The 128,173-nt window shown below is 56.8% G+C and overlaps 2 protein-coding genes across 2 annotated transcripts; both read left to right on the top strand.

Annotated features, from left to right (window-relative positions):
- The first annotated feature begins 15,716 nt into the window (after nucleotides 1-15,716).
- POC1A (POC1 centriolar protein A) lies at nucleotides 15,717-84,990 on the top strand. Its single transcript, XM_032411400.1, has 11 exons — nucleotides 15,717-16,102; nucleotides 18,230-18,314; nucleotides 19,235-19,406; nucleotides 19,795-19,974; nucleotides 21,283-21,390; nucleotides 22,372-22,487; nucleotides 29,981-30,114; nucleotides 39,913-39,981; nucleotides 41,842-41,940; nucleotides 65,171-65,314; nucleotides 84,282-84,990. The coding sequence occupies exons 1-11, from the start codon at nucleotides 16,085-16,087 to the stop codon at nucleotides 84,378-84,380; spliced, it is 1,224 nt and encodes a 407-aa protein (XP_032267291.1). The 5' UTR covers nucleotides 15,717-16,084; the 3' UTR covers nucleotides 84,381-84,990.
- A 17,142-nt stretch (nucleotides 84,991-102,132) lies between these two features.
- On the top strand, nucleotides 102,133-109,469 carry DUSP7 (dual specificity phosphatase 7). The gene is made up of 3 exons (XM_032411399.1): nucleotides 102,133-102,689; nucleotides 104,175-104,609; nucleotides 107,363-109,469. The coding sequence occupies exons 1-3, from the start codon at nucleotides 102,173-102,175 to the stop codon at nucleotides 107,668-107,670; spliced, it is 1,260 nt and encodes a 419-aa protein (XP_032267290.1). The 5' UTR covers nucleotides 102,133-102,172; the 3' UTR covers nucleotides 107,671-109,469.
- Nucleotides 109,470-128,173: the final 18,704 nt, after the last annotated feature.

Raw genomic sequence — 128,173 nt, 5'->3', positions numbered from 1 at the left:
GGGGGGGGGGGGGGGGGGGGGGGGGGGGGGGGGGGGGGGGGGACTTGAGGGGGTCAGCAGTGCTGGTGGCTCACAAGAGCTCCTCAATGAGCATTTGTTGAATGGATGGATGGATGGACGAACAAATGCATGCATGAATGAATAAATCGAATGGGTAAATAAACGAGGATTCCCTGTGGACTGTGTGTGAATGCATGTGTGTGGGTGGGTTCTCAGGACCCAGAGATGGGGCAGTTTGTGGGCAGGTTGTGTCAGCAAAGAGGCAAGTGTGGAAAGCAAGAAGCAGATGGCTGGTCAGGAGATAGCCCAGAGATGGGCAGGGGAATTCGCAAGGTCATTGACCAGGCACCTGCTTGCTTGGGCATTTGCAGGATCCTGCCCTGGGGAGATCTGTGAGTGCCCACGTCCTGAACATCCTGCCACCACACCTCCTCTCATCCAGATACAAGCACACATGGACCCTCGCAGGTGTCCATGCAGTCCTCCTCCACGCCTCTCTCTGTGCTCGTCCTGGGTCAGGCCATCTCTGATCCTGGGCCCGGTCTGTGGACTGTGTGTGTGGCCAGGAGCCCACTGAGCCCCATGGAGCAGAGCTGGGGTGGGGATTGCAGGACAGACCACGGGGCAGGTGGCCAGTCTTCCCCATCCCTTCACCCTTTCTCTTGGTCTTTCTCCCGCTGCCTTCTGTGGCCAGCACGTCAGAGGATGGCCCTGGCCGTGCAGCAGGAAGGCTCTCCCTTTACCCCCGGGGAGCTACATTTACAAAATAGGCTTTCCACAGTCGGCCCGTGTCTTTGCTGATAGCTCTGAAGTGACAGATCAGGTTTGTGAGTTCTTAGGGCCAAGTTTCTGCCGGAGCAACCCGCTAGTCACATTCAGAGGTGCACACGCTGGATATCGCTCCAGTGGTCCCAGGCCCACAGGCGCCAGAGTCACCAACACCCCTCTGCCCGGCCACAGGCCCAGCCACTCTGATCAGAGGGATGGCAGACCCGTGCTCACAGCCATCCGCAGCTGCGAAGTCACACTGTTATAGGCAAACACCCAGGCAGCCGCAATACACCACCGCTGTGACGTTGTCATACATGGGGTCGTGCAGGGTCACGGGGTGGTGCACACTGCTTCACCCCTTCCTCCTGCCGCTATCCAACCCCCACAAGTGCTCACTAGTTCCCTGGGATGGGGCATCACCATCCCTTCCCCCACCCATATCCCTGATGAGGTCAAAGCTATCATGAGCCCTGACTGTCCCTCCCTCAGCCTGCCTTTTCGGTGGCCCTCCTACTCATGGATGCCCAGATGGCCCTGCACAACTCTGAGAAGTCCCCAACTAACCTGTGTGGCCTCAGGGATCTCCCTGGGGCATCACAGTCAAGCTGGGTGACAATAACAGTTTCTTCTTTTGGGGCCTCAGTTTCTTCACTTGTTTAACAAGGGCATGGACCTGGTGGCTCCAAGTCTTTTCCGGCACTCGTGATAGGGACAGCTATGATCCTATGGCCCCTCTGGCATTTCGCCATGCACTCCTTGGAACCATCTGGCTCCCGAGTCTCTACTCGAACTTTAAGGCAGATGCCTCTCACCAATGAATGGGCCCCTAGTGAAGTTTCCTTGGAAACAAAGGAGAGGCCGGCTATGCTTGAGGACTCAAAGGGGCCCCTCATGCAAGCCTGACACCTGGCTGTCTGCCAGGGCCTGAGGAGGAGGCGCCCAGCTTGGAGCTAGGGGGCCAGCAAGACTGACCTGTGGGGACTCACGCAAGCCTTCTACGAGCAACACGTTGGCAAAAAGAACCTTCTAGAAAAGCTGCCGTGTAACTCAGCCACGAGCTCAGGCAGGGTGTCTCAGCACCAGAGACGGGTCATTGTTCTGGAAGGGCCAAGTGGCAGCCCCTCCCTCTTCCCCTTCTTGTTCCTGATCTTCTCAGATCCCCGGGATTCCAGGGCAACACAGAAGTCAGTATGTCTCCCCGGAGCTCGGGAAAGGTCAGTGGGTTTGTGAATCACCCAAGTCTAGTCAGGGTCACCATGGAGAGATTTGCGTACTTTCCAAAGGGCAGTTGTTGAGTGGGCACCGTGTACCAGGTACAGTGCAGGAACCCAGAGAAAATAAATCAAAGTGCACCCGGAGCATTGGTGCAGGACGTTTAACAGTGTTCTCTGGGGGAAAAAAAAAATTCTGTGGTCAAGTAAGTTAGGAAAGCCTATTATATAATTCAGCTGGGCTGAACCAAGGCCAACCGGTTTCGTGCTCGTGGGCTTTGGCAGAGTCTCTGTCAGGCTGTGTGCCACACAGGGTTTTCAGGGAGTGGGTGGGGAGATGGCAGCGGTCTCCTTTCCCGCCCTGCGCTCTTCTCCAAGCCTCTGGTGGGGTGGGAGACCTTGAGCAATGCTGCTTGAGGGGCACGAGGATTCCAGATTCAGCAGGGCGCCAGGGAATCTGCATTTCTGCAAGTTCTGTCAGGACATCACCGGGAAAACCACTGATCTTCTCTCAGAGCAGCCAGAGGGATCTTTTTAAAGCAAAACCCCAGAGGGCCTCCTCTGCTCCAAGCTCTCCTGTGGCTCCCTCTCGCTCAGGAGAAGCCAAGTCCTCATGGCGTCTATAAGGCCCACGCACCTCACTGACACCCTCCCTCTACTTGTTTCTCTGTCCCTTAACCCTACCCAGCAAGTCCCCGCATGGGGCCTTTGCCGTAGTTGTTCCTTGTGCCCTGTGATGCTCCTTCCCCAGATCTTGCTGGGGGCAACCCTCCCTCCACCCCTTCATTCTCACCCCCCGACCCAGCCTTGTACCCCTGGCCTTCCAAGAGGCCCCCCGGGGGCCACAGCAGTTTCCACAGCCCTGCGTGTTGGCTCCATGAAGCCAGGCCGTGCTGTCTCATGACCGGTCCCAGCACCAAGCACAGTGCTCAGCAAAGGTTGGGGGCGGGAGGCGTGGGGGAGGGGGAGGACTGTTAAGTGAATGGAGCCAGAGCAGCCCAGAGCCCCAGCAGGGCTAAAGCTTGGGCCTCCCAGGCCAGGCAGGCCTGAGCAGCTGGGAACTCTCTCACAGGGCTCTCTGGTCTGAGGTCAAGTCTGGTGCCCTGGGAGGGGCTAGGGAGGAAGACAGAGGTGTCCAGGCTGAGGCGGTGGGGAGTGGCCCTGTGGCAGCCAGGCTCTGTCACTGGCTCAATGAACCTTATCAATGCCTATCCTTGGAGTACTCGGTGTTCCTGGTGCTTCTCCCCAGAGGTCATGGCAGTGCTGATGACCTGCGTTGCCCGCAGTGATCCTGATGAGCTCAGAGGGTGTCTGATGGCAGAGACCAGAAGGTTCTGAGGAACTGGGGCCAGGTGTTCTCCCCACTGCACCCTCCACTAGCTCTGGCGACCCCAGCTGGGGGAAGGAGGGTTAGCCAGGCCTGTCTGACAGGTACAGAGGAGTTGTGGGGAGGGGGTGGGGGAGTGGTAGACTCTCCTCTCACCTCCTCTTGGATGGGGGGTGTAGGGTGTACGGTGGGGGGTGGCTGCCCAGCATTTTCACTGGGGTCCATGGGGCCGGTCTGATTCTGTGTCTCACCTTGCCCACAAAAAGCTCTGCTGGCAGTACCCCTATGGCCCCCCGCCGTCATGCCAAGGCTGTGTTTGGGTAGCCTTGAGTAGCCCCCCACAGGGACAGTGTGAACTTGCACATGATGTCAGTGGTGGCCTTGTTCAGGATTCCCAAGGAATTTTCTGACAAACAAGGCTTTGGCTTTGGGCCTCCTGCCCAGTGAGATGACATTAGGCCCTGAGCCTTGCCCTGAATGGCTCTGCGGGGTGGGTAGACTGAGGGCTGAGGTCCCAGGGCCACCTGTCCTGGCCTTCCTGGCTGGGTGTCACTCCCTGAGCAGTGTTTTGCTTCCTGTGCACTCGTATCTGCCCAGGCACCCACAAGTGTTCATGTGTGAGTACGTGGGTACCCGCAGGGAAAGTCTGCCAGTCTGAGCTCCCATAATCCTCCCACCCCACCCTGCTTTTTTAAAACCACCATTTATTGAGAGCCTACTGTGTACCAGGTCTGTAGTTTAACCCTTACGGCAACCCTATGCCCTAGGGTTGTGTTCCCCAAAGGGATATGTTGAAGTCCTAACCATCCCCTCCCCGCTGTACCTGTGAATGTGACTTTATTTGGAAATAGGGTCTTCGCAAATATAATCACGTTGAAATGAGATCATACCGGATGAGGATGGGCCCTAATCCCATGACTGGTGTCCTTACAAGGAGAGGGAAATTTGGACAGAAAGAGAAGACAGCCACTTGAAGAAGGAGACAGAGAGTGGAGTCATGTCGCCCTACGCTGAGGAACTCAGGGGCTACCAGAAGCTAGAAGGGGCCAGAGAATGTCTTCTGCTAGAGTCTTCAGAAGGAGAATGACCATGTCAATGCCTCAGCTTCTGACTTCAGGCCTCCTGAACTATGACAGAATCAATTTTTGTTGTTTTAAGCCACCCAATTTGTAGTACTTTGTTATGGAAGCCCTAGGAACCTGGTTCACCTAGTTTCTGTTATGATCTCCACGGGATCTCCATTACATGAGGAAACAAGGCTCAGAGCGGTTAAGCTCTTACTCACAGTTACACAGCAAGTCAGTGTTGTACCTGGGATTAGAACCCAGATCTGCACAGCTCCAGCCTTTCCCTTATGGACCCCAGAAATGTCACCTTCTGCCTTGCCTCCATCCCCTGACCCACTAAAGCACACCACCCCCCAGCCCCCGGGGAGGTCCCATGCTCTCCCTGCTGGTGGCCTCCCATCTTCCTTGCTAGCTCCTAGACTGTTCCAGTGTCCTGGCTTCCCCAAGCTCCAGCCCTACCTCTCTCCTTCTCTTCCCCAGCAGGCCTCAGGGGCATACCTCCCTATCCCCCGGGCCCCACAATGGCCTCAGCCCATGTGGGAATTCTGGTTGCCCCACAGCCCAGCACCCCACTGCTCTTCCTGCTGCATCCCTGTGCTGTCCCCATCTCCCTGCAGCTGGACCCCTTACTCCTGCTGCTCCCTAGGTCTGAATGACCCAGGCCTCTCTGTTCCCAGATGTCTTCCTTTTCTGAAGGGGCTTCTTTGGGGCTGTTCCTGCTGGGACCTCCATGCTCTCTCTTTGCCAAGGACAATTCCCCTGGGTCACTCAGACTCCTGTCTTACCCCATGGGTCCTCACCGATGGCCATCAGACCAAGCCGATGAGACTGGGTAGTTCCCCTTTCCCCATTCCCATGGTCCCCTAGCCCCAGCTCTGTCCTGCAGCTCCTGAATTCCTAAACTTTGCTGAGACAGTAACTGTCTTTGCTGAGACAGTAACTGGATACCAGCCCTCCCCAAAGAGGAGCAGCCTGCTGGCCAGTATCACCCCATCCACATTCCCTTGAGCCCTGGCCCAGTCACCTGTCATACTTGGGGCTTTGTCCAATCTGCCCAGTTAAGCACCTCCTCTGAGTGCTCGGGCTTCCAGGCTCACAGAGCGATCCTCCTGAAGGGGAACACCGACTGTATTTCTTGCTGGCGCACCAAGGCTCTAGTACTCCCCACTGCCTATAGGATGGAGGCCAAGTTCCCCTGTGTGGCCTTCGTGGCCTTTCCCGCTACTGTCCAGGCTCCCGTGGGCAGCAACTTCCCTTCCCCACCCTGGCCCAAGGGTAGAAATTGCCACTGCCCAAAGCAAGTGCGGGTCTGTTTGGCCACATTTGGCATAGCCCTGGCATGTCTGGCAAATTCTGAGCCGACCAGTTGGGAGAGGGAAGGAGGGAAACGCTAGTTGTTGCCCAATGTGCTGACCTCTCCTGAACCCGCAGAAGTTTGCAGAGAGGTGATTGGAGTCCCTGTGTCTATGTGGCATAACAGGGCACCAGCACAAACATGGTGTAGCAGTTTGTGTGGGCGCTCTCCCTGGTCCCCGCCCCCCCACTGACCCCTGTCACGCACACAAGCCTGACTTCCTTGCTGGCACCCAAGACCCCGTGCTGAGGGCTTTCTTCCCCCAGAAGGCCCTAGGCCCGGCCTAGGAGAGCCTGGAAGCACCAGGCCTCCACCATGGCTGTCAGAAACGTGTGGATAAACCCCGTCTCCCTGATCCTCAGGAGGGACGGCCCCGAGGCCTGTTCTGTGTTGTGTCCCCAAGCGCTCCAGTGTGACTGGGCCCCAGTCACCCACAGTGGTCACATGCTTCATAACACACCCTTCACTGGCTGCCCTCCCTTCTCTGTCTCTCTTTCCTTCTCCCTACGGCTGTTTTCCAGAATCACCTCCCAAATAAATGAGTTATCCCTGAATCTGTTCTCAGGGTCAGTTTCTGGAAGAACCTACACTAAGATACGCAGGCACACACACAAGCAACAGACACATGCCACCACACTCCGTCAGGCCCGGTGACACAGCCAGGCACACACGGTCAGCCATACGCAGACGTGCACACATACGCACGCGCACAGACGCGCTCACACACACAGACACACGCACGCATCCTCAACCACAATGCAGACACGTGCACGCACAGCCATGCACACACCTGTTTCCAGGTGTGCTAGAGGGGGCCAGCAACAACTGACAAGACCTTCCTTCCAGGAGCCATAGAAGTGGAGGGTCTGGCCTAAGGGAGTCTCAGCAGCCTGAGCCCTGCGGAGGCCTGAGGAGAGGCAGCCATTCACTCTGCTCATGGGGGATGGGGGCATTTGAACCAAGGGTAGAGGATAGGATTTCCCTGAGGGGCCGAATGCAGGGGCCTCCCAGGCAGAGGGAACAGTGTAGACCAGGCACAAGGGTGGGAAGGTCTGGCCTATGGGGTGGGGTGGGGTGTGAGGCAAGCCTGGAGGAGGGGAGGGCAGAGGGGCTATGGGGAACCTGGCCTTCTTCTGAGAGTGGGGAGCCATGGAAGGGTTTTAAGTGAGGGACCGCAATGCAAGCCCCAGGGAATACTGACTGACAAGTGCAATGGTCCCACATCTACGCCAAACCCCTTCTCCCCCGCCACCAGGAACAGAAGACAAGCCCCGTCCTCTCTGGAACTCAGTGTCTCCCCTGCACAGGGTGGCTGTTCTGGCCCTGAGCATGTGAGTAATCTGGGGGGGGGGGCGGTGAACATACCTGGGACCCAAGGATGACTCACCACAGGAGGCCTTTGTCACCTGGATGAACCTCTTGGCTCCTGGCAGCTGGGATGGGAGCTCCTCAAGGAGCACAGGAGCAGTCGGTGGTCAGCTAGGCGGTGGAGGTGAGTCCACAACACGCAGACATGTCACTGCCCACCTTGGCCTGTAGGAGCTGTGTATTTCTTCCAACCCATACCTTCCCCTTCTGGGGCCTGGGATGCCATTTCTCTGTGGAAGACCTGCTTGTTCTTCAAGTCCCCTTCCCTACTTGCCTCCTCCTGGAAGCCCCTCCCATCTTGTCAACAGAGGGACACCCCAGTGCTGAGCTGGAACCCCTAGGAGGACACTCACGGAGCTCCTCCTCCCCGGAGGAGCCAGGCACGGGGGCTGCTATACCTCTGACTCTCCATAAGGTGGAGGTGCCAGAATAGGGCTAGGCATGTAGCAGGGACTTCGCAGATGCTTGTAGAATTGAGTTGCCTGCTTCCCAACCTGATAGAAAGCCCCTCCCTGAGTCCGAGCATCACTGGGGCCCTTGAAGGGAGTTCCTGGTGTTCCTCAGGTCCTGTGACTCCTGGGACTGAACTGTCAAAGTCTGGGTGACCTTTCCCTGTGTCAGGCCAGGAATGAGTGCCCAGCAACCCCCAATGTGACCAGAAGGGGGGGGGGCGGTTTCCTGCTCTCCTGGAGCTCATAGTCCAGGGAAGGTGCATGAGAAAGCAATGGCATATAACCATGAGGAGGATGGAGGCAGGCGAGAGCCCGTAGAGGTGTCTCTGAGGAGTTAATGTTCAGGCTGAAGCCTGAAGGTCCAGGCCTGAGGCAAGCCATGATCTCAGGGAAGGGCAGGTCAGGCGGAGGAAACAGCCAGTGCAAAGGCCCAGGAGGGCCTGAGCTTGGAATGTGGGAGGCCAGAGTGGCACAATGAGGAAGAGGAAACAAAGGAGGCCTCACTAGGTGTGCCTCCAGCCCCTTGCCTCAGGAAGTCTGCCGAACCACATACACCCATTGAGACCAAAAGGGCTTTTGAAGTCCCCTATGGATGTCCTTATTGGACAATGGGGAAACTGAGGCCCGAGATGGGACCACAGAGCAAGTTAGGGTCAGAGTTGAGACTTGTCTAGTCTTGGGTCCCTGGCCGGAGCATCAGAGATGGGTGAGAGCTCCCGCTGAGGGCAGGGCAGGGCTGTCCAGGCCCCCACTGTGCCCGGGGCTTCTTGGCGAGGTATGAGGACCATCACATAAGAGTCACCCAGACCCATGGAGTCAGGGTCTATAGCTGACCTAGGAATAGGCATTTAAACCAGCTGCACCCTGGATTCTGGAAGCCCTGAGCCCTAGGCCCTAGGAGCAGGCTCACCTCATTGGACGACCAGCTGAGAGACTCTTCTACAGCCTGCTTCTCACACTGATGGGTGGTGGAGGGGGGACATGAAACCGCAGGGCACACTGGGGCGTGGTCCTGAGTATCAGCACGACTTGGAGTTAACTGGTCCGTCATCAAAACATTAATTTTATATTAAAAAGTTATTAAAAGAGAAGTAGATGCTAAACTTACTTGCCTATTTAAGATGAACTATAAGACAACAAAGGACTTTCTAGTGTGGGGTTGGCCACTTTGGGATACTCTGGGTCCCATCTCTGCTGTTGGGAGTGAAAGTCTTTTTTTTTTTTTCCCCAGAGAGGGAGTGAGGGAAGGGCAGAGGGAGATGGAGAGACTCTCAAGCCGACTCATGTCCAGCATGGAGCCTGACGCGGGGTTAGGTCTCACAACCCTGACATTCTGACCTGAGCCGAAATCAAGTCAGACACATCTGATTGAGCCACCCAGGCGCCCTGGGGGTGAAAGTCTTGAGGCCCTTTTTATTTTTTTATTTTTTTTTTTTTTAAGATTTTATTTATTTATTTGAGACAGAGAGAATGAGAGAGAGAGAGCACATGAGAGGGGGGAGGGTCAGAGGGAGAAGCAGGCTCCCCGCCGAGCAGGGAGCCCGACGCGGGACCCGATCCAGGGTCTCCAGGATCATGACCTGAGCCGAAGGCAGTCGCCCAACCAACTGAGCCACCCAGGCGCCCTTGAGGCCCTTTTTAGTTCTACTGGGGCCTGAACTATTTAAGCGTTCTTAGTTCTTGGGTTCTAATCCCGGCTCCCCACTTACTAACTCTGTGCCTCAGTTTTTCCATCAATAAAATGGGCAAAATGCTACATTGCTCCTGGGTTCGGGGCTAAGACTTCATGTGACATTTGGTGTAGAGTGACTCTGTGGTAAATTAAAGTTGTCAGTTACTTTGTTGCTGACCCCCTTCTAGGCCGGTTCACTGCACCACAATTCAGGATTCCCTGGAGGAGAGAAATCCAATTATCCTCTGATTCTCAGGCCCCTGGCCCCGTCTTCTCACTCCAAATGCTCTGGGGCCAGCCAGCAAAGTCCTGCTGTGGGGCCCGATGGGCTATGGCCTGCATCTTACCGTCTTACTCCTTGTCCCTGGGGCTGGGCTGCTATCTCCAACCACCCTGCCGGCTTCTCCCCCTTCTCCCCCGCAGCTGGGCAATGGGGCATAGGGACAGAGAGTTACCTTGGCTACTGTGGACTGGGCCTATATTCCTCACGGCCTCACCAGAAGACTGAAGTCGAAGAGTCCCAGTGACTTGCCTAAGACCACAGAGCCAATTTATAGTCTAGGGCTGTGCTGTTCAATACGATGGCCACTAGACACATACAGCTTTTACGTTTAAATTAATGAAAATTAAATGCAATTTAAAATTCAGTTCTTTAGGCACAGTAGCCACATTTCAAGTGTTCGACAGTCACATGTAACCAAGGGTTACTGTATTAGACAGTGTAGATACAGAACATTCTCATCATCATAGAAAGTTCTCTTGGTCCCCCTGGTTTAGAGCAGCCTTGGCCCAATGGACTTACTTGGGGAACTCTTAAGCCGCTGGTGCTGGTCCCACCTGCAGAGGTTCTAAACAGCAGCTGGGGCTGAATGTTGCTGCTCTGAAGCCCTGTCTGCATTATCTACCAGGAAGGTTCTCAGGTTTAAGTTCAGACCTTTTATGGCATTTGCACCCCACCCCAGCCCTCCTGTATAGAGCCAAGGTCAGGGGGCCTCAGCTTTGTGGGATTTGTTCTATCCCCACTGGGCTTTTCTGGCCTCTTCCCTTTTTCCTGGACAACGTGAAACGGAGGCCCAGCATCTCCCAAGGGGTTGCTTGGGGTTATGGGAGGGAGGACACTGGTCATGGGATGTGGGTAGAAGGACTCAGCACACAGAGGCTTCCCCATCTGACTTGAGTGGATGGTGTGGTGTGGCTACCAACAAGCTCTGTTTCTTCACGCATCCTGAAAACTGGTCCCAGTTTCGTTGACATCACTGCCCCAGGAACTGCCGTAGCAGCTCTAGCCATGCCATTCACTGTTTGCAATATGGAAGGACAGTCTCAAGGCGGAGGCTCACCCAGAGGGATTCCCTAGTGTTCCCACCAGTGTGGGCTTCTTAGCAGAGTGGCCAATGCTGCCGGATGGAGGAGCAGGGCTGAGCAAGGATGAAGGCTTGTGGCCCCTTAGACTCCTCCCTGCTTGGGGTATGGCCTGTCTTCAGAGAAGTCTGCCCTGCAGGGGCATACCGTTTCTACAGCGGATATGACTGAGGCCCAGAATCGCAATGGGACTTCCCCCTGCAGGCGCCACTCCCACCACAGGCAGTCCTGATATCATAGCCACATCTGTGAGAGGTCTCTTTTGGCTCCCCTCAGCCCTGGGAGGGGACATGTGGCTGGCCTCCTGACCCATTGAGCCCAATCCCCACGATTCTTGTCAATGTTTGTGACCTTACAGTCTAGCCTTACTTCTGAGCCCACCTGCTTTATCCCTGCTGTCCAGATATTCCACATTCAATCCTGCCACCAGACCTTTGCCTAGTCTGCTCCCTGCGCTGGAATTGTCCTGTGTGTCCATCCCCTGCCCCTCTAAGCCCCATTTGTGCTCTAAAGCTCAGGTTTCCCTGCCCCCACAGAGAAGCTTTTCCTGATCACCCTAATCCCTTCCTCTTCTCTCCCACTGGGAACAAGTCCTGCCCTTCACAGGCTCTGGAACCATCTCTGAGCAATCTTGTCATGATTGATTTATTTCACTGACAAATATGTACTGTGGACCCACTCTGTCTGGGCCTTGTGCCGGGTGCAGGGATACACTCACAGCCTTTCCCTGGAGCTGATGTTCTAAGAGGGGAGAAGATAACAACCCAAGAAGTCCAGTGTGTCAGATGGCAAAGGCACTGGGGAAAAATAAAGCCAGGAGAGGGAAGGTGGGTTGGCATTTTAAGTGGGGTGGCCAGGGAAAGCCACACTGAGAAGGTGACATATGACAAAGTCCTGATGGGAGTGATAGGTTGAGCCAAGTGGACACAGGGACAACAGCCAGTGCAAAAGCCCTGAGATGGGAGGGTGCCTGGCACATTCTTGTTCAAGGAACGGCAAGAAGGCCAACGTGGCTGGAGCCAAGGCAGCCCAGGAGAGAGAGGTGGGAGCAGAAGCAGAGAGGTAGCAGCTAGATGGCTGGAGCAGAGGAGGTATGTGATGTGACTGAGGTCATGGTAAAATGTCAAATGTATTAAGTGGCAGCTCAATATCAAGCTCTCACATTAATTAATGGCTCATGGAATCCCTCCTCCCCCACTGCGGTAGATATGTTATGATTATTTTACAATCAAGGACATGGAGGCTCAGAGATATGGCGTGACTCCTGCTAGATCACCCAGCTTAGAGGTGGCAGGGCCTGGGCTCATCCCAAGATGTGTCTGACCCTGGGACAAGCCCTAAGCTGCCATGCTCAGAGTTTCAAGCCCAGGCCACAGTGCAGGGCTGAGTGATAGAACTGATGGGGCTTTCCAGGTGCAGGATGGATTGGGCTATGTGGGTGGGTGTGATCCCTGCTTTTCCTCCTTCTTTCTCTGCCTCACCCTGAGGTGGCATTGGCTCTTGGGCAGGGGGTCTGGGAGTGATGACTGGAGGAGAGTCTCTTGCAGGGGTTTTATGGGCTTTCTACCAGGATAGAGTTTCTAGCATTCCTGCCACAAGGGGGCTTGAAAAAGGAGCTCTCTTCCAGCCCCCCTCAACATGGAGGTCCCCTCAACATGGAGGCTCAGTGTTGGCTCCTCCAACTTTAAGCATACTCATCCGCAATATGAGGGACTTAGAAATGGAGTCCAATCTGATGGAGGTGGCAGAGGGTAGGGGCTGCTCAGTCAGAAGGCAGAGGCACCAATCTTTATACAGGTTGTGTCGGTGGTGGATCATGGCTCGTCTTTGTGGTGTTGGCAGAATGTGGTGTTGCAATTTTTGGAGAATAAATGAGCAAGAGTGGGTGGGGCATCCCCAGCTCCTCTTCCAGTGGATAAGGATAGAAGATAGTAGGATCTGGAAAGACTAGGGAGAATGAGTAAAATCTTCTAGGGCCTGTTACTTTGAGCAAGCTTGACATTTGAAAATCATTTTACAGAAGGGTTTCTCTAAATTCAGTTTTGTAGACTACGAGCTCCAATAGACCAGGAATGTTCTGTAGCTAAAATTACACAAACAAAACAAAACAACAAAACGAGACCAAAAACACTACCAATAACAGCAATAAAAGAACTCTAAATTTGGGGCGCCTGGGTGGCTCAGTTGGTTAAGTGACTGCCTTCGGCTCAGGTCATGATCCCAGGGTCCGGGATCGAGCCCCGCGTCAGGCTCCCTGCTCAGCAGAGAGCCTGCTTCTCCCTCTCCCTCTGCATGCCGCTCTGCCTACCTGTGCTCTCTATCTCTGTGTCAAATAAATAAATAAAATCTTAAAAAAAACCCAAAACAAACAAACTCTAAATTTAATGGATAGATATTTCTGTATTTAATTTTTTTTTTCTTCCTTAACTTTTTCACTTTAAGTGTTTGGACAGCAGACAAGAGAATTGCTGAATGAGTTGTGAATGTTGGCGGGAAGACTTGAAAGTCATCCTTTGAACAATGTTGAACAATTTTGAGGTGTATGAATAATACAATACTTGTTGTTTTAAGGAGAATTTCAGTGTCTGAGTTAAATGAGCTTGAACATTTGTAATGTAAAGAAGCCAATTCTATGCCAAATCACAGTGAAGATGTCTCTGTTTCTTCCGTCTGGCCCCAGACTTTCTAGGTCCGAAGGAGAGACCCAGTCCTCTACATGCCAGCTACCCACCTGTGCCAGGTTCTGATTCTGCTCTGGTTTGGAGGTCCATGGAGAAACCATCTTTGGTCTCAGGATGTAATGAGAAAACTCCGGGCCTGGCCAGATCCTAATCAGTGTTGGAGTCTGGCCAAACTGGCCTGTCCAGGGAGGTGACAGAAGGTTCCTGAATGTTGCATAATATCCGGTCCAGGTCAGCTCCAGGTTGGGAAGATGCCCAGAGACAGGGTAAAAGTTCTGGACAAGGACAGCCTGGACGTTCTGACAGCATAGAGTGAGCAGGGATGGTCCCTGGTGGCCAGGCCCTTAGAATGTCTCCTCTTTTATTAATTTTCTGTTATTTTTTATTTTAATTCCAGTATAGTTAACATACAGTGTTAACATTAATTTCAGCTTTATGATATCGTGATTCAATAATTCTATACATTATGCAGTGCTCATCATGGTAATTGTATTCTTAATCCCCTTTACCTATTTCACCCATCTCCCCACCCACCTCCTCTCAGACAACCACCTGTTTGTTCTCTATATAGTTAAGAATCTGTTTTTTGGTTTGTCTCTTTTTTTCTTTGTTCATTTGTTTTGTTTCTTAAATTCCACATGTAAGTGAAATCATATGGTATTTGTCTTTCTCTGTCTGACTTATTTCACTTAACATTATACTCTCTAGATCCATCCATATTGTTGGAAATGGCAAGATTTCATCATTATTTTTTTTTTAAAGATTTTATTCATTCATTTGAGACACAGAGATACAGAGAGAGAGCATGAGCAGGGGGAGAGGCAGAGGGAGAGGGAGAAGCAGACTCCCCGCTGAGCAGGGAGCCCCATGTGGAGCTCGATCCCAGGACCCTGGGATCACGACCTGAGCTGAAGGCAGCCGCTTAACCAACTGAGCCACCCAGGCACCCCAAGATTTCATTATATTTTATGGCCAAGTAATATTTCATTGTATATATACATATACATATATGTATATATCTGTGTGTGTGTATATATACATACATATATATACACACACACCACATCTTCTTTATCTATTTATCTACTGATGGATACTTGGATTGCTTCCATAATTCAGCTTTTGTAAATAATGCTACAATAAACATAGGGGGACATATATCTTTTTGAATTAGGGTTTTCCTATTCTTTGGGTAAATACCCAGTAGTGGAATTACTGGAGCATATGGTAGTTCTATTTTTAATTTTTTAAGGAAACTTCATACTGTTTTCCACAGTGGCTGCACCAGTGAAAAAGTTTGCCTTCCCACCAACAGTGCACGGGGGTTCCTTTTTCTCTGCATCCTTGCCAATACTTGTTGTTTCTTGTGTTTCTGATTTTAGCCATTCTGACAGCTCTGAGGTATTATCTCATTGTGGCTTTAATTTGTATTTCCCTGATAATGAGTGATGTTGAGCATCTTTTCATGTGTCTATTGGCCATCTGGATGTCTGCTCTGGAGAAATGTCCATGTCTTTTTTTTTTTTTTTTGTCAGAAAGAGAGAGAACGTGCACAAGCAGGGGGAGCGGCAAGCAGAGGGAGAAGCAGGCTCCCTGCTGAGCAAGGAGCCCGACACCGGACTCAATCCCAGGACCCCGACTGGAGTGGAAGGCAGATGCCTGACCAGCTGAGCCACCCAGGCATCCCCGAAATGTCCCTGTCTTCTGCCCATTTTTAATTGGATTATTTGAATTTTTGGTGTTGAGTTGTATAAGTTCCTTATATATTTTGGATACTAACCATTTATCAGGTATGTCATTTGCAAGTATCTTCTCCCATTCAGTAGGTTGTATTCTGGCTTTGTTAATTATTTTCTTTGCTGTGTAGAAGCTTTTTAACTTGATGCAGTCCCAATAGTTTAATTTTGCTTTTGTCTCCCTTGCTTCAGGAGACATATCTAGAAATGTCTCCTCTTTTAAATATGTAATTTATAACCGCTTCTCAGGGCTGAGGGGTCTGGAGAGGGCCAGGCTGCATCACACTCCCTCATATTACAAATTACAATATTACAAAACTGAGGCCCGGGCAGAGGTACTTTTTTTCTCCAAGGTCACAGGTCACACAATGAAGCAGGACGACAACAGAATAGAACCTAGGTTTCTCCACCCATGGAGAATCCTATGGATGTGATTACAAGTGACTGGTGTTCTTTTAAATGACACTTGTTTTAAGTTCGGAGGAGTGAACCATTTAAAGAATCTCTGATGGGCGACTAATTGGCCCTTAAGGTATTGAGCGAACGCCCGGTTTCAAGGGCCCTTTAAGAGGACACAAATACAATGACCCACGTGTCCTCTACTTCCGGGATTCTTGAAGCCTTTCCTACGGTGGTTAATCCCGGCCCGCCCTCAAGGTATCTTGGGAAAAGTAGTTCCACTTTTCTGCACACACAAGGTGGCGGCCGTCTTCAAACTGCATTTCCCAGAAGGCTGTGCTCGTCGTGTGGTAAACCGAGCTACGGGGCCGATGCAGTGAACCCCTCATCCTGGGTTTTGTAATTTCTTAGGGGATTAGTGACAGTGGACGGAGACCTTTGGCGGCGGCACCCGTGGGCTGCTGGACTGGCGGAGCTGCGCGCGGAGGCCGTAGAACCGGCCACACAGCTCTGCTTCCGGCCGGGGGACAAAAAGCGGAGGTGCAGCGTCTCCTTTAATCGTCGTGGGCGGGGCGTGGCGACGCGACCCGCGTTGCTATTGGCGGCGGTTGGGGGCGCGGAAACTGAACGGGCCGCAACGGCCGACGCTGCCTTCTCCGGCGCCTTGGGCGCCCCGGGCCCGCCATGGCGGCACCTTGCCCTGTAAGTTCTTGCCGGCGGTGGTTGCCCGGCCTTAGTCTCCCCGCTGGGACTGTGGGTGCCTAGCCGAGGTGATGGCTGCTAGGGGGCGAGTGGGATGCCAGGTCCCGAGCCAGTCTTCTCCAGCCTGTTTACCGTCTGTGCAGGGAGCGCTGGGTCGGGACACGTAGTGAGCACCTCCTGAGTGCCAGACCCTTTGCGGACTACGGGGGCGGACCAACGAGTCCCCGCTCCCCGGGTTTGCATCCTAGCGGAGGAGACACTAGTACTAGTACGTTTCGACTGGAGGTCGGGCTGGAGGCCAGCTCCGGGCCTCAGTCTCACCATCCTGAGCAGTGGGTGGCTGGGTAGGGGCTTGTTGAGCGAACACCGTGCTCGGACGGGACAGCCCAGGTCTGCAGTGTGATCTGGGCCGGGCGCCCTGAGTCCCAGTTTCCTCCAGAGGGAAGCACTCCAAAACCCCTCTTTTTGAGAGATTGTTTAAACATGTCTGGCCTTTGGGCTGGGTTGAGAGTCAGGAAGACCGGGTGGTGCCTGTTGGCATGTGGGGCCTTGAGCAGAGGGCCCAGACTTAGGATCCAGGCTTTTTGACCCCTAATCTAGCCCTTTCCATAAGTCCCTCCCCACTTCCTTCCATATATAAACCACCTTAGGGTGCAGCCACTGAGGAACCACAGCGGCGGGTGGGATGAGGAGGTGGGAAGGATGTTGGGAGGTTTCGGGGTCCCCTGGTCAGAGGTGGAACTGAACTTACCTCTGCGCATTGAGCCTAGAGGTGGGCATTATCTTGTTCTCCCAAGAGGTTCAGGTGAGGCAGTTGCTGCTCTGTTGCCCTCCCCCCCAGCTGCCACTCCATTTCTTCTTGAAAGGGTGACTCAGGCCTGTGTGTTGGGGGTGGAGCTGGGCACAGGGCCATGGGGACTTTTGTTCTGGTTACAATTCTGTGGGGTGGCAATGGTCTTACTCTGCCCCAAGGACATTTTTTTCCCAGGAGGAGGTTTTGCTGGGCTCCCCGGTGTGCCCAAAATGCTTCTTTGAGGTTTCTGATATTTGGGGTAGGGGGAGATGTTTGCATGGCAGGGCTATAACTCTTCAAGTGCTAAGACAGCTGCTGTTGTGTGGAAAGAGTCTGGAATATTTTCTCCATGTCTTCCTAGCAGTGTCCTGAACTACTGCTTCCTTGACAACGTTGGGCGCAGTAGAGATGGTGGCACTGCCCCTTGGGGCCTGTCCAGGCTGACCTTTGGGTTCATTGGCCAGTCTACAGTGAGATTGAGGGTTCAGAATCTGATTCCTGATATGGGGGTTGCTGAAAGGCCCCCATTTTCTCTCCTTGATTCTTTTTTTAAGATTTTATTTATTTACCTGACAGGAAGACAGTGAGAGAGGGAACACAAGCAGGGGGAGTGGGAGAGGGAGAAGCAGGCTTCCCGCCGAGCAGGGAGCCCGATGCGGGGCTCGATCCCAGGCCCCTGGGATCATGACCAGAGCTGAAGGCAGACGCTTAACCATCTGAGCCACCCAGGCGCCCCCAAAAGATTTTATTTTTAAGTAACCTCTACACCCAATGTGAGGCTCAAACTCACAAGCCGGAGATCAAGAGTCGCACGCTCTACTGACTGAGCCAGCCAGGCACCCCTCTTGTTGAATTACTTCTAAGTGTTTATTCTTTTTCATGTGTCATAAATGGAATTGTTATCATTCTTCAGATTGTGCATTGCTGGTATGCAGAAGTATAATAGACTTTTTAAAATTTTTTTAAGATGTTATTTATTCACTTGAGAGGGGGAGAGGCAGGGAGAGGGAGAAGCAGACTCCCAGCTGAGCAGGGAGCCGAACATGGGCCTTGATCCCAGGACCTGGAGATCATGACCTGAACCGAGGGCAGACGCTCAGCCATCTGAGCCACCCGGGCGTCCTACAATAGATTTTTATATATTGATCTTGCAACCTTGCTTAACTGGTTTATTAGCTCTAATAGTTTTTTAGCGAATTCCTTAGGATTTTCTATATACAAGATCATGCCTTGAGCATTTTTAAACCCCCCTGGCTGTTTTAGGAAGAGTCTTGGCCCTGGGAAAGCCCCTTCTTCATTCATATTTCACACATTTGACCCTGGCTCTCCTGCAGGAGGACCCCTCGCTGGAGAGGCATTTTAAGGGCCACCGAGATGCAGTTACTTGTGTGGACTTCAGTCTCAACACAAAGCAGCTGGGTAAGAGGAGGCATCTTCCTCGGCACTAGGTTATGAGCTGAGAGGGCAGAGTTTCTAGCTGGGAGGTGTGGTGTGGGGGGGTAGGGCACTGTGAGGACCCAGGTGCTTTGTCTAGCCCTGCATCTGGCTTCAGCTGGCCAGCTGTCTGGGGCTGGGTTTGTGAACTGCATTCTACATGCAGAGTGTGGGACTCAGAGAGGTGGGGGGCCTTGCCAAGGGCACGGAGCCTTGGAGGGTGGGCCCAGGGTCTGGGCTTTTCACTGCATATACCCCAGCCGTCTCTTGGGTCTGGCTGGTAGAATGGCCCTAAACAATGGCTCCTTTTCCTTGGGTCCTCGATTCTGTTGTCCACAGCGGTATGGGAGCATCCAGTGAGAAGGGCAAAGAGCAGAGCTGAGTACCCCTGCTCCTTGGTCGCTTGGGGGTTCCTACACAGCTGTCATGGCTGCCGCTTTCTTGTTTCTAGGGACAAGGCTCTCCCTTCATCCCATAGTCAAGGTCCCCTGCCAGAGACTACTGGTCACTGTAGATAAAGAGCAAACTGAAGTCATTTGATCTGTCTTGGGGATCTCTATGTTTCTGATTGACTTGGTCCCTCTCAGTGGTAAAAGGCCCATTGGGTTCGGCTGGGAGGACTTGCTCTCTAGTGCCCTTAGGGTGTGACTGTGGGGAACCCCATGGGGGATGAGTTTTCTCAGAGGCCCGCTGGGTTGCAGCCCAGGCCTCGCATGTGAAGGGCATCTCTTGGTCTGGCTCCCTTGTGGGCCTACTGCTTGGAGAGCTGACAGCCCATTGATGCTCCAAACCCCAGCTCAGCAGTTGCTGGAAGTGTGGTCCTTCTCCTGTCCCCTTACCCCATCGTCCTGCTGGAGGCTCAAGGCCCACTGGAGCTGAGGGTCACAGCATCCCTGCTTTCTCAGCCAGTGGCTCCATGGACTCATGCCTCATGGTCTGGCACATGAAGCCCCAGTCACGCGCCTACCGCTTTGCGGGCCACAAGGACGCTGTCACCTGTGTGAACTTCTCCCCTTCGGGACACCTGCTGGCCTCAGGCTCCCGAGACAAGACTGTCCGGATCTGGATACCCAATGTGTGAGTTACAGACTTGGAAGGGCTTGTCTGAGCCTGGGCTCCTGGTGCGAGAGCTGTCCCCACTCCAGTCCCCATCCTGGCTCTGGACTTGTCATGGTGGGGCATCTGCCCTACTTCTGAAGGGGTGCTGTCAGAAGCTGAGCCCTCCCCTTAGGGTTGGGAGAGGGATTCTGGGCTTACCGCAGCCATCCTGGAAGGGCTCCCGTCTGATGCTGCTCACACATGGGCAGGGTGGGTGGTGGTTCTGGCCTTCCTTGTGGGGGGCTGGGGTGGCAGGCCTGCACTGACGTTGGGAAGGGCCCCTGAGGGGTTGGGAGAGCGTTGATGTGCTCACGGGCCCTCCTGTCACCGTTGTGGGTCTCCTGAATCGGAATACCCGTCCCTGCAGCAAAGGCGAGTCTACCGTGTTTCGTGCACACACAGCCACAGTGAGGAGCATCCACTTCTGCAGTGACGGCCAGTCTTTCGTGACGGCCTCCGACGACAAAACAGTTAAGGTGTGGTCAACTCATCGCCAGAAATTCCTGTTCTCCCTGAGCCAGCACATCAACTGGGTCCGCTGCGCCAGGTGAGCATCGTCCTGCGCCCGGACCCTCGGAGGGACCTGGGGCTTGAGGGGCACCGAGGTGCTGCCAGGCACCAGTAGCATGACCTTGGGCGAACTAGCTACTCTTTCATATTCCTGAGCCTCAGCTTCCTTATTGGGGAAATGGGAGCAAAGAAGTTGTCACACTGTAAATTGCTGAGGAGCTTCTAGCTCACATATGACAAGTAAGTGAGTTCGTTGCCAGCCATGATTGAGCCCCTGACCTCCGGACTAATGCGGCCGGAAGCAAGTCGGCAGGGGCCATTTAGGAGCAATAGCGACAAGATGATGTCGCTAGTAGCACTCTACAGTTTGTTTTCACTTTTCATGGCAGGCCTGCAGGCTAGGCGGTGTCATTCCCATTTTACAGATGAGGACACCAAGGCTCAGAACAGCGCAGTATCTTGCCCCTGGGCGCTCGCTGGGGTTTGAAGCTGAGTCTGCCTCTCAGAAGTTGGTTTTGCTTGAGCTGCTGGGTGGATGTTGAGGCTTCTGAGGAGGCTGGTCTGGAGGCTGGCTCTCCCTTTGCTGTGGGGGGCAGTGCTGTGGGGATAGGTGCCAGGTGACCCACAGGACCTTTCAGGGTCCAAGGATTGCGGACACAAATGTGCCCACTTTCAGCTATTCTGATCCTTTCGACAGAGATCTCCGTGCTCCAGAGGAAGAGGTTGGGAGGTCTTCCAGAGGAAGAGGTTGGGATGCTGGGAAACCATGGGAGTCAGAGGTTGGGGACTATTATGGTGTTCTTCTGGGGACCCCTTGCAAGTTACTTGTTCTCCAGGGCACCTTTGTCCTGGGAGGTCCCTGATTGCTCAGAGAGGCCTCACCATCAGGCTCCTGAGAATAGGAGGGGCCAGGCCAGCAAACCGTGTGAAGCCTACACCAGCTTTTGGTGGTAGGTCCCCAGGACCTCCACACATTTTTGTCAGTAGGTGGTTCTCAGAGTCAAATGTGGACTTGGGGGACCTGAGAACAGGATAACGATGCTGATGGTGGCTTTGGGCCACCTTCATGCTAATAGCATGAGCAGTCAGCACGCACTTTGCCACATGCCACGTGCCGTGCTGGGGGCCTTGTGCGTACGACGTTGCTCCCTGCTCACCACGAGTGTAGGTACCATTCTTACCCATCTCACAGAGGGAAAGCCGTTTGCCCAGGATCGCTCAGGGTCAGAGCAGTGTTCACGCTTTGGCTGGTTCTGGGATCTGGTGGTGGGCAGTGCAGGAAGGTGGCTGTGGAGGACAGTGTGCAGTGCCCACGGTGGTGTGACTTGTGCCCTGCCTGGTTCAGGTTCTCCCCAGACGGGCGGCTCATCGTGTCTGCCAGTGATGACAAGACTGTCAAGCTATGGGACAAGACGAGCCGGGAGTGTGTCCACTCTTACTGTGAGCATGGCGGGTAAGTCACCGGACCCTGTCCTCCTCCTGCAGATGCTCAAGAAAAGCATGGACCTAGGCATGAAGGGGCCCCAGTGGCCTTATGTGGGGCCACGTCTCTGCTTCTCTCTGTCTCTGAATTTTTTCCTATGTGAGCGGGAGGTTCAGTCTCATCCCCATCCCCACAAATAACAGGTGCTTAACTTTAAGGCATGTGATTCTTGGGGCCTCTCTTTTCCTTTCACTTCCCAGTTCTCAGAATTGTGACTTGTCTCTCTGAAAGAAGGTGACCCTGGACCTCCCAAAATCATGTTAGTATGTTACCTGTGGTGATGGTTTTATAAATGAAAGGCTTGTCAGGTTCTTGTAAGTTCTTGGTGGCGGTTCACGTTGTGCCACATCATCAGGAGAGGGAGGAGCCTGCATTGGAGTAGGGCCTCACCTGTTCTGGTCTTCTCGATGAACGCCAGCTTGTGCGCTCCGCAGGTAGGCTGGGAGCCCCCGGGAAAGTCTCCTCCTGAGAGCTGGCCATGATGCCAGCCTGGATGTCACGTGTGGGGATATTAGGGGCCCTTGGCCTGTCTCCTGGAGATAGTCAACCAGTGGCCTTGGGGCCCTGCTGGCCCTTTGGGGCTGGGCCTCAGCGGGCAGGGGGCTTTGATGAGGGCCCTGCTTTGATGAGGGCCCTGACTCTGACTCTAAACACCCTGAGCTGTCGGCTGACCTTTGGGCTGAAGACCGCTTTCTCTACTTGTATGTAGAAGTGGCTGCTGGGATTTGCTCCCTGGTGAGTCCATGTCCGGTCATTGCTAGCCACTGTTCTCACCCTCTCCTTGCTATCCCTTGGCCACCTGGTAAAGAAGTGGGGCAGGAGGGAGGTCTTCTGGGTTTGGGGAACAGCCTGAGCGGACGTGCAGGGATGTTGGAAAGGGCTGGATGTTTGGGGGTCTGTTCCGAGCCAGGATGGTCCTCCTCTAGCGTGTGGTGGCCCCTGTCTTTCCAGCTTTGTCACCTTCGTGGACTTCCACCCCAGCGGCACGTGCATCGCCGCCGGCGGCATGGACAACACGGTGAAGGTGTGGGACGTGCGGACGCACCGGCTCTTGCAGCACTATCAGCGTGAGTGTCCGAGAGCGGCCGCGGCGGGGCTGGGGCGGCAGGTGGCCGGCTCGTTGCCGTGGTGCTGAGGCGGGCCTGAGGACGGCCCCGGTCAGTGGGGAGAAGGCCCGGGCCCGTTGGGATCTCCAGCGGCCGGTAGTCTGTGTTGTGGCCGTGCTGCTCGGAACGCTGGCCCGAAGGTGGACCTGGCGCTCCCTGGCGCCCACCAAGCCCTGTGGAGCCTGCTCCGGAGCCGGCAGAGTCTCCTGCACACCGCAGGGCGGGACGAGGAGCTCGCAGTGGATCTCTGGCCAGGGCTCTGCTCAGGGGCCGCTTCTCAGGGGCTGCCCGTGCTACTCATCTCTAGAGCTAAGGGGAAGGGGGCAGGCCTGTCAAAAGAAGTCAGTGTTCGTGGCACCTTGGCCACCTCTGGCCTCCTGGTGTCCTCCATAGGTATGGAGCCAAGAACCATACGGAGGGTCAACTTAGGCTAGAGACCAGGCTCAGGAGGCAGCCCTGGGGCTGTGTCCCCTGATCTAATGGTAGCCCTTGGAAGGCAGAGCGGCAGGCAGTCAGCATGGGCTGTGTCCGGTTCCAGCTGGGAGGTGGGGTAGGGACGGACTTGGGTGTGATTAGGATGAGCTTGTGGAGGGTACTAGAGCATGGAACTGTCTTGAGAGCAGGTGTGACTGGGGAGGGCCATGAGCCACCTCCGTTGTGGGGATGGGGCCAGGGAAGGAAGCTGGCGAGGGGCCACAGGAGGAACTAGGAGTTGTGCAGGGGGCAAAATGGTGGGTGGGCCTGTGGGCCTGGGGCTGAGACTGGGGAGGGGTAGAGCTGGAGTTGTTTGAGGAGCTGTGGTCGTTGACTTGGGACTAAGTTTAAAGTCCATGGGCTCCTTTCCAGAATTCGCACCTGAAAATGGGAAGGATGTGTCTGGACAAAGGTGTGAGACTTGGGGTTCAGAGCTCTCCTTTCCACCCCCTATGAGCTCTTCTTAGCTGACTCTAAGATGTTGAGGTAACCGAGGCGAGGGAGAGGCTCCTGGTCTTAAAAAGCACACGGTGGAGGGTGGGCTCCGCAGCCAGCCTCAGCATTCCTAGTTGTGTGACGTTGGGCAGGTCACTTGACTCCTCTGGGCCCCCTGGGACCATGATAGGGCTTCCCTCACAGATGGTGTCGGGAGGGTAACGAATTGGTCTGTGTCAAGAGCTTAGGGAGTGCAGGAACCAGGTACTGTGTTCATGACGCCCGTGTTGCCAAGTCTGGGTCCTGGAGATGCTGGAGTAGGGAGTCTGGCCTGCATTGCCCTGTACCACCACCAGGTGGCGGGGGCTAGCCGCATAACTGGTACCTTCCTCAACAGAGAGCCCTGGGGTTTGTCACAGCCGCCGTTTCAGACAGAGCTTCTAGAACAGAGCAGCTATGGGGTCTGCCCTCTACTTGGAGACCACACCCCTCCTTCCCCTCCTTCAGGCTTTAGAGGCCTCTCTCCTGCTCTGGGCCAGGCCTGGGTTGGAGATCGGGCACATCTGCAGGGTTGACTGGGGGAAGGTTGGCAGGTGTGGAGGAGTGCTGGGCGGGAAGGCGCCCCTGAGTGTGGGGTCAGGAGAGATGGGAAGGGAGGGTGACGAGGCAGTGCAGGTTAGGAGTATAGGCTGCTTCCTATCTGTAAAGGGGGTGGTAATAATACCTTATGGGGTTTGAGAAGATGTGTTGGGGGAGTTCAAGTGAGTACTGGAAATGTGGTTTGTACCACATAAGTCTTTTAATTTTTTATTATTATTTCTTTTCACCACATAAGATTTGACACTGAGGGGAGAGGATCTCTAGGTGACCCTGGGAGGGTCCAGCCTCACCTCTGATGGATCAGGAGCATGGGTCTGGTGTTTGTAGGGTGCACCAGCAGGTACCCATTGGGGAGGACCTTGAATGCCATACTCTGGCCCATGGTCCCAAAGTTGCAGCCTGGCTGGCCGTGCTGGGACTGATCCCATTGCTCGAGGAGCGAAGATCTGTCTGAGAGGACAGCAGTGCTGAGAGCCTACATGGGTGGGAAGCTGGTGTGTCTGGGTGATTGGTGGGTGGGCTGCTTGCAGCCGGTGTCTGAGGGAGGGCTGGGCATCTGAGTGGGGCAGGGATCGGGCCCAGGGAGATAGGCTTTGGAGGTTGAATAGAGTTAGGAGGTGATGCTGTGGGTTGAGTGGCCACCTGGGCCCAGGAATTGGGGGCTTGAGAAGGGCTGGGGCGATATCCTGGGTCCCTGTGATTAAGGGGCCATAGAGGGAAAGGTTGACAAAGCAGCCAGAGTGAGGGCTGATGGGGCAGAGCCAGGGGCATGAAGGAATGCAACGTCTCCTAAAGAGGTGGTCAGGAGGGAGAGTGATGTAGGGCAGTCGAGGAGGGTGGTGGGTGCTGGAGAGAGGTCCCTGGAGTTCTTGAGGGGGCAGGCTTTGTGGTGGGTGGGCATGGGAGGTCAGTGACTGGCAGGGCCGGGGAGGTAGTGGGAGGGCTCAGGTGTCATCAGGAGCCAAGTCCTGAGGGGACCCAGGTGCATGAGGCTGACAGGCTCTGCAGAGAGATTTCAGTGTGTTTTTGCTTGTCCTTTGCTCCTATGACAGAGCTACCCAGTGTCTTATTCCTAAGCCACCCCAATATAGATCAGACGCCTTGGGTGGCTTGGAGTACCTCATAAACAATCGGGTTTCCTCAGCTCCCTGCCCAATGCATGGCGCACGGGGCAGCAAACTCATCCCACTGCCTCTGAGCTTACCCTCTGGGGCTCAAGGAGAGCCCGGTGGATCTGAGCACATGGGCTGGGGGACGTACCCCTCACCTTTTATGCTGCTTGAGGGACCTGGCCAGGTCTGCTCAGATCTAGCGGCTTCCCCAAAGAGCTCCATGGCCAAACCTTCTACCTGAGAGGCTCCCCGTACCCCCTTAGTAGCAGCTGCCACCTCACCTCAGAGGTGCCGGGGCATCTGTTTGGAGGCTGATTCCCCGAGAATGACTCTTGGCACTCTGGCAGCAGATGCCTGAGCTGTTTTCGGTCCCTGGCCCCTGGGAAACCCAGAGGAAAGTTTTTAAGAATACCATAACATCTAGTGTCTCCCTTGGTGACTCCCAATGAGTACCAGGCACTCCTGGGTGGGCTTGAGGCACATGAGCTTGTTGGGCTTTTCTGAGACCCTTTGACTCCTGATACTGCAGCGTGTGGTCAACAACTGCAGCCTGCCCGTGTCCAGCTGCCCCGTGCGTGCGCGTCACGGAGGACACTTCCTGTTCCGTGCTGGGTTGTCGGGAGTTAAGCTGGCACCATCTGTCTCAGGCAAGGAGTTTCTTGGCTCTGACCTGTCCCTGTGGGGAGCAGTTCTGGTTTCCCAATTCAGCGAGGAGACGGTGGGGCTGCCGGATCCCTGGGATTGCCAGGCCCCACGGAGGTGGGTTAGGCTCCATATGCTCCGAGCCCACGAGAAGGCTGTTCAGACATCTGAGCAGCAGCCCCCATCCGGAACCCGTAGTGCAGTTTGCGGCTCACAGGCACGTGCAGGTCCGCTAGCCAGTGACAGGCCCCGGGGGGGCTAGCAGGACAGGGCTACTCCCCATTTCACAGATAGGCAGTTTGAGGCTTGTCCATGGTCCCACGGCTGGGAAGCTGGGAATCTGAGTTTCCAACGGAAGGCCTCCGAGTGTGGCGTTCTGTCCGCCGCTCCACGCTGGCTTCCTTACACCATGTGGATTCTAGTCATTTGCTTCCTGAGGCCCCTGAGAGGGTTTGGTTTGGCCCTCTCCAGAAATTCTAGTTAGAGCTCAGAGTCCCAGGTTCTCTGTCCCCTGGTTCTTAACACACCCCTCTGCCCTACCCCAGATCTGGTCACAGAGGATTTTCAGGCAGCTGTGCAATCAGTTGGGGGGGCGGGCCTGTATCCTTTGGTTGGTGTTTTGAGACCAAAAGGGTTGGTCAAGAGGGCAGTGCACTGTCCCATGTGATCTGGCCAGCTCACTGGCCCTTTCCCACCATCCCTAAGTGGACATTGGTGTGACATTCACACAGCAGGGTTTTGAGCATCCTTCCCTGCTGGTATCAGAGCACCTTCATTGTACGAATCTGTAGTCCCTTGTGAACCCGAAGTCGCTAGGGAGGCCAGTTGACGTTATGAGAAGCCCCCCCAGGTGAAGTGCGCTGAGCCCTTTGTGATGGTGGTGGGCTGGGGCGGGGGCTTGGCCTCGTGTGGCCTGCCTTAGAAAGCTACCTCTGACTTGGGTACCTGGGACTTCTCTGGGCCCCTTGGTCAGTTTGGAGCCCACTGGGCAGTGGGCCAGGTTTGCTGAGGGCTTGTACATGCAGCGCTGTGTGGGCAGAGTGGATTGTGGGTACCTAGGACTCTCCTTAGGCCACGTGCTGCCCACAAGCTATGGCCAGTTCCCAGTGCTTAGGGGCAGGGTCTGCAGTGGCCTCGGTCCCACCTTCTCTGGGTTCCTGGTGACCTGTAGAATCTTGATGTTGGTATATCTCTGACCATTAGTTGGAATCTCTTCTCTGGGGCACTGTGCCGTCAGTTGTCAGCAATCACTGCAATGGAAGCAAGAAGAGGGCCTAGCAAGCTTTGGGTCTGATTAGAAGTGGATTGTTCCTGGACAGTCACTGCTCAGGACTTTATGGTGGGAGCCTCCCTGGGGGACTGGCGTGCAGGGGTGATTCTTAGGATGAGGCCTCCCTAGAATGTGTCTCCCACCTCTATAGAGCCAGAGAGGCTGCCCCAGGCTGGCGGGGCTGGTGGGTGAGGCAGGAAAATGAGGAGGGAAATTCGGCAGTGGGTCCTGGTATCTAATACATCCTCATCCCCCAAGCTGAGCCCTCTTCTGGAGTAAATGGTTCCAGATGTTTCCACCCCAGCGAGGAGGCCGTTGATATTCCTGCCATTTATAGCAGAGCAGGGCTTTTGGTGCCTTTCCTCTGGGGGAGATTCCCTCCCTGGGGTAGACTTGCCCAGCTGGGGGGCCCTGGCGTGCTATCCACATCCTGACCCCGCCGCCCTGGTGGTGCTGGGAAGCCCTGGGCCCTCCCTGATCCACCCTCCTGGCCCGGCTGCACCTCTGCCAGCTTTGTCTCAGGTGGGGCGGGGTGGCGTTCATTCCAGGCCAGGCTGCCAAGGGCTGCAGAAACAAGAATAGCGTGCCCTTCTCCAGGCTCAGGGAGGGAGACGCGCTGGGGGCAGCATTTGAAGAGTCCCAAAGGGAGATGGGGCCTGGGGAGATAGATGCAGGGCAGGCCGCCTCTCAGAGCTGTCCTGCTGTGGGGCAGAGGGGTTGAGGGTGGCAGGGCTCCCCTCCTCCCACCCCACTTCACTGCCAGTGTGAACCAGCAATCTGGCGAGCATTGCGGGCCCCTCGGGAGTGCAGGGCACTAGCTCTTCACCTGTAGACTCACGACCTGAAGGGCTGGCGGGAGGATGCTGAGCCAGACTGGGCTCCCGCTTCCCTGGACACCACTCACTCTTTTGCGGGGGAGGGAAGGATTCACTTTTTATCATTCACCCAGTTGTGTAATCACAGTGACTGTATTCTGATGGTTAAAAAAAAAAAATCTGGAAGTATGCAGAGTAAAAATGAGAAGTCCCTGTATTCCTGTCCTCCCCAGGGGTCTCTATAGAAGGTCTCTGTCTGGAGCTTCTGTTCACTTCCCTCTGCATGTGTGTCCCTTCCACCTGTGGGTAGTGGCAGTCACGCTCTGCGTTACGAACATTCTTTCTGCCACTGCTTGTGGCTGGCTCCTGCCTGTTCAGTTCCTGATGGGTCAGCTGTGGCCGTATTCTTTGGCTCTCCATGCCCCAAGTCTTGGTAAACACTGAGGATGCTGACCCCCCCCCCCCCCCAAGGCCTCGAGTGGGGGGGAGTGCGACGGGCTGAGGGCACTGTGCTCTGCCTCTGTGGAGACCCCCTCAGCCCCCCTGCAGGCTGGCTCCTGGAGCTGTGGTGCTTAGAGAGTGCTCAGACATAAATACCGTGTTATGTAAAGCCCTGGCTGTCTCCCCTAAGTGTGCTTGGGAACATGTACCCACACTCCCCAGGCGTATCAGCACATCAGCTGGGCTGGTTTCTGAGGGGCTCCCTGTGCCCCTGTGGGCTCTGTGGAAGGCCAGCCTGTGGTGGATGTTTCTGGCCTCGCACTGGTTCTTGCAGACCCACAGGGCCAGGGTGAGGGGTTGGTTTTAGAGTTTGTCTTTCTGTTTGTAGCAGTTCTGATTCGGCAGGCCCTGGTTATGTCACCCCCACTGGTGTCCCCCACCTGGCCTGTGGTGGTGGGGATGAAGGCACTGAGGTCTTCTTCAGCAGCTGCTTTCAGAAGCTGTGATGGAGTTGATCCTCACATTGTTGTCCCCACGTGGCCTTCCTGGGTCCAACTCACCTACTCACCAGCCACTTTCTGAGTCCTGCTCAGTGTCAGGTGCTGAGCCGGGAGGCAAGGACCTGACACAGCCCCTGCCTGATGGAGCACACAGTCCCATGGGGGACCTGGCCATGAGTCAGAGAGCTACACAGGAACGTAAAACACTGCAGTGAAGAGTGCGTCCACCAGAGACTTACGGTGCTTCAGGGGGACAATTCAGGAGGGTGGCCCCGATGAGGTCGGGAGGCTTCCCTGAGGAGGTGACTGAGCAGTGAGCTTCAAGGTCAGGGGTAGAGGTGGGCAAGAGTCTCCCAGGTGGAGCAGCTGGGAAGCTGACAGGGCTGGGGTGGCCGGATCTCACAGAGTGAGGGTCACCAGGATGGGCGGGCTCAGGCCAGGCCACTGGGGAAAAGAAAGTCACAGATGAGGTTGAGCTGTTGCGTGGGTAAAGCGTCAGGACCTGGAAGCTGCGTGTGACACCCGGGGCAGCAGAGAGGCCCATCGGAGAGCTCCCTCTGGACAGAAGCCTCACAGGCAGGCTCCCCGCCCCCCCGCGCCCCAACACGTGGGTGCCATGATACAGCAGGAGAAACGGGTGCAGCATGTCAGGGTGCTTGCTCAGGGTCCTAAGGTGAGGGACAGTGGGGAGGCTGGGATTGGAACCCAGGCCCGACTGGCTCCTGAGCGTGTGTCTTACCTCTGCCCGCCTGCCCCGCACGCATGCTCTCGTTGGGCAGGGGCATCGTACTGGCACCTCAGGGATTGTCTTTTCTGTTCGGTTTCCCCTAAGTAGCGGTATGAGAGACAGCTTGGGTGTTGGGTTTGAGCACTCTGTTCTGCTCCAGCCCGACTGCTCCGTGTGGCGGGAGAGCAAGGGGAATCGCCCCATCCCTCTGGCCTTGTCATGTGGGCTCCCGCCTGCCCCATGTCTCCTGCTGCCCGTCCTCAGCTCTGGACGAGTCCGCTCCTGTTCTTTGGTTGTGGGGCTCCCCACGTCGTTGGAGCTGTGGCCGCCCTGGCTCAGCCCTGTGCCGAGCCTCGGTTGGCCCCGGTTGCCCGTCTTCAGGCTCCAGCTGCATCCCTGGGCCTCCCAACCAGCGCCTGACTGATGTCCCTCCCCCAGTGCACAGCGCGGCGGTGAATGCCCTGTCCTTTCACCCGTCCGGAAACTACCTGCTCACGGCCTCTAGCGACTCAACCTTGAAGATTCTGGACCTCATGGAGGGCCGGCTGCTCTACACGCTCCACGGGCATCAGGTGAGGGCATCAGCCTGGCGCTGTGGTGTGGAGGGGGGCGGAGGTGCCGTCTCGAGGCCCATGCGGGGCTGGGGTTCACCGGAGGGGGCCCTTCCCTTGGAGCCCGCTGGGGACGGTTGCTGTGGTCCCCTCCAGCCTGGGCAGTGGGGTGAGATGCAGAAACAGGTTTGCCCCTCACAGGACCTATGACCTCTGGCAGAAGTGCTGGGCCTGGTGCCGCAGCTGAGTAGAGCGTGCAGGGGTTAACTTGGGTGGGGGTGGGGGGGAGGCATCTGGACATGGTGGGCACACTTCGCCCAGGGGGCTGCATGGAAACTGTCCCACAGTGACCTCAGGTGTCCCTTGGTCCAACAGTTGAGTAGAGCCCTGGAACCCCTGCCCAGAATCAGGGTCTCTTGGGGGTTCTGCAGACATCGGTGCCTTTGGGGACAGTAACCACAGGTGTCTCTCAGAGGCAGGTGCTAAGGGGGACGTCTTCCCGTGTGTGTGTTTTTGCGAATTCCTGGAATTGAAGCAAGGGAGCAGAGCCCTTCTCTCTGAGTGACTTTTGCCAGTGCAGCCGGTGGCCTGGACTCCCTGGCTGGGCAGCGACCAGCACCAGCCCCCGTGGGCCGGCCGTGGGGAGGTGGGTTGCTTGTAGCCCTCCCTAGCCACTGGCCTGGGTGCCGGCCTCTCGCACCACCCTGTCAGAAAGTGTGGCTGAGCAGAGCGGTCATTGGAGTTTCTCCTGTTGGGACATAACTGCCGCACCCAAGTGGGGCTGGGGGTGCCAAGAGTTCATCCCCTTCTCCACCTGTGGGTGGGAGGCAGGCAGAGAGGCAAGTGGGGATGAACTCTCGAGGGCTGAGGGAGGTCCCGCTGTGCTCACGTATCTTGGGCTGGCAGCTCTGGATTCCGCTGCCATCTGAGTTGGGCACGTGGGGGCCATTGGCCATGGCTTGGGGTGGGAGCCTGGGCTTTTCCTTGTGCTCTCTTGGGACTTGGAAGGCTGCCTGCTCCCCTCAGCCCATGGTGACCGCTTGTCCTCCCTGTCACACATTTGGAGTGCAGGACCAGCGGTCCCATCCCCCCAGTGGCCGGCCCATCTAGGTGTAATATCTGGTCTCTGGGCTGGGTGATTGCTGCTCTTGTTGCAAGCTTGTTAGGGAGCCACCTTGTTAGCCCTTTGGCAAGTCAGTTATTCAGTCACGTGTAACCAGTTTGGAATCTTATAACCAGGAGAACATTTGAAAACCACGTGAATGATGCTATGTCCCCCAACTCCCTACAGAAAGAAAAGGCAATATCCAGAAACATCATGCAAACAGTTGCATGCCGAGTGATCACCCAGGGCTTTTCGGATGTGTGTGTGTGTGTGCGCGCGCGTGTGCACGAGTGTGTGTGTGTGGTGGGTATGGGGGGGTTCTTTAAACTGCTGACTCACCTCTCAGCCTGATAACCCTTAAATGTGGTGTTTAATGCTAGTCCCATGTTCGGGCACAGCATCAAGCACAGAAAGGAAGCCTGGAGAAGTGACACAGAGACCTGGTGAAACTGCAGTTACTTGTCTGCTGTGGAAGCTGGGAACGTGGGAACTAGGCTGAGGGACAGCTAGCAGTTCGCACAGCCCCGTGCGGGTGTGTTGTCCTCTTGGGCTCCCTGCTTGTAAAGTCCATTCCCTGGCCCGTCTTTCCAGGAAGCCACGCACCTGGGCTCTTTGGGGACTGGAGCATTCACATTCTGTTCCAGGAGGTGGCTAAGGGCCCCATTAGGCTCAGGTGCCACCAGCCACGTCCCACAACATGGGACTGAGCAGCCCCAGGGCCCCCGAGTGGATCCTTGGTGCCCAGGGATTCTGTCCCACGGGTGAAGATGGCCGATTTGAAAGTGCTTTGGATCCCGGGTTGGGGGGGCAGCCGAGGCCCAGGGACAGGTTTGGAATTGTAGGGGTCCCATGCAGCTTAGGGTGGCAGAGCTGGGACTGGTATTCAGGTCTCTGCGGTTTCCACCCTACTCGTCTCACACGTCCGGCTTTTAGCTGTTGAGTTGTGATTTCACTCTTGTTTTGAGATCACTGGTCTATGTAGGAGGCCTGCAGGCTTTGTGGCTGCTTGTGGCCCAGCCTTGCCGCTACGTGACCTCATTCTGGTCCAGCAGGAGGGAACCCCGTGAAACTCTGGTTTGGACTTGGAGGCCCTCCTTGGGACAGTCCCCACACATGGGAGGGAAGAGCTGTGGGAGTGAAGGCTATTGAGTTGTTCTGCCAAGTGGAACACACCCCCTCGTGCTTCTAGCTCCACACCTTCTAGAAGGGACAGCGCAGGCTGAGGGTCAGGCCCACCGAGAGGAGCCAGCCACGGGGAGCTGATGCCGGCAGGAGGCAGTCCTTGGTCAGGAGGGGACTCTGGGTGTATGCCAGGGAAGTGTCTCTCTGTCCCGTGTGAGGGCAGGGCCTGAGTCAGCCCCTCTGGGGGAACAGTGAGGGAGGGTCAGTGGACAAGAAGGCTCAGGGGAGGCAGTGCTGTTGGGCTGACGCTCTTTGATCTGGGTTGAGGCTAGAAGTCTGATAGGCCATTTAGTGGACTCCTAAAGGCACAGGGGCACCAGGTTGGAGGTGCTTGCCAAGTACAAGCTAAGATCAGGATCACCCAGGGCGCCTGGGTGGCTCAGTTGGTTAAGCAACTGCCTTCGGCTCAGGTCGTGATCCTGGAGTCCCTGGATCGAGTCCCGCATCGGGCTCCCTGCTCTGCAGGGAGTCTGCTTCTCCCTCTGACCCTCCCCCCTCTCATGTGCTCTCTCTCATTCTCTCTCTCTCAAATAAATAAATAAAATCTTTAAAAAAAAAAAAAAAGATCAGGATCACCCAGCGTAGCCCGGGTCTCCTGTGCTGTGTTGAGGGCAGCTCATCAGCCCAGGAGTCTGGCCATGGCAGCAGTTTGGAGGTTGTCTAGCATGCAGTCGGCCATACCTCCCATCGGCCCATGTGAAGCTGGCCCCCTTTGTGGGGCTAGGGGTGGACGTCAATTATAAGTTTATTGTGGGCCTCAAGGATTCTGGTGTTTCTCTCCTGCAGTCCCGGCTTTGGGACTCTGAGCTACGAAGGGTCATTCAGGGGATGTAGCTAGGGGCTGAGAGAGGCTTCTGCCCCACGGGAGCTCGGCGCCACCTAGGCTGTACCCCAGGAATGGTTCCTTGGCTGTAGCTGGGGCCCTTGTGGCTCTTCAGAAGCTTCCACCACGTGAGCGTCTTCAACTGATTGACCACCGGGTGCCGGGCCGAGAGCCGGGCAGGCCCTTTGCTCTCTCCAGCCCGGGGGCCCGAGCCCCTCAGACAGCTCTGCTGCTCAAGGTGTGAGGGCCTTCGGCAGTGAGGAGGCAGCGGGTGGCGCAGGTTTCCACACACAACCCGAGCGGACACTGACACTTTGCCAAGGCAGGGGGTGGTGGGACAGGCTGAGGAGCCTGTTGGGGCTGAGAGATAGGGTGGCCCTCTACCTCCAGCCGATCTGCCCACCCCAGGTGGAGGGTGGACAGAGTAGGGAGGGCACTGCCAGCCTGGATGTGGCGCATCGCCCTCTTTGCTCTGCCTTCGTCCCTGGGAACACCAGAGTAATTTCTCTCTCCGTGGATTGAGCTGGTAAAGAGCGTGCACCAGTCACCTTTGCAAGCTTCTCTGACTGAGCCGAGTGCTAGGATGCATTCAGTGGGGGAGGGTTCACACAGCTTTGTCTGGCAGCTGACGGTGCCTAGCTTTTTTAAGGAAACACCCCAATATTTCCAGGAACAAACAGCTTGTACCCACCTGGTTTCTGGTTTGGAGAAGCCACGGGTACCCTCGCACCTAGTTCAGCCGAGAAGTCTGAGCTCAGGAGGCTGCAGACGGGAAGCGTGTCAAGGTCAGGCCATTCCAGCTTTGCCTCTTACTCTGGGACATTGGGCAGGACCTTAAGCTTTTCCTTATTTGTAAGAACTGCTGCATCTGCCTCACAACAGGAGAGCATGTGTCTACAGTCCCCAGCACCAGGCATGGTAGGTCTTCACAGATACTGGTCCTTTTCCACTTCAGCTTTTAGAAAAGATCCCAGGCTGCTCTAGGTGAGAGCTCTTTACAAGGTCATTGAACGTTTCTATTATGGGCACGGTCCTGGCACCCTGGGTGGGCAGTCAGTCTTTGGTAGGAAAAGGAGTCCATGGTAGGGGTCTCTGATGGCTCCGCCCCCTCTGATGGGCACGGGCCATAGTCCTCAGTCCCTCCCCCTCTGGGCTGGGGAGTGCCCGTTTCCCTTCCTTCCATCACCCACGGAGTCTTTCAAGGGTTTATCTAGTTCTTTGTTTTCTTTAGGCTTGTCCTCATCTCCCCCAGAACATCCTCTTGCTTTGGCTTCTCTTTGGCCGCACAGTTCCTGAAATCTGTCCCTACGGTGACTCTCTGCCTAAACACACTTGTCCCGACCAGTTGCTCTGAGTGGGCATGGCCTGCTGGTGCCTTGGTCCACAGGTCTGTTGGCAGTGCGCTTTATTAGGCCCGCCCATCAGGTCATCTTTTCTAGGGCCTGACTCCTAGAGGACAGGCCAGGTACCTTGGCAGGGGGCTGGCAGGGGGCTGGCAGGGGTGCCATTACCCTCTCCGAGGCTCTGGAAGGTCTTGCTCTGGGGATCAGCCACAGTGGTGACAGTTAAGCAGGAGGAAGAGGAGTCCCTGCTTCTTGCTGGATCCAGTAGAGACTTAGGGGTGTCAGCATACAGGGCCCTCATCCTCTCCCATCCCTCACCTTGCAGCAGGGAAGAGCAAGAGAAGGAAGAGCTTTTGCACCAAGTACAGCTGTTGTGCGAAGCCCTGTGCCCCGAGCGAGGCCCCCATAGCTCTGTGTGGCAAGTGCGGGGGCAGTGTGCTAGAAATACAGATTGATTTTTCTATATTTTCTGAAACATAATCTTGAGCCATGCTCATTTGGTTTAAGTCCCCAGAGCTATTTGGGAGAGGATGGTGGGCGGGACGTGGGTGGGAGTTAAATCTGGTGTTTCTGGCTAGGCAGTTGGCGTTCGTGTTGCTGCGGAGTGACTGAGCTGCACGAGGACCACTGGGCATAGCTCGAGGGCCTAGAACCCCAAACCAGGGCTGCTGTCCGCACCTGGGGTTGTGCTCTGAGGCTTGGTTGTTGTGAAATCACAGCCTCAGGGTATAGGATCCACCAGGGTTACTGAGAGCTTTCCCCATGCCAGAGCCAAGGCTGGGGCTGGGGAAGTGGCATTAAGGGGCACAGGGTTGAGGAGGAGAGATGGCAGTGTGGTAGAGTGGCCTGGAGCACGAGTGCTACCCCTCAGGCGGCTCCAGGTGGAAGGAAGCTCTCCGAACGTTGCTCCCCACCCCCCTTTCTTCCAGCGCTCTGTGGCCCCTGTGTAGTCATTTTATTTTGGAGAATTATGTTTATGCCTGGGAGTCTCAGACCCAGCTTGGATGGTTGGGTACCTCCTGGGAGAGGTGAGAGGACATCAAGAGGGAGAACAGCTCATTTACTCCAACCTGAGTAAACCAAGAGGTCAGCCTGGCTTTCTGTCCCCTGCCAGCAGCCCAGGATTAAGGATTGGGAGGGAGCAGGTGTCCTTGGCCAAGGTCAGGAGAGAGCCTCAGCATTCCTGGACCCCAGCTCCTCCCGGAGGCCACTCCTTGTCCACAGGGTCACTACTCAGACATAAGAGTCAGCCCACGGCAGGTGCTGATGAGCGAGTGCAAGAGCCTCCCTGGTGTGGGGGTTTGTGGAAGGAGCAGCCTGGACGCCTCAGAGACCAGAGCTCCCATGCCAGGGGCTTCTCAGGCCTCCTTGGTCTCCATATCTTTGTTGGATGGTCACTCGTTTACCTCTGACTCAAGGCATGTGGTGTGACATTCCTATTTGTTTGCTGGCAGCCAGTGAAAAACATTTCAAAAGCCTTGTGAGGTGGTGGGGGATGGGGTACCTGGCTGGGTCTTTGCCAGCATAGCTGTTGTGGGCACAGCGGTCAAAGTTTCAGGTGCATGGGGGCCTCAGGGAGTCAGGTGGAAGGGGGTGAGGAGAGCGGAGGGGTCTGGACAAGCGGCAGGGGCTGCGGAGGGAGAGTCACCAGGAGCTATGGAATCTAAACACCATGGGTTCCTTTGTTTTGCCTTTTTTTTTTTTTTTTTAACTTTCTTGATTGATGCTTGATGCTTTCCGTGCAAGAGTGAAGAAAGCAGATTCTGTGGGTCCCTTGGGTCTGGAGGTTGTCAAAGCAGAGACAGTATGTGATGAAGTGACTGGGTGTGGGTCCAGCCAAGCCGGAGGGCCATGTGTGGCTGGGTCTGGAGGGAGAGTAGGATGGGGTGGGAGGCCAGGCTGCGTCCCGCGCTTGTGACGACCAGGCAGAATCATCTCACCAAAGACCGATGGGCCAGATCTGGAGATGGAGGGAAGGATCTGGTTGAGCCTGTGAGGGCCCCCTGCCAGTGGACGTGGCCTGCAGGCAGTTGGGGACCAGGACGTCAGGCAGGTGGGCACCTCTGGCAGTCAGACCACACTGCTGAAATCTCAGCCAAGAGCTCAGAGTCATGCTCAGAAGTCACTGCAGAGGCCCCTGGGTCTTGCCTGGGTGAAGAAACAACTTGGTGACATCCCTGCCACGAGCCGGTGAATTGTACATTGAGAGTGACTAATTAACTGAAAAGAGTAAGCCACCTTGAAGGCAGAATGATCTCAAAGAAGGTGGATCCCATCTGATCGTTGTCAGTGATGAAAGGGACCCCCCGAAGCCCCGGTGGTTTGGCAGCTGGAATGCACTTCTAGATAACTGCTGGGCTAAAGAGAATCGCAGTGGAAACTAAACGTCTGGAGGTGACTGCCAGTGAGGATATTGCATGTTGGAAACTTTGGGGATGTATCTAAAGTAGTAAATCAGAGGCAAATGTGTAGCCTTAAATGAGTTTATTTAAAACTGAGAAAGAGGGGCACCTGGGTGGCTCAGTTGGTTAAGCAACTGCCTTCGGCTCAGGTCATGATCCTGGAGTCCCAGGATCGAGTCCCGCATCGGGCTCCCTGCTCGGCAGGGAGTCTGCTTCTCCCTCTGACCCTCCTCCCTCTCATTCTCTCTCTCTCAAATAAATAAATAAAATCTTTAAAAAAATAAAAAATAAAAAAAAAAATAAAACTGAGAAAGATTGGAAATAATTGAATTAAGAGCTCACTGCTGAAAGTCGCCGAAAGATCCTGAAGGCAAGATGAGACCCTCTGGAGCTTGTGGTGAGGAGCAGTGAGCAGGCCGGTGGAGCTGGAGCACCAGTGAGGGCAGGAAGCGGGGAGCCTGGTGAGGTCAGTGGGGGCCGGGGTTGTCTGGGCCCCAGAAGGGGTGGGATGATGGTTGTCAGTGGTGGAGAAGCCTGGTCTGCATTCCAGTCCCTGCTGGCTCTGGCCCACGGTGGAGCTGCTTTCGTGGGCCACAGACACGCAGGCAAGAGCTTCTGTGGAAGGGTGCTCTCTCCGGGAACACCAAGGTACCTGGTGCAGGAGCCGAGCCATCCTCTAGGTAAACAGCCACTGCTGGGGAGGACTGCGGGCCCTGCCCCCTTATTGCTTGCCTGCTGCTGGCGCCATCCCCAGAGTGTCTGGGCATTTGGGCTCTGGGGAAAGCTCTAGCACCTGCTCTCTGGTCCCAGTCCCCCACCAAGCCATGGGCTGCCGGCCGCCTTCTTCAGGGGCCCTGCCACAGCTTGGCCTCCGGCATCTCGTCCCCAGCTTGGCATCTGGTGGTTGAGTGACAGCAGGAAAGGAGACTGATGAATATTTGTTTGGTTCCTTGGTTGCTGTGACTTCTTGGAAACTGGCTGTTCCTCCATTAGCTCTGGGCAGGCAAAGAGCCCGGCTCTTTTGACGCTCCATGTCCTGGTTTCCTTCTCTTTTCCCTCTTCCTTCTTTGTTTTTTCTCAAAATGAAAATAGTTTTGTTGTTTTGTTTTTATATTAACATAGCAACGCCATATACTCATTGTTTAAGGATTCAAAGTTTGGGAAATTATAGGATTTCCAAGAATCAAGTAAAAGTCATCTGAAATTTCCTCCCCCCACCACCCCATAAGTCCTGTTCATCTTGTTCACCTTTGGGGGTTGTCCACCTGGGAGAGTACCTGAGGCTTGCTCGACCTGCCCCCTCCCCCACCCCCTCCCGCACTCAGCCCTGCGCTGGCAGCCCGTGATGCCTTGCACCTGGCATTTTGCACTCACTGATGTCATTGACGTTGTTCCCAGTCATACAGATGGATCTCCTTTGTCCTATTGGATGACCACGTAGGACTCCCGGCTGCCCTGATCCCCGGGCCCTTGGAGCCCCGCCTGTGAGAGAAGGCAGGGAGAGGCACAGGGGGAGGCTTTGTCTCTGACCTTTCAGGCCTTGGTCTCCCCTCTGGGACATGTCACCCGTAGAAGGGGTCAGCATGCAAACCATTCTCCGAAGATTAAGTGGGTTAGTGCAGGTCACTGTTAACTGGCCTTGTACTTAACTTTCTCACCACCCTCATTATGAGCATCTAGGAGAGGAGGAGCCATGGGTAGATTCGGGAAGTGGAAGAATGTTCCATCCTGTCCAGAACGCTTAGGCCCAGGAGGCAGCTTTCCACCTGCCTGTCCCTTCTGGGCAGGCCGAAGCTCGTCTTGTTCCATGACCACAGATCCCTTTTCTAGCCCATAACTTGTCTGGTCTTTTCTGGCATCGAGTGCAAGGTGCGTCCCAGTGTTCCTCTTGTCCATGTGTCTACTGCTTCTACCAGCCCCATGGCCGGAGGCACCTCATTTGGGCACCTGGGGCTCTTGCTGCTCCCTGCTCTGGTCTGGAGGAACGGAGGTGGCCTCCATGACAGTGGCTGTGCTGTCATCAGTTAGGAGAGAAGCTCTTTTTTCTGGTTTTGCTTGAGGAATGCCAGGTACTGGCAGACTGATAGTTTGGCTAGGAGGAATTGCTGGTCCACCGTGTTGTGTGAACAGACTCTTGCTCCGTGCATCTTTCTGTGGTGGATGTCACACATGTGGGAAAGAGCCTTCCGTCTTTGCCGGGAGATCACGTCCGGCTCCTCGAAGTCTGGATGTGCTCATGGGCCCTCCAAGCGTTGCCTGCCCTGGTCTGGCATCATCACCCTTACCGTAGTCGCGCAGACCTTCAGCCCCGGGGAAGCCAGAGCGGGCACTTCTCCCGCCAGGGTCCTAACATAAGGCACGTGACATGCACATTAGGGGGATGCGTCTTGTTGCTCCTCTGCTCAGGCACCTTTGATAATCCCCTCCCCAGCCTCCTTCCTGCCCTGCTTTGGGCCTCTTGTGTCCCCTGGACTCCCTGACGGCACCCTGCTTCTGCTCATTGGCTCCTCCTTGGGGCCTCATGCTTCTCTGGTTGACTACAGGGTGGTGTGGGGGAGGAGCACGGCCTGGGCCAGGGGGACCAAGTTCTGGAGCCCGTGCTCGGCCTGGGATGAGTCAGTGCACCTCTCTGACCTCCAGCTCGTCCGTGGGAAGCGGGGACGGTGATGTCAACCCAGCAGGGCCACCAGCGTGCGCTGTCCTGCTTATTCCTCTCTGCCCACCCACCGCCCTGTGGCCTGGCCTTTGTGCTGTCAGCATGCTCGGGCACAGAGGCCTCAGCAGTGACACCCGTGGCTGAGCTCCTACAGGTGCCTCTGCCAAAGCCTGGGGAGGACTAGGGGCTCAATGAAGCCCTCAGCCCCTTGTCCTGCTGTGGCTTTCGTTCATGAGCTGGTTTTCTTCCTGTGCGTTTGGAAGCTAGAGTGACCTTTGGTGTTTGTTCTTTTTTGTTTGTTTTGATAGGGTCCGGCCACCACTGTTGCCTTTTCAAGAACGGGGGAGTATTTTGCTTCTGGAGGTTCTGATGAACAAGTAAGTAAAGAACAGTGTGAGGAATGTTGGCTGATACTTATCAGAAGAGAACAGGAGCCAAGGCGCCTTGAGGATGGGCCAGGTTTCACCAGCTTTCTTGGTGACTTGGGGTGAGGTGCGCAGACCCAGGGTGCTGCACTTGTGGGCTGTTTGAGGGGCGCCATTTTCAAACTGCTTGGCTGCAGGGAGAAGACCTGTGTGAGGAGGTCCTGTCCCATTTTGTCACCCTTTGTGCCGAGGCTTTTTGCCTGTCAGCCCTGGTGCCTCCTGCCCAGAATGTTCATTCTCTTGTTGCTGGGCCTCACAGCTCTGACTGCTCAGCCCAGGAAAGTCCCACTGGCCTCCCAGCGAACTCCAGCCCCAGCCCCATGGACCGATTCGGGTTGAGTTTCTGCCAGGAAAGCAGAAGGTGGTTGGAGGCTTTTTCAGCACGGCCTGGATAAGAGACCGTGGGCGTCTTCCCACCCAGCACTGGTTCCTGTGCTAACCAAACAAGGGAGGAGGAAGGCTCAGGGGACCCCTGAGCTGTCCCCGAGTGTGGAGGCCCGGCTCGTTGCTTAAACAAAGGAAAATAGTACAGTAAAGTCACACTATAAATAGTCCTGGTAAAAGAAAGTCACATGGTACAAGAGGCAGCCTGGTAGAAAGTAGGGCTTCCGCCCACTCTGGCCCCTCCTCAGCTCCCTGGCTGCCTTCTTAAAGTCGGCTCTGAGAGCCTTTTTGGAGAGACATGTGAGTCTGTTCCCCTCCCAGGAATGCATTCAGCAGTTGGACTAGTGCAGTTACACAGGGCCCTACAAACAAGGGGGTGGGGGACGTGCTAATTCTGTTTGTAAACAGGAATGAAGGCCTTAAGTGCCCATCAGTCGGGGGGCAGTAAACAGTGGGCTGCTCTGGGAGTGGCAAGCAGCCTCCCAAAGAACCAGGCTCGTGGCTGCATTGCAAGCAGGAAGGCATCCCGGGCATGTTGCGCTTTCACCTTAACATGGATTTGGGGCTCCTTCTGTGGCCTCCGTTGGGCACCAGCCACACCCCACAGCTCCTGCCACCCTGTAAGTGACCCTGGCAGAGGGCAGCCACCTGGGGCTGACACCCTCTAGCAGGAGCATTGTTGCTCCCCTGCTCCCCAGGGCCGTTTGCCAACCTTTTGCTGGGGGAGCCTCAAGACGTGAAGATCCTTCAAGTGGACCGGGGAATAATGGGTGTGTTACTCATGGCTCCCTGGGTACCACTGTCTGTGCCAAGCTGGATCCTGTGAGGTTGGAAGTAGGATCATCCCCTCTTCACAGATGAGGAACCTGAGGCAGAGAGAGGTTGAGTCCCTTGCCTGGAGCCACACAGTAAAGGGTGGACCCAGGAATTTAACCGTAGTGGTCTGGTGTAACTTAAAGCCAGGCTACTACCCTTGGGAGCTTCTGTTTTAGTGGGGAGACAGACGATAAATGAGGAAAAGAGAAAGAGACATTAAATAACTATTGAGTCTGATGCTATGAAAGAAATCAATAGAGGCCTATGATAAGCATTAGCAGGAGACCAGGGAAGGTCTCTCGGAGAAGATGCTGCTGAAGCAGACGCTTTAGCTTGAGGAGCCAGCTCCGCTTATGCTGGGACCCTCCAGGGAGGGACCAGCAAGTGCAAAGGCCTGGTGACAGCATGCAGTGAGTCCATCCTGACGGCACAACCACGTCTTCTCGAGGCCTGTCTAAAAAGCCGGGGAGGTGGGACAGGTCCCAGAGTTGAGCTGGAGTGTCAGGTGGGGACTGTCTTGCAACTGGCCCAGAACTTTGGGGGTCACTTCTGCCTCCTTTCTTCCATGAAGTAGGGCTGGTGTGATGTCATTGTGCTTGTTGCTCTTGGCAGGTGATGGTTTGGAAGAGTAACTTTGATGTTGTGGATTATGGAGAAGTCCTGAAAGTGCACAGGCCCCCAGCCCCGCTGGCCACGTCCTCCGGGAATCTGGTAAGTGGCTCAGTAGGCGTGTCCTGAGCCCTGAAACTCCAGTGGGTCATGGTGAACAGCAAATAATCTTTTGGCACTTGTGGTACTTTGTTTCAAATCTGGAATGTACAAACAAGACGTGAAGACTGCAGGGTGTGAGGCCCTGTGCCTGGGGGGGGTGTTTCCATGGCACAGGCTACTGTTGGTTGAGGAAAGGGAGGACCTGTCCCACGCCGAGCCTTGGGCCACACGACCCCGATGGAGAGTTCCTAGAGGGCGTGGGGCCTGAGCCACAGCTGGGACGGATGGGAAAGGTTCAGCCCTGTTGCTCTCACTTCCCTTTTTTTTTTTTTTTACACTATGGAAAGGAAGTTCCTCAGCCACAAACCATTTTTAGTACCTTTGTCGGTAAAAGGGCATTTAGTGTTCCTGAATTCAAATAGTTAACGATATTTTTTGACAAATAGTTTTGGGGAAAAATTTGATAACTGATATGATCTCATTGAATAAAGTTGCATTCCGCTTTGGCTGAAGTAAGCTTTCAAGCCAAGGATGTGGAGCCCTAAGGGTTTTAAGCCCCAGTGGCTGCCGGCTGTTTAAATCTCTCCCTCCTGGACCCTGGAGGCAGTGTAGCCTCTCCCACCCACGGAAACTGGCCTGAACAACAGGAAGCGGCTTGCCCAAGGCCCCCAGCAAGTCAAGGCTGGCCCAGAATAGAACCAGGAAGCCTCTGAGTTCATCCTGGCCTTTCTTTGGCTCCAGCGGAGGGATCCCCCACCCTAGCCTGAGACACACACACACACATACACATGGACACGGACACGCACACACAGCCCCATTCTGTGTGTTGGGGCTACTTCTAGGAATAGGCCAGGTTGAGATTTAAAGCTTTTCTTCCTAGGGTTGCTCTGGGCCGGGAGGTTTTGTTCTCTCTCCACATTTGCTGATGAGTAGCCGATTCTCAGCTTTTGGGTCTGGTGGGGATGACTGGGTTGCATGGCGGTCTGCTTGCTGCTGTTTGGTCTTCTGCCTAGAAAGGCATTTTTCAAAAACTGTAGGACTGGATCCTGTGGGGTGAGTGCCATCTCCTTTCCAGCTCCCCATGTGCTGGGCATTTACAGTGAGCCAAGCCCAGGCTGGGCGGGTAAAGGTACTACTCTCATTCTCAGATGAGACGCCTGAGGCTTAGTCACCCACCTGGATGCCTGGACCTGGGGGCTCACCACACTGGCCCCCCTTACTCAAGCTAGTAACTGTAGGCGGCAGAGGGCTGCCTGGCAGCTCTCCCCCCGTCCCAGGAGAGGGCACTGCCACCTGCCTCTTGGGAATGGTTAGTAATCACCAGCAAAGGGAGAATCCCATATTCCTTTTCTTGTGGTTATTAGGCAGGAGGCTTGGACAAGCTGCCTGTTGTCCCCTCAGTCCTGCTCAGATAAGGGGTATGGAGCAGCCTTGTGTCCCAGAGCTGTGGGGCCTGATAATCTAGCATGAAGGCCTTCAGGGTGGGGGAAGCCAGCAGGACAGGGCAGGGTTTGGCATGGATGGGCGAATAGCTCACTGGTGCTCAGGAAAACCGTGTGTTCCCATACTACCTCCTGGCTCACGACAGAGCTATAGCCACAGTTCCACTGGGCATCGCCCCGTGGTGCTCACACAGGGGAAAGGATATGGGCTCCGGGGTCAGAGAACTGGGTCTGAGTCCTGGCTGTGTGGTCCCAGACAAAGCACCCATTCTTCCCACGCCTCTGTTTCTACAGTGGGACCTGAGTACTTTCCTAGGCAGGCTCTGAGGAGCCCAGGTGGGACGTAGGGGAACTCTGCTAACCCGCACAGTGACTTGACTTATGAGTCCTAAAATGGTTGTTTATGGCTTTTCCCTTATTTGTCACAAGCGCCAATGGGATGCTGAGGAGGTTTATGGCCCCTCATGCAGACACACACCCATGCCAGAGCGTACATCCACACTGTTGTCCAACCATCACCACTGTCGTCCGTGGAGTTCTTTCAGCCCTGCATGCCCAGGGAAGCCAGTTGGTCCAGCCCTGGCCAGCGGTTAGGTTTGCCCCTGTGGTGGGAAGGGAAGCTGACGAGTATAGTTTCACCTTTCCTGCCCTGGGGCTTCCCTGGCACTGAGTTGGTGACCGATTCCATGTCTGGCCAGAGTGTCTCAGCTGCCTCGGGAGCCCAGGTGCCCTGCAGCCACGTGCCAGGAACGGGTGCATCCGATGAGTTCCCGCCCCTCTAGCGGACCCAGCCTTGGCTGCTGTGGGGGCTGTTCTGGGCATTGCGGGATGTTTAGCGGCATCCCTGGCCTCTCCCCACTAGCTGCCGGTAGCACTCCCCACCCCCCCTTCATTGTGACAACCCAAAATGTCTTCAGGCGTTGCCAGATCTCTTCCGGGGTGGGGGGCGCAGAATGGCCCCCAGTGGAGAATCACTACACTAACTCCTGCCTCAGGAGTGAGCCCAGAAAGGAAGTGATTGCAGTGGAGGGAGGAGTGTAGGAATGTGGGGGCGTCAGGGCTGCTGTGGCAGGCGGAGCGCGGCCCCGAGTGTGATGACTCGAGCTCCTGTCCCTGCTCAGTTGGGCCAGATTTGGGCTCCCCCCGGCAGCTGGGGCTCAGGTCTCTAGACTGTTTCTAATAGAAGTCTATTGTATAGAAATGTCGTTTTGGCCTGTCAAACTTTGGAATCTTCCAGAGGTGATGGTAAACAACAAAAAAGACCTTTAGCAACTTGGTTTCCCTTACTTACCATTGGATGTGTTCTTGCCCTTCCTGCCTGCTGGCTTTCCTGGCTCTGAGATAGTAACTGGTGAGTGGTTTGGTGGCTGGCCAGGGTGGCTTGGCTCAGTTATGACCCTCTCCCCCTCTAGCTCTGTTATCCCCTGGGCCTGAGGCCCTAAAGCTGCCCAAGACACACCTGGGCATTTGAGGATTACGGAGCCACCGACTCAGGTACTGTGTGTCTCATAGAGTATGGCGTTGTAAAGCTGGAGGGCAGGCCTCCACCAGTGGAGCATGGCAAGGGCAGCCCTGTGAGCAAGTGACGGCCCCTCTGCCCTGGAAAGCCCCCTGCCCAGGACCCCGGTTCGGACTGCAGCATTCAGCTCTCACTCTTGGAATGAAGGCCATCCTTGAGCTCACTCTGAACAGAGCTCTGTTCACTGCCAGAGCTATTTTCAACCTCTGGTTGAAATTCACAGCTTATTTTTAGGCACATTTCATGTTGAAAAGCACAAGCCATTTCCCAGCCCTTCAGAATGAGAATAATGGGTTCCATTTTCCCTCTATTCCTGGCTGAGTTGTGGAGGAGAGCGTTTAGGGCTGTGGCTGGGGAGCTTTTTCTGCTTGGAAGGCTGCAGAGGAAGGACTCCAGCCTAATAGCTGGGCTGAGGGTGGCCAGGAAGCTCCACGTTCTGCCCTGTGACATGCTGCAAGGCTGGAGGAAGGTCGGGAGGGCCGCTTGTGGGCAGATGAGTGCCTCCCAGAGGGGCATGTGTGGGGGCAAGGGGTGGGCCCTGCAAGTCGTCTGCAGCAGGTGCTCGTGCTGCTGTCTTCAAGGGTCTGGTGCTCACCTCTGCCCTGTGCAGCAGTGCAGGCCTCCCTTCGTCCTCTCTGCACTCAGCCACTCAGGTTCTAGCTCCCTCCTGCCGTTAGTGCTTTGGGGCCAGCCCGTGACGCATCAGGGTCACTGTGTCTTGGCTGACCTTGGATTTGGCCCCTGCTCCACAAGCCCAGCTGCCATAGGGCTGATTTCTGCCTCAACCACAGAAGCATTTTAAAACCACTTTTAATAGCAAAGATGCGTTTGTTCCGATTTACTCTTCTTCTTGCCTTTCCTCCAAACACCTGAGAGCCCATTATGCAATTGCGAAGGAAGGTTGTGCGGGGCGGGGTGGGAGGGGAAGAATGCAGAATTCCAGGTAATTCAGGAAAACTGAAAACTGCTTCCTGAGTTCTCAAGGCTGGCTACCCTCCAGTTCAGACAGTAACCTTGAATTCTGGGGCCCCTCAACCTCAGATGGGGAGACGCCCGGCCCTCCTTCATGAGCTTTCACGAGGTGGTACATGCCAGGCAGGCACTTGGAACCGTGTCTGGCACATGGCAAACGCTCACCAAGCTTTAGCTATTTTTAAAATGTTCCTCTTCCTTCCTCTGTCAGACTGAGAGCAGGATGAGCCCCCTGCCCGGTTGGGGTGATTGTGTGTTCCCAACTTGCTGAGGTGGGGGACAACATGCAGTAGAGGGGCTGATTCTGACTGAGATAATTTTCAATGTTGACTCCTCTCTGCAGGTCGTCTTTGTGAGGTCCGGTGAGGGTTTTAGACCCTTGCAGGAACTGGTTCTGCTTCTTGGTGAGAGACCCAAGTCCTCTGTGCTCCCAGAGGAAAAGGCAAATCCATGAGGTGAATGGAAACAGGCTTCTCTTCCTCTGCCACCTCCATGACTCCTCAAAGCAAAGTGGCTGGGACCCCCAGAGCCTCAGTGCTACAACTGTCCCCAGGAGGAGGAGGCGAGGTTAGCCAAGAATACCTGACCTGAAGGCTCAGCCTTCCCTGTTTCTTCTTCCTAGTTCCTCTGGTTCTAAGGGTGAAGCCCCAGCCACCCCTGCACCCATGCTTCCACTCCTGCTTTCTGTTTTGGGGTGCTACCCAGGTGTGGGCTTGACGTAAGGGTTCTTGGGCTCCAATTCCAGTCGTGGCACTGGATCTTACTCCATGCTGAGGATCTGAGGCTCCTGGGTTCTCACCCCAGGCATGTAGTCTGAGGAGTCAGAGTTGAGGCAGGGGTTGGGGTCCATTTCCACTGCCTTATGGATTTCCCTCTGTTTGGGAGCATGGAGAACTGGGGTCTCTTGTTGAGAACACAGATTTCTGGCTGGCATTTGCTTTCAGTAGTGGGGATAGGTATGGATTCGAGGGGATGCTTGGCAGACAGGGCATTATGGGTGTTTACAGCAAGAGTGAACCCCAGATTTATGTGTCTTAGAAGGGAGCCTCTCCTTTCTTCACCTGACCCTGATTCTGGCTCTGAATTTCCCAGGACTAGTAAAAGGGGCTCTTGTCAGCAGGTGAGTCGGGATAGGCCCAGGCACTTAGGCATCTTGGAAGAGGGCTGGTTTCATGGGGTCCAGACCCCCGACAGCCTGTAACCACTTGGTTGGCAGTGTAAGAGCTATCCTGTGCCTGTTTGCTGATCCATGATGAAGCTGGAGCCTGGCCTGACGTGGCAAGTCTCTCCTGTAACCTCAGGCAGTTCGTCTTGCTTCTCTGTACTCGGATTTCTTCCCACCCCAGCCTACGGTACATCCTTTGGGCATTTTCCATTTTCCCGGCTCACTGTGTCAAAGATCCTCCTGCAGGCGCAGGGTAGGCTGGTCACAGCGGCCTTTGCTGACTCTGGGTGGCAGCAGCCCCCAGACCAGATGCCTCACTTCACACTCAGGTTGCATTTTCCTCACCTTTACCAGAGTGGAAGTCACGGAAAGTGCTCTGGATTTCTTAGTTTCAGCGGGAAGACAGAGGAGAATAGAAACAAAGAAGATTCAATATTTGTTACCAAGCTACAATTTTTAGAGAAAGTTCCTGGTGGAGTCAGAGCATCCTTGGACAGTGGCCGGGGGGGTGGGGGTAACATGGCTGTGCCAAGTCTAGGAGCACCAAAGATTCCGATGCTCCCTGCAGAGGGGCACCCTGGGCCTGGGGATCAGCATGGGGGGCTGGGCCCATACCTCAGGCTCTGACCTGTTGCATCCACTCTTGGGAAGCAGGCCAGATCCCCTCTCCTTTTCCTTCCAGAGGCAACAACTGAGTTTACTGGGAGGTGGGTCAGGGCTGCTACCAGGAGCATGTTAAATAATGACTGTGTTTACTGGAAGGGGGAAGTTGCCTTTGGCAGTGCAGCGAGGAGACAGACCTTTGACCGTTTCACGTGGATTGCAATAAGCCTCTCGCCGTGGCTCTCAAACCTCAGTGTACTTCCGAATCACCCTGAGGGCTTGTTAAACACAGGTTGCGCCATCCCCAGAGTGTCTGACTTGGTAAGGATGGTCGATGGTCCAGGGACCCACTCTGAGAGTCACTGGCCTGCTGGAAAACAGTCTAGCCGGTTGTGACCATGGCTTCCTGGGCAGGGACATAGGGGGAAGAAGAGAGTCTCTGACCATCTTGGGAAGTTTCCATGGCTCGTGGGGATTACAGTTTGGGAGAAGCACTTGGAGAATTGGGGTCCCTTTCAGCCCATTTTGGAGAATTGTAGTCCGCCTCTTTCCAAAAGAGGAAAAGTACTATGGCTTTGGTTCTAATATCAGTCTAGTGGTAAAAGAAATCCCAGCGCTTCCCTGTGGGCTCTTTAAACCTAGAGGCACCCACTGGGCTGAGCTTACAACGGCAAGCAGATGGATGGTTTTATTACCAGCCAGGATTCACTGGGGCGAGGATGGTACCCAGTGCAGCCCTCCGTGGGCCTGGTCTTCCTGTCTCGGCTCCTGTTCCGTCCGTTAGTGCTGCTGCACCAGTCCAGTGACCTGCTCTTGAACCACCTGCCTATTGTCCTCAGTGCCCCTGCCTCCTGCCCTGCATAAGTGGGTGCCTCCATCAGCCCCCATCCTCCAGAGCCTGCGGGGCCTCTAGGGAAGCTGGCGGGTGAGAGTCTCTGGCCCCTCGTGAGATGACCTGGGGGCTAGTGGCTCAACATCTAAGGCCTCAGGTGAAGGTCTGCTTTTTGGAGCCTTTTGGGGAAGTGCCTCCAGGTAACAAGAACAGGACCAAGTCCCAAAACAGTGGTAACAGCAGTGGCGGTGAGAGGATGGGACTGTAGGAGGGGACAGAGGCTGTATACCCTTCTCGGAGTGGCCCCTTGGAGTGGTAGTTTCCTGCCCCTGGAAAATTCTCATCCATTCCTCCTATCCAGAGGAGAGTGACACGATGCTTAGGAAAGAGAGCCTATTTAATGACTTAAACCAACAGGAGGCATGGTCTCGGAAACCCCAGGCAAGCATGGTAAGACATTCACAGTGTCAGGAAGATCAAAGAACCTGACTCTGGAATCCACACAGGACTCGGAGGGCCCTTGCTTCTAGCTCTGTGCTTGGGGACACATCCGGAGCATAAACCTGGGCACGCACACACAGCTTTCAGAGCTCTATTATCTCTTTCAAGGGTCTCATAACTGTTTGAGGTTTTCCTTTCCCCCTGGCACCCAAAGCGCGGGTTCAAGGTCAGTGGAGATTCCACATTGCACATGGGGAAATGAGCAAGACAGTGGGCAGTGGTGGGGTCCTGATACCGTGATGTATTGTGATGCTTTACTACAAGGCACACATGACCCAGGACCACAGCTGTGACACTGACTTTTTGCTGACAGTGGTGACAAGCATCTACAGCCCTGTCAGGCCATGCTAATGAGTCTTCTTCACAGGAGAGCCAACAGAGACCACGTATGGTTGCAAGCCAGAGAGGGTGGCACCAACTGAGGCTGTTGGGATCTGAGGGTCTTCTGTAGTTCCGTGCTATCTTTTCAAACCCAGAAACCTGAAAATGGAGGAAATGAGCCACAACGAGTGGAAAAGAGACCCCGTTGCTTAAGTCTGACTATGATTCTTTGGGCTGCCCCCTGTTCCCCAGCAGAACTCTACTCAGCCGTTTTACTTCTTCCCAGATGACCTCTCCTCCATGCAGCCTTCCTTCACCGGGAGGCCCCGCAGCTTGTGAATTCTTCCCGCCCCACCTGCTGGAGCGCTCTCCTTGCTGGAGCAGCTCCTCTTTCCTGTAGTCAGTTATTCGCTGGCCTGTCGTCTCCCCGGAGGGCTGGGGCCTTGGTCTCTATGTGGTGCCCAGCCTGTCACCGGAACACAGAGTGTTCTGGAAATCCGAGCTCAGTGGACACATGCCTGCAGTCTGTGGGCAGCATGGGTTGAGCCCATGAGGCAAGAGGCAGGCTCTGGCTCTTTCTTTTGGTATTTTTGATGGTCCCAGGTTAAATGAAGGAAACCACTTTCTGGCCTGGTTTGTCAGTTTGGGGGCAGGTGCATGGGGTGGTATGGGCAGTGACTGGGCAATGGAGGTGGTAGAATCTGCATGTCTGGACTAGAAGTTTCAGTACTTCTCATTTTCAGTGGAAAAAAGCCCTTTGCAGCTTGAATTCTCCAGATTGGATGGCAGCATTGGCCCATGTGGTGTAAGGGTGTTAGATAGTGCTTGTGTTTGTGTTCTCATCGGTTACCATGGAAAAAATCAGAATAGATGGTTTCCATGGAGATTATCTTAAAATTAGTTTCTTTGACGGTCTGGACATTGCTGCAGGGTTCACAGAATGCTTGTGGTGCCATTGGGGGATTTCTCTGTGGCAGTGCCAAAGACCGGCCTGAACATTGATGGATTCAGACAAATCTTCCTCCTGTGCTTGCAAATGCTAGGACACCAGGCTGGGGACACGTCCTCAGCTTCTTCCTGGGGTCTCACTCGCCTGGCCTCAGCTCCACAGCTCATTCCAGGCACCTGGGAGCTTTTTCTTTTTTACTAAATAAAACAAAACAAAAAACCTTTATATTGTAGAGAATTTCAAGCTAGCACAAAAAGTAGAGAGGATAGTGTAACAGACCCCCATGTATCTTTCATCTAGCTTCAGCATTTTGCCAGTCTATTTTGTTCATCTCCCTCCCCCCATTTTTTTTAGAAGAGTTGGAGTATTTTTGTTTAATCCCAGATACATTATTTTACCCTAAATAAAGACTTTTCTTGGTTATATAACTGCAGTGCTCTTGTCACATCCAACAAAATTAATAATCCCTTACTATCAAATGCCTAGTCCATACTCACATTTTTCCACATTGTGTCAAGAATATGGCTCTGTGCTTTTTGTTCAAATAAGGACGTGGGAGGCTTTGAGAAAATCCACATCTCCCTTCCCCACCATGGTTCTGGTGCCTGGAGAGATCGAGCAGTCTTGGCTAGAAGCACAGTTGGGCTGGGGGCAGGAGGAGCTCCAGGGTGCCACTCTCCCACCGTCCTCCGGGACATTTGTATCCTGCGAGCTCCAGGACACCCTTGTTCCAGCCTGGAGATGTGTCAGCTAGTGCCGGCTGTCCTGGGGCAGGCATCCGCTGGAGGGCGCTGTCCCTCTTTGGAGCCTGCAGGGGGAGGCAGGGAGAGAGGTGATGTAACCTTGGTTCACAACAGCTGTGTGAAGTTAATTTTCCAGGAAGGGGAGGCTGAGAGACCCCGTGGGATGTAGCCTCCCTCGACTCCTCCCTGGGGGTGAGGGCTTTGGCCCATAAGAGGCCCGCTGCCTCTGCGGGGCAGGCAGAGCCGGTGGCGGATATCTGTCTTGGCAGGCTGCACTCGTGTCCTGAGATGCTACACAAATTCTGAATTGCCGAGCTTGGGAGTGATGCCCGGGTGTGGTCGGTGCCTCTGACACTCTCCATTGAACTAAGTGCAAGGAGAGTTTAAAATAGCCAGCCTTTGTTCCCGAGGTTTTAAAAATTCAACCCCAGTAGTTACAATGAGCTGTCTTCAAGTGGATCTATAAATAAACTGCTACTGTTCCTCTTTGTCACCGAGAGCTTCGGCGTCTTCTAGAGATGTCGGCTCTGCTGCTCATCTTCATTAGCTGCCTCTCATCTGTGGGGCAGCTGCAGCCATCAGCAGGCTGGGCTGACGGCGCGGAGTTTGTAATGACAGCAACACGTTCCCTTTTAAAAAGCCACATTTTAAAAGCAAGATGAACTACACAGGGAAAGATGTATTTTCACATTTCACAGAAGCCTGGCAGAGAGGTCATCACCATCGGTCAAGGTCAACGCCACTGATAATACGTCCTGTCCACACGAGTTCTGCGATGTCAGGTGGTTCTCTTTTGTGGTGTTCTCGTCAAAAAATGGATAACCTCTTCCCAATCATGAGAAAACATCGGGACAGACCCACATCAAGGGACATATGACAGCAGAACGGATCAGTACTCTTCGAAAGTGTCAAAATCATGAAAGACAAGGGAAAACTGAGGAGCTGACCCAGATTGCAGGAGACCAAGGAGAAATAATGCAGCGTGAGGTCCTGGTTGGGATTCTGGAACAGCAGGGTCCAAGGACATTAGTAGAAAAACTGGTGAAGCTCACCTGGGGCCCTTAGTTTGGTTAATGGTATTGTCCCGGGGTTAATTTCCTGCTCTGATCATTGTCCTAATGGTTATGTAAGATGTTAGCGCTGGGGAAGCCTGGGGGAGGGATATATGGAAATTCTCTGTACTATTTTTTGCAACTTTTCTCTAAGTCTAAAATTAGTTCATAGCAGTCTAATTCTTTAAAAGAAAATCTCCAGTCAGTCCTTGGGCTTCATCTCCCTCCCCGGGTGCCATGGTTCAGGTGTTTGCAGTGGGAGGGTGGGTGTTTCTGTCTTGGAGGGGACAGGTGACCCTAAGGCGCTCAGTGCCCAGCCCCGGGTGGGCCTGTGGTCACATCTGTGGGGATGGAACTGAGCAAGAGCTGGCCCTGGAAGAAGCAGGTCGTGTTCGGAGGGAATGGTCTTACACCGCCGTGGAGGCTGCGGGACGGCTTCTCTGCTTGTCAGTAGCATCGTTTGTGCAAGTGCTCCAGGGGCCACGTCTGCTCCAGGAGCTCCGGGACAGATTCAGCAGGTGTTCTCTGGCCCGAGCACAGGCCCATGACGGGCCTGCCTTCTCCTGAGGCCTCCTCGGGCTGTGTGGACGACTCCACCCCACTCTTGCCCTCTTCCTTCTTCTGGTCCCTGTCACTGGCCCCCGGCTCTGCCTTGTAGCCCACCTGTGTGTGTTTCTGGCTACGCCAGGTATGAGGGCCTGGAGGGCATCAGCCCCTAAAGGCCTGGGGCGTTTTCCTGCTCTCTCAGCACCTCTTCAGGGAGGAGGGCCAGGGGCCCCCTCTGTGCCAAGGAAAGTTCTCGCTGCATGATGGCCTGCTTGCTCTCTCATGGCCTCCACCCATTTGCAGTCGCCAGGTCTTCCCCCGCTCATCCTTGCTCCTTTCTCCCCCCAGAGCTCCCATCACCTGGGTATGCCACTGCGGTGAGACAGACCTTCCCAGCTCCACTGTTTTCTCGGGGGGGCATATTTGGACGTTGGAATGACTTTCCAGTTCCTGCTTATCAGGGCAATCCTTTCACTCCTTTGAAAACTTTGGCTTTATACATCAGCCCTCTTGTGTGGGGGGAGATACTTGGAAACTCTCGGAGAGTGTGGCCGAGGGGCAGCTGGAGGTCGCTAGGGGTGGAGCCCAGGAGTGGTGTTCGAGCCTGGGTATAGAGGCCTCAGTCTTGCTTTGAGCCTGGGTGAGGAGATGGGGTTCCTTGGTTTGTGCATTTAGCATCTCCCAACGTGCCAGGCAGGTCTATGACTGACCCAGGTATGATAGGATGCCACTCGCCTCAAAGGGACCACTCTCTGAGAAGAGGACTGTGGGGTGAGTGGGCCGAGCCACCTGGAGTCCCAGAGTGGGTCAAGCATGTGGATCCCTCATCCATTTTAGACCCATCCTTCGACCCCTTCACAATTCTTAGTTCAGAGGACACCCTATCCCCTTCCGGTCAGTGGGGGCCTGGGGTCAAGGGATGGCTCTTACCCAAATGTGATCCGTTGTCATAGAGCGTTTAATTCAGTTCAGAGGCTGCTCTGCTGGCCCCAGGCCCTGTGTCCCTGAGCCTCTTGGCTCCCTCTGTGCGCACAGATGACCCAGCACCCTGCCCTCCTTGGGAGCCTGCTATGGGGAACACACGAAAATACCCTTGCACATTCATACTCTAGATAAAAGCCAACACGGTAACCAAATCCCATACTCATACTTAGGCTGGCTTGGAAGAACATTGGCAAGATTGTCGAACAATTAGATGATTTTAAGACACCAGAATTCCTCTTGGGTTCAGCGCTATGTTTAGAACCAGAAGTTTTCTCTCTTGTTGGACTCCAGGCCGGAACTCTAAATTATAGGGCAAACAAGGCTGTTGTATATCTAGTCCACAAATATGTGTGGTGGATACAGTACCAGGTTTCTTTAGAACTCCGATTTGAAAAAACGGCCGTGCCTTTTTTCCACTTGAAGAGCTGGAGAGAAGTGTGAGCTCAAGTGAGCTCTGTCCTCTTTTCTGCTCTCCTGGCCAGGATCAGGTTTAGCAAACAGAGGCAGGCAGACATAGACACCCATTAACTTTTCATGAGGGCAAATTGTCAGAGCCAAAGGCCCAAGGCAAAGACGGTAAGAAATGTGTCCACAAATCTCTGCACCCTCACTTAGCAGACTATGTGACGAGCAGTTGAATGAAAGATTAAGTTGAAAAGATTTAATCATGGTGTGTGTGTCTGTCCATTTCTTCCAGTTTTGTGCTCAGTCCTGCTTTGGAAACACACTGACACGCTTTGGTGTTTTAAGTGGGCCATGGCCAGCCAGACTGCCGCCTGGTTCTATACAAGTTGGGTACCAGTGAAACAGCCCAGATCTTGGGCCCAAGTCACCTTCCTCTCCCCTTTCTGGCCCAGAGTCAAGCCGTGGACCAGTTCCTGGGTGCTTTTGTCTGTGACAGAGTTTGTTTTCAGAACAGGCCGAGCAGGCAGCAAGGTCCGGTGTTAGAGATTAAAAGAAAAGGAGAAATTTCCACCTTGAGCAGGTGTTAATAATTGACCACCCCACTTAACCAGAGGGGGTGTTCGGTCACATCAGCTCACAGCATCTTTATGGTAAATCTCCGACCACTGCTGGCTGCTGGCCAGGTGTGTGCAGACCTTGCTTGCTCCTGACCGTCAAGCTGCATAGGGACCCCTGAGCGGCTGGGGCCTGACATTCCACAGACGGGGTGGCCGCTGCCTGGGGACCTCCACTGATGACCAGGGAGACTGAGGCTTTGGGAGTTGAACTGCACTGAAACGTGAGCTGGTTTTCTGCGTCTGGGAACTGTAATCCCCAGGCCAGTGGTGGGCCTCATGGGCCTCTCCTGGGGTCTTTAGCCTGGGGGTTTGCCCATTGGTGATGTCCAATGGAGAGCTAGTGATCACCTTGAGTACGGAGTGGCCGTGATGGGTAGTGTCAAGTGCAGTGTCATGTGATGGGCAGGTTGGGTTTCTAGGGGTATTTCAGTTGTAACTGCATCTTTTTTTTTTTAAGTCAGGCTTATTAACATACAAATCGTAGCATTCACCATTTTATTTATTCATTCTTTTTTTTTGAGTAAGCTTTACGTCCAACATGGGATTTGAACTCACCACCCTGAGATCAAGCGTTGCATGCTCTACTGACTGAGCCAGCCAGGCGCCTCAGCATTCACCATTTTAAAAAATGAACCGCTGGGGTGCCTGGCTGGCTCAGCCGGTTAAACATCTGACTCTTGGTTTCAACTTAGGTCATGATCTCAGGGTCATGAGATTGAGCCCCACATAATCGGGCTCTGTGCTCAGCGCAGAGTCTGCTTGGGATTCCTTACCCCCTTCCTCTCCTTCCCCCTCTGCTCCTTCCCCCACTTGCATGCCTTGTCTCTCTCTCTAAAATAAATAAAATCTTTAAAAAGTGAATTGCTCTATGAGTTTGGATAGACATGTACAGTTAATCACCACCATGATCAAAGTACAGAATATTCCCATCATACCAAAAATTCTTTTTTGCCTCTTTATATCAATCTTTTCCTTCCCCCGCCAGCCATAGGCAACCACTAATCTGCTTTCTGTCACTACAAATCGGTGTGTGTTTTTCAGAATTTGATATAAATGGAATCATGTAGTTATATTATTCTTTTTGGTCTGTTTTGTTTTTTTTTTTCACTTAGCCTAATTATTTTGAGATTCACCCATGTTGTTACATGTATCAATAGTTCATTTCTTTTTATTGCTGAGTAGTACTCCGTAGAATGCATACACCACAATTTGTTTATCTGCCTGTTGGTGAACATCTGGGTTGTTTTCAATTTTCGGCTATTACAAATAAAGCTGCTGTTAACTTTTATGTACTTATCTTTATACGGACATATATTTCCCTTTCTCTTGGGTACATACCTAGCTGTGGAATGGCTGGGACATAACAAGTGTATATTTAGCCTTTCAAGTAACTGTCAGACTCTTTTCTGAAGTGGTTGTACCATCTTACATTCTCCCCAGCAGTGTCTTGAGTTTGAATTTCTCTACCTCCTTGCCAACACTCGGTATTTTTGGCTTTTTAACTTTAGACCATTCTACTAGGTGTATACTGGTATCTTACTGTGATTTTTTTTTTTTTTCAAAAGATATTTATTTGAGAGAGAGAGAGCAGGGGGAGTAGCAGAGGGAGAGGGAGAGGCAGGCTCCTGCCTGAGCAGGGAGCCCGACATGGGACTTGATCCCAGGACCCTAGGATCATGACCTGAGCTGAAGGCAAATGCCCAACCGACTGAGCCACCCAGGCGTCTCTCTTACTGTGATTTTTATCTTGCATTTTCCTAACAGCTGATGATGTGTAGAGCATCTTTTATGTGTTTGCTTGCCATCTTTATATGTTTTTTGGTGAAGTGTCTGTTCAAATCTTTGGTTTCTTTTTTTCTTTTAATTAGGTTGTCTTCTCATTGAGTTTTGAAAGTTCTTATATATTCTGGATACAAGTCCTTACCAGATATGTGACTTGCAAATATTTTCTCCCAGTCTGTAGTTTGTGTTTTCATTTTCTTAACAGTGTCTTTCAAAGAGCAGTTTTTAATTTTGATGAAGTCATTTTACCAACGGTTTCTTTTATGGGTCATGCTTCTGGTGTCATACCTAAGAAATCTTTGCCTAATCCAAGGTCACAAGGATTTTCACCTATGTTTTAGAAGAAAAGCTTATACAAATATTACAGTTTTAGGTTTTACATTTAGGTCTGTGATCCATTTTGAGTTATTTATTTATTTTTTTAAAGATTTTTTTTTTTTTTTCTTAAAGATTTTATTTATTTATGTGAGAGAGAGAATGAGACAGAGAGAGAGAGCATGAGATGGGGGAGGATCAGAGGGAGAAGCAGACTCCCTGCTGAGCAGGGAGCCCGATGCGGGACTCGATCCGGGGACTCCAGGATCATGACCTGAGCCGAAGGCAGTCGCCTAACCAACTGAGCCACCCAGGCGCCCAAGATTTTTATTTATTTACCTGACAGAGAGAGAGAGCACAAGCAGGGGGAGCAGCAGAGGCAGAGGGAGAAGCAGACCCCCTGCCGAGCAAGGAGCCCGATGTGGGGCTCGATTCCAGGACCCTGGGATCATGACCTGAGCCGAAGGCAGATGCTTAATGACTGAGCCACCCAGGCGCCCTGAGTTATTTTTTATATGTGGTACGAAGTATGTACCAAAGTTCATTCTTTTACATATGGATATCCAGTTGTTCCAGCAGCTGTCTTTACTAAGTTGTTTGTGTACCTTTGTTAAAAATTAATTGACCAGATATCTGTGGGTATATTTCTGGACTGCATTTGTTCTATTGTTCTATGCATCTCTCTTTTTACCAGTACCACACTGTCTTGATTGCTGTAGCTTTAAACTAAGTCTTAAAATCAGGTAATGTGATTTTTCTAATTTTCTTCTTTTCTTCAAAATTTTTTTGACTTCTCTAGTTGCTTTGCCTTTTCATATCAATTTTAGAATCGGCTTCTTGTTTCCTATAGCTGATTTCAGAGAGAACTGATATCTCAGCAAAATTGAGCCTTCAGTATGCAAACATGGTATATCTCCTCATCGATATTGGTCTTCTTTGATTCTACTCATCAGTGTACTATAGTTTTCAGCGTACAGATTTTGCATATATGTTGTTAGATTTATGTCTAAGCATTTTTTAGTGGGTTGAATGGTGGCCTCCTCAAAAATATGTCTGTCCTGACTGACCCCCAGAACCTGCGAATGTGATCTTATTTGGAAAGAGGGTCTTTGCCAATGAAGTTAAGATAAATCTCGAGATGAGATTATCCTGGATTATTGGGTTGGCCTTAAATCCAATGACAAGTGTCCTTACAAGAGATACATGGAGAGAGGAAAAGGCCATGTGAAGATGGAGGTAGAGACTACAGTTTTGCAGTCATAAACCAGGGAATCCTGGAGCCACCAGAAGCTGGAAGAGGCAAGAAAGGATTCTCTCTTAGTGCTTCCACTAAGCAGTAAGGGGGCCCTGTTGATACCTTAATTTTGGATTTCTAGCCTCCAGAACACGGAGAGAATAAATTTCTGTTGTTTTAAGTCACCAAGTGTGACAGTTTGTTAGAGCAACTGTAGGAAAGTAATAACACATTTTATGATTTTTGGTGCTATTGAAAAGATAATGGCCAAGGATTTTTGAAAATTAATGAAAGGCATCAAACCACAGATCTAAAAAGCTCAGAAAAAGGAAAAAAGGCTGAATAAAAAACAAAAACAAACTCCGCACAAATTACATTCAAGCTTCTGAAAACCAAAGATTAAGAGAAAATCTTGAAGGTAGACAGAAAAGTGACATTGTATACAGAGGATCAAAGGTAAGAACCACAGAAGAATTCTCATATGAAACTATACAATCCAGAAGTCATTGGAGTAACATTTTTAAAGTATTGAAAGAAAAAGACTGTCAACCCAGAATTCTGTACTTAGCAAAAATACCTCTTAAAAATGAAAGAGAAATAAAGACTTTTTTTCAGACAAAAGCTGAGAAAATTTGCTACCACCAAACTTGCTCTATAAGAAATGTCTCTTTTCTCTCTCTTTTCCTTCTGGGATTCCAGTCACACATGTTAGACAATTTGATATTGTCTCACAGTTTATGGATGCTCTGTTCTGGGTTTTTTCCCCCCCTATTGTGTCAGTTTGAGGAACTGATCAATGTTGAAGGACATTGATTCATTTTCCTCAGCTGGGCTGAGCTTAGCCCGTCAAAGCCATTCTTCCTCTCTGTTACTGGGTTTCCGATTTCTAGCATTTTCATGGACTCTTATAATTTCTACCTCCCTGGTGGAATTCCCCATCTATCCATGTGTGTTGTCCACACTTTGCAATACAACCTTTAACATACTAGTCATAGTTATTTTAAATTTTATGTCTGATAGTGCCAACGTCAAAGTCATCTGATTCTGCTGAATGCTTTTTTTTTTTTAAGATTTTATTTATTTATTTGACAGAGAGATAGTGAGAGCAGGAACACAAGCAGGGGGAGTGGGCGAAGGAGAAGCAGGCTTCCCGCCAAGCAGGGAGCCCCACGTGGGGCTCGATCCCAGGACCCTGGGATCATGACCTGAGCCAAAGCAGACACTTAACGATTGAGACACCCAGGCGCCCCCCCCCCTTGTTTTTTAAGATTGTATTTATTTGAGAGAGAGAGAGAGAGTGCGTGAGCATGCGTGCATGAGTGGGGAGGGGCAGAGGGAGAAGCAGGCTCCCTGCTGAGTGCAGAGCCCAATGTGGGGCTCAATCCCGGGACTCCGGGATCATGACCTGAGCCGAAGGCAGACGCTCCGACTGAGCCATCCAGGCGCCGCTGCTGATTGCTTTCTGTCTGACAGTGGGGTTTTTTTCCTTGCCTTTTTGTATGTCTCATAATTTTTGATTAAATGCATACATCATGGTTAGGATAGTAGAGACAGAAGTAAATAGTCTTATCAGGAGTTGAGCTGAGTTTAGTGTTATTGTGTACTTAGGTTGAGGCCTGGGTGTAGGAGGATTGTTCTCAGTGTTCCTGCTCCATCCCCAGCTATCAACCTTCCTCTGGGGCCTGTGCCTCAGAGGGCATCTATTTCCATGCTCTTACCCCTACCCCAGCAGTAGGCTGCTGGTCCTTGGTTCTTGGTGCTGGCTGGCTTTGTTGCAGGTCTTCTCTGTTGTGCTGGCCCCAGCTTCAGTCTTAGGCAGGCCTTACATCCCTGGGTCTCAGTAGTAGGGCATTCTTAGTAGTCCATCCCCTCCCTCAGCCATAGGAGGCCCGAGTGATCTTGGCTCAGGATGGTTTCTTGCCTCTCCCACCAAGGGCAGAGGATTTTTATCTTTCTTTGCTCTCCTCCCAGTAGCTTACAGGTTTTGTTTTGTAGGGAGAAAGGTTTCGTGCCCGCTCCCTTCCTCCAGGTCTGCACCCTCAAGGATGGTTTTCTCCCATCTCCTGCCCTGCCCCCAGTCTTTTCATGAACGCCCAGTGGAAGTCTATGAGAAACCTGTGGGTGGGCACAAATTCCCCCTTGTGTCCGTGGCTCTCAGGGGTTCTTCACTCTCACCCTCTCTACACTCAGCCTCTAGCAATGTGTTGGCTTAACCCCGTTCTTCTCACCCACTTGTGTCGCACTCAGTGTCCCTTCCTCCCATGCTTTGCCAGAGGTGAGTTGATGCTCTCACTTCGGTTTCCTTAGAAGAGTCTCTCTTTCTTTAGATTTCAGGTTAGTTGTTTGTTTTGTGACTTCAGTTCTCTGATTTAAGGAAGTTATGATTCTTTAGGATTGTCGGCTTTCTTCTTGTTAGGTTGGGCTTAATGTTTTCCCCAACTTTCTACATCCTAGGGAGGGGTTCCTTATCCATATCTACATCTTGATGATGAACCAGTGAGACCATAGTCAGTCCAGATGGGTTGATTGCTTGTCACAAGGAAGACCTACAAGCTGTTTTGTTGTTTTGTTTTTTAATAAACGTATGGGTTGGTGACCCATGTGTTCGAGTGGCTGAGATCAACGAGATATTTCTGCAGTTTCTACTGTGTGCAAAGTGCTGAGCTCCTGGTGGCCTGGGACAGGCCGGTGGCAACAGAAACTGAGGCGAGCAGAAGATGAACCTGCTATGAGAGCCTAGGATCCCATACCAGGGTGGGGTGAGAGGGGGCACCTACGGACCCCAAGTGAGATTTCCACGAAGTGAAAGAGATTTGGCTCTTCTGAGTCTTCACCTTTTTTTCTGTTGACGTTAAGAGGTTTGTATTTGGCAAAAATGAAAGCTGTCAGCTCGGTGCAGCTGTGTAGGTACGTAGTGTGTGTGTGCCGATGTCCTTGTCCCTGAGAACCGCCGGCCCGGGCCCCTGGGACCCTTTGATGTTGAACAGGCAGAGCACTGACGGCATTTCCCCCTCACCTGCTACCCCGGGTGTTCCGTCACTGTCATTGCTCACAGCCCAGTGCATGCGTCCCTTCCCACTCCCGTTCGTCATCTCCTTATCTCTGCTTATCGCTTGTTTGCCCAGCCCTGGGAAGCACGCATCTCCAGGGTGCTGTGGGGTAGGGCCGCGGGCCCTTTGCCTTGGCAAGGTTTCATTACCCAGGAATGTCACCGTGGGGGCCTGGGCTCTCGGAGGTGGCCAGTGTGTGTGTGGAGGGCCTGCTCTGTGTTCAGCTCTGTGCCGGGCAGGCGGCCGGGAGGGGGGCGGTGCAGGGGTTGATGCAGGAAGTGTTCGATGCCGGATGTATGTGGAAGGCACGTGGGGGCAAAACTGCAGGCCGTGTCACCTGTCAGAGGCTGCCTGATGTCAGGGGACTGCCTCTGCTGGGGGTTCCGATCCCAGCTCTGTCATTTCCTGGGTGACTTCGAGCAAGACCTCTAACCTCCCCGAACCTGCTTCCCCATCTGAAAAGTAAGCTTAATAATGCCTGCTGTGAAGGGCCGCGGTAAGGACTAAATGAAGTGACATGTATAAGCGCTGGCACGCGGCAGGTAACAGGTGGACAACATGCGCTGGCCTGGTGGCGCGTGCAGTGCTGTCCTGTCCGCCGGTGAGAGAGCGGACGGCAAGCAGAAGGGGCCGTGTCCTGGGGAAGGTAAGGCGAGGACCAGACGGTGCGGCCAGAGGAATAGCCTGGGCCAGGCGGGACCCTGGGCTTGTGAGGAGGCCCTCCCGACGGTCCCTTGCCCTCGGAGCTTCCGTCTCCCTTGTTGTAACCTGGCCGCAGCCCGTGCGAGCTGGGAGTAGGCAGGGGAACAGGCAGGGGAACAGGGCGGTTCCCGCGGCCCCGCCCTCCGAAGGCTGCCTCCCTGCCTCGGCTCGCAGTTGCTGTCCTCAGTGCACCTTTGGAGCTGGCTCTGTTTGGGCTCAGAAGGGTTCCTGCTGCGAGTCAGCGGTGCTCCCCCTGCTCCCCCCCACTCCCCATCATCACTGTGCTTCCAGAGCCTCGGCTCGGCGCTGTCAGCTTCTGGGCCGTTTTTCAGAAACACTCAGAATTTCCATTCTGTCCTTCCCAGGCAGCCGGCAGCACCCGTCTGGCCACTCCTTGAGGATGCTGGCTGTCGGGACAGAGGGCTGCCTGGCTCCCGCCCTCCCTCTCGTGGCCTTTCCTGAGGGAGCCCTGGGGACCCACTGTCCAAAGGAAGAGTGTGCATGTCTGGAAGTGGGGGGGGGGGGTCCTTCGGAAGCAGTGGGCACAGGGCTGGAGCTGCTTCTCAAGAAAGGCCTGCTGCTGATTTTAGAGAAGTTCCTTTCACAGCCCAGCCCTTTGGGGCGGGGGGCAGGCCCAATCATCACCCTCATCTTGCAGATGAGAAAGTGGAGGCCCGGGAGGTTAAGCCTCTTGCCCAGGGCCACCTCGCTGATCAGTCCTGGAGCTCAGATGTCGGCCAAGGCCTGTCTGAATCCCTGCTCTTCCCCACTGCACTCTGCTGGCTCTTGACATTGCCGCCTAGGTCCGGGGGCTGCTGCAGGGAGGTGAGGGCTGGTTGAGGCTTCTGGAACATTTCCTTTTGGGGTGGACTCCTGCATAGGCATTGGGATCTGAGACTGTGTGCCACGGCCTGTCGAGAACCAATGTTGTGGTTGAAACTGGCCCTCGTAGTTCTTATAATTACAAGACACACTTCAGCAGTAACCATCAGGAACCTTTGAAAAAATGAAGGTTTATTACTTACAAGACCTAGAAATAACACACGTGAGGCCACACAGCAAGGGTGAGGGTAGAGGGTAGAGGGAGCGAGTGCCTGGGGTTCCACTTTTATTGGGATTGAGGGTAGAGGCCTAGGGATTTTCAGGGCTCACTCTTTAATGGTGAATTTTAAACATAAGAGAATTTAGAAGAATTTAAGAAAAAACCACGTGGCCATATGGTCAGTTATCAAAATCTACCAAGATCTGGGAAACAAAGGAGCCTCCATGGTGGGGGGTGGCCCAGCCCTTTACCTGGTCGTGGGCGGCAGCAGCGTGTTTATTCAAGATAGCCCTCTTCGAGTGGATGCCTCTCTGAAGTGGATGCCTGGGCAGTCAAGAAGTCAAGCGCTTGCATTACAAAACAGGAGGAAAACCCCCGCACCTGTCAGGGCTGCACTGGCCAAGCCCATGGACTTCTGGAGGACTTGGCGGGGGGCGGGGGGTTGGGGGGGCCGGCCCTGGTGGGTGAAGGGCTTACAGAGCGGCTGCAGCACGCAGCTGACCCGCCCATGATGGGCTTGCACGCAGGACGCTGCTCCTGTTTTCGAGAACACCCCTCGAGCTCTGTGTCTCATCTTCAGATTCTCTCTCACCTCCAGAGCCTGTGTTTTTCCGGGTTCAAAAGGACATGCACTGGAGAGTTTGCTATCTATGAGACTAGAACACTTTCCAAATAAAGGAAAATAGGCGGTAGGGTCCATGTGCCAAACTGCCCTCCTTGGCTACTTGGGAACCCTGTCCTGGGCTGATTCGCTTCTAGGACTCTGATGCCCGCCCAGGTGAGCATGTCCAGAGCAGAGCATCTTCCTAGGGCTGGGCCACTGTGGGTTCATCCAGGAGCTGGGCAGACTCAGAGATGCAAGCCGACTGCTGGTGGCACGTGTGCAGGCAGCCTAGGTGAGCCCCAGTCGTAGCCAGTATACTCTGCCAGCTGGGTGGAGTTGCCGAGGCTCTGTGGCACATGGGTAGCTGGCAAGCCGTGAGCCCAGTGATGTCCTAGATTCAGAAGGGACAGGGGTGATGGGTGTAGGCAGGAGACAGGGAGAGGGACGCGGACCCATGGACGGGCAGTGGGCCCTGTGGGCAGGCCGGCATTGGTCCGTCCCACTTGTGTGTCCTGGCCCTGGAGATGGAGTGGCTGGAGGAACAGGGCAGGGGTGGGGCAGGCACAGGCGTGTGGGAGGCACAGAGGCGCTGCCCATCAGGCGTTCAGGGTTGCAAAGCGAATGGAGGCCAGGATGCTGGGGGCAGGGGAAAGGAAGGGTGGATGAGGGCCTTCCAGTAGGAGGGACCTTGGGAACTGGGTGGGAGGGGAGCTATGGAAGGAGGTAGGCTAGAGTGGGGTGCCTTGTCAAGGGGCTCGAATTTTCTCCCAAAGGCAATGGAAAGCCCTGGAGGACTGGCAAAGCCAGGGAGTGACGTGGTAACATTTGGAAGTTTGTGAGGTCGTGGTTTAAAATCCTGAACCCCAAGTGTGGCTACCTTTATGGGTTACTGGGGCTTTGGGGCCGGCTGAGAGTGAGAGTCTCACCAAGTACGTCATTTCTTCAGGGAGCAAGTCCACAGAGGAAGGTTCCAAGACCAAAACTGGGGCATCTGCCGACTGTGTCCTCGGGAACCCGGTGGCTCTGGGAATCCCACCCTACTGAACACATGCACAGTGCTTCCTGGGCTAGGAGAAGCGTTCATCTGTATATAGAGTGGTGCCTGAATTTGGGGGGACCCATGTCGGACTGGGATGAGTCCCCTTAGGAAATCACCTGTGCTTGGTGATTGTGGGCGTGTATTTGGGGGTGGTGGTGGCAGAGGTTAGGCTGGCTTCTGCATTTGGGAGCTGAAGCTTCTCAGGCAAGAACACTGATCCCTCACATCCCTGGAACGTGATCTACAACAGCCCAGGGTGCCTGTCCCACCAGGCACAGGACTCCCACCAGCCATCTGGATGTTCACATAAAATGCCTGTTTTCCCAGGGGTTCTGCCCTTGGGTGGGGTTGGAACCCCCCCCCCCCCAGTTCTAGGCCATGCCCATGCTGGGGGAGGGGAATGGGCCTTGAGCTTGCCAGGAAGAGGGGTGACTTCAGAGCCAGCCTGGGCTTCAGGGTCCCTGGACTCTGAGGGGCCTACTGGGGGGTGCGGGCGGCATGAGGAGGCAGCGGAGGGCACTCAGCGGCCCACCTGCCCCTCCCTCCCAGGCTCCTCCAGCCCTCACTGCCATGTGCTTGGATGGCACTCCTCACTCATGGCCTGTGCTCAGAAAGGAAGTCCTGGAAAGTGGCGCGTGGCCCGGATGTGGGAGTACCACCACACTGCATTTCTCACCAGTATTTGGAACTCATGTTTTCCAGTTTGTGGGTGGTTTTCCACTTCATCCTTTGGAGGGGCTATTCTTCTTTCTGTGTTTCTTTAAGCCCTGAATGAGGACTGAAGGACTCCCTTTCTTTTCATTGTCTTTAGCCAGATGTGGATTTCCCCGTCCCTCCCGGCAGAGGCAGGAGTCAGGAGTCGGTGCAGAGCCAGCCCCAGGAGCCCATCAGCATGCCCCAGACGCTGACCAGCACGCTGGAGCACATTGTGGGCCAGCTGGACGTCCTCACCCAGGTAGGCTGTGACGTGCACTCACCCCACTTGGCCTGGCATTTGGCCTATTTGAAGTTGGGCAGCAGGTGCTGTATTTTTAAAAAACATCATCATAATGGACCTACTTTCCAGCCCAAATTAATGAAGTTGCAGTGCCTGCCCTGAGGTCCTGGCTCTCAGAGCCATCTGAGCTGTGGCCAAGCCACTGGACCCCAGAATCACCAGTGCTAGATCCTGCCAGGGTGTTCCCTCCCAGGGCTGGCCTGGGCCACAGTAGAGCTTTGAAGGAAACACTGCCCATTCATTCCGCTCATCGCGGGGTGGGCACAGTCCAGGGGCATGCCAGGGAACTGTGAGCACTGAGTCAAGGCATCTGGGAGCCCAGGCTCTGGCTTTGAGCTGGCATTGCTCTTATCCTCCAAGCGACCTTGGCGAAATCCCTTCGGTTCTCCAAGCCCTGGTGCGCTCCTCTGTGACATGCGGTGGTCACAGACTCTGTTCGTGGTCAGGGTTAAAGGAGATGAGTCTGTGGGAAGTGTTTGGCTTATGCCTGGCTCTAGGGAGCTGCTCAGTAAATGTTCGCGGTGGTGGCTGATCAGTGCCATCAGCAAGGCAGACGTGGGCCCCGGCCTCTGGAGCGTAGGTACACCCGGCAGTGGCTAATACAGGATCGGAGTGCCACAGTTTCCCTAAGAGCAGAATGCCCTGGCAAGAGGTGGCAGCCAGCACCGTGCACATGAGAGTAGCCCTGGCAGGGGAAGCAGCCTGCCTGCAGGACTGGAGGGGGCCACGGGCACATCCAAGCAACGAGCAAAGCCCAGCATGGCTGGCGTGGGGCATGGAGGTGGTGGTGGTGGGGGCAGGCAAGGCAGGATTTAAAGGTCGTCAGGCCCCTTCCCCACCTCAGCTGTGGGTGCAGACCGCCTTCTCCTGTGCCAGCTCGTGGGTAGACCAAGGGGGTGGGCGGAAGGCAAAGGACCCCTGAGTCTCTGACAGAAATGGAGCTTCAGTGGCGTGCCATCCTTTCCCTCTGGATCTGGGGCCAAGTGAGAAAAGCTGTGTGTCATGTCCCGTGGTCCACGGCGTGTCGTGGCATCCCGGCTGGTACTGCACACCTTGGGCCCAGGGAAGGAAGGACCTTTGAAGGGAAAGGTCAGGCATCAGTGACTGGGGATGGTGGGGACAAAAGGTACATCAGACAGACGTTTCTGGAAGCCTGTTAACCCTTGAGAAGAAGGCCTGTGCTAAGGGAGGTATGAGCAACGTGCACATCCCCCACCTCGAACGCGTCAGAAACTGCCGAGCCTGCCTCATGTTCTTCACAGCCTTGCCAAGTGAGAGATCAAGGGAGGTGGAATCAATTAGAACTTTATAGGATAAAATTGGAAATTAAGTCTGAGAAGATGGTTAAAAATAGCTTCATTGGATCACTTCATTGGAGTATAGCACTAGAAGCATTTCCCGTCACTGTGTTTCAGGGTTTTGTTATGTGTTAGCAGTTCAGAGGGTGATAGTAATTTTGTAAGAAACTGGCATCGCCGAGAATAATGAAGGCTCTCTTGTGGCCTGGGCCTCTGGCCCCGGGTCCGGATGGCTGTGTGGCACCCTTGTCCTACCTCACACCGTCCAGCCCCTTTGCAGATCCAAACAGCACTCCACCCCCGACCAGATGCCAGGCCCGTCAGCCAGTCACCTGCTCTGCCAAACAGTGTGCATTCCTCAATGTTCCTGACGGACTTGACACATCCTGAGGAGGAATCTTGGTTTCCACAGATGAAGCCCCCACTCAAAGCCTCAGCCTAGTTTCAAAGCGGTAGGAGGTGCATTTGTGCTAACTGGCATGCTGTCCTTGAGCTTGGTTGCTGGTTGTTTTCCAGACGTACCTCCTCTCTTGGATTTGGGGCTCTAGCTGAGGTGACCGAGCGACAGCCAGAGCTGTCTCCTGTGGGATTGAGCATTCCTTTCTCTTGGGACCAGCTTCCTGTCTCTAGAGGCTCCCCTGAGGCCTAGAGCCAGGTGACCCTGCTGTGCATAGCTCCCCATGTAGGTCGCTCAGCTGGGCTCTGAGCCTCCTTGGTCTGTGGGTGTTGGCCTCACACGCTACCCCCTCAGCGAGCACTCCTCACCATCTTGGTGTACCTCTGTGCTCTGGAGGGGCAGGGCTATCTCAGCTACCCCAACAGGGACTCCTACTTCAGAGTTGTCTGAATCATGTTGTTCTCTGTCTCACCCCCCTCACTGCCCCTTCCCTCCCCCACCAGGAAGTCTACTTCAAAGAGGCTTCTGAGAGGGAAGTTGCCTTTCAGTCCTCCATCCCGCAGAACATCCTCCAAGGAAGAACTGTGGGGGCTGCAGTGGCTGGGGATGTTTACTGAGTGAGTCACAGAGCCTTCAGCCCCTGGGTGACATGAGCAGGACACCCCGTTGTGGAAGCTCACAGTCCTCAGAGCCTGCCTTCCTGCTCAGCAGGCTGGTGTGGCCCAGTGACTGCGTCCTCCTCTCTGGATGTTCGTGGCCCGTTTGCGCCAGTCTGAAGGGCTGGGACCAGTTTCAATCCTCTTCAGTGGCCCGGAGGTCAGGTGGCTGAGCGCGCCCATGGAGAGTGGTGACTCAGCTTGCTTGGGTGTACGTCCCAGTGACCTTGGGCAAGGTGCCTAACCTCTGTGCCTCAGTTTCCAAATGTGGAACACAGGGCTGATAAGAGTAGCCACTTCACGGGCCTGCTGTGAGGATTGGATGTGTTAGCTCCTCTGAGGCTCTCTGAGCAGTGCTCAGCAGCACCATGTACTGCCCTTGTCATTAGTCAGGGCCTGGCAGGGGTGGCGGGGGGATCACAGCTGTACCAGAAACAGCCCCCCCCCCCTCCGGTCCCCACTATCTCCTTGCCCAGAAGAGCCATGCCTCAGCCCTCGCAGCGGAGGTGGCAAGTTCCCTTCCTTGCTTGAGCCCTCTGCGTCTGGGGCCAGCAAGCGGGCAAAAGGCTCGTCGTCCCCCGGGAAGTAAACTCTCCTTGGGCCATGTGCAGCATCTGAAATCCAGCCCTTTGACTCCCCAGTTGGGGTTATACTGTTTTATTTTTTTAGGAATGCCTTTTCCATAAAATGCATACATTGTTCTTCAAAAGTGTACCCGTTCAGGGCGATAACTTTGGAATGCGTTGCAAAGTTCATAGGCCTTTGTCCATCTCCCAAGTGGGTGTGCTCTTTGGCCTGGCCTGGCAGGTCTCCCTACAGTGTTGTTTTAGATGGGAAGTCCACAGAGGGTGGGGATCATGTCCTCCTTGTCATCTTCCTTCTCCCTCTGTTTATCTGAGCCCTGCAACTTTCCAAGGGCTCTCCTTCATGGCCTTCATGTCATCTTCCCGCCTGGTGCCCAGCAGCTAGCATCATGCCAGGCACGGATAGGGTGTGAGTAACCGGCCCCAGGGGCCACTCAGCCTGGGACTTCTCCAGGATGCCGGGTGATCCTGAGCTCAACCCACTGTAGGCCAGGGCTCCCAGCTTCCCCTGCTAGAGAGTTTTGGGGTAGTCGGGGATGGCTTCATCGAGGAGTCCATCTGCAAGCCAAACTTGATCTTCCTGAGAGTTAAGGCCAGACTTTCTTGCTCTGTGATCACAGAGCCTGGTGGCCCTGAGGTCCCGGGCCAGAGAGTACACCCCCTTGCCCTGGCCCTTCTTTGTGTATGAGACACCCTTCCTTACCCCAGTGAGGGTGCTATTTGGGGCTTCACTGATTCCTCCACTGCGCTTCTTGGACCCCAGTCCCAGCTGGATGCCATGTTCCAGACAGCTGGGGTCTGTCTGGCCTTACACAGCCCCGCCAACTGTGGGGAGCAGAGTGAGCCACCTGCCCATCAGCTTGGATACACCTGTCCTCCTGGATTTGAGGACCGACCCCATCATTCATCCCCTGGGTGACTTTGGGCAGGTGACATTGTTCCCCAGAGCCTTATAAAGTGGGGACCGTCGAGCCAGCTCATGTCTCTGAGCACTGTTGGGAAGCCCTTGGTTAACTGGATTTGTTAGACCAGCACCGGCTGTTCCGTGGAGCACGGCACGAAGTCCGTGCGCTCCTGGGAAAGTGTGCGAAAGTACCAGGCTGGCCAGGTAACACAGGAGTGTCGGGACTGGACATTCCACAGGCCTCTGCAGCTGGTGGACTTGAGTCCTAGGAATGCCCTTGAGCTGCCAGTGAGACTCTAGTGGTCTGACTAGAGGGAGAGAAAGAAGAGATCTTTCCCCAGGTCCAGGGAGGGGAGCCCAGGAGGTGATGGGGGACTGGGGTACACGGGGGCTGTTGAAAATCAGGGATTGGGTCATGGGGCCCATTAGATGGGAGCCTTGAACCTGGACCCAGGCATTGGGCCAAGATTGAAGGTCTTCAAAGATGTATACTTATTGTGATAGCTGTTCTTTGAATCCAGTTATCCTAATGGTTGTTGGGGAAAATGTATTTCCTAACAATGGAGTTTAGGTTTTTCCTTTCTTTTCTTTCTTTCTTTCTTTCTTTCTTTCTAAGATTTTGTTTATTTGAGAGAGAGAGTGAGAGAACACAAGCAGGAGGAGGGGTAGAAGGAGAAGCAGGTTCCCCCGTGAGCAAGCAGCTCAATGCGGGGCTCGATCCCAGGACCCTGAGATCATGACCTGAGCCGAAGGCAGATGTTTAACTGACTGAGCCGCCCAGGTGCCCCGAGTTTAGGTTTTTCTTTGGAAACTTTCTGCTCCTCAAAACCTGGCATGGGAATTCTCAGGAACTGCTAGGGTTGAGTGGGTACTCCCTCTTCCTCTCATGACCCTGTACACACACACACACACACACACACACACACACACAGAGAGAGAGAACACACACCTGTCCTATGGCTACCATGGGTCACTGACCTGCTGTTTTCTTCCTGAGAAAGTTAGCTCAACCTTAGAGGACTGTGAGGTCCAGAAAAAAAGCCCCAGCTGCTCTGGCCCAGCTTTGTCTCCTTCTGTCTGTGTAGATCTGAATAAGCCTTGGGTTCCTCCTCTGTAGAGGGGAGCCTTTAGGCACTGCCCATCCGCCTATCCCATGGGGTAGGCAGCAGAGGTCGGCACCTCACGTGGGGCCGGGACTTCCCTTAGGGCCTTCTTTCCATGAGTCGCCTTCCCATCTCCCCTCCCTTTGAGGAAGGACTCCAGGGTGGGCCCTGTGGCTGCCAGGCCTGCCTGCTTGGGGTTGGGCATTCAATGTGCATCCAGACAGAGGCTCGGACCTTTCCTCTCATGTTCTTGTGGGGGTGTGTCAGGTGATCTAGGGGTCCCTTTCACAGATGCTGGAAAACTCACCAGTGAGGAGGGAGAGGCTGCTTTCCACAGCTGGCCTTGCTGCATGAGCTCACCTCCTGCGTTGGCCCCCTTTGCTTCCTTTGCGACTCCTGAGTGACAGAGGTTTGGGTGGTGTCTGGGAGTTGCAGAGTCCCTGGATCTTCCTCAAGGGCAAGGGGTGGGGCGCTGAGGCATGGACAGTACCCAGGAGCTGAGGAGGCTACGGCGAGGGGCCTGGGCCCAACAAACGGCTTGGCGGTTTTGCCTCAGAAGCCCACAGCAGAGTTATTTTCGACTCTAGTTTCACATCTTGCTGCTTTTTAAAAATACCAAACCATGAAATTCCTGCTCCAACTATGTTTTTTTATGGCACCCGTGCTTCAGGCTGGCCACAGCAATGCTGTGATGTCACGTTCAGGTTCCTGTGACTCACCAGGGGCCGCTGGGCTCCAGGACTAGAACATGCGTGCAGTGGGAAGCAGGCGGGGGCAGGCCCACCCAGCCCCGCCGGTTTGGGCCTCTTGACATTTGAGTTTGTGAAATATCCAGGTTGTAACTCTGCTGATCTAACTCAACAAGGCTAAGGATTTTTGTCTGTGTGCTTTGGAGGGTTAGATAGAATGGCCTGTTTGTTTTGAGACATCCCGACCCTCCCCACCATGGTCCTGGCAGTTCCCTCTTTGATGGGCTGCTTGGGTGAGGCGCCTAGTTCCATGCCAGTAGGGAAGGTGGGAACGCAGGGCCTGCCTGACCACTCTCTGGGGCTCTCGGGATACCTCTTTCCTGGGCAGATGAACTGTTGTTTGTACAAACAGACTCTCGATTTTTAAGCAGTTGTGCCATTTTAGCTGGGGGCCAGCCCTCCCAGGTGCGCCCGGGCCGAACTCGTCGGGAAGGGAACAGCTCGTCGGCTGGGCAGAGTGAAAGTCTCCTGCCCAGCCGCCCCCACCCCCTGCCAGGACCCCTGTTTCTAGGGTGCATGCAGCCCTCAGAGACGGGCAGTGACCTGGGGTGGTGATTGCCGGGTCCCACAAACACGGGCCCTCTCTCCACATCAGCACCTCTGGCCACCTGGCCTACCTAGACCAGAGGGGGTCTAGCTGTCGTCCTCTGTACAGACCTTCAAGAGCTGCCCTTGGGCAAAGTCAGCTTCAGGACAGCCTGCGCTGCCGCCACTTGGGGTTTGGAGACAAGAGATTTGTTTTTCTCTGTCAAGAGGCTGCTTCCTGGGGACAGGACACTCCGTGGTCTGTGTCAGCGGCGTACTTGGGGTCTGACTCTAGCCGGCTGCGGAGGGGCTGGGCCCTGGTCCTTCCCCAGCCCCGTTGCTCTTTTTGGCAGTGTATCCACGGGCTCCTCTGGCCTTGCAGAAAGCAAAGGCTGGTGCTGCTAGCGGCACTCAAAGGCAGGACAGGCTCGTGTTCATGAGTGCGTGGGGGGCTGCACAGCAGCTCCGTCTTCTCTGCTGTCTGCCCTCATGGCCAAAGTACCCCTCCCCTCTCCAAAGAAGCTGCAGACCGAAAGCCCCCGCCCACCAGATGGGCTTGGGATGGCTGCGGTTACCTCGGGGGGGGGGGGGGGGGCCCAGAATGTTCACGGTCCTAGGAGAGTTCTCCTGTGAGGCCCTGAGCCGGCTCAGCTGGGGGGAGGGGGAGCGGGGGCTGGAGTGGGATAACAGGGCCCGTGCAGGGGCATCTCGTTCAGACTGACTCTGGGATTACTCTAGAGGAGGGAAGAAGGGGACTGCGGGTGGTTTGCTCGCGCTCCACTGGGGACACAGGGGCCCTCCAGGGAAGGATGCTAAGCACTGGCCACATGAAGGGGCCTATGAGTGTTCTGGTTGTGACAGGCAGTCCCAAATCGGCCTACATGGCTCTGTGATGAACCAAGTCACAGCTGACCCTGTGTCCATTTGGCACTCTCCCAAATGAAGCGCTGCTAGAACAGAGGCAGGGAGAGCTACAGCTGGGCTGGCCACTTCCGTCCCCCTGCCCCGTGGAGGGCCCTCTCCGGGCCTGGACTGCCGGTACAGACCCTCTTCCTTGGTGGATGAAAAAAGGCAGAAAGATGCTTTCAACTCAGAGAGGCATGGCTTCTCGGGGAGCGGGTCCATGCCCCCCCCCCTTCTGATTTGGGCCCAGCTGGTGGCTCCAGAAAACCATCCAAGATGAGAGGCTAGGTTTCCTACCATGGGCCAGTGGGTCCTGGACAGGACAGGGGAATCCTGTGAGCCCTTCTTCCCTGAGCTGGGCCTGTTGGGCTAGGGCTACAGCCTGCTTGCCAGACGGTCCTGAGGCCTCCAACAAGCTACCTGACCGTCTGTCTGACTTGGGATGATGGTGTTTTATCGGGTTGTGGTAAATTAACTACCACATTGGATTACAGATTGTTGGAAAAGTCAACTTCCGAAGAATTGGAATGCAGAAGGTGGTCCGAGCCAAGGTTCACGCCCCATGCTTAGCCCTGTTTGGACTCACCCTGGAGTCAGAGTACAGCAGAGCCTGTGGCCGAGCAGTGATTGGCATCCTGCACCTTAGGGCCTGTCCCGGTTAGACCCTTGCCTCCCTGGTGGCCTGCCCAGGGCTGACAAAGAGATGAGCTTGAACTCAGGCCAGTGTGGGTGGGATATGCAACTCAGATCTTCTGTCCTGGTGTGGGTAGCACCCCATGGGTCCCAGGAGCATTCAGTTTTATGGATGGTGATGAGTGGACCCACTTTTTATACCTTCTCTTGTGGGGGTAAGTAGTAAGATGGAAAAGTCTGTGTTCATTTAAAAGGAGCTGCTTTTAAGCCACAAGGAAGGTAAATTAGCCAAGATTCCTTAATCCCATGGCTAATCCACCAATAGAAAATAGTGTTTCATGTGCTTCCCGAAGAGAGCTAATCCTCAGTAGAGGTGGGGGCTGGGGGGCTGCAAAAACGTCAGAGAAATCCTATATCCCTGAGATAATATGAAACAGAAACACGGACCTGTGGGCTCGAAGGACAAAGGCTCATTTTGTATTGTTAGCCAGCAAACTGGGGGGTGAAAGGGGTTGGTTAAAAAGACAGTTGCTGAGCCCAGAGAGATTGAGAGGAATTTCTTCAGAAACACATTTTGTTGTGCATCGACTGTGTGTGATCCTGGGCAAGTTAGTCTGTCAGATGTCAGCGTGAGAGGGAATCGCCCATTTCTTCCCCTCTGAAGTTCAGGGCTCGAAGCTGTTAGCCCTCACCAAATGAGGCCTGAGGTGGGAGGGGGAGGAAGTGGGTTGCTTCCTGGACTCCCACCCCACTCTGTGCACCCCCACATCCTGCTGAGGCCAAGGCCAGCTGACAGGGGCCCCTCTGGCCTACCTACCCTCCAATCCCTCCCCCACTGTCCCCTCAAGCCTGCCAGGTTCAAGGCCCAAGCTGTGGGAGGAGGGTTCCTCACTAGCCAGGTGGGCTCCAGGGGACCTGGGCTGGCTGGTGGAGGACCTGAATAATCTGCATCTTGGTGGCACTCGGGGCCTGGCATTTGTCCATCCCACGCCCAGGGTGGCACGTACCATGTGCCAGGAGCTGTGCCTAGAAACAGGAAGACAGCAGTGAGCAAGAACAGACAAAACCCCCTGTCTTCGTGAAGCTGGCATTCAGACCGATGGAGGTCAACGGCTGTTGAGGGCCGGCATTTGCACCTTTGACTCCAAGGCCACAGACCACGGGGCACTGGACAGAGGCTGGGGCAGAGAGGCAGAGTCTTGGCTGGTGGGAAGGGCGGGGCTGCATTCCCAGGAAGCCGTGCTGGCCCTTCCGGCCCCCGTTCACCCCTGACATATGGCAACTGGCTGGCCAGGGCATCATCTGCAAGACGGCCCTGCGTGTGCACACACGCACGTGCACACACACACACACAGACGTACACCAGCAGACAAAGCTGGGGCTAGCAGGAGACGAGGTAGAGCTGTGCGGGCACTGAGCCTGGCAGCCCCGCTTTGTTTTGATAACTCACAAGACCCCACAGCAAAGAGATTCCCCTTTTCTTGCATCTGTTTTAGATCTTTAAAATCTGAGTGAAGTCAAAACCATGCTACAGGGGAGATTAATTCCACATTTTTCCATCTTTGCTATGAAACCAAAGGAAAGTTAGACATTCTGTGCGGCACAGTTGAGACAGGGGCGTTGAGCCAATGGCCAACGCCAGGACGTTTCCCGCAGCCTGGCACCAACCAGGGTCCCCAGTGGTGTGGTTGGGCAGCTGTGCCGTCTCCCTAAGCCCCAGGGCGCCTGGGACACTACCACCGGGAATCTGGCTTCTGGGGTGGGGGGAGGGGGCTGGGATGCCCTAGCCCCTGTGGGAGACTGCCTGGAGGAGCCCAAAGCAACCACAAGCCTGGAAGTGATTAAAAGGAACTTTCCGTCACAAGAGAACTTTAAGGAGCAGCCAGACCCCCACGTGCCCTGATGGCTCAGTCCCTACCAGGCCTGACCACAGGCTGCCTTCTTCGGGGCCCCATCAAGCCCCATCTGTGCCCGAGGCCCCCTGCAGCCCAGAGCTCAGCCGTGGCCCCTGTCGGGTGGGGAGCCATGTTGCCCACAGTATAGCCCCATGTCCAGAGCAGGGGCCACATAAATATTAGCTGTTAATATGGTATGACAATGGAGCCTGGAGAGATGCGTCGTACAGACGGGGAATCTGAAGCCTTGAGTCAGGTAACTTGCCCAAGGCCGCTCAGCAAGTTAGTAGTCAAGTTCAGATTTGAACGCAGGAAGGACAGCTCCGGAGCCTGTGCTCTTACCACACAGGACAAACGTGGGGACCGGGGGTTACCATGGCAGCATTTTCCAAGGGTCCGCCCCCATGCTATGGCCAGGACATCCTGGGAGAGAAGGAGGACAGGCACCAAGTGTGGGGCTGGGACCAGGAGGACTTCAGGGGAAAGAGGGTTGGAGTGGGGCTTTAGGTAGGTGGCTTTGGTTAGAGAGAGCGGTAGTAACAGGCAATGAGGGCCTTGAGTCCGGCCTTTATCCCTGAGCTCCTGCACAGGAAAGGGACATGGCAGAAGCAGTGTGGAGGTGAAGGACCCAGGAGTCCCGGGAAGCTGAGGCGGAAGGTGGGGCCTAGGGCACCCGCCGCACGTTGAGGGCCCTGGGGCAGGGGTAGCCTGCCTGGATCCCGTGAGAACACTCCTCGAGCAGAGCCCTGACGTGAGGGCATTGCCCTGCCTGACTCAGCAGCCAGAAGGGTCGTGGACAGCATGGTCCAGTCACGGGATTGGTTTCCTGCGCCCCGTCAGCCCTTCCTGCGGCCCCCACCCGCTCTAGCACCCTCCTGTGCTCACCACTCCCACTGCCCTCTCCCGGCCTTTGCCCAGTGCTGCCTCTGCCCTACGTACTTCACTTCCCTCCCTCTGACTGTCTCCCCACTCCGTGGCCCTGGCACACACCTGCTCGTGTGGCACCCCCCACCCCAACCGCTTCACCCTCTTGCCTCGCTGCCCGTCTTGCCCCCTTCAGACACCGATGGCTCGGTCTCCTGGCTTCCTGCCACACTGCCATCCCAGAGCTGCTTTAGTTCCCCTCACCACCGCGCCCCGAGCCCGGCAGAGTGCTTGAGGGGGGCGTGTGGCCGGAGGTGAGCTCTGTCATCCAGCCACCCTGTCCACCTCTGGGCCACCTGTCTTCCACGTTCTGGGGAGGCCCGGGAGGGGATGGCGACCATAAAAACCGCCTAAGAGGGGCCCCATGCACCACCCAGGGCTCTACTGAGAGCAGGAGGTAGACCTGGAGAAGTGCCCTGGCTGGGGAGGGGGCTGCAGGAGAGAAGGCTGGCACGGGGGAGTGCTGTGGGGAAGCCTAGAGCGCGGCCTCCGCGTGGGGGAGCCTTCTGTAGGGAACTGGCCGAATATCTGAGAGAGGCACATAGAACAGCTGGCTCGTCTCCCTCCGTCTTCCTCCCTTCTTCCGACACGTTACTCACTGTTAGTCGTGGCCGAGCAGCTTCGCCGGAAGCCAGCCCAGACAGGACCGGTGCTAAGGCCACGCCAGTGCCTCGAAGCCCCCACGAGCCAGAAGGTCTTGTTGGCGGCATGCGGCGGACCTGACAGATGTGGGGGTGTCGGGAGGGCCCCCGTTGGTGTGCTGTGGCCGCTCGGGGCTTTGTGGACGTTAGGCTCCAGTTTTCCTGCTGCATTTGCCTGTGGGCTGTGCAGGAGGGAGGCTTTCAGCAGAGGTCGCGCTAGCAGCCGCGCTCTGGGTGGAGGAGCCGCTGCTGGGAGGCCCCTGGCTCAGGGGGTCTGCCCTGGGTCTGTGTTCTGAAGTGCCAGTTCACTCCCTTCCATTTCACGTCCAGCTGAGGCACCACTTGGCCACGGTCAGTTCCCGGGCTGAGCCTCTTCCCCCAGACTCACTCTGGAACCTGCTCTGAAAACTGGCCACTGAAACTTGCTCAGACCTGTGAGTGTGATAAGGCAGTGCCAGGGAGTGGAGGCCTCCCTGTTCCTGGCCCTTTTTGGCTGAGGGCCCTGGGGCCCCTCCACCTCCCTCGTGGCCACCACACTCTCTTCCCTGTTCAGCCACTCCAGACCAACCACACTGACCTCCTCGATAGTTCCAGGTGTGCCATTTTCTTCTGTGCCTCAGGGCCTTTGTACCTGCTGTAGCTGGTGTTTGAAACGCATTTCCTCCAGCCCGTCTGGTGTTGTCTCCTCACAAAGGCCTCCCAAGTCCTGGTCAGAGTTGGAGCTCTCCTTCCCAGGTCTGTCAGCCCCAGAGTAGGTGAGCCGTGTCAGGGGCCTGGACTTCACTTGGAGCTCACTCTCTGTGAACACATCCTGCTCCTTTTCTTGCCTTCTCCCCAAACACAAGCGTAAAGGGGATGAAAAAGAGACCTGAAAAGGAGGTAGAAACGAGGACTAGGGGAAAGAGCTGAGGAAAAAAATGCAGGACAAGCCCGCCTCAAAAGGAAACAGTCTGGGGAGAAACAAGAGGCCAGCAGGGCTGAAAGAAGGGGAGGTCATGCCGTGAGGAAGTGGGAGGCCGGGAAGTAGGCAGAAGGGACAGAGGAGAAGCCCTGCAAGCCCAGGGAAAGCGCAATGGCGGAACTGGCAGGGAGAGTGGTCCCGAGAGGACTGAGCACTGCTCCGTGAGGCGAGCGGGGCCTCTCAGGGTGGGGGATTCCTTCCCTCAGGGAGCACTGGACTTCGCCTCCTCCACACGATGCCCGTGCAGAGCCCGCGGGAGCATCCCGGCTCCCCAGCCCTGGCTCCCAGCCCTCTGCGGCAGAGCGCGGTCAGGCGGAGGCCCTGCAAACGCACTTTGGCCTCTGGCGGCACTACCGATGCCTGAGTCCCTGGCACACACCAGGAGTGGGGGCTGTCCCCTTGGCCACCTCGGAAGTCGGTGGAGATACACACCCCAAGCTCCGCCCCACGCAGGGCACCCAGACTGGCCCATCTGAGCCCTTGCTGGGGTGGGGACAGGGTGGGAGCTGGCCTCTGCTGTTCCAGCTGCCAGGCCCCGCAGCCTTGGGCAGGCATCAGAGACCTTGATGCCCGTCGGGAAAAGGCTAGACTAAGGCGGCGAGGTACGGAGCCACGGCGTCTGTGGAAATGTCCTTCGTGTTGTGTTGTCTCCCGCTTGGAGCTGGGGGCCCTGGGTGCCAGACATGTGGCTGAGGACTGGCATTTTGGTGCCGCTTCTTTGAGCATCACTCAAGTTGTTAGGGGACTAAAAATACAAGCCTGTCACTTTAAAATCGGTTATTTTTATACCCCACTCAGAAGGCCCTTCAGGGTGTTACATGAACCGTCTTACACATCTTGAACTGTGAGTGAGAGAAGCCGCTCGCCTGTTAATGTTGACTTGACGGGGGACAGATCAGTGTCTGCTGTCCCCTAAGCAGGAAAATGAGGATTCGAATGAGATGCCCTTGTTCAGCCTCTCCCGGGAGGATTTTCCTCTGGAGACGCTTCCCTGCCCCCAGCCGGAGCTGGCCTCCCTCATGCTCTTGGCTTTGATCCCCAACACCTCCAGCACCCTCCTCCCTGTTGGGCCCACTGTGTTGGGCTGTCCCTTCCTTGTCACCCACTGAGGGGCCAGGCTGCTTTCCAGGGGGTTTCAGCGGTGTCCCTGGCATCATCGTGCCCCGGATTCTGTCTGGGGCCCAGGGGCTTGTGGGTCCACTGCTCTCCCCCCTGGTGTCCCCCACTCTACCCCCAGCAGTAAAGATGATGTCAGCAATGCAAAATAGCCCTGCTGCTGGTTCAGGCCCCCTGCCGGCCCTCAGAGGGGCCTCACACTTAACCTGTTCTGTCTGGAGCCCATTCTCCACCTTTCTTGCGGGCCGTCCTGTCCTGTGATCTGTCCTGTGTTCAGGGCCTCAGGGAATGTCCCTTCTCCCATCTGCCATCTGACTTACCACCAGGTGGTGGCAGTTCATACCTCGTGGGTATGTCTGGTTAGGCCTAACCACAGCCATGCAGGCCCTCCCCAGAGCATCCCTGTGTGGCAGCCAGAGGGGTCTGCTCCCCACTCGGCCTAGGACTCCCAACACCATCCTGTGCTCTGAGGCTAAAGGCAAGGCCACCTGACATGGCTGCCCAGGCCCTGGCCCCATCTCCTGCTTCCCTGAGGCCCTTCCTCATTCCTGCACACGGACCTCCTTTGCTCCATCGCTACTGTTTGTTCCTTTCCCTGCCACCTCCAGGCTCCGTGCTCACTGATCCTTTGGCCCCAGCGCCCTTCTTGCTCGCTTGCCTGGTGAACTCCTCCTTAGCCTTTGCTCACCCCTCCCTTCCTAGGGCCACTTCCCCAGCCCAGACCCCTCGGTTCTTCCCAGCATGCCCTGCTGCTCTGTCCTGCTGCTTATTAGTACTTGCCTCTGCACCGTGGTGTGCACCCTGCGGGCCCAGCCGAGGCTGTGTATGTCCTTGTCACCCTCGGTGACACAGGCCAGCCCAGGGGCTGCGCGCTGAGGAGGAGTGCATGAAGAGAGTCTGGGGCAAGGGTTTGCAAACTTCCTAAACAGTAAATATCAGGCTTTGTGGGCCAGAGGGTCTCTATCACAACTCTGCAACCTGCCGGCCTCGTCAGAAAGCAGCCGGAGACGGTGCACAAGCAGATGGGCATGACAATGAAACCTTATTTACAAAAATGGGCAGCAAGCCGAGTGTGCCAGGCCTCAGTCTAGAGAAACAACAGAATACCTTCAACAGCAAGCAGGAATGTTTCTAAGGGCACTATTTCCCGTGACCAGGGCTGTGGCTTCCTGGGAATTGCTGGTGACAGCAGCAGAAGGTGGTTCAGAAACAAGCCCCCAGGTGAGCCTCTGACAGGTGTGACTTTGAGGGTGAAACTTCTGGGTCTCCTGTGACCTTGCCCCATGAGGCTCCCCTGTGGCTGGCAGGTGAAGGCTGTGACCTTGGACGTGGGCGGTGTTGGACAGGGGTGATGGTGTCCAGGTGTGGGGTCTGAATTCTGCTTCCTGTCACTGTGGTTCTGGGGGAGAATAGTCGAGCCCCATGTTGTGAGGGGGCGGGGCACCAGCAGGGAATCGGGTGAGTTCCATAGCGTGTTTGGGAACTGATCACTTGTGCTGAGTGACACGGCACCCCGGTGAAAGAAAGCGTCTAAAATTCAAGTGTTCGGGTACTTTCTCATCACGTATCTACTAAAAAGTTCTTGTTGGTATGTCCCTTTTATCCATAGAACATTGCCTTTTTGTAGCCAAAATTGTGACTTTCGTGATAATTCAGTCAGGTGAGAGACTGCTTTATGGGGTTTGGGGGCATCTGAGGCCTGGGAACCACCTCTGAGGGTGGCCCAATGGTGTTCAGTCAGGGTGGCCTAAGTGTTCAGTCAGGTGAGAGACTGCTTTATGGGGCTTGGGGGCATCTGAGGCCTGGGAACCACCTCTGAGGGTGGCCCAATGGTGTGAGGGGGCTGCTGGGTGATCCTGGGGGGCGGTCCCTTCCCACTGCTTCTGCTCATTTAATCTGGAGCCACCTGGCCAGGTGACCTGGACAGGACAGAAGGTGGCTGCTGGTGGGTAAGAATAGAGATCCACAGGTTCCTCCTCAGGCTGCCTGAGTTTGGGCATTGGGTGGGGGACACACAGGCCTGGGGTTACATGGCCAGTAGCCCTCAGGCATGGCTGGAGCAGGTGGGGAGGAATAAGGCCAGGCCTCACCCTATACGTGCATGATGGGGACAGAGCCAAGGTGCAGCTCCCAGTGCCTTAGCGCGAACTCTGAAGCCGGGCCACCGCAGTTCACGGCCCTGGCCGGTCATTTATAAGCTGTGGGACTTTAGGCAAGTTGCTTAATAGCACTGTGCCTTGGTTTCCTCATGTGAAAAATGGGGATGACGAAGGCTCCCGCTCTGAAGGATTGTTGAAGAGTGCTTGGCGTATCATGAGCACTCCATGAACGTCAGCTGCCAGGAGCAGCCCCCTGGAGCAGAGTGTGTCAAAAATCATCAGGATGACCGCCCCCCCTCTCCCGCCCAGAGCCGGTCCTGGCTCTTCCCACCAGTCTCCCTTTGAGTCTGAGCTCCACACCCCAATTACAGAGGGGACTCTAGAGTAAGCTGCCCGGATGGCACAAGGCCCAGGGAGAGGGAATGAGTTGCCTGGTTTCTCCAAGGTCCACAGACAGAAGGGACCTTTCTGGAGGAGTTTGGACCCCAGCATGCAGGAGGCCTAGGAGATGGGTCACCTTGCCCAGACAGGTCTGCCCAGCAGCCAGAACCCTGGCCTTCTCAGCCCTTTCTCCACTTTTCCTTTGCCCTGCTGGAAAGGCAGAGGCCACAGGCACCCAGGTCAGGCAGGGCTGCTTCCCTCATTGGCATCCGCCACCAGACCCAGCCTGCACCTCCTTGGGGACTTAGAAGCTGTGGGGCTTATAAGGGGGAGAGGCTGGGACCAGACCTCTGACCCACCGTTCCTCTGCACAGAGAAAGGTGAGGGGCCGTGTGGGCCCAGGGCTGCTTGCAGGGCCAGCTCTCATTTGCCCTGAGTGCAAGGAGGGTGAGAAGGTGGGCGGGGGGTGGGGGGGTGTTCGGTGTCTGGAAGACCGTGGAGCTGTTTGCTTCAGTAGTGCTCCTCCCCAGCCTCTGGTCTCTGGGCACCGTGTGGCAGGACCCGGAGCACAAGGCAGGGGGAGCAGCCTGCTGGGCGGGGCCCTGGGCAGCCGGAGGAACGGACTACGGCCTCTGCCTTCTGGGCGCTGAGGCAGCGCGTATTTACTGAGGCTTGTTGTGTGCCTGACACTTGGCGCGGGGCTGTTGCCCTGAACCAGCAGGTGAAGGTCACACTGTGAACAGGGTCATGCGGTACGGCTCGGAACCCGTCCTTGCTGGGGATGCCCTCGCCCGCCCACGTGCTATCCCAGATGCTTTCCCCTTCCCCCCATAGGCCCCAGCAGCCGGGAGGCAGGGTGGCACCATGGTGGCCTGGGCTTAGTCCCTGCAGGTGGCCCGCCTGCCCTCTAACTGTCTGCACCGCCAGCCCTGAGTGTGTTTGACCTCTGCTCCTCAAGTGCCCCAAAGGCAGCCATTCCGTCGCAGGGGAGACCTTTTCCCTGGTGTAGGGAAGGCACATCAGCAAAATTAGGCATTGGGGTTTCTAGGTTTCACCTTACCTTGAGAGACCCCATTTTCCACAAAAACGACGCCTCATGCTTTATTAGAGTAGGATTATTAAGGAAAACTTGCGGAGCAGAGAACGCCGGACAACGTTCTAATGTACAGATACCCAAAAATTGTCCTCCTCTCCCTGGCCCATCCGTCCGGCTCAGACGGGGGTCGGGTGGGATCAAATGTGAGCACGAAGAGCCTGGTGGACTTCATCCCTGGATGGTGGCTGCCACTCAGCATCTTGGCAGAGTGTGCTGGGGGTGTGGGGGAGAGGGGAAGTAGAGACCAAACGCAGAGATGATGACTCTTCCAGAGTCTTTTGCAGCTGGAAAAGGGGAGAAGCCGGAGAACGGCAGGGAGAAGGAGGAGCTGCAGATTTGAGGAGCAGTGGACTTTAAGCTTTTTTGTCTACAACATGCCACGAAGCACCCCCTCAAAGCTCCCAGAGGAAGGGCCCACAACCGGGCTGGCACCGTCCTTCCGGGGGGCTGCGTATGAAAGAGGTGTGTGCATTTATGTTTAAAGAAATGTAATATGGACAAATGGCCATATTTCTACCGAGCCGAAGTATGGGCCCCCCGTGGAACTAAGTGGAGGCCTCGTGAAATGTGTGGCACCCCTGGTATTGACATTGGCCCAGCACCCACTGCCTCCACATTTGAGACTTCGGTCCTGTGAAAAGTTAAAAGGGGCAGGGGGGAGGGGGGCCAAGAGGAAAAGCCGGCCGGCTCCCCCACTGTGGCCTGGAGTCCGGGGCCCTCGGAAAAAGTCTGGATGAGGAATGATTTTGGAGCTTGGCTCAGTGAGCCTTTCGCAGCCGCCAGTGGAAACTTCCAGGAATGCTGCTCTGGGCCAGCCAGGGGCTGTTTCCGCCGCCACTTTTACGAGGTACAGACCCCCCCCCCGCCCCACGGCTCCTGGCCAGCACAGGGGGAGTGTGACTATCTCCTTCAGCCCAGCCCTGCGTCTCAGGGTGCAGTGCACCTTTTCAGGCTCAGGACTGTACCCCAGGGTTCAGAGCCCCTGCAGCCCAGGCCGGCTCACTTCGAAAGGGCCATCCGCCAGGAGGAGTAGCCGACATCCGTGCGGGATGCTTTGAGAATTTACAGCAGCCTGAGAGGGGAAACTCCCTCCCAGAATGTTTCAGTGTTTTATTAAATGTATGAAAGGAAAGTTTCCTTTTCACTGGACCAAGGCCCAGAGCCTCCTTGGAGCCTCAGGGAAGGTGGCAAAACCTCTTGGGAAAGCCTACAGACAAATGGGTAAAATTAATAGAAAGTACTGTTTCTTAATCTGCCCCCTTCCTGCTGGCTGTAGGCTGCCCCGCACGGGGACCTAGCCTGCCTCACTGGCGACGGGCTCACCCCGTGCGGGCTGCGGGCCTGGCACACGCAGGCACTCACCCCGCCCCCGAGGAGGAGGTGAGGCAGAGCTCAGCTGTCATGGCCAGCATGGGTCGGGCTGGGCGAGGGCTGGGGTTGGCCGTGGGACTGGTGGGCAGGCCCTGGGCGGGGAGTCCTTGAGGGCAGTGGGCCAGCTGCTCTGTGGGGAGCACACGGGCTCCCAGACAGCACCGGCCCTCTGCCAGCACTCTGTCCAGTGCCAGAGAAGGTGGGCAGGTTTTGTGCAGCCTTGCCCAGCAGCCATGTCTGCGAGACTGGCCCTGGCCCGTGAGGCACATGCAGCCCTGGCAGCTGGGGGCATCTGGTAGGTCGGACAGCTAGGTCCCCAGGCCAGCCATGCTGCGTGTGCGGGAGAGACCAGGGAGCCCAAGGGCTCAGCCTCTGGAAGCCAGCATGGTGACAGGCGTTGCCAACATGGGTCAAGCTAAGAAGTGCTGGCCACCATCCTGAGTCCCCTCCTAGTCTCCAGGACTCCCTTGAGCTTGGCCTTGTCCTTCCATAACAGGCGAAAAGGGACTCCGAGACAGAGTTAGAGCCTATCTCCCAGAGGGCATATTCCTGCAATGGTCCTCACTGGACAGGCAGAGGCCCTCCTAGGCTCAGGGGTGCTCAGTCACTCACCTCCCGGCTGAGGGGATCCCCGGGGCAGCCCTGTAGCCCCTTCATCCTCTGAAGCCTGACCACCATTTGTTTTGCAGACGGTCTCCATCCTGGAGCAGCGGCTGACGCTGACAGAAGACAAGCTGAAGCAGTGCCTGGAGAACCAGCAGCTAATCATGCAGAGAACAACACCGTGATCAGGGGAGCAAGAATCAAGAGCTCGCTCGATTTTGGGGGGTGGCAGGCCGGAGATTTGTACTATGGGACTTGGGTCAATAAATCAAGGGGATTCAGCTCTATGGGACTCAGATCCGTCCCCGAGCCCCTGAGGTTATGCCCTTCTGTCCCCACCCGCTCTCTGCCCCCGGAGGCTCGCCACCTGCCCGTGGAAGGCCCCCATGGGCAGGGCCCGCACACGCAGAGTGGACTACGTTTGGTTTAACGTGAAGGAGTCACTTGAAAATGTTTGCTACCTCGGAGTCCTAATGGGCCCGAAGGTCACAGCTCCCCCCGGCTGCTTCACGGGGGTTTGACCTCCTCTCTGCCTGATGCCTGGCTCTTCCCACCCACGACAGCTTAGCAGTGGGCTGCCCATTGGATGGTGAGCCAGGAGTTTTCTCTTAATCTGACAAAAGGCCCAATGTGGGCCCATCCGAGTCAGGTTTGTCCAGGAGCAAGCACTCGGGGGGGTAGGGGGGGTTCTGCAGTGTGGCCTTCATTCCTGCTCCACATGTGTTCACTGGGGCCCGGTGGCTTCCGCCTCTGTATGCATGAGGGTGAAGGAATCTGAAATTAAAATGGACTTTATTGAACTTGTCATAAAAGTGGATTGTTCTGAGTGAGATTTCATCAGTCGTCATCCGCCCCCCCCCCCCCCCCCCCCCCCCCGCCCCGCCCCGGGCCCATAACAGGAGAATGAAAGGAGTGGCTCTGGGGGGCCCTGCCAGGTCACCCTGGGCATTCGGGACACTCTCATCTGCATCTGGGAACTGGGGGGGCCAGGACAGCCGACGCCCCTGCACAGCACCCACCCCCCTCTGGCCGGCCCCAGCTGGCGTCGTCGATTGCGTCCCGGAGGACTCGGGCACCTGCATTTCCACTTACTCCTGAGGGTCCCCACGGGCTCCCCCCCGTGCACCCGCGCGGGGAGAGCCAGGCCGGTGTTCACGTGTCTGGGTGCCGTCCGTGCCTTCAGCATTTGGCTTCTTGGGGCCCAGCCAGCCAGGGAGGTATTTATCCTTCAGACCTGCCCTGCCCTGGGGGGCCGGGGGCGCCGTGTTAGATCTTCTCGGGAGCTTGTCAGTACCACGCAGCTAATGAGCTTCCCAGCCTCTGCGGCTTCCAGGTGGGAGCAGAGCCTGAAGGCCTAGGAGCTGGGGCTCACACGGAGGCAGCCTCTGCGGAGCCCCGATGAACGGCGGGAATGGGGAAGCGGTCTCCTCCAGCTGGTGGGGGAAAAGCCGCTCGCAGTCCAGGGTCAGGCTTCAGACTCTGCCTTCGGCCAGGTGTGTAGCCTCGGCTTGGTGACATAACCTCTCTGAGTCTCAGGTTCTTGTTTTAGGCGGGGCTGGTAGGCATCTCTCCAGGTTGTTAGGAGGTAGGCACACTCCCCACGAGCTGAGTGGGGAAGAGGCTGCTGGCTCAGGCTCTTCCGGGGGTTCCCCCCGGGGACCTGCCGAGGCCTCCCACGTGACCCCGCGTGTGCAGAAGAGCTGGGCAGGCCTGCAGGTAACCCCGCGTGTGCAGAAGAGCTGGGCAGGCCTGCACGTGACCCCGCGTGTGCAGAAGAGCTGGGCAGGCCATAGAGCTGGGCAGGCCTGAATTGGCAGGTAAGGCGGTCAGATGCCTCGGGAGGTCAGGGGCTCCCCCTCTGGAAAGGCTTTTAGGGAGTCTGGGCAACCCTAAGTGAGCCTGCTCGGGATGCAGCCTGTGGGGCCGACCTTGTCATCCCCTCCCATGCTGGCTGACCTGTGGTAGCTTCCAGACCTGACGCCGGAGGTCCCCGTGTTGGGGTTCTGGTGGTCATCTGCAGAGACACAGATGGTGCCCCTAACGGGACGGCGGGACGGGAACCATGTCTCCAGGCATCGTATGGCAACTTGCTCTCGGGCCAGACCGGGGTTACCATCTCCCCGCCTTCAGTGGACACGAGGATTGAGTTGTGAATTTCTCTGTGAAGAAAATGGGGATTGAGAGCCTGCTAGGGATTCGGGAAATGGCCTGGGGTGTAGTCTCTGTCCCTGGAAGCCCCGCGCTGGTTAGTCAGCCCCCTCACCACACACGGATCTGGGTGCTCTGAGACAGCCCACCCTGGGCTCTCCCACCTCCTGAGGGGTTTCCTGCACACTCACGCACCTGCCTTGATGGAGCCCCCAGCCAGACCCGGAGCTGGGGGGAAGATGGTTCTTGAGAGCTGTGCTTGTCTTTGAAACACCATGGAAACCCACCTCCTCTAAGCCTGAGGGTCAGCGTGTGACACGCAGAGGGCAGAGCTAGGAAGGGGCCAGGTTCTTCCCCAAAGTTCCTTTTCTTGCTCATGTGGGGCCTGACTTGGGACCTTACTGCACTGAGTGAGGATCTAGGGGCCCAGATTGTTCCTGAGAGAAAGGGGACAGGGGACCCTAAGGTGCTCTGACCCCCCACCCTGTGAAGGTGCTCCAGGACCCTGCCCTGGGCAACGCTGGGCTGGTCGGCTGTGGGGGCCCTCACAAGCGAGAGGAGTGTGGGGCCTGGGTGGGCTTGAGGTGGCGTGACAAGGTTGCGGGCCACGTGACAGGGCCTTTCGGGTGGTGTCTCCCTGTCAGCCCTTGCCGGCATCTCCCCTGTAGTAGGGGCTTCTACCAGTCCTCCCACTGGTGCTGCCAAGCTCAAAAGCAGCCTTCTGGAAATGCAAATGCCTCGCTCAGCCACCGTCTTTCCTGATTGTGGATTTTGATAACTGAGCTCCGAAAAAAGCCCAATTGCAAGCATCTCTCTCTCTCTCTCTTTTTTTTTTTTTGCTAGGAAGGTCAGGTGAGGTTAGGGGGTTTTGTTAGGAGGTATATCTCAGAGGCAATTCCCACCGCCCCCTCCTCTTGTGGCCCAGTTTTCCTAACGTGAACTTAAGGAACAGGTGTCGGTGATTGGTGATTTTTTTTTTTAAGACTTTATTTATTTTGAGAGAGAGAGCGAGAGCCTGAGTTGGGGGAGAGGCAGACGGAAAGGGAGAGGCAGACTTCCTGCTGAGCAGGGAGCCCGATGAGGGGCTCGATCCCAGGACCCTGGGATCATGACCTGACCTGAAGGCAGACCCTTAACTGACTGAGCCACCCAGGTGCCCCTGATTGGTGATTTAAATTGCGACTCCCCCACCTACCTTTGCCAGATTCTTGGGGTTCCAGGATGAACCTGTACTTCTGCCAGAGACACTGAGGGAGGCCCCTCAGGCCAGCTGGATGACCAAGCCAGCAAGTGGCACCTGAATCCTGTTGTCACCCATGGCAAGCCCGCTCCCCTGTCATTCCTGAGTCTCCAGTCCCCACGAGCTCCTGACAGACCAGCCAGCCTGACCTGGAAACTCTGCCATCTTCCCACCCAGCACCGTCCTTGTCCGTCTGTCCCAGGACCCGCTTGCCACAGATTCATGACCTTTCCGTGCTGGTGGGCTGTGTGCGCGCAGGCCACCAAGAGGGCAGAGCAGTGGAGTCAGGGGTTCGCTCTGGGAGTCGGGGGCCCCTGACCCACTGCCCAAGTCCAAATGCTGGCTCTGCCACCTGCTGGCTCTGTGATCTCAGACGAGTTCCTAAAGCTTGTGGAGCGTCCATCTGTAAGATGGTGCCAGTCTAAGTGGGCGCATGAAGAGCTCAGAGCAGTGACTGGCACAGAGTGCGAGTGTGGTCCGTGTGTGACCCCCCCACCAGCCTGGGGTGCTGTCACTTCCGGCAGGTCAGGCCCCTTCCCCGGAAGTTGGTCCATGTGTCCATGTGCTGATGGTCCCAGGGTCCCGCTGGCTCTGGAACTCTAGGTGGCCAGAGTTAGGATCTGTTGATGCTGTGGGCCCTGCCCTGGGCATCCCCAGGGGTGCAGAGGGATTTGGGCCGGCCGGCGGGCGGGGGGGTGCTCAGGGCAGCCCCTCCCCACCCGAGAGGCAGGCACTCTAAGGCCACCTCTTCTGCTGTCACCGAGGCCGCCCCCAGGGCCGGCACGGCTTTGAGGGTGGGTGTTTGTGATTACCCGGAATCCCGGAAACCCAGCCCGCTGAGCAAGCGAGAGCGCGGTGAGTCACACTGGCCCTGTTGTCCTGGCTCTCTGTCATTAACCTCATTTTCCTAAATGATTTGCTCAAGATGGGCCCCTGATGGCTCCCGCCTTAATTGGTGTGTGGCCATTTAGGGGGGCCAGAAATCCCCCCGGGACTTCCCACTGAGCACCCCCTGCTCCATACCACCCGCCCTGGGCTGCTGAGGAGGGACCCCCTTGCCAGGACAGCAGTGGCAGGCCGGTGGTGGCCCGGTGGCCCGGGGTGCCGTTCCACTTCCTGTGGGCACCGGGTCCTGGCACAGGACCCTGTCCCGTCGCCTGACGGGCGCTGCCCACCCCAGCCAGGAGGCCGTGGCGACCTAGGCTCACTGGCTTGGCCACTCTGGGGAAGTCTTTTAGAGGCTTTGCCCCTGACTCCCTACCAAGGAGGGCCCAGCCCGTGCTCAAGATAGGACTGGAGCCAGGCCAGGGAGACCGGGGCGAAGCCATTAGGAAGTTCATGCCAACCCCTCTTGGGGCTGGGAGCTGCCGTGTGCACTCTCCCAAGAACCTATTTATAGAGCAAGACCAAGGAGTGCTTTCACTTTAGGTGAGGCCACCTTGAGCCCCATCTGCCTGGGAGGGCTTTCTGGCTGCAGGAATGCTGCCCCCCCGACCCCCATTCTCCTACCACCTATGAGAGACCTGAGCGCTGGCATAGGGAACCTGGGCGGGAGAGGAAGTCATGTTCTACAACAGCTTCCCTTCCTCGGCCCTAAGCTTCTCCGTCAGGCACAGTGCGTGGGACTTGGGCACCTTCCGTGGGTACCCGGTAGGTAGGGGGCTGGCCCGCAGGAGCCAGGGCCCACGCTTTGCCTCGTATCCCGACGTCAGCCCTGGTCCATCTCCATTCTCCTCCCACTGGCTGCCCGGACTCAGCTTTGGAATCTGGACTGCCTTCAGAGCCAGGGATGCCCCTGAGCGCTGGGGGCCATGTTTATCCAGCCCGTGTCGCTCTCCTGGTCTCAGGCCTGGCCCAGGGCACATGCACCCCACTGATGCTCTGCTCCCCTCCCCGGGCAGGTCTCTCTAGAATCACCTAGTTCTAGAAGAACTGTGATGCCCCACCCTACCTCTGCACTGAGCCCCTTAAACCCTGACCGCACCCAAAGACATGCCCTCCTGCCCGTTGTGCCCCCCACTCCCAGCTCAGCTCCCAGAATCTTCCTCCTGTGACAACTGCTCCTGGATTGGCTCCTCAGAAGCCTCGAAAACTGGGAGCCAGAGAAGCAGTGTAATTAGTCCTCCAGACCCTCCAGGCAGCCTCTCTGTGCCTGCTAACTGGAAACAGAAGGTGCTTTCTGTCGCAGAGGCCTGGGCCAGCCAATGTCTGGGCAGCTGCCGTGGACTTCTTAGCTCAAACTGTGAAGCTGACCTTTGATCCTGGGTTGCCCTGGTCCTGGCGTTGGGTCTAGCACCCCTGGTAGTTAGGGTGTGTTGGAGAGCCATTTGTGAGACCCCATAAGGATGCCCATGCCTTTTGAGAGGTATTCTACAGTTTCCCGTTGGGGGATAAATGCCTCTGGTTTGGAGTAGCCTCAGCTGCATAGGCCCCTCCGGTGAGGGATGGGAGCCTCAGGCTTGTGCAAGTCAGGTGAGGGCCCTCTCAACCTCCCCCAGAAGCTTGGGCCTGCCTACCATCCCAGAGCTCGCCCCCCAGGGAGTCAGAACCTGCCGAGACGCCCGATCGGTTCCTGTCTGGTCCCCCTACTCTGCTCTCGTCCTACCCCATCTGTTCTCATCAGAGTGGACAGGGGCTGCTAAGCTATCGGGGTAAAAAGTAATAAATAATAAAGAGAGAACTGGTAAGATAGCTCATGCTACCCCTGCTCAACCGCCCCAGCGGTTCCCCAGCCTCTTCAACAGCAATGGAGGCCTCAGTGCGTACCACGGCCAAGAGGCCCTACTCAACCCTGCCTGGCCCCCAACCCCGTCTCTTGCCACCCTCCACCCTCCGCTCCTGCCCCTCCAGCCACTGCAGCCTCCTCACTGTTCCTTGGCCACACCAGGCACATTCCAGCCCCAGGGCCTTTGCACCCACTGTTCCTGCTGCCAGGAATGCTCCGACTTCACCTCTCTGTGCCTCAGCCGCCTCAGCCGTAACATGGGATGGGGGCAGGAGTGGCCTCATAGGGCTGCTGGGAAGATTCACTGAGACAATTCATGCAAAGCTCTAAGAGCAGGCCTTGTCCTTACTGGGCTCCAGTCCATGGCCTGGGGAAGGGGCTGGAGGTGGAGGCTGAAGGGCTCGGCTCCTGGCATCGGAGTCCTTCCAGGGCCAGCTGGAAACGTGGGGCTCAAAACCAGTGCTTCCAGGGGAGGGGGTAATCCATTGTACCCTGCAAGGCCCCAAGACTCTGCTCCCTAACCACCATGGGTCTCTCACTGGACACCCCCCCACACACACACACGTCAACATGGCCTCCTACACAGCCTTTTCCTAACGAGGAAAGGCCACTCCAGGTGCCCAGGCATGGCCCCTACCTGACTGGGAGGGGAGGTGGGGCAGCCAACCTACATGCCAGGCCTCCCTGCCCACCCAGTAGCCAAGAGAGGCAAAGGTGGGGGTCAGGGCAGACAGGTCAGTGGCCTCTTTCACCCCAGGGCTCTCTGGTGGCGTGGGGGAAGCTCCTTACACCAGCTCCAAGAGGGGCTGGATCCGAGCGAGCATTTCGCTCCTGGCCCGCTGTCTAGCTGTGAAGGGGCTTCCTTATGCCCCCGGGGCTCCCCCCACCCAGCTGGTTCTATCTTGCCCCTAATGGCTCAGAACCCCAAGCCAAGCTGGGCTAGGAGGTTGGGGCTTTTTCCACTTGAAAGAGAGGAGTAGGCCCTCTGAGGGTCTCTCCCACCCCTCCCCCAGCGGACTGGTGGCCTGGGGGCCTCCGAGAGGGGCCTGGAGCCTGGCAGCCCACCTCTTGGGCGGGGGGTGGGCACCGGGACTTCGGGGGATAAAGTCTCCTCCTCTTGCCGCTCTCACCCTTCCCGCTTCCTCCTCCTCCTCCTCCACACGTGTTTCCAATCCTCTCTCAGGTCCCTCTCCCCCGGCCCAGCCCCTTCCCATTTCCTCTCCAAGGCATCTACTCGCATGTGGAACTCATTAGGAGACCCTCAGGGCTCGTAACCCAACTCTGGCCTGGGCTTGGGGAGGGGGCCCTATGCGTGGCTCCCATGCTGAGACACGGAAGCCTCCCCATCCACCCCGTCCTGCCCTGTGCAGCTTCGAGCTAGAGGCCACCAGAGCTGGTCAGGGCCAAGGGCTGGCGGCTGCTGGTTGGGGGAAGCATGGCTGGGTGTATGGCTTACCTCCTCCCTCTCCAGCCTGCCCCCCACACCCACCCCGTGCCCATGTATCATCCTCACCTCCCCACCAGGCTAGCTTCTGATCCCATGGGGATGGCTGGGCCTGCGGGGGAAAATAGACTGCAGGGTCCTACAACAGGCCGGAAGAGTGTGGGGTTCTGAGTGATCACCTTGACGACCCTCAGCTTCCCATCTAAAGACGGGAAGGACAGTCCCGGGAAGAGAATGTGGTGTGAAAAGCCACCGGGCAACATAAGGCCACTTTCTCCCTTGAAGGACACGCTGAAGGCATAGTCCCATGAGCTGATAGTGGAGGTTATGTGAGAAACTGAGCCTGTGGTCTCCAGCGTTTTTTGGTTTTTTGGGTTTTTTTTAAAGATTTTATTTATTTATTTGACAGAGAGAGAGACAGCGAGAGAGGGAACTCAAGCAGGGGGAGTGGGAGAGGGAGAAGCAGGCTTCCCGCCGAGCAGGGAGCCCGATGCGGGGCTCGATCCCAGGACCCTGGGATCATGACCTGAGCCCAAGGCAGACGCTTAACGACTGAGCCACCCAGGCACCCCTGGCGTTTTTTTTTTTTTTTTTAAGATTTTTATTTATTTATTTGAGAGGGGGTGGGGGAGAGCAGAGGGAGAGGGACAAGCAGACACCTCACTAAGCACAGAGCCCAATGGGGACTTGCTCCCACAACCCTGAGATCATGACTCGAGCTGAAATCAAGAGTTGGACACCCAACAGACTGAGCCACCCAGGCGCCCCTGTGGTCTCCAGAGTTTGGGAAATGCCAGATGAACAAAATAAACCCAGCTAGATCCTGGCAGGACTTGTCAGAGTCTTTAACACATTTCTATGCTATGCAGTTTGGGCCACAGAGCTCATAGTGTTTTCCAGACATTTGACCACATAACTTTTTTTTTTTTTTTTTTAAGATTTATTTATTTGACACAGAGAGAGAGAGCACAAGCAGGGGGAGCGGCAGGCAGAGGGAGAAGCAGGCTCCCCACTGAACAAGGAATCCGATGTGGGACTTGATCCCAGGACCCTGAGATCATGACCTGAGCCGAAGGCAGCCGCTTAACTGACTGAGCCACCCAGGCGCCCCACATAACCTTTTTTATGGACAGACCCAGTGTTCCATGGATCCCACTTTGGACAGTGCTACAGGAAAAGCCCTGAGGAGGCAGGAGGTCTGGGTCAAAGTCCCCCGATGGGAAAGGCTCTCTGAGTTCAGAGCAGGGGCTGTTGTCTGCTGGGTCTGAGCAAAAGGTGGGAACTGAATGGGGGTGACAGCTAAGGAAGGGTGAACAGAAGACAGCAGGGGGCTGGTGTGCCCAAGGCTTGGAGGGAGGACCATGTTTGAGCCATGTGGGGGTCCTGATGACGCTGATTCCCTCCCCACCCGTCATCATGGGGGGGCCGGCAGGTGGGTGGGCAGGCGTGGCCGCAGAGTCAAAGGCATGAGGCTGGCGGGCAGGGCCTTGCCCCGCGGGATGGGACCTGCACGGGCAGGCCCCAGGTGTGGGAGCGTCCAGGCCACCGCCCCCACCACATCAGCCTCAGGACAGGGCAGCCACCAGCGCCCGGTCCCGCAGAGGTGCTCCGTCTCCTCGGTCTCTGTTTCACCTCCCTACTGGGGCCAGCCTCTCTGCCCGGAGCCCACTCTGCTCACACTCCCTGGCACAGCGGCCACAGGCCCCCTTCTCATCCCTCTGCTCCAGGAAGCCTTCCCTTGGGGGTCCTCGCCTGCCCCCAGGGCCCTCTCCCCACTGTCCGGGCACAAGAGGGTTGAGCCAGGGGATATGTGCTCAGCCTGGGGCTGGGCCCTTCGGTGGTGGGCTTCCTCCTGCCTCATAGCGGTTGGCATGGTCTAGTGCACGCCCACTTTATAAAGGAGGACACTGAGGCCCCGAGAGGGGAGGCTGGTGGTGGAATCAGGATTGGAACCAGGTCTCTCGGTCAGGCCCCCCGATCTCCACCCACCACCCCTCCTCTCACTCCTGCCCTGTCCCAACCCACACGGCTCACTCACGCCTTGGATCCTGCTTGGGGCCCTGAGAGTCTGAGTCCATTAGATTCCTCTCTCCCGGGAGACCCTAGTCTTTGCAGGGATGGATTCTGCCAGGTGTTGGGGCACGTGCCCCTGTGGCAGGAGACGGGAGGTGTAGGGCCAGGCCGGGAAGGGGAGTCCTCTAGACCGTGTCCTGGTGCTGCCACCGGGTGCCAGTCTACCTGGGAGCACGGCACGTCCAGCCCAGGCAGCCAGACGGCTGAGCCCACGTGGGATGGCGCTGGGCGCTGAGGCCTCAACCCGCAACCTCGTGCCTGGCCCAGGCCAGCTGGCTCCCAGGCCATTCCCCCTGGCCTCGTTATGCTCATGTGGTCACCGTCACTGTCACCACCAATGCGTTGTAGGAGGGATTCCTGAGAAACAGGGCTGTGTGGGCCGGTGGGGAGGGAGCCGACAGGCCTAGGCGGCAGGCAGATACTAATGAGGCAATTAGGCCTGGCAGCTACAGAGAGACCCAGCAGTCTCCACCCCTCGGCCCACCTGAAGCAGACCCAGCCCAGGCCCCTGGCCCTTCCGCCCCGCCAGGTACCCTGGGAATTCCCACCCTCCTCCACCCTTTCAGCCTCAGAGGTTGGGCCGGCTTTACTGTCAGGGGCCTGCCGCTGCGGGCTCTCCCGATCGAAAAACCATAGGCTGGATCAGCAAAGACAGAACGAGGACACACGCACCCGCTCCTGACTCCATCACTACTTCCTGCCTTGGCTCTGGCCAGGAATGCCTGCCTAGACACCCTCCTGCCTCCCACCCGTGCTCAAACCCCGGGGGCTCCAGGCCCTTCCTGGCAGAGGTGGCCTCAGAAGGATCAGAAGCCTGGAGCAGGAGGCCAAGGGCAACATGGTGGCCAGATGGGCAGGTGGCTAAGGAGTCCTACTCCCCCTAAGCCCTGGCTTCCATCCCTCAGAGTCTGGGTGGGCTCGTGAGGTGCTGCCCATAAGTCCCAAGTGTCACAAGAAGGAGGGGGGAATCAGCTCAGAGTAAAGATTCTGGGGAGGGGGACACAAGAGGAAAGGGCGCTGGCCTTCATGTGTGGCTTTGGGGCAGGGTCCTGGCCCACCTGGGCTCACCTGGGCTCTTTCCCGCTCTCTTCTGGTTCTTCTGAATACCCAGGAAAGCAGGCCCAGCCTGCCTGGTTTCCTGGGGCTGCTGTGCAGCGGCTGGCCCTCTAGGGATGGCCTCAGTGTTGGTGGATGGGGTCCCCAGCTGAGTCTAACTCCCAGGCCGGCCCCTCCTCCAGGCTTGTGGGTAGTAGTATGCAGGATCGGAACCCAGGCTGGGGACCCAGACACCTCTGAGTCTACCAAGAGGTGGGTGTTTGGGCTCAATCTTTGGAGAAAGGGGGAGCTGCACCTGGATGGCAGGGAGGGGGGGCCCTCTGAAACAGGGCAATTGAAGCCTGCCGCCTGAGGTTGGGGACAAGGTCCTACTAGGCATGTCGAGAGCAGGAATCCATCCCTTGATGGCAAGGAGCCTCTTCTGGCTCCAGGTAATCTCACTGAGTGACTCTGGGCAGGTCATGCAAGACAGGCTGAGGCCCAAGTGGGAAATGGAAGTGGGAGGCTTCCCAAATCACCCAGTGTGCAGGGGAGAGCCAAAGGCATTTTAAATCACGGGACCATGGGCTCATGGCCGACAACACAAAGTCTAGAAGGAGGCCAGGGTTCTAATGCTGGCTCAGCCACTTCCTAGATGCCCACTCCAGCTCTAGAGGACAAGTGGGTTTGGGGAGAAGGATAAGACGGTATTTAAAGGTAAGAACTGGGAGGAGAGGGTTCCAGCAGAGGGACCAGTGAGTGCAAAGGCCCTAACAATAGAGCAGGAGGACAACATAGGGGGCAGGGCTGAACTGGGAGAGTGAGGGAGAGAGAGTGGGGGCAGTCAGAGAATCTTGGCCCCTGAGAAGAGGCAGGGCGGTGGGGAGAGGGGCTGAGCCACATCATCAAGGGCCACACTGGCCATGGAGAGGAGTTGGGACTCTGTCAGGACAATGGGAAGCTCTGGAGCGGGAAAAGGCCAAGTGTGATTCACATTCTCAAAAGCTGCCTCTGGTTGCAGTGTGGGGGACAGAGCGGGGGCTGGGAAGGAGGCTAGCGAGGTGGGCCAGGGAGAGGTAGGAGGGCCCGGACTACGTAGTGACCGTCAGGGAAGGTGGATTCGGAAACCGGGTCATGGGATGGATTAGCCAGGTGTGCCAGGGACATGGGAAGAGGGTTTGATAGCTCAGATGCTGTGTGCAAGATAAAGCCCCCTCTTGTTATGGGGTGAATAGCTTCACAAACCTCCAGTCTGTCCCCCACCCTGCCAGTGTTGGTCCCCTGCGCCCCCCCTTCCAGAAATGGAAAGAGCAGGTAGAGCAAGGGCTCCGTGTGGACTGTGCTTGGGTCTCCTCCTGCAGGAGGGGCCCGGGGCCTCAGTAAGAGCCAGCTGGGAACCCCTCACCTAGGGGGAAAGGAGCTCTGGGTTCTTAGTCTGGGGCCCAGCCCCCTGTCACAGCTTGATTGGTAACCGTGGGCCTCAGTGTCCCCATCTGTCAAATGTGTTGCCAGCCTTTCCAGGGCTGATGCAAAGCCTGGGCAAGAAGCCAGAAGGGCACACGATTCGAGACAGTCAGGTGTGCGCCTGCCCAGTAAACCCACAGGGGTCTGTGTATGGGAGCTCATAGCTGGGGGCCCTAAGCAGGTACTAACCCCCGCCTCCAAGACTGCCCTTCCCACTTGCCCGTGTTTATGTGTTTCCTTCCCATCACCTGGGCCACCGTGACTCACCTCAGGCCCAATGGGTAAGTGAGTAACTGGCTGGGCCTGGAGCCAGGCCCTTGGGCAAGACATTTCCCTTCCTAGGCCTCAGCTTCCCCACCTGTAGACAGACAAGCCCTGCTCTGGTCTCCTTCCTGGGGAATCTCCGATGAATGCGGGGCTGAGGATGTGAAAACTGCCATAGGATGAGGGCAACACAGGATGAGATCTTTGTGCCAGGACAGAAACCAGGCCTGCCTGGCATCAGTCCCAAATCAGCCCTGAGCAGAGAGCAGGCCAGTAGGCCCCCATCTCCCTTAAGGGGACCCTCATGCGGAGGAGAGCTTGGAGGAGGGAGGGCGGGGCCATGAGGAAGGCCTGGCAGGGGGGCCCAGGACTCTGGGTGACCCGGGGGGGAACTCCAGTGACACAGGGGCTCACACGGGTGAAGTCACATGTGAGCCTCCACGGCCGGATCTGCTCCATCCCAAATCCCTCCAGGCTGAGCCGCCCTTAAGTGGGGAGAGGGCAGAAAACGGGGACTACACCGGGTGGATTAGGAGAAGGAGCAGACTCTGCTGAAGTCAGGCAGAGGAAACTTCCTGAAGCCGTGACCCCTCAGAAGCTGGAGATGCTCTCAGAGGGTGGGGGGCACAGAATGAGGAAGTGTGTAGAAGCAGAGGTGCTGGGTCTGGGCACAGAGTAAGGGGCAGGATGAGGTCGGGGTGATGTGAGGTGGGGCTGGGGACAGAGAGGCCATGGCTGGCCTGGCTATGAATTGAGGCTTTAGCAAATAGGTTTTATCTCCCTTGTCTACCACAATCAATCAGCTGGCCATGCCTGCCTAGAAGAGTTTTGAGGCCAGAGGACGGCTCAGCAAGAGAAAGTGCTGTGATTGACTAGTAATGCCTGCCAGGGACAAAGCCTGGCAGAGTAGCAGAGCTTTGTCCTCTAGTCTGTGTCCTCAGGCTGGCCCCCATGGGCTGGGCATGCAACAGAGAGAGGCACACTCTCAAGTGAGCTGTGGGGGCTGCACACGGGGAGGTTGGCTAAGGGCCCACTCTGCCACTGCGGGGAGCTGGGAGAGGGAGGAATTACGCTGGTCTGGTTCCCCTCTGAGGTCCCAATTCCCAGTTCCCTTCCCTGCACACTCCCTGGCCCAGGGCAGGAAACGTTTGAGCACGAATGGTGGGGAGGCCCCACAGCGGCCTGGCTCTCTTCACTTCTTCTCCTTTGCCTTCTCCAGGCAGCCTTGGGGAATTCCATCCTGCCAGTTCTTGTTCTCTGCTTATCCTGGGTGTGACCCTCTCCTACCTGCTCCCCAGGGCTCTGTCCTCCTAGCCCTCTGCCCCACACACCTGGGCAGGGCAGGGGGGAGGATGAATAGGCACGTGGCTCCCCAGCCTGAGAGCCGTCCCAGGCTAATAGCTTCCCCATGTTGCACTGCCATCACCCAGGGCCTGGCGGCTCCCTGCTGGAAGGAAGGCAAGGGCAGAATCTGGTTCCATTCAGAGGCTGTCACTGCAGAGATCCCAGCAATAGCCGAAAAGACAGGGTGAGCCCAGGTGACTGGAGAGCTGGGGAAGGGGAACGTGGATTCTCCCAGACTGTAAGAAGCCCCCTGGGCCACCTGTCCGTGGGTACTCCTGCAACAAGAGTGGCAAGTGCCCAGACAGACAGGGTCTGTGTGTGTGTGCAGCTAACGGAGAGCGTGTGTGCACACGTGTATTGTGTATTTCTGCACACACACGTTTCTGCCTGTGAGCATATGTGGATACAGGGTAGGTCTATTTGTGCTTGGGCCTGTATTGTGTGTGTCCTTATACGAGTGTGTATACACGTACAAGCTCAGGCGTGCACAGCCAGAGCTCTGTGCAGGGCAGGGGAGTTGCCAGGTCTTTCATGGTTCACTCCTGGCCTGGTTTAGACATGACCTGTTCTGACTGCAACCCAGGCAGGCACCTCACCAGGGGATGGGGAAGAAGCTGTCCCAAGGTTCTGGGACAAACAGAATGACCCTCAGTCTGGGTCTCAGGCACAGATGGGCTGGAGTCCCCAGCACTCTCCCCAGCCCCTGCTCAGCTCTCATGGTGGGGTGTGTAATCGATCACCATTGCAAACTGCCCTCCTGAAAGCAGCAGGAGCCCACCCTGAATTTGTGTTAGCCTCCTTAGGATAGGAGGGCAAGGAACAGACCCTCCTCCCCTCCTCTCCCTCTGGCATGTGCTGTTCAAAACATGTTGGCCCATCTCTAAGAGATCCGTGGACACCAGTGGGAAAAGGAAAGTCTGCTTCCAAGATGCTTAAATTATTCTTTTTTTCTCTTAAGATTTTATTTGAGAGAGAGAGCAAGAGAGAGAGAGAGAGAGCATATGCACAAGTAGAGGGAAGGGGCAGAGGGAAAGGGAGAAGCAAGCTCCCTGATGAGCAGGGCCCTGGGATCATGACCGGAGCCGAAGGCAGACCCTTAACCAACTGAGCCACTAGGCGCCCCGATGCTTAAATTATTCTTAGTGACATAGCTCCTGGGTCATCAAGCCATGTGGATGGGGGGGCGGGTTGCAGGGTGCGTGCACACCAGTTCACATCTGCTCAGTTCACATCAAACATCCCACTATCATAGCCAAGCCTTGCCCTCCTGGTAAGACCCCTTCACTGCTTGATTCTGGGGCTGGATATGTGCAGGCAGGGAAGGTAGCTCCAAACACGACTCATGGGTTCAGGCCTAGCGCTTGGGGGAAAAGGGATGAGACAGATGGCAGGAGGACAAATGGGCTTGAGGGGAGGTAGACATCCCAATGGGTATCCAAAGGGAGAAAGTCTGGTGGGGGGTGTTGAACAGTGACAGTGATAGATTCCAGAGCAAAGATGGGGGCAGGGGTCCCAAGGGGCTAATTCTAGCCTGAGGATCAGAGGAGGCCTCCCTGAGGGTGACACTTGAACTGGGATCTTCTAAGGCCAGCAAGGGTGAAGCCAAAAAATGTCCAGGCCATGGTGCAAAGGCCTGAAGGTGTGTGGGAGAAGGGGACAGCCCTCAGAGAGCCCACACATACTCCACCTCCAGCTTACCCCCAGGGACCCAGACCTGTTCTGGGGTCCCCCAACCTGCCCCTCAGGGAGACCCTGGTGAGGGGGCAGAGGGGAGGTGGGGCACATCTCCTGGGGGCTGCAGGTGGGGGAGGGCCTGAACTCTGAAGGGCAGGAAAGGCCACATTCCTGAAGAGGAGGAATGTCTTTGATCCCAAGACCTTGCTCAGGGCACCAGGCTTCCTCTTCCAGGTATCTTTCCCAGCATTCTTGAGGGAGACTCACAGTTACAGGGCAAGGTCCTGGGCAGAGGCGGTCCTGGCCTCCTGCTGTCTGACCACGGGCTAGTTCCTGCTGTGCTCTGTAAGTCAGAGGGTTCTGTGTCTCCCCCCACCCCTTGCACGCACGTGCACACACATGCACATGCACCCAGGACATCCCTGCTATGACCCATTTTATGCCTTATGTCTAGCTGTTCAAGACTGGAGGCAGGGCTTCCATGCAAAAACCAAGGCTTTGGGGTACTCCTCCAAGATGAGTGATGGGGGCCAGGACCCCACCGGCAGCTCCTACAGCCATGCTAATTCTCTTCCACTCCTTTGCTCCCACTGTCACCTTCTCCTCGTGTGCTTCCTTCCTCCTGGACTCATCTGAACCCTGCCTCTTCTTCTGTCCGTTCTTAACACCCCTGCTGGAGGATGCCCCCACCTCCTGCGGAGTTTCTCCATTTCCCCACATCCTCACAGGTCTCTCCTCTAGCCTGTACAGACCCCCTGGAGGAGTCCTGAAGAGGAGACAAGGGAGACATCACGAGCTAATGGAAGGGGTGGCAGGGCCTCCCTCCTCTGTCCAGGAAGGTGCTTTCCCCTACGGCGGGGACAGGGACTGCGGGGACACAGTGGAGGCTCCCATTTCCCACTAGTGAGAACAGCGACCAATTCTTCATCAGGCACTGCTGTCCCCGAAGCTCCAGCCAGCCCTCAACAAGCCCGCTGAGGAATGATTCATCAGCCAGCAGGTCCCCTCCAGTGTGGGTCTGCTCAGGCTTCCTTTTCGAGTGCTGCCTCCGTCCCTGACAACCAACACCCGGACTGCCAGCCAAGGGCCTGACCTCCAAGGAGTACTCTCGTAGCTGGATAGATCTGGGATGGGCTTGCTGGGCTCTGTCCAGGCAAGGTGGCTGTGTGCCGACCAGCCTCGGGCAGAGTGGGAGATTGAAACCCCAAGGAAGCAGAGGCACTCCGCCCGCGGGGAACGGACGCGGCGGACTGCAGGGCCCAGCCGTTAGCTCCCTCCCTGGGCAGATGACACTGGCTCCGTAGGGAAAGCGCGGCAGTCCGTGCGCACGCGCACCGCTGGAGTCGAGCCGCTTTGTTCCAGCGCTACCTGCGGCTCCATTCACCTCCTCCGCCCCGCCCGCCTGCGAGCCGATACACGGCGCTCGTGGAGACCCCGCCCACTTCCCCGCGCTGGGTGGAACCGGTGACGAGCCCCGCCTCCCTCCCCAATCGTCTCCTTCAGTCACGATTGGCCATCTGCGCGACGCCCTCCCGCCTACCGCGAAAGTGGGTTGGTGCATTGGGAAGGAGGTTGGAGAGGGAGAGCTGATGGTAAAGGAGAGCTCCCCGCCCACCCGCCCCCGAGGGAAAGTCACGTGGCGCTTCACTCGGCGCCTGTCACCTCCCCGCCTGTAAAGCTTTCTTAAAGGGCTCGCTCTCTCTTCTTAGGGCTGGTCCTTTCCAGGATTTCTCCACTCCTGCCTGCGGAGTGTGGCGCGGCCCTGGGTCCTCCTATTCCTCCAGTCCCCTGTTTGCTGATTCCCCATCAGGCCTGCTAGGGTGGGACCCCCTTTCAGGTCTCGGAGCCTGTGGCCATCATAGGGACTAGGCAGTCGCCTGAAAAGGTGACCTTATCCTAAGCACAGTGCCTGGCACGTAGTAGGCGTTCAGTTTCCATTTGTTGAATGAACTCGCTGAGAAAATGAATGAATGGGGTTGACAGACAGGAGGAGGGCACGTTGGCTCAGCGTGACCGCCCCCACCCACCGCCCTATCCCTGGGGAGACTGTTATACAGTGCAAGTGGGGAGGAGATGCCAGGCGCAGGACGCTCCTAGGGCAGCCCTTCACGGTAGGACTCAGAGCTGGGAGCGCGGGCATAGGGGAAAGGTCTTGGTTGGGCACCCCAGGCGGGTCTTAGCCAGGTCCGGGTTGAGGTGGGGCGAGGGCCCGGGCGGGCGCAGGTCTCGGGGCGCACGGGGCCGCGAGCGCGCTCGCGTCCTCGGTGGGGAGGGGCGGCGGAGGCGCGGCGGAGGCGCGGCGCCTTTAAGTCCGGGCGCCGGCCCCCGCGGCCCCGCCCCCCGGAGGACGCCTCGGCGCGCGGCCGCCGGAGCCGCCGTTTAATTGGGGCTGTCAGGCCGCGGCGCGCGCGGAGGGCCGGGCGGGACGGAGGCCGGGAGGCCGGGACGGCGGGCGCGCAGCTCGGCGGGAGGCGGGCGCCCGGAGACGCGGCTGGGGCCCGCGCGGCCGGGGCGCCGTCCCAGGGCAGGGCTGCCCGGCCCCTGCCCCGGGCCGCCCGCGCTCCCCATGAAAAACCAGCTCCGCGGCCCCCCAGCGCGGGCGCACATGTCGGCCTCGGGGGCGTCGGCTGCTGGGGACACCGGGGCGGGGTCGGAGCCCGGTGCGGGGTCCGGGTCCGGCGCTAGCACCGGCGCGGGAGCGGCGACGGGTGCGGGGGCCATGCCCTGCAAGAGCGCCGAGTGGCTGCAGGAGGAGCTGGAGGCGCGCGGCGGCGCGTCCCTGCTGCTGCTCGACTGCCGGCCGCACGAGCTCTTCGAGTCGTCGCACATCGAGACGGCCATCAACCTGGCCATCCCGGGCCTCATGCTGCGCCGCCTGCGCAAGGGCAACCTGCCCATCCGCTCCATCATCCCCAACCACGCCGACAAGGAGCGCTTCGCCACGCGCTGCAAGGCGGCCACCGTGCTGCTCTACGACGAGGCCACGGCCGAGTGGCAGCCCGAGCCCGGCGCTCCCGCCTCGGTGCTTGGCCTGCTCCTGCAAAAGCTACGCGACGACGGCTGCCAGGCCTACTACCTCCAAGGTGAGGGCAGCACTGAGACCCCCGTCCGGGACTGCGGCTCGCCCGCGGCTCCCTGACGCCCCCGCCGGAGGCTGCTTTCTCTCCGTGCGCTCCGCCGGCCCGGCCGGCGCCACGTCGCCCCCGGCTCGCATCCGCCTCTACCGGGAGCTCGGCCCCCGCGGTGCGGGTTTAGGCAGGCGCGGGGGTCCCCTCTGCACCTCGTTCTCGGCATGATTCGAGTGGGCTGAACAAACTTTTCCCAGCCTGGGCTGTCTTTTTTTTTTTTTTTTCTTCCTCTTGTTGGGGTCATGGCAGCGCCTAGGCTCCTGCTGAGCCCCTCAGAGGAGGAAGGGGCCGCCTCCTGGGACCCCAAAGACGACAGGGCACCCAGGTCCAGCTGCTCCAGCCTAGAATGCGTGTCCCTGGGAGACTAGGGTCAGGATATAGGAGCCTTTGGCAGCATTATCCCCGCCCCCAAGGTACAGGGACCGTTTGGGTTGGGGGACTCTGGGCATCTCAGCCTTGGCCTCACTACTTGGGGATCACAGCCTCTTGGAGGCACTTGGGGCAGGACTATAAGCAGTGTCCCCTGCCCTGGCTTTCCGGGACCCCCAAGTCCCCAGCCTACTGCCCTAAAGCTTGTGGAAGGGGGAGGCAGCTGGGGGGCGAGTGGCTGCAGCCGGTGTTTCCAATTAACATTCCAAAATGGCCTCTCGCTGGCAGCCGGCGGGCGGGCAGGGAGGGGAGGGGAGGGGAGGCCTGCGGCACCCTCGGGCGCAGGGCCCATGCCTAGCTGCAAGGCGCTCCCCATTTCTTGTCTCTCTAAAGCCCCAGCAGCCCTCCCCCTCTGTGTTTCCTAGGCTGGGGGTCTTGAGTTCTAAGGGGAAGAGGTGGAGTTGGGACCCCTTTTACGAACTTGCCACTGTGGGTGGAAAGAGCCAACCAGTACTTTCACACTGCCCTCCCTGACTGTGGTTGGGGGTGGGGGGCAAGGACTGGACTCCCAGTCAGGAGGCCCAGGCCCTCTGGGCCTCTAACTGACCTAGACACAGCTCTGGCCCCTGCAGTCTCATCTGTAAGAGGGGTTCGCACACCCACAGGTACTGGCCTGAGATGGGGTGGTCTGCTTTCCTCTACCACTTAGCAGTTATTGAGCACCCATGGGTGCCAGGTGTGCATGGGGGCTGTGGAAGAGAAATGAGCTGGGGCCTGGCCTTGAATGCCTAAAGCTGCTGGTGTGGCTGGGGCCCTGAAGCCTTATGGGCCAGGGTATGGAGCTCAGGCATGTTACTTCACCTCCTGGGGCCTCAGTTTCCCATTCTGTCAGGTGGGTCATGGGAGAGACGTAGAGAACACAGGAGCAGGCCCACGTTGGCTGTTGTTGGCGTTCTAGTGCCTGATGTGGGCAGCGCTGGCTATCACTGGTCTCGTGCAGCCCGTTGGTCTGGGGACACTGGCCAGTAGCACGGGCAGTCTCTCACCCAGGCCCTCTTACCCTGGCCACAGGTGGTTTCAACAAGTTCCAGACAGAGTACTCAGAGCATTGCGAGACCAACGTGGACAGCTCGTCCTCACCAAGTGGCTCACCACCCACCTCAGTGCTGGGCCTGGGGGGCCTACGGATCAGCTCCGACTGCTCAGATGGGGAGTCAGACCGGGAGCTGCCCAGCAGTGCTACTGAGTCGGACGGCAGCCCCGTGCCATCCAGCCAACCGGCCTTCCCCGTCCAGATCCTGCCCTACCTCTACCTCGGCTGCGCCAAGGACTCCACGAACCTGGACGTGCTCGGCAAGTATGGCATCAAGTATATCCTCAATGTCACGCCTAACCTGCCCAACGCCTTCGAGCACGGCGGCGAGTTCACCTACAAGCAGATCCCCATCTCTGACCACTGGAGCCAGAACCTCTCCCAGTTCTTCCCCGAGGCCATCAGCTTCATTGGTAGGTGCTGCTGCGCTCTGGGCGGGGTGGGCGGGCAGGTGCGTCGAGGTGTGTGTGGGACTTGGGTGTCACTGGCGCCCGACTGGGTACCTCTGGGCCTGTCGAAGCCTGTGTGTGCCCTGCGTGTACCAGCATGTGCCCGGGGCCGAACCCATGCCTGCTCTGAGTCACCAAGGCCCTCAGGACCCGAGCGGTCCCCTGAGCCCTGGACTCCCCCCAACTGTTGGCACCCCACGGACTCTACTGTCCAGCTTGTGTTTTTCTGGCTCTGCTGTTTTGGGCTCAGCAAGCTGAAACATCACAGCTCTTAGACCTCCCACAGGTCTTGCTTGCTCTGCATCACGCCTCGGCACACATGTTTTCCGGGAGGGGGCTGCCACCGTGCCTCTTTGGGCTTTATTTTGTACCTGAGGGGGCTGAAGGGTGGCCCTGGAGCCAAAGGCCGACCCCGAATGGGCAGCTATTGGAATGTTGTGAGCCAGAGTGACTTGGTAGGGCCCTAGGTGCTCCCGGCAGCCTGTGGGGCTTGCTTGGAGTATAGAAGGCCTCCCCCGGAGCAGTATGTTCTGCTGTTCGGCTTAGAGCCCTCAGCCCCCGACATCCCCAGCTGACTCAAGATCCACGAGTTGCCTTATCTTTAACCTCCCCATCCTGCTTCCTCTGTGGCCAGCTGGAGGCTGTTAGACTGCAGGTCATCTTCCTGGCCCCAGCTCTTACCCAGGGTGCAGGGAAGGGATACAAGATCAGGGTGAATGTAAACCCTTGGCTCTCTGAGCCTGGTGACCCTGTGTTTCTGCCCAGCCTCCAGTGGCAGAGAGGAGGTGGCCTGGGCAGTCCTCTCCTGCTGGCGGGCCGTGTCCAGTGGAGGGCGTTTTGGTGTCAGCTGGGCCGGGCTAGCTTTAATAACAGGAAGTGGGAGGCTTCCCCGCCTCATCCGCTTACTGGGAACCAAAACTAGGTGCCTGGCTGGGAGGAAGGAAGGAAGCTGAGGCCTGGGGGAGGGGCTGTGACCAGGGCTGTCGGGAGCTTCCCAGCTCTGCCCAGGAGGACAAGGCCAGGAGGTCTCTGGGTCCTGCCTGAGCATTCACTCTGTCCCCCAAACAAGACAGGGGAGCAGAGAGGGGGATCCCAGGCTCCCAGGGCTGAGCCTGGCTCATGGGTGCCTTTATGCTTTTTGAAGGCCCCTCTGCATCTGGGGAGGGGGACAGAACAGGGTGTAGGGGTGGGGGGGGGGACAAGTGAAGGAATAGAGGCCCAAGCATCCCCTAGGACTCAGTGGGACAGGATCAAGCCCTAGCCCGTGCGCTGCTCAGCCACACCCTGAGAAAGCTAAAAATAAAGCCAGCGGAAGCAGTTTCACTTTGGATCACCCGGGAGTGGGTTTGGGGGCCAGGCGTTCCCCATACTCTGGTGTGTCACCACTGGAGGCTCATCTCCACCATGCCGTTAGCCCCAAGTCTCAAGGTCAGACCGCACGACTCTGCACCAAGCTGCGGCTACTCTCTCTTCCCCTGCTAGTCTTGCCTCCAGGCAGTCCCTGGATCTGGATTAAGTACCTACTGCATGCTTAGCCCTGGGCACCCTCGTGGGGGTGAGGAGGGAAGCTCTGCCAGGCCCGAGGGAATGAGCACCAGAGACGGAACAACTTGTGAACCTGTGCGTCATCTTGTGGGAGTGCACTGATTGAGCGCCAGCTGTGTGCCTGGCTCCCAGTGGGCTCAGAATCAGAGAGGTAGGCACCTTGAGGGCCCCAGAGAGCTGCCTCTTGAGGGCACAGCTGTGGCACACAGAGGCGGCGGCCCCGCGCCCAGGGGAGGAGCGCTTACGGGGCCGATTGTTCAGTGGCTCAGCCATGTTTATTGAGCTCCTACTGTGTGCAGGCCAAGGAGCCTGAGAGCGGCACTGGGGGAAGCTGGGACAGTGGGCAGAGCCTGGTTGGTGGTGGTGGGAGATGTCACTGGTGCATGGGCCTGCTGGGGGGAGTCTAGTAAGCCGGGGGGGGGGCCACCTAAGCAAGCCTCCCTTGCGAAATCTCAGGTGTGGCCTTCCTCCCAGTCCCTGGATGTTGAGTAAAGCTAAGGGGCGGGGGACAGGGCAGAGCTGGCTGTAGGGCCAGGCCCCCCATTTCCTTTCAAGCGCTCCCCTCAGACCTGTTTCCCAGGAGGCCCTCAGGGGGTCCCCCCGGGAGCCGCACCAGGAGAACGAGCTCACTCCCCCCGGCCAGGTCGTGGGCTGACAGTGGTGTGTGCTAGGAGTTAGGAGGAGCCTCTCTGTGGCCTTGGGCTTGTCGCTCTGTCTTTGCACCTGTGACCTCATTTATAAAATGAACTTGCTGACCGTGGTGCAGATGGCCTGAGAGGACACGGGTGACACCCTCAGCACAGGCTGGGCATTCGGCTGTCGCGGCAGCCGGCCAGGCAGTGACTGGTGGCCATCACTGGTGCCAGGGTTTGGAGAGCCCTCTCTTGGCTCAGGTCCTTATAAGGGTGCTGTGAACACGGGGGCCCATTTTATGGATGAGGAGACCGAGGCACAGGGACGCCCAGTGACCTGAAGCGAACGCGTGGCAGAGCCCTCTCCGCAGTCATGCTCTTGCCCTCCACCCCCAGTGGCCGTGCCACCCGTGTGGGCCTTCACCAGGTCCCCCAAGAGTCGGGCAGCACCAGCCAGTGACCCTGCCGCCCTCTGTGCCCCAGCCCCACCTCCGGCTCCCTGGAGGAGGCGCCCTCCTGACCCATGCCCGTGTGTTTCAGACGAGGCCCGCTCCAAGAAGTGTGGTGTCCTGGTGCACTGCCTGGCAGGGATCAGCCGCTCGGTGACAGTCACCGTGGCCTACCTGATGCAGAAGATGAACCTGTCGCTCAACGACGCCTACGACTTCGTCAAGAGGAAAAAGTCCAACATCTCGCCCAACTTCAACTTTATGGGGCAGCTGTTGGATTTCGAGCGGACGCTGGGGCTGAGCAGCCCGTGTGACAACCACACCCCCAGCGAGCAGCTCTACTTCTCCACGCCCACCAACCACAACCTGTTCCCACTCAACACCCTTGAGTCCACGTGAGGCTGGGGCACAGGTGGCGGGGGCCGGCCCCTCCCGACCACCCCCCCCAACCCCCTCGGGCCAGGTGGGCGGCCCGCTCCTGCTACGTCCAGCCGGAACCCAGACAGCCTCGGACATGGCCGGTGCCCGGAGGCCCCGGGTGGGCAGGCGGCCGAGCTGCCCTCGCTGCCCTCACCGCCCTGGGGCGGGCGGACCCCACAGCAAGGCCTCCCTCTGCAGGACTTTCTGGAGAGGCCCTGAGCTCTGGGACACATGGCCTCGGGAGGCCAGCAGGGCCTCATCCTTGTCCCAGGACACTCCATCGGCAGATGGGCCAGCCAGTTTGGCTGTTTTTTAAAGACACATCCACGGACCTGAGTTTACTTTTTACTTTTGGCAGGTGAATCCAAGCTCGCTGGAGCACGGCAAGTGTTCAAGCTCTTCTTGATTTTTCTTTTTTAATGAAAAGTGTTATTATCAGGCTACATGCAACAGTGGATTGTATAAACCAGTATTTCATCCCTTCCTTGATCCTGTGAGAGAGAAAGAGAAGTGTTCTCAGTTTTGTTTTTCTTCCTATTTCAAAAAGCAATTATTGGTTTTTTGGTTTTTGTTTTTAATGGAAAAGACAAACCCCGTGTTGATCTTGACCAAATGCGTTTTGCACATGTGTGAAGCCTCCCGTTTCTGCAGCAGCAGGCCCTTCTCGAAGGGGTGGCTTGCTGCTCCCTTGGCATCAGACCCCCCAGTCATGCCCACGTCTCTTGGCCCAGCCCCCATGGCACTGCACTCGCCCGTGATGACCTCTGCAAGTCATGATGGGTGGGCTGACGGGTGGCCTTTGCATTCTCAGCCCTCTGGCAGCCCCTGCAGACTCCCGGAGGCAGGAGATGGGAGGCCCTGCGGCAGGCCGGCTGGAGGTGGGGCTGCAGGGGACTGTCAAGCAGTAGCATTAGCCCTCTGGGTTCAGCCCGTAGGAGGGTCTGAGCCCGGGCCCTCTCTATAGTACCCACTACTTCTGTCTGTCTCTTTCTCTCTCTCCCCGCCGTTTGTTTGTGACTGAGAGTGGAGGCCCAGCGGCTGGGGGAAGCCTAGGTGGTGGAGGCCCAGCCCCGCCTCCTAGTTTCTGTCCCTCACCCTGGCTGTTGCTTCGGTCCAGCTGCCACCCCGAGCCCCCGTGTCCCGTGGAAGCTGGCCCTGCGCTCATCTTGCCCACGCCTTTTACTACCAGGAAACTCGCACCCGTCTCAATCCCAGGGCAGGGGCGGAAGGGGCGAGGATGGACAAGAGAAAGGGGCGTGGGGCTCTGTCCACCCCCCTCCCAGGATCCACAGAACAAAGCCACGGATTCCGTTATCCTCCTCCAGTTTTGTTCCTTCTCCAGCCTCAGTACCACCAGGTGTCACGACTGCACAGGGGCCCAGGGAGAGGTGAGTGGTCAGGCCGGGGTCCCTGAGCGAGTCCGCACTTGGCATGCGAGCGAGGCTACGGAAACTCTGCCCCACCGCGTCTTACCTCACGGGGCGGTTTTCAGGGATTCTTAAAGGCAGCGGATTAAAATCTTGCCACAGTCGAGAAATTGACAAAAAGCTTCCATGCCGTACATGGTTCTTTCTCTTTTTTACTTTTAAAAAGAAAAACCCGGAAAGATGCATCAGATTTGTGTAAATGAGAGTATGCCAAGAGGGTGGCCAGTTTTGCTTTATGATCTTATGAAGGAAAATTTGTGACCCTACATATATATACCACACACATACATATATATATCCCGAACCAGCAACGGGACTTTGTTTATATTGCAAATAAATATTATTTTTTCTTTAAAACAAGTTGTGGTGTCCAGTAAGGGCCTGGGCCAGTCAGGCGGGGGTAGGGGGGAGTTGGGGGTGGGAGGCGTCCCAGCACCTGTCCTGTGTGAAGGCAGCTAAGCCAGGAGGAGGAGGAGGAGAGGCAGGGCCTGGCGGGGAGGGAGCTGATGTGTGGCATTTCCCCAGCCTTCGGGCACTGCAGGCAGGGATCTCAGGACTTTCTCTGGGGGATTTTAAAGGCTGGTTGGTTGGCAGGAGATGGAAGCTTGGAGAGGTTTTGGGCCAAGGTCACACAGCTGAGCCCCTGCTCACCCTGAATGGCTCAGGGCTGTCCACTCGGGCATTGGCCAGATTTGCCCCAGGGCCCCGGGCTATGGACCGGGCCCTGGGGCCCTGACCTTTCCTCTTGCTGCTCTTGTGGGTGGAATAGGGGGTGTGCGCGTATCACCTCATCATCCCAACCCCCACAGTCCCTGGGAAGTCAGCGGGATGTGAAACCTGGCTGGTGATGGGTCAGCCCTGCTTTGCTCCTTAGGAGCTGGACGGCCTCAGGTCCCTCAAGCCTCCCTAAGCCTCCGTTTCCATCTCTAAAGTGAAACCAATGACACCCATATACCCAGTGCTTTTTGTGTTCGGGGCACGATGAGCATGTTCTATTCGTTTCCTGGTCTGGGCCTACAGGGGGGCCCTGGGGTCCATGCCTGGCTTCTCCAGAGCAAGTGAGTGCCCACCCACCATGCCGGGACCCCCTGGGTGGAAGCAGGGAGCAAGAAAGAGGGAAGGGGCCTGGAGAAGGATGGTGGCCATGGCCTGGGGGTGTGAGGCCCTCTGTAGGCGGCCTAGCTCCATGTGGAACGGGGCTCCAGAGCGGGGAACAGAGGCTCCGGAGCGGTTTATGTTTCCTTTGCCTCCGGCTGGATTGAGTGAGCCCCAGTCAGGGACCAGGTGCTGACTCAGTTTCCTCATCTCTGCCTCTCATCTAGCTTTACCCCTTCCGCCGTGACCACACTGGGCTGGCCGCCGGTAGGCAGCTGCGGTGGGTAAGGGCAACCGGCCCCTTTCCAAAGACTCCCAGCTGGGCTGTCCAGACTACTTTTTGGTCCCTGCCCCGTCTCTGCCCAGGAGTTCCGTTCAACCGGAGCACAGTGATGCCTTCAGGCATCTGATGAGGGGTAGAGGGCAGGTCCTTCAAGCAGAGGGACCTCAGTTCTAATCCCAGACGTGTGGCTACCAGCTCCTCGCCCCCTCAGCTTGCCCATCTCTAGAATGGGGGAACGCTTGTGCAGCCAGCAGGCCCGTGGCAGGGGGAAGGGGGCTTCTCACAGCCTCGGCGAAGGGGCGGGTGCTGCTTTTGCACTTGGGCTGCCTCTGGGCCCTGGCCCTTCTGTGCCAGGGGCAGGCAAGGGGGTGGGGGCCTGCGCAGGCAGAGACTGGGCCTTTGTTCCCTCTTGCTGCCCTTGGCCGGGGCTGGGGAAGCCCGCGGGGGCCGGGCTGGGGGCTGGGCCCTCGACAGGCCGAATGAGCGCCTGGCAGTACCAGCATGCCCAAGCACAGGCTGGGGCGTGGGAGCGGCATTGCCTCCCGAGCCAGCTCCTCGAATGGAGGACGAGGGGGCTTGACCTCCTGTGCAACCTCAGGCCTGGCGGCCTCGCCGACCCTCCGTGTCCTCATCTGAGGAAGTTCACACCTCAGCACCATGCCTGGCTGCGGGTTCCCTTCAGCTTCTCTCTGGTGGGGACAGAGGACCAGGTCATGGCTGGGCCATGCTTACTCTGGCTGGCTGTCTCTACCCCGGCTCCCAGGTTCCCACCTCACGGCCCACTCTGAGCTCCTGTGACTCCGCCCTGTTTCTACTGTGCTCCTCCCCTGTGGGCTCTGGCTCGCCCAGGCCATCTCTGGCGGAAGCCCTTGATGCCCATGTCCGCTGAGCTCCAGGACGCTGGCTCTCTGAGAGGGATCTGTTTAGTCCATGTGCTCTCAGTCCCAACTCTCCTCCTGACCCCCTCTTTGCCTCCCTTTGGATTCCTGTCTCTGTCTCTGTCTCAGCCCAGGCCCCAGGAGCGCCCCCCTCCCTCCTCGTCTTAGCCACTTCCCAGCCTTCTCATGGGAGGAAGATCTGAGCCACTCACTCACAGGCACATTCATCCAGCAGCCATTTCCTGTGTCGGCTGGGCTGCCCCAGGAGTGGGAACATGCCTGAGGGAAGTTTGGTGATGTCAGGCTGGGTGGCGGGATAATGGGGCCCTCAGCTTGTCCTCTGATAAATAAATCAGGCGCAACAGCAGGAGTGACTAAGGCTGGACACGAGAAAGAACTTGCAGCACTACGGAGCAGTCCCCCTGCAGGGCGTCTGACAAGTTGACCGCAAAAGAGATGAACATTTTCCTAGGGTAGTCCCGCTCTGAGCTTGGGGGAGGGGCAGGCAGCACTCAGGAGAGGGGTTGCCCCCCCCACCCACCCAGGGCTTCTCCCCAGGGTGCAAACACAGTCATCCCTCATGAATGGGGCAGGGTGGAGGTGTGCAGCGAACCCGTGCTGGGACCTGCCCCTCCCCTACCACCACGGCTGCCTGGCATACCCAGGCCTGCCTCCAAACACCAGGTCTACACTGGGCTGTCTTCTGCGTCAGTCTGGACGTGGCGGGGACACCAGCACCCACACCAAACTCTTAGCGGAAGCTGGAAAGCCTGATGTGGGAGCCAGGCGTCCCTGGAGCCTGGGCACCCCAGGAGCCTGGGTCCTGATCTTTGATCTATTCCCCCTGCTTGTTCTGGACCCCACCTGAGCACAGCCCTCTCACCTCCTCCCAGAGTTCTTCTGGGATTGGTCCCATCTGACTCCTGATACCCAGCAGACCTGAGAGCCTGGAGACGGTTCAGAATTGTCCTGTCCCCCCCAACCCTATGCAGATAGGGAAAGCGAGGCTCAGATGGGGTCATGGAGTGAGTCAGGGAAGAAGCTAGGCCTCCCCACGCTGCTGCCCTGAGTCTTTCACCCACATCCGGCCTCCCCAGTCGGGCTGGGAGCCTTCTCTATCCGGCCCTGTGAAGGACCAAGGACATATGCATGCGTGCACGTGCGCGCACTCACACACACACACACACACACACACACACACACACACACACACGGCCCCCTCATTTCTCAGACAGGACAAGCCCAACCAGGTCCCACAGTGACAGAGGAGCCGCCTGCCTCTCACTCCAGCCTCCTCTCATTAGGGCGCGGGTGGGGTGAGGTCATCCCTTCCCAGGCATGGCCATTAAAGACCGTCATTAGCAACTCTCAAGAGGTAAGATGAGGCCTCAGCCCCATTGTCTCTGGCTGGGTCAGATTAGCCTCCACAGGCGACATGGGACAACAGTGCCTGCTGGAACACCCTTTGCTCAGGCAGCCAACCCCTTTCCCCAGGGCTGCCCCATCACACACCTCCAGGAGCATCGGCTACCTTGTGGCTTCTGTGCATCTGTAGGCTCTCCATCAGCCCTTCCATACCCGCACCTCCTCTGGCCCCAGGGTCCTTCCACCCCTGCTGCAGGCAAAGGAGAAGCTGCAGCCCCTTCTCCAGGGCTGGATGGGCCAGGGAGGACCAGGTGTGGTCCAGAGAACCAGGGAGCCCCTAACGAGCTTTAATCCTAAGCCTGATAGGGTCTGGTTGTCACTAGAAAGATCCCCCAGCTACTAAGTGGAGAACAGCCTGAAGGGAAACATGCAGGACAGGGGACAGTGAGGAGGCTGAGCTGGTCACTCAGGGTGGTGGGGGGCTGGGCCGCTGTGGACAAGGAGAGGGTGAACCACACCGGCAGGACAAGCAGCGTGGGAGGCAGCTCATGGGAGGCAGGACCCGTTGTGTGGACAGAGGTCCCAGCCTGTCTGACTCCACGTCCATGGCCTGAATGGCAGCCGCCACGCCACATCCAAGGATGGGCCTTAGCCAGGACAAGCGTGGGTCCACTGGAACCCTGGCCACAGGGTCTGAGTTCCCACTCACCTGCCCCCACCCCTCAACGTGTACTCACACATTGAACACCCAGAGAGAGGCAGGGGTCACCAAGTTCCCCCCCTCCTACTGAAGACTTTTCTGGGACAGAGCCTTGCTCTTCTGTACAGCAGAGATATGAATTGTGGGTCCTAGGGCGCCTGGCTGGCTCAGTTGATGGAGCATGCAACTCTTGATCTCGGGGTTGTGGGTTCAAGTCCCCTGTTGAGTGTAGAAATTACTTAAAAATAAAATCTTAAAAAAAAAAAAAAAAGAACTGTGGGTCTAAGAGGAGAAAACAGGATGAAGGGCCTTCCTTCCAATGAGGCCTTGGGAAAGTGAGTCATGATGATGCCAGTTTACCTATGACCCCCGAGGGCCACCTCCCAGGGCCAGCCGTCACTGATGGCTGTGTGATCTCGGACAGGCGTCCTCCTTATCCAGTCCTCAGGTTCTCTGTTTGCACAGGTGAGAAATGAGAATGACTCCGAGGGACCTGGCCTTCAGACCCGGGACTTAGGGATTATGGCCCAGACCTTGCCTTCTCTCCCAAGGGCTGGACAGCCTGGCATCAGGAGTAACCTAGGAACCAGTACCCAGCCTAAAAGGAGAAGGCTGGAGTTCAGGGCTGGGGGGCCTTGGGCAGGGGGCCTGCCTGGGGAGGGGAGGGCCAGGCCTGGTGCTTGTCTGCTCCAGTAGACTCCTTTGCTACAGCCCCTTGAGGACACTTGCTCCTTCCATCTACCTGCCTAGAGCACTCTCTCACAGTGTCCCCTGGTCCTGAGGGCCTGAGAAATTTAGAGTGTTGCTCCCAGGTGAGCCCTGGTCCCTGGTCCTAGCTCTATGGCCTGCGCCTCCCTGCTCCCAGCCTGCCCGAGGATGGTTTGATCAGGGATTCTACGTGTCTTCCTGGGGATGTCAGAAAGGGCCTTGAGCTCAGTCCCTCCCTCTCACTCTATTTCTTTGCTCAGCCTGTTACCCTATATTGCTTGTCCAAAGCCCCTCCTCACCAGCCCCCCAAATTCCCAAGTCCTGCTCATCCTCAGCACCTCACCTGGGCGCCTGGCTGGCTGGAGCCGCTTCTCTTCCCTCCTCTACAGAGCATAGTGTGGGGGGCTTGGGATGGTGCTCCAGGTCGGGGCACAAGCGGGAGCAGAGGCCTGGTTCACACTTTCCCTAGATCCCTGGAGCCAGGCGTCTGTGGCCCTCTCCCCTGCCCCTGAGAAAGAGAGAGGCTGGACACCACTGCCCCTCCCTGGCCGCTGGGCACTCAGGTGGCCTCTGGTCTTCATTGTCGCATCAGGACCTCTGGGCCAGGACTCTGGGTGTAGTGTTTTCTGCATCTCAGGCTCTTTCTCTGGGCCTCGTGCCCAGGAGTGGCATTTCCGGGGCAAACACCTGTGCTCCATTTTTCCAATTGGTTTCCGAAAGGAAAGCAGGATCATTTATCTTTTATGTTTGGCTATTATTGTAGCTGATTTGGAGAAGCCGAGTGTCAGTGGCGCCAGGCACCCAGCAGGGGCCCAGCAAGCACTGGGGACTGGACCATTCCTCAGCTGGAGCCCCTGCCCGGGTCAGCAGCCCCAGCTGTCCCTCACGGCCGCCCTGCCTGGGAGTTTTGCTGAGTATCTGGTCCTCGGGCAGTAACAGTACTAATACCAACGCAGGTACATGGCCCTTGCTCTGGGCCAGGGGGCCCTGCCGGCTTTACATGATCAACTCAACTGATCCTCCCAGCAGCCCTCAGAGGGAGGCGCTGGATTATCCCCGATGAACAGAGGAAGAAGCCAGGACAGAGCAGCGAAGCCTGGAAGGTGCCCCGCTGGGGTCGGGGTGCAGGTCTGGCTGGATCGGGAGTCCCTCCTCTCAACTGACCCATCTGTGGGTTCCCCAGGACGGGGCAGGGGAGGTAGAGGAGGAGAGCTGGTAATGGGTCAGGAGGCTTGGGGAGGAGGGTTGAGTCCGGGCTGTCCTGGAGTATGCAGGCTGGAGGGGCAGAGTCTCAGGGACACCAATTCTACCAGGTAAGGCCATCTGGGAGGCTTCCCAGAGAAGGCGACGTCTTGTGGTGGAGAACCTCCTGTGTTCCTGCCTCCAGGCCTTTGCGTATGCTATTTCCTCCTCCTGGAATACTCTGCGTCACCTACAGCCCCTCCGGTTGGCTACCCCTCCCTACTCTTTCCCTGAGCCAAGCTCAAATACCTCCTCCTCCAGAAAGCCTTCCCAACCTCTTCCCCCAGCCGGGGTTCTGTGGCCTTCTATGCAGCCCCATCCCCTGGAGGCCTTGCTAGCCACGGTGCTGGGTCCAGCTGGGCATCATCAGCCCTCTGGCCATTGTCTGGGGGCACTTCTGGAAACTTGCCTACCTCCGGATGTCAGTCCTGCGTGACTTGTGCCCATGGAGGTGGACCTGGAGTACACGCCTCACTGTGGAGCCTCACGTGCCCAGCTGTTGTGATTCTGCACCTGCTCAGGGCTTTGGTGGCGCCCAGGAGGTGGCACTGGGCCCCTCTGCGCCACCGGCTGGGTCTCCTGCTTCTGCAGCCCCTGTTCTTGCTGCCTCGGCGCCCACCGTGATCGCCTGCTTTCCCCTTCAGTTCCAGCCAGCCAGAGAAGGGTCTGGCAGCTCCTGTTTATAAATATCCGTCACTACCACGACTAAGTGGAGGGGTCTGGAGGCCACGCTAATTGATTAATTAAACCCTCTCGGTTCATTAGCTCCATCCCTCCAGGGAAAAAAGTCTAGAGCTGGAGCCAGAGCTTCGCCTGGGCTGAGGGAGGGTTTAATTAGCCTGGGTCAGGCTGAGCCTGATGCTAGCTGCTGGGGGCAGTGGCGAGTCGGGGAGGAGAAGAGTTCTAGGCCGTGGAGCCAGCTGGGCCACCTGGGCGGAGGAGAAGGGGCTCCAACTTGGGCCTGCACCAACCCCTCCTGACCACCGCTGCCTAGCGTCCTGGCTCTTCACCTGAACCCCAGAGGCTGGAGGCAGCAGGACCTGGAGGAGCAGCGGAGAAGAGGATCCCTCGAGGGGGCAGGACCCGTGGGAGCAAGGAGTGAAGGCTGGATCTGGAGAGAGAAAGTAGTCTTTGCTGTGGTCAGTGCTCCCACACAGGGGCTGAGGGACACTCGGCACTGTAGACAGGGCCTCTCCCCGCTGACTGCTCCGGCACGGTGAAGGCCTTGAAGGCCAGCACCGAAGCTTGAACTTTCTCTGGATGTGGGAGGCCATGACAGGGTGGAAGCCAAGGAAGGACCCGATCAGGTTTGGGTTTTGGAAAGATCTCAGGGCCGGCTGCTCAGGGGAGAATGGATTGGAGGGGGCGGGAGAAGAGGACTGGCAAGGAGGGGGCTTCAAGGGTCCAGAGGGAACGGAGGTCCATCAGCCAACTGCCTCGTGCTTTGTGACCAGGGGCCACCCAGTTCCCTTCTCTGGGCCTCTTTCCCATCACCTTGAAGGTTGGGACAGGGGTTCCCTGAAGCCACAGCCTCCGGATGTAAATGTCACTGGCAGGTTTCCTGCCCCAGGACCCAATACCTTCTTTAGCCCCCAAGCCCGCAGGCGTCCGGCCTCACACGGTTGACATGTACGCAAAGAGCAGAGCCTAGCCCCCAACACTGCAGGTGCATCGCATTTGTGACCCGCAATATCATTCCGGATGGAGAGAGCATGGAGAGTGCAGCGGAGGGAGGGGGACACTGTGGTGGGCAGACACTTGTGCTCGGGCTGGCCCTGCGGGGCGGTGGCCACGGGTGGGAGTCGGAGAGCCCAGGACACTCCGACAGCCGCAGGCCACAGGCGGGGCTGCAACCTTGGCATGGAGCCCGCTCTGGGTCGGTCCTCCAGCTCCCTGAGTGGCCGCCCAAGTGGGAACAATGACCCTTTCACGTCACGCCTCCTCCAGTCACAGTAACTTTGGCGCCGCAGGACAAAGGGGCCATTTCATCATTGTTGGGCTGGATCAACAGCCCACCAGCCTGAGCCCCGCTGCCCCCGCCTAGCCTAGGCCCCGGGCAGGGAGGCCGACTACCCAGCCTGGCCAGAGCCCGACACCTTCGCTCCATCTGGCCCAGTCCCATCTGTCCCGGAGACCCTCCTGGCCTTCCTTACCTTTCCCTTTCGGCTCAGTCGGAGCTGGGGCAGAGCCAGCCACTATGAGGGCACCAGGCCGTGCCCCTGGTTCTTTCCCTCCTGGAGCCTCACGGGAAGGGTGCTGGGTGTCTGGGAGCCTGAGGGGTGAGACTTCCCACCTGTATCCCTGCTCCAGCCAGTGCTGGCCCCAGTGAGAGCAGAGGCAGGGAGGGGCCCCCAGCCCAGGGAGAAAACAGAGGAGGTCTCCCCAGTTCAGTCTTCACCAGGCCCCTGCCCAACCTCTGCTCCAAGGGACCTTCCATAGTGTGAGCTAGCTCAAGGCCACCTTTGCTTGTCCTTGAGCTAGTCTCAGACCCTCAAGAGCACCTGTTGGTACAGAGGCCAAGAGGATTAGGGCTCTCGGCACACACAGCCTCACCTCCTGCCTCCCTTTGTTAGGGACCGGAGGTTGGAGCCCTGAGCCCCCAGGCTTCCTCTCTTTTCTATTTGGCCAGGGTTTGCTAGGCTTCTCCAGTGGGAGAGGGGTGGGACCTTGGGGAAGAGGTCCCTGACCAAGGGCCAAAACAGAAACTGCTTCTTCTATCCACTGTGGTCAGAGCTGGGTCATAGAAAAGCCTGAGAATCCTGAGCCTGCAGGCAGCCATGTTTTTGATAAATCACCAGCCCGTGGAGGGCCCGGAGGCTCATTGGCCTGGGCCCCAGCCAAGGGTGGGGCTGCAGATAGCTTGGCCAAAGCCGAGGGCTGGGGGATCACCACTGGGCACATCTACACGACATACACTGTGGGAGCAGCCAGTTCTTGAGAGGGCTCTGCCCTCTGGGCCTGGACTGCCCCTTCTGCTCAAGGTGGGCATAGACTCTACCCTGCTCGACTCTTTCCCCAGGACCTGGGGATGGGCCAAACCGGGAGGGTGGGCTCCTGATGTTGGGGCAGGGGAAAGCCAGGGGCGTGTGGGTTCCCCAACTTTCCCACTTCACAGATGAGAACCCCAAGGCTCAGAGGGTTGAAGTGACATGTCTAAGCCACACGGCAGGTGAGCAACAGAGCAGAGACTCAGCAACTGGGTAAGAGGGAGCCGGAGTCAGGGGCCGGTCATGGCTGGGGCCTGGTCTCTGGGGAGCTGCCTGGGTGTGGGGCAGTTGGCTGGCTGTTGGGGGCAGACCTGGTGTGCACGGCTATCGGGGAGGTGCCGGGCCCGGGCTGCCCCCTGCTCCTACTGCTGCTGTCCTCCCAGCCAGGCGGCACCGCACACACATCGCCCATTTGCCCTGCCTCACTTCCTCTGACTAAGACTAAAGAATCACGCCTTCAGGGGACTGGAGCCTGGCACCCGTCGGCAGGAAATGCCCGGCCCAGCCCTCCCTGGAGCCTGCCTGCCTTGGCACCCCTTCTGGGCTCCCAGGAGCATGTGGTGGGGGTGGGGCTGCTGCTTCAGCTAGAGGGTGCTGGGTTCAGCCTGGGCCACATCAGGCAGCCGGGGATAGAGGTGGGTGCTCTCCCATCCAAGCCCGGCCAAGGGCACCTTCTCTCCCAGCTACCCATCTTGCCAATCTCCAGCCTCAGAATCCCTCGTGCCTAAGGCCTCCCCCAGCCTCCTCAGGCCCAGGACCCTGGGAGGACTTAAGGGCTGAGCCCCTGCTGTAATTCCAGCCGAAAAAGGCCAAGACCTGGACTCTGAGCACAGTTTGACAGTCTTCGATTCCAAGGCAGCCCCTGAGCTGTGTCTCTTCAGGGAACAGAGAGCTTGAAGCTGCCTCAAGATACCTTCAGGTCTGAGCCTGAACTCTGCGTTGGGGTAGTCTTGGGGCCTCAGCCAGTGGCCAGTGGGCTCAGCCACCCTCCCATTCCCAGGAACATTCTGCTTGCTGGGTGTCTGAGGCCAGTAGTGACTCTTGCTCAGAGATGGAAACTTCACATAAGTTCTCCAAACTCCTCCTTCGGGTCCCTGTTTTACTATATGGGTGGAAACTGAGGTCCAGGGAAGTTTGGTCCAGGGAAGGGGCCGGGTGAGGCTGTGGGTCTGGAAGTCCGTAAGTCCTTCTACCACAGGGTGGGGAGCCCAGGTGACTCTATCCCAGGCCACAGGTAAAACGGAGCTGCCAGAGTGGGGTGGGGTAGGGCCTCCCCTTCGGAACTGCCTCACAGCCCACCAGGGGCAGGGGACCCGGAGATACGTTCTGGAGGCCATTTGACAACTTAAGTCTAAAGGCCTAAAAATACACATAACCTTTAACCTAGCAGTCCCGTCCCTGGGAATCTGTCCTAAGAAAATCCGCACTTGAAGGAAAGTAGAAGCAGTTAGCCCCTAACTTGCTCTGTGGTCTTTGGAGAGTTCCTCTTTGGACCTCAGTTTCCCGTCTGTATGAAGAAGGGCTGGAAAAAAAAAAAAAAAAAAGAAGGGCTGCAAACATAGAGCTGTCAGACCTCATCTGGTCCACGGGCCACCTTTGGCAGACATGGCTAATCAATCACAGACTCCTTCAGGGACCTGACTTCTGTGTCTTCTAATGGGCTCCAGATGCCCTCGACCAATGAAGCAGAATCCCCCCTTTATTCACAGGATGGTCCTTCCAGTGCCCTCCAGCTGGGGTGCTCTGTGGGGTCTAGAAGCCTCTGGGGGACTCAGCAGACCAGGCCCTCTCTGGGGCTACAGGTGGGTGGGGCATGGCAGTTCTGCAAGCTGTGGGGAAGAAGACTGTCCTTCCACAAGTACCCTTCTCATGGTGGGGGGTGTCAGGGCACCATGTCTAGAAGCAGGACCTAGGTCTCATGACCCTTGAAGCCACCCACCCTTGCTCACATCAGCCCCAGAGGCTGGTGTCCAGGGTCCCCTGAGTCGATCGTTCCCTCCCACAGGAAGCCGTCCTCTAGTCACACCCACCAACTCCCCACTGCTTGGGCCTATGTCCCACATCCATGTCCTTCTCGGTCCTCCTCTTTCCTCTCTGGGACTCAAGCCTCCTGTCTCCCCAGTCGCGGGGCTTTCAGAGCTCCCCTCCCCTAGGGAGCCAGCTCACACTTCACCCTGAGTCTTCTACCCTGTTGCCCACCCCCCACCCAGTGGAGGCCATTGGGGGACCGTGCTGGGCCTGTGGGTCTTGACTGGGGCTGCGGTGGGAGGGGGGGCGTGGGCTCTGCTCTCCACAGAGCTGTTGTGCCACTTCCCTGCTTATTTCCAAGAATTTCTGGAAAGGGGTGAGACTGATGTCCCTTTCCAAGAGGGCCTGGTGGCCACTTTGACAGCACTCCCCACAGGGACACATTCCGTGGTCACCGGGACCTGCCCTCACATTCCCTGTCTTTGGCCATTCCCCAGCCTCCACATGGCATTAGCCCACGGCTTGCCCTGCCTGTCTAGGTCCTGAGAAGGTTAGGTCTGGACAGGCCCTCCCGAGGACATTTGTCCCTCCCTTGCCTCTGGGCCCTGCTGCCCGCAGACCTTTTGTTTTCCCAACAGGAGGGGAGTGGAGCTTCTGGCCTATGTGCTCTGGTGGGTCCGTGGGACAGAAGTACAAGCTGATGGATGAGGAGGACAACCCAGCGATTAGGTGATTAATCCCCCGGCACCATAGGCTCCCCTGGAATGGTTAAGCCATGACACCTGCTCCCAGGGCTCCCAGGCCACCCGAGTCAGGGAGGAGGAAACTACATGGATTCACCTCCCTGTGTGCCAGGCTCTGTTCCAGGCACACATCACCTCATTTCATCCTCATGACGAGGGATTCTTTTCCCCCATCTTTTGAGCAACAGAAGGGAGGCTGAGGCACTGAGCCACGGAACTGAGCTGTGATCCCGCAGGTAGCCGGGAGGGGGCCCCAGGAGTTACGAGAGCAGGCGTAAAGGCCGGGTAGGGGTCCCGTAGGCACCCACCGCACCCACCCTGCTGACGGTGCTGCCGCAGGTGCTGGAGGGGTGGGTGTCTCCTCTGGCCTCTCTCCACCATGCAGCCCGGGCCCTGGCTTCCCCCCCAAGCAGCCTCTGCTGCAGCCTCTGGATGTGCCTGGAATTCCAAAGTGGAGCCGCAGAGTCCACTTGCCCAGCGCCTCGGCGGCTCCAGGCCAGGTCCCGGCTGCTGCAGCCCCCGCCCCGACCTCAGGGATCCCCGTCTGGAGAGAAGGGGAATGAATTCAGCTGCAGCCCACCCGTTCTCCCCACCTGGGAGAAGGGTGCGGGGGCAAAGAGGGCTCCTGCAGAGCCCTTTCTGGAGGGCCACACAGAACCACACAGCTTCGCATCCGTGGGTTCAGACACTCTGAGATGCAGCCCTGAAAACCCAGGGCAAAATAGGCGACCCTCTGCTGAGAACCACGGGTGCCCTCCCTGTGTGGGTTGAGCAGGTCATGGGAATGGAGCTGTGGCCGCAGGTGACCTCGGGCCCGTTGCTAACCTGGCAAAGTCCCAGATTCCTCATCGGGAAAATGGGGAATGTCACACCAATACTTCTGAGGTTTCCATGGGCCGTGCAGGGCCTGGTGTGATCAGGAGAGCACTCCCCTGGAGCGTGGTTTTGCTTTAAACAGGCCCTGCTCCAAGCATGATGTATGCTCCACCTCACTTCAGCATCACAAAAATCCCATGAGATGGGCGTCATCCTCCCCATCTTACAGATGAGGAAACCGAGGCTCAGCAAGGCTGAGACACACTCTGTTCTCGGGGAGTGATGGGAGTAGGGATATGAGGCAGTGTTGTCTTGAGGGGGCAGGCTGTTGCAGCCACAGGCTGAGGGCAGGGATGGGGTGGGGGTAGGAGCATGGGGTCTGTTCAGGTTACAGGAACAGGGAGGAGGCAGACCAAGCAAGGGCCAGTATTAGACTAGCTTGTTGAGAGTCCAGGGTAGGACTGGTCCCAGACAACCTGCCACACTGCTGAGGAGGAAGGTGGTGTAGGCAGGGGCCGAGGTCCTGGGTCTAGGCTTAGCGGACGTCTCCCCTGAGACCCCAGCCCCTCAGGTCTCCCTCTGAGCCCCCAGGCCCCCAGGAGATCCTCATCCTCACTGCTCATTAGTGCAGCTCAGCCTGACCAAGCACAGACAGGCATGATCATGGCAAGGGAGGAGGCAAGCAGACCCCAGGAGGCCAGGGATGGGGCCTGGTCCAGACCGAGGCTGCCCCTGGGGCATCATTGCAGCCCCTGCCTCACCCCCGAGTTTCAGCCCAGGAAGACCGACAACTCTCCAGCCTGCCCATGGGAGCTGGCCAAGCTCTCAGGGAAGTCATGGAGAGAGAAGGGACCCCTCACGCCACCCCCCAGCAAGGGGAGAAACAGCCAACACTGGGGATCTGGGCAACTGCCGTGAACAGGCACCAACTCCAGGCTGGAGACCCCAAGCTAAGGGCCAGCCTCGCCTTCTCGTCCCAAAACCCTGCCGAGTGAGTGTTCTGAGTTAGGCTTAGAGCAGGCCCACAGAAGCACCTGCCTCCAGCCCTTCTGCTCCCCCCACAGTGTGGCATCCTCCCTGGTCCCTTGGGCAGTCACGGTCCGGAGCCCCACCAGGCCTGGCACCAGGCACCCGAGAGGCCCCTGCTGGTAGAATCTGGGGCATGAGAAAAGGTGTGTAGACCCACTGAAGCTCCCGGGGGAGCTCCTAGGAGGAGGGCCTGGAAGGAGGTGACACGCTTCCACCAGAGAAAGGGGGCAGGAGGGCACCACACTAGGAAAAGGCACGGAAGGGACATGCCTGGGTGTTGGGGCCTCGGGCCGCGGGGGCTGCTGCTAGGACAGAGAGGTGGCTGGGTTCCTAGCCAGTTCTTGGCAGGCTCCAGGGAGGTGCAGGATTTCCTGGCACCTTGTCGAAATCAGCACTGCTCTGAGAGGGGTGGGTGGGTGGACGCGCAGGCCGGACACGTGGGGCCTCCTCTGGCCAGCACGGGTTCGGGCAGCCCTGATCCTGGGCTGGTGCCTGGTAGCCCCTGGCTCCACTCAGACTACAGGTTGCCTGAGAGAGGTAAATGGTTCCAACCCCGGCACCAGCACGTTCTAGCTGGGTGGCCTTGGGCGAGTCGGCTTCCCAGCGGAAGAGAGTGATAGTACTGAAGCAAAGGAGCTGGAGACAGGGAGGGAAAGGGCCTGGCTCTGGATAAGCCTGCGGTTGGTGGTCGTTGTCCCCCTGGTTCCTGGTGGGCATCTCCAGGACCTGTGCATTCTCCTTAGTCCATCATCACCTTGCTCCACTTAACGGATGGGGACACTGAGCCTGCCGTGGTGCCCTGACTGGCCCAAGACCACAGGAAGTCTGCACCAGAAGCTGCCTAGCTTCCTAACCATCTATGTCCTAGGGCCGCAGGGAATGACTGGACAGGCATTGGGCTAGGGGCAGAGATGGAGAAGCACAGGGGGCCATGACCTGCCCCCCAGGAGGCCTATCTGCAAGGGCACAACCCTGCCCCTGCCTCACCCCAACCTTCATTTCAGCCCTCCACCCTCACACCTTCTCCATCCTCCATGCCCACCCTGGACACTGCCACTCCCCGGGAAGCTTCCATCCTCCGACAACTCCCCTGGGCCCAGGGCTGCCACAGGAGGATGGGAACATCAAGGCCAGCCAGGCCAAAGTGCAGCTTGAGTGAGGCTGCAATCACCACAGGTCAGCCTGACCCCAGATGGATGCCCGGAGGCAGTGTGGGACTCCAGGATGGGAGGTAGGACTGTGTGCGCCTGAGGCAGCGTGACGTGTCACCCGTGGGGCTGGTGCCACCGAGGAGAACTCAGAACCTCTCAGAGGAGAGAGGGCGGTGGGAACAGGCAAGAGAGAAGCAGAGGAGGAGAGGGGGCAGGAAGCTGCTGGGCAGGGGCAAAGCCACGGCCAGACCTCCACTGTCTGGGCCAGCTCTCCAGCCCCAGCCCGGACTCCACACCCTGGACCTGGACCCAGAATGAGAGGGGAGGGGAGGCGGGAGAGGAGAGAGGGAGAGAGAGAGCATGCAAGAGCACTCTGGCGGGATCCTTGTGAGTGGTCCTTGTGTGCACAGGCATGCTGAGGCGCCGGGAGGTGTGGGCCTTGGGCCCTGTCTTGGTGCCCCCCAGCATGCATGTAGGAAGGTGTCCCAGGGCCAGCCTGGGGCTTATAACACATACATCAATGGGGTCCGTCTGGGCCACCTGCAACTACCTTCCCCCGATGATAGGCTCGGACTGCTTTCCGCACCGGCTTCCATGTCCCCCTCATTGAGGTCTTGTCCTGTGTATAAGCCTGATCGGTGGACATTTCACGTTACCCAGGGATCGCCCCCTCCCCCACCCATTAAGGATTCCACGATCACAGACACCCTTGTCAGGAGTGTGCTTATGAGCAATGGGACATACCCTGGAAAAGTGTCATGGCCCCTTTGAGTGTGTACACATGTGCCTTTAGGATTACTGATGCTCTGTGACTCTGGGCCAGGATTTTAACCCCTCTAGACCTTGGCTTTTCATCTGTAAAACAGGGATGAGTCATTGTGCAAAGCTCAAGAGCGCAGGTCTTGAGATTTAAATGAGAGTGGCATGGGAGCTCAGCTCAGCTGTGATTGGGGCACATGGAGAGCTCAGCAGTGCTACTCCCCAGGGTTTTTATTATGGTCAATATTATTGTTGTATGCCTGTCCTGTCCCCCGAGGGGCTGGCCCAGCTCAGCGTGGGGCTGGCCAACCCCTGCCCCTCTTCCCACACACCACCACTGGGGCTACTTCCAAAGATGGGAAATTTTCTGGAGAAGGCCTCCCAGGGCTGGTCTCTGCTGGTTCAGGGGACAGCCTGGTGCTTATCTCCTGAGGACTGGAGGCCTCTATCTCCCCTTGGGTTGACATGAGGTGACCCAATCAGTGTCAGAGGGGAAAAAGCCCTTCCACACTTGGAGCTCCAATGCCCCCAGCCAGACTGAAGGAAGGGGAGGACCTGGATGTAGGGGACCCCTGATGGGCTGGGGGATGAAGCTGGCAATGCTGCACCTGCCTGTCTTCCTCCCCTCCCCAACACAGTCCCCTATGGCCTCCTTTTTGTGCAACTGTCATGTTCACAGCCTACCTCCCCAGCCCCCAGGGCCCTCCCCTGCACCATATGTGGCCTAGGCTAAAGGGTACCCAGAACCCCGCCCCATGAGAGGTGGTCATGGGCCACAGGGCCCCCATCTTCTCAAAGCCACCCTCCACCCCAGGGCCTGCCAGATGAATTCCAAGGCTCCCTAGCATGCCCCCTTCAACCCTTCATGTAGAAAATACTTTCCAGAAAAGCCTCTGCAGTTCTGGATCAGATCACTGCCTGGGACACTAGGGCCGAGAAAGGAGAGCCAGGGTTCATCCCCAGACCAGCCCTGGTCCCCCCAACACGCTGAAAACACCAGCCCATAGAGCCCCCGCTGACGAGGGCTGCAGAGGTGCCCACATGGGGCATGATGATGAGTCTAACCCCTAGCCCAGGAGAAAGGCCTTCTCCTTCTTCCTCCTCTTCCTCCTTCCCCTCCCCATCTCTACAATCCAAGGCCTGGGCTTGTCTTGGTTCCCAAGAGTGACCTCATGTTTTCTGATCCAGCAGGTAATGGACAGGCATGTCCAAAGCAGAAAGATATCGAGACCAGTGAGTACGGCCCCCAGTATGGGCCTGACCAACTCCAGGAGCTCACGAAGGGGGGAAACGTCATTATTGATGCTCCTGCGCAGCTCGTTTTTGACTTGTTGATTTCAGAAATATTTACTGAGCCCTACTGAGTGCCAAGGTAGGGAGTTGGGGTGAACAGAGCAGCCTCGGAAAATTCTGACAGTTTGGGGGTATCAGATTTTAGCTAGGCAGAGGGATCCCAGAACTGTTCTCCACCCAGTGGGTTGGTTCTGGCCTCTGCCAGGCACCCAAGGCCCCTCCGGGCAGACAGTGCTGTTCACTGGCCACAGCTCAGGCTCTGGAAGCAGCTCTGAGAGCCCCAGGTTTAAACCCTAGTCGAGCCACTTCCCAGTGGCTCAGCCTTAGGTTGGTGACGTCTGGAAAAGGCAGACGAGGCAATGCCTGGTCCACAGCGGGGAGGGGACAGGACAGAGGCCACGCATGAAGGCATCTGGGACATAGGAAGGGCTCACTAACACAGTGCTGTGCGGATTTCCCCTCCCACCCTGTGCAGGAGGGCTGAGGGCCAGGGCGGGACAAGAGCAGCCCAAAGCCCACCCCTCAGGGCCTCAGTTTCCCCATCTGTAAATTAGGTGAGGCAGAATCATAGGGGCCCTGCAGTGGTTCCAAATATTAAGAGGAGTCCTACTCCATGCCTGACAGAAGCATGAGCTCCTTGTTCTTGGAGGCCAGCAGCTTTTTCCATGAGGCAAGACAGTCAGATGTCCGAGGTCAGCAGGTTTAGGGGCAGGTGTTGAGCAGGGTCTGGGGCAGGGCCTGGCTGGCCTGAGGTTGGGGACAGAAGCCCTCCCATGCCCTCTGAGTGACCGCAGGTTATCTCCTGCAGACAGCTCCTTCCGCCAACTCTGCCCTCTGGCTACTGCTTATCTCCCTGATAAATGGCCCACTGTCCTGACAGGAAGAGCCCTCTCTGTCCTTCAGAGCCCTCCCTGCTTGGGCAGGGCACAGCTGGGTGAGGACAGGAGCCTCAGCACGTTAGCACGGTGGCTGACGAGTCCAGGCCACTGACCCAAGAGTCTTGCGAGGTAGGGATGGGGGCTCTGGTCCCGTTTTCAGTCATCTCCCTGGTTAAGGCCCTTGGGGCCTTTGGTTGGAAGCAGAAGACAAGGCCCTGTCTGGGGGAGTGTGAGGGGAAGGCAAGGCCTTGTTCTTCCAGAGCCCCCTCTGTCTCCTGCGTGTCCCCTACCCAGATACACACATACACAGCAGGACTCATTGAGCCATGACCCGGCAGCAGGGAGGGGCTGCTTTGAGCCGTGACCTGCACATGTCCCTTATGTGACCCTTGGCAGAAGCTGATCGAGGGGCTGGATCCCGCGTACAGGCCTTGGAGTGGTGTCCTGGGGAAGGGGAAGGAGGTGAGCCTGCCTCTGTGGGGTCCATTGGCCCATCCCAGCTCTCACTGCTGCTTGAACACTGGCCCCAGAGCATGAGGGCACCTGGCCCAGGCCCCCAGCAAAATGACTGGAGTCTCCAGGGTCCCAGGGTGGCCTGGGCCTTTCAAGGCCCCGCAGGACAGGGTCAGTCTGTGCCTCTTGGCAGACAGAAGCTATGCTCAGAGATGGCACATCCCGTGGGAGGAAATGTCTTCCCTTCCCTTGGTCAGAGGACCAAAGGTGAGGTCCACTGATCCTGCTTTTGTTCCTGGCTTCAGGCTGACGCAAAGGCAGGTCTGTCTGTCCACCGCCAAATCCTCAGTGCTCAGCCAACCCTTGGCACGTAGTGGGTGCTGAAGAAATATCTGTTGATGAATGAATCTTGGCTTCACATGAATCTTTGATACCCTGGGTTCTTGCATCCAAATATAATGTTTCATTGAAAAAACATTCTGTACTTACTTGGTGCTGAGGCAGCTCCCAGCACATGGCCAATGTCACCGCTGTCTGTTAACTTCAGGGCTGCCTGGAACCAGCCGCGCGGGTGACGCTGGGGCAGGCCAGGGCTCGGTGATGCTTTAGGAGCCAGTGTAACCATCTGTGCAAAGTCCAGCACATGCATTTTCAATCTTACCAGCCCCTGTCCCTGAACTTGAATTTCTATTAATAGAAACACTGGT

The sequence above is a fragment of the Phoca vitulina genome, unplaced genomic scaffold (genome assembly GCF_004348235.1).
Source record: "Phoca vitulina isolate PV1807 unplaced genomic scaffold, GSC_HSeal_1.0 scaffold13, whole genome shotgun sequence".
NCBI lineage: Eukaryota > Metazoa > Chordata > Mammalia > Carnivora > Phocidae > Phoca > Phoca vitulina.
The sequence above is the reverse complement of the archived record's forward strand: the minus strand, read 5'-3'. Positions and strand labels throughout refer to the sequence as shown.

Coding starts and splice junctions, on each gene's coding strand:
- POC1A (XM_032411400.1), top strand. Junction 22,488..29,980: donor GCTCTTGCAGCACTATCAGC/GTGAGTGTCCGA, acceptor TCCCTCCCCCAG/TGCACAGCGCGGCGGTGAAT. Junction 39,982..41,841: donor CTGGAGGTTCTGATGAACAA/GTAAGTAAAGAA, acceptor TGCTCTTGGCAG/GTGATGGTTTGGAAGAGTAA.
- DUSP7 (XM_032411399.1), top strand. CDS start 102,173: ATGAAAAACCAGCTCCGCGGCCCCCCAGCGCGGGCGCACATGTCGGCC. Junction 102,690..104,174: donor CCAGGCCTACTACCTCCAAG/GTGAGGGCAGCA, acceptor CCCTGGCCACAG/GTGGTTTCAACAAGTTCCAG. Junction 104,610..107,362: donor CGAGGCCATCAGCTTCATTG/GTAGGTGCTGCT, acceptor CGTGTGTTTCAG/ACGAGGCCCGCTCCAAGAAG.